Source organism: Pongo pygmaeus, chromosome 9, assembly GCF_028885625.2.
Source record: "Pongo pygmaeus isolate AG05252 chromosome 9, NHGRI_mPonPyg2-v2.0_pri, whole genome shotgun sequence".
NCBI classification, from domain to species: domain Eukaryota; kingdom Metazoa; phylum Chordata; class Mammalia; order Primates; family Hominidae; genus Pongo; species Pongo pygmaeus.
Genome location: NC_072382.2, coordinates 121,832,297 through 121,974,763, shown reverse-complemented (window position 1 = coordinate 121,974,763; position 142,467 = coordinate 121,832,297). Strand labels below are relative to the sequence as shown.

Sequence of the window (142,467 nt, the reverse complement as noted above, 5' to 3'; positions counted from 1 at the left end):
TCTGCCTGGCTGCCACCCTGTCTGGGAGGAAGTGAGGAGCGCCTCTGCCCGGCCGCCCCGTCTGGGAGGTGAGGAGCGCCTCTGCCAGGCCGCCCTGTCTGGGAGGCCAAGAAGAAATTAATGGTTAGTACCAAGAAACCTGAAGCACTTTTCCAGCTTGTAGAAAGCTCCAAGCAATCTATGACTAAGAAGGAGAAGCGGAAGCTCCTCAATAAACTGACAAAATCAACTGAAAAGTTGGAAAAGGAAGATGAAAATTACTACCAAAAAAACATGGCGGGTTATTCTATCAGACTGAAATGGGAAAACACACTAGAGAACTGCTACCAGAGCATTCTGGAGCTGGAGAAGGAAAGAATTCAACTTTTATGCAATAACTTAAACCAGTACAGCCAACATATTTCTCTTTTTGGCCAAACCCTGACCACATGCCACACGCAGATTCACTGTGCCATCAGCAAGATTGACATTGAAAAAGATATCCAGGCTCTAATGGAAGAAACTGCAATTTTATCCACAGAAAACAAATCTGAGTTCCTGTTAACAGATTACTTTGAAGAAGATCCTAACAGTGCAATGGATAAAGAGAGACGAAAGTCTTTACTAAAACCAAAATTATTGAGACTGCAGAGAGACATTGAAAAAGCCTTAAAAGACAAGGAAGGCCTGGAACGAATGCTTAAAACGTACTCCAGCAACTCCTCCTTCTCTGATGCAAAGAGCCAGAAAGACACAGCAGTGTTAATGGATGAGAACAATTTGAAACTAGACCTTTTGGAAGCGAACTCCTACAAACTGTCATCGATGTTAGCAGAACTTGAGCAAAGACCTCAACCCAGCCTTCCTTGTAGTAACTCCATCTTCAGGTGGAGGGAAAAGGAGCATACTCATAGCTATGCAAAAATATCTCGGCCTTTTTTAATGAAGAGATTAGAAAATATTGTGAGCAAGGCATCTTCTGGTGGCCAGAGCAATCCAGGTTCTTCAACTCCAGCCCCTGGTGCAGCCCAGTTCAGCAGCAGACTTTGCAAGGCCTTATATTCTTTTCAAGCCAGGCAAGATGATGAGTTGAATTTGGAAAAGGGTGACATTGTGATTGTACACGAGAAAAAAGAAGAAGGATGGTGGTTTGGATCTTTGAATGGGAAAAAAGGCCATTTTCCTGCCGCTTATGTGGAGGAGTTACCTTCAAATGCTGGCAACGCAGCTACAAAGGCATAAAACAAGACTCTGAACATACTACCTTCACACTCGGTAACCAACAATACAGTGTGGTTCAAATAAGAATAAAGTGCTATTATCTTTTTTAAAAAATAGACTTTTTTTAAAGCAGTTTTAGGAGTCACAGCAAAATTGAGTGGAAAGTACAGTGCTCCCATATACCCTTGGCCCCTACATATTCACACTCAGCATCCCTGCCAGAGGGCTATGTTTGTTACAATCAATGAACTTGTAGTGACACTTTGTAATCAACCAAAGTACACAGTGTACATGAGGGTTCATTCTTGGTTCTGTATATTTGATGGGTTTTGACAAATGTATCCACCATTACAGTATCATACAGGGGGTTTCACTATGCTAAAAATCCCACGTTCCACCTGTCCATGCCATTAAAAAGTGCATGTAATCATGTTAGGCCACTGGAGAGAAAATAAAACCTGATCAATATTGATTTCAGATTATCTTCTGAGCATTGTGGTTTTTATGAAGTTATCGCTGCATGCCCTGTGTTTCCTGTCCTGCTTTTCTTAATATTATTTCCTACATGCATTTCCACATATTGACACAGTCCACACATCATTCTTTTTTTGTTTTTTTCAAGACAGAGTCTTGCTCTGTCGCCGAGGCTGGCGTGCAGTGGCACGATCTCAGCTCACTGCAACCTCTGCCTTCTGGATTCAAGCAATTCTCCTGCCTCAGCCTCCTGAGTAGCTGGCATTATAGGCACCTGCCACCATGCCCAGCTATTTTTTGTATTTTTAGTAGAGACGGGGTTTCACCATGTTGGCCAGGCTGGTCTCAAACTCCTGACCTTGTGATCCACCCGCCTTAGCCTCCCAAAGTGCTGGGATTACAGATGTGAGCCACCGTGCCCAGCCCACACATCGTTCTTAATAAAGTTATAGAGCACACTGTGGTGTAAACAGTTGACAGCGTACTCTAATCATTTGTTGGTTATTATTTTTCTACTATACAGTCTTGTAGAAAAGATTTAAAAGGAGACTACAAATTGTGATTCTGATGCTTTTTGCAGAGGTTGAATGCTATGCACTTAAACTTTAATTTATGCCTTCAGCCAGGTTCCTCTCTAGCAGCCCCTGAGACAGAGTGTCCTATATATCTCTTTTCATGTCTGTGAGGGGAAAAGACCCCATAGTGTTCCGAGGGGACTCAATTACTGCTGTACAAACACAGGATCTTAGCTACTTTCAACTAGAAATTTCTTTCTCATGTACAACACAAATGTCCTTGACTTGAATGTAAACTTTCCACCCTTTCCTGAGTGTGAACAGTTTCTCTCACCTGCACATCGTGTGTGCAAATCAAAAGAGTATGATCCATATTAGGAGTTATTTATATGTGATGATATTCTGCAGGAGAATGTCATAGACTTTTCATGAATTCTCATCAAATTCAAATAGCACAAACCTTTGTGGTAGGTGTTATTCTGATTTCCATTTTACAGACAAGGAAAGAGGATGATTCAATCAATGCTCAGCTTTAAAATTAAAAAAAAATCATATTATATGTCTTCTATTTGGAATTTTAAATTACTTCCTCCAAATAACCCACCCACTTATTAAAAACAAAGTGGTGAGAAATCATGTCACTATTCATCATTTGCTTACTGTAAGCCTGGAACTTTGGACTCATTTTCTTACTTAATTCTTATGATAACTCTGGGAAGCAGGAGACCAAAGTGCCTTTTAAACCCAAGACTTTGGGTGGTGATTGGGGGCAGGGAGGCGGTGGGAGGCACTGGCCAAGGCCATCAGGGATGAAGGCAGAGGGGTTGGGGATCTGGTTCTCACCACTCACCTGAAACTTCTCTCTCATTTCCTGCAAATAACAGAGTGGAATGTGTGAAAGGGCTGTTGATGGCAACCGGGGAGGACACAGAGCAGGATCCATTCCTTGGGAGGAAGTGGGCTTGCAGTTTCCACCCTTCCCAGGCCCCTGATCTTGACATCTTGGCTCTGGTGTTAGCTAGCTGTGTGAAAGTGAGCCAATGACAGCCTCCTCCTGACACCGATGAGTCTCTGCTTCCTCCCACGTTAAAGAGGGAATATTAGTACCTACTCCAGTTGGTTATGATGCAGAATAAATGTGATACGATGTACAATTAGGATGGTTCCTATACCAAGTGGAGTTTAGTGAAACTTTTTATTTATTTATTTTTGAGATGGAGTCTTGCTCTGTCACCCAGGGTGGTGTGCAGTGGTGCAATCTTGGCTCACTGCAACCTCTGCCTCCCAGGTTCAAGGGATTCTCCTGCCTCAGCCTCCCAAGTAGCTGGGACTACAGGCGCGGGACACCATGCCCAGCTAATTTTTGTATTTTTAGTAGAGACAGGTTTTGCCATATTGGGCAGGCTGGTCTCGAACTCCTGACCTCAAGTGATCTGCCCAACTTGGCTTCCCTAAGTGCTGGGATTACAGGTGTGAGTCACCACGCCCGGCCAAAACTTCTTCTTACCTTCCTTTGCTGTCTTTCCTGTCTGATAGCCCTGGAGTGAGTTTGGAGTGTCTATGACACTCTTGGGTCACCTCAGCTCTTCCTGCCACAAGACCCTCAGACCTCTAGCTCCAACCCTACTGCCCTACCTGCCTCTCAGTAATCCCCAGAATGGACAAGAAACCCAAGAGCCAAATCCTGGCTTCGTGACCCAGGGATGGAGCCCTAGCAGCCCTTCTTTGGCCCAGACCCTCCTCCTTCTCTTTCCTGCACCTTTGTTCTGCTCCCTGCTGTTAACAATGATTCACAGATCAAAGGATGTCCCCAGCAGGGATCCTTAACCATGAATTTGCTTCAGGGTCCAGAACTCTTGGAAATTACAATATAAAAAAAACTTGTGTATATATTTGCATTTTTCTGGAAATAGAATTCTCAGGGATTCCTAACCTCTGTGGGTAGATTTGAGGTGGGAGAGGGACTGTGTGGGGTTTCTTCTGTGTGGACTAAAATTCTCTTAGAATTGAGATAGCAATTTACAAGTTCAGTAGAAAAAGTCTGGTCCCAACCACAAAAAGAAGTGAAACAGAGATGAAGAGCCCACCTCTTACCTAGGGGAGAATTCCTGGGGGAAGGCAAATCTTTTGCTCATATTTTGTAGAATCATTCATGGTCTCTTCATGTTCTGCTCACTCATTCATTTCATCAATCAGCATTTATTATATACCTTCTGTGTGCCTTGCTTTACACTAAGTCATACTGGATATACAAACTTCAGTTCTTTAAAGTGTGGTCCTGCTTTAAAGTGTGCTTTTTCAAAATACGGATTCCTGGACCTCAACCATGGAGGGCATTGCCTGGGACTCTGCATTTTAAACAGGCCCCTTGGGCTCATTAAATTAGGTTGACAGCCACTGATAGAGACTGGCATCTCCTCCCAGGCACAGCCTTTGGCATTGGTATGCAGCAAAGTGCCCGCATTATGGTTGCCTCCAAGACTGTTGGTTGGACCAAGATCACGGTTCTGACCCTTCTGCAGGAGAGGGTAGTTCCCTCCCTCCCTCTGCCCTGGCTCGCCCTGCCTGTCTTGAATGCTGGGCCCTGTGAGTGGGGAAGGAGCGGAGTGGTCGCTGGCTGTCCCCTCCACTGCAGCTGTGCTGGGGGCATAGTCTTGGGCAGATTGTGAACCCCAAGGGCAGAGAGGCTGTCCCAGCATGCACTGCTCCATCTTGACTGGGCGAAGATCTGAGAGTACCAATTAATGTTAACAAGGCTCCCTCTGCCTAGGCCTGTCTTAAGGCTTGGCTAATTAACACTTCTATGGTCCCTTGGGTCCCTAGAATGAGAGGTTTGCGGAGACCTGCAGGAAGTGACTGGTTTCAACCAAAAGGATCTTTCTACCTGCAGTAAGCACAGGGAGGCTGAGGCCTGGAATGATAGCGGCTTGGGAAGTGGAACCTGGAACAGCAGTAGCTGGTGTTTCTTGATTAACCCGCATGCTTTAAATCCAGCACCCCACTTAATATCCACTTGTGCTCCAGCAGCTAGGATTATTATTTCCCTCCTTTCACAGAGGAGGAAAGTGAGGCCTGGGGTTTGGAGCAAGGTCACACAGCTAGTGTGGCAGAACTAGGGGCATACCCAGGCCATCTGGTTCCAAAGACTGAGCTCCTGCTCCCGCTCTCTAGAGCCTTCTATGGCCACACAGCCCAGGGTCCCCCTTGTCTTGGCTTCATGCCCAAGCCTGGGTATTTTCCTCTCTGTTGGGCCCGCAGAGTTGCTGGCAGTGGGAGACAACCGCAAGGCTGCAGCCCTGGAGTCCTTCTTCCCACTGTGCCTTTGGACCTGGTCATGGACTTCCTGTTCCCAGAGAGGATGAGGCAATGGGGAGATAGGGCAGGGCAGGGCAGGACAGGGACAGACCCTTCCCTTCTCCAGGGTCAGCAGCCTTGGGGAGAACCTACACCCTGTGTCCTCCTAGACAGTGCTGGCCTCCTTCTCTGCTGCGGACTCCTCTTACCTCTGAGGAGGGGATGGAGGTGAGCAGGGCGTGGGTGCAGCTGGCAGGGGCATTATAAACACATGGTCAGGATCTTGCCTCCTGGAACCTGTCTCCACATGACTGTGGGGCAGCTTTGAGCAAACTTCAGATTTCTAGGAACTGGTGGGCCTCTGGTCATTTCATGGTTATCAGTCAGCTTCTCCCAACTTCTGTCTTGCTTACAGATGGGCAAATGGGTCACGTAGTGAGGACTGTGGAATCAGTCCCAAGTCTGAATTGTTGCTCTGTCACATTCTAGCTGTGTGGCCTTGGACTTAAACCTCTAAGACTTAAAGCTTCAGTTTTTTGTCAGTAAAATGGCTGTAATGATTCCCATCTTGTTGGGTTGTTGTAGGACTTTAGAAAAGTACTATATTCAACGCCCTGGGCTGCCCACCCTACTGCTGTGTCTCCTGGTCAAGGCCAGACATTCTGCTTCGGTTGGACCTGTAGCAGAGCAGCCAGGCAGAGAGAAAAGACCACATGGCCGGAGGCCTCGGCTGCACAGGAAGAGGCATCTAATAACTGTTCTATAAATGGTAGCTATTTTTCATATGTGCTGGGGCCACGGCAATACTGCCTCTTATTTATTTATTTTAGAGACAGGGTCTCGCTCTGTTTCCCAGGCTGGAGTGCAGGGGCATGATCATTGCTTACTGTAACCTCACCTCAAAGTTCTGGGTGTAGTGATCTTCCCACCTTGGTCTCCCAAAACGTTGAGATTATAGGCATGAGCCACCACATCCAGCCAAGCCTCATATTTCTTAACTAGAGACAATGGAGGCTGATTTGGGCTGATTTGAGACCCCAGTGAGAGGGCACTGAAATCCAGGCAGTATTCAGGGTATCTGTGGCATTCCTGCGGGGAGTTCTGTTTGCCCAATTCCCTCCCCTCCCCACTCCCCTCCCCAGGCCTGCCTCCAGTGTGCCCTCCCAATTCCCCCTCCCACCCTCCACATCTGGATTCAACTAACAAACAACAGGCTTTCTGTGAATGCCCCCACCTTCCTCTGCCCTCTGTCCTCTGCTACAGAACTTCGGCTCTCACTGGGGCAGATGGGGGCGGGTGGGGAAAATGGGTCAGGAAAGCTTTGAGCTCTGTTTCCCCAAACCTGTAGGGTTGACTTAACTCTGCACCCCCAGCCGCCCGGCGGCGCCACCGCCCCGCGCCTCCCCCACCCCCCCACCTACCGCCTTGCCCTGATTCTCGGTGTTGTCTGCTGCTCAGGATCCACCAGGGAGCCTGGAGCCCTAGTTCAGAGCTGGGGCCAGTAAGGAGACTGCAGTTCTCCACCCTCCACCCCAATCCCAGGCCAGAGAACACAGCCACTCCTGTCTGCCAGAGAGAAGCCCTGCTGGGCTTCTAGAGGCCAAGCAGTAAATTGGAATGTGGCAGTCACAGTCAAGGCAGCTGTAACTCTCATTAAAGTGACATCAACCCCACCGCAGGAGGATGCTGTAAATCCAGGGAAAGGGGGCATTCATCCAGGGAGAACCGCAGAAGCAAAGAAAAAAACCCATAAATAGAGGAGACGTGGTGTCTGGAACTAATGGTGGGGCCCAATCCAAGGCTGGGCTGAACTGGGGGTGGGGTGGGGAGGGAACTAAAGGCTGGAGGAGGGGGTGGAGGTCCGGAGCCGGGCCCTAGATGCCGGTGCAGTGCAGAGGCACAGCCAAGGCCCCTCCCTGTAGCTGAGTCTCCTCTGCCCTTTCTGCCCAGGCTCCTCGGCTGGCTGGCACTTGGGAGCAGAGTTGGCTTGTGTCCCTGAGGAAATGGCTGGGGAGGTGTCACTGTTTATGGGCTTTCCCAGGGTCAAGAGGAGCTGTTGCTTTGACCATTAAGATTCTGTCAGCTCTCAGAGGAGAAATCAGCCTTAGGTCAAACTCCAGGCTTAGAGCTGGTCACCTGGATTCAAATCCAGGCTCTGCTACCTCTTCAAAGCTGTGGGCCTTGGGAGACTATCTTCACTTTTGGAAGTCTCAGTTTTCCCGTATCAGAGAAATGGAAGGATCCCCGTGCCATATAGACCTGGTGTGAACATCCGGGTAGATAAACACGGGGTAACATCTGGCTGTCTGTGGGTGCTGCTTGTCAATTGACTAAATGAATCAGCAAAGTCCTGCAACCTCAAAGGCTGGGATTTTCTTTCAGAGCACTTCCCTTCTGCTCAGGTCTGGGTTCCGCCGCTAATTTGCTGAGACGCCTTGGGCAGGGGACCTAACTTGCTAGGGCTTTGGTTTTTTGTGTTTTCTTGGTTTTGTTTCTTGAAAACGAAGCTGTTGTTGAGTGTGACTCTGGATGGGGTAGATGGGGCTGCACACAGTAGGAGCACTACTCCTTTGCTTTGGGGTCTATGGAGTGGCCTGATCTCTAGGTCCCTGTGAACTCCAGGTGGGCTGCATTCTAGGATCTTCCCCTAGGGTCGTTCTGAACTCCCTCTTCACCACCCATACCAGGAACCTGGGACACTATATTGGGAGGCCCCCTCTCCTCTGCTCTCTGGCCCTGGTGGCAGTGTTGCTATCATCTACCCTAGGGTCAAGGCCAACCATGCTCTCCTGGGGTAGGAATGAAGGAGACAGAGTGGGCTGGAGAAGTCCTGCTGTGTTTCTCCCTGCCCTCAAGTTGCAGTGTGCATCGGAATCTCCCGGAAGGCCTGTTAAATCACAGATTGCTGGGCTCCACACCAGGGCTGGGTTTCAGTAGGGCCTGAGAATCTGCATTTCTAACAAGTTTTTGCGTGGCCCTGATGCTTCTGAGCTTGGGCTGCATTTTGAGAAAAATTACCCTAGAGTGATCTGCCAGACTCAGCTTCCTAGCCTGTATTCTTGTGGACCTGCAGCTGAAGCAAATTGGTGCTGGAGACAGACTCCAAGATGCCTGCGTGCAAGCTCTTAAGTCAGCTGGGATCTCCAGGGCCATCATTCACTGCTGTGCAAAGAGCTGGTCGGGGGCCCTCCATGAAACAGCAGTTCTTGGGAGTGCGACGCAGTCATCTATGTCTAACAAGCTCCCAGGGTGACTCTCGCGCACAGCCCTGTTTGAGAACCACTGCCATACAGGGTACTGGTATTGGAAATTCAGTTTCCTGTGTGGGCTCCTCCCTCCCACCTCCCCACCAAAAAGGATTAGAGAAAAAGGGAGTGAGGAGTGGGAAAGCAGGAATTAAATTGAGTGAAATGGTCTAGGCGAAAAGAGAGGCACAGTCAATTGAAAGGAAAGGCAATAAAACCAGGCTCTGTAAACACCCAGAAATGATGCTCAAGGCTGGGCTTGGGGAAGAAAACACAGTTTACCTCTGGGGAGGGCCAGAGGGACGCACGTGCGGGTAGAGGCAGCCCTGCTGATTTAAAGGATGCTTCTGGGGCATGCCTTCCTCCCTGCAAGCAGAGGCTGATGATGGATGAATGCCACAGCTGAGACCTCCCAAGGGGCAGGAGCAGGGGCAGGGAGGGGGGCTGGAAGCTGTGGAGTGGGGGCGGGCCAGGAAGTTCACTGCTTCACCCCCAGCACGTGCTTAGCCGACAACAGAGGCACTCAGAGAAAACTCACCAGTGCCCTGGATCTGCCATATCCTGTCTGCCACCTAACACCTTGCTTCAACCTCTGGAGAAAGCCATGCCTGAGTCCAAATCCTCCTCCAAGGAAGCGTCTGCCCCACCCACTCCATCCTGTAAGCAGCAGCTTTCTCACCGGCCCTGGGAGCAGAGTGTTCCAATGCCCCTTGGGTGGGCCATGGCTATGGTGCCTGTTTCCTCACCTCACAGAAGGACACACGGCCTGAGAAGAAGGACTAAACTTACAGGACACAGGAAAGAACAGCTGGAATTAGGACTGCCTTAGACTCTACGGCCTGCGTGGTTACCATCGCAGAATAATGCCACAGGTTGCAGAGCCTTTCAGAGTTTGCATGATGGCATTACATCCCCTCCACAACTCCGTAAGAAAGGCAGAGAAGTTATTAGATCCCATTTAAAAATGAGAAAGAAGGCTGGGCACGGTGTCTCACACCTGTAATCCCAGCACTTTGGGAGGCCAAGGTGTGCAGATTCCTCGAGCCTAGGAGTTTGATAACAGCCTGGGCAACATGGCGAAAGCCTGTCTCTACCAAAAAAACAAACAAACCGAAAAACAAAATTAGCTGGGTGTGGTGACATGCATCTGTCGTCCCAGCTACTTGAGAGGCTGAGATGGGAGGATTGCTTGAGCCCAGGAAGTTGAGGCTGCAGTGAGCTGAGATCGCACCACTGCACCCCAGCCTGGATGGCAGAGTGCGACCCTGTCTCCAAAATAAAAATGAAAAAGCTGAGGGTAAGAGAAATGAAAAGACTTGCTCCAATCCATGCATCTAAGTAAGAGTTTGGACCCAAACAGGAACCTCAGCCTCTCATTCCCTGTTGGCCTCTCTATTGGAGTCAGTTTAGCTCGCTTCTTGAAACTGATATTAGGCTTGGGGTGGTGGGGAGAGTTGAGAGTTTGTGGTGGGTGCCTGGAAGCTGAGGCCAAAGCGTCCTTTGGGATGGAGGTGCTTACTGCCTCAGCTGCCCAGAGTGTTGGCTGGGAAGGTGCACAGCTCTGTCCCTCTGACATTGCCCTCAGCTGAAGGGAGATGCTAACAGTTATGGCCCTTCTTGAGTTTGCAGATGGCGGATGAATGCGGCAGCTGAGACCTCCCAGGGGCAGGAGCAGGGGTGGCGGTGGAGGAGGGGAGCAGGCCAGGAGGGCCACTGCTTCAGCCCTGGCACATGGTTAGCCACGTTGCACCCAGTGACATGTTGTACCCAGTGACACCTTGCACCCAATGACATGTTGGTGAGGGTTACAAAGGCCTGGCCCTCTTGCCTTAATGTGGGATATCTCTGCAGAGCCCCCCAGCCCCAGAGTCCTCATGGGGTTGGCAAAGGCCTTGGTTGCAACTTCATAGCCAACATCCAACGTCCAATGTTTCCCCCAACCCAAGCCTCTTCTCTCCACTCCCCCTACAGGGGTTCATCCCCACAGCACCCCAATAAATGATGCAAAGCTCTCAGAGTCTCTTTGCTAGGAACCTGAGTTAATACCGGAGAAGGGAGCTAACGTCAATGGGATGCTCCCTTTTTTTTTTAAAGAAAGATGGTCTCATCTAATACAACACATCTGTGAACTAAGCATTTTTGCTATGTTACTGTTCAGAAAAGGTTAAAGAAGTTGTCAAGACCAAATAGTATCTGGCAAAGCTGGGACTCTAGTGCAGGCCCACCCTGACCTTGAGAGCACAGGTTCTACTCTCTCCCCACTGTATAAAAGGTGGGGAGTCCCCGACCCTGACCTGTGGGATCTAGGGTGGAAAGGAGCTGGCTGGCCAAGGACTTGCCTATGGTGTTCGAGTAGGCATGTAAACACCCATGAGAAGAGTGTTCACACCTGGGGTGCAAATGGGGGGAGGCAGGAAGCAGGGAAGTGTGGCCACATGTGGCAACCTTTGCTGGCCAAGGAGGCAGAGGCGCCTCTGGTGGAAGAAGACCTTAGGATCTGCCAGCAGCAGCCATGAGGCACATCTGAACCCTCTCCCCACACAGGCCCCCTACAGTGGGGACTGCTGGCTCTAAGCCTCCCTTGGGCACACAAAGAAGGTTTACCTTTGCCCAAGCTGGTTGGCAAGACCCAGGCCCCATCCTGTCCCAGTGAAGGGTGAGGACTCTGGACTTCTCTGGCTCTGTGTGCTCTATCTGGTCCCAACACAGCGGAGGACTGGCCCCTGCCTGCCTCTGAGGCCGCTCTGGTGGTAGTCAAGGTGAGTTCAAGGTCAGCAGCGTGCTGCCACAGCCGCAAGCCGGCCTCGTAGCTCCTCCCTCAGGCCCCAGCCCTGGAGCACTCTGGAGCCGATCATGGGAGGGGGATCTTTCCTGAACTTTTGTCTCTGGAGGGCCCAAGCCAATTCTACCGTTGGTGTGTCCAGTTGTAGAGGGGCGCCTGGTACCAGTCCTCCCCTGAGGGGCAATGCCCCCGGAACTACAGCTGGGGAAGGGCAGCAGGTCTGGAAACAAGCCAAGAGCACCCCGTCTGGTGCCGGTGGACTTTCTTGCATGAATTGGCAGCTCTGTCAAGCTTTGGCATCAGTTCCAAAAGTGGAGCATTGGGGCTTGTCCTGTCACCTGGAGATTCGGAGCACATATTTACAGTTCACAGAAGTAGAAACAAAACTAACCCTTTTATCTCCTCAGAGGAAGCTGGCCCTTCCACTGAGTACAGGAGCTGGAGACAATGTAACCTTCCCTGAGAAGATACTCTTTGGGGTAGGAGGCAGCTGTCTAGACGTGGCACCCACTGAACGCACCCTAGCAAATCAGGAAAATCTCTTTTTCCTTTTTTCTCTTTTTTTTTTGAGACGGAGTCTCACTCTGTCGCCCAGGCTGGAATGCAGTGGCGCGATCTTGGCTCACTGCAAGCTCCACCTCCCGGGTTCACACCATTCTCCTGCCTCAGCCTCCAGAGTAGCTGGGACTACAGGCGCCCGCCACCATGCCCGGCTAATTTTTTTTGTATTTTTAGTAGAGACGAGGTTTACACCGTGTTAGCCAGGATGGTCTGGATCTCCTGACCTCGTGATCCGCTCGTCTCGGCCTCCCAAAGTGCTGGGATTACAGGCGTGAGCCACCGCGCCCGGCCATCTCTTTTTCCTTAAAATGCTCAACCGGTGTGTGCAGAACTCCCCCTTGCCTCAGCAACTGGGAGGAGCACCTTGAAATGGCAGTGTGGGTCAGGAGCTGGGGCTCAGGGTCTATGTGCCTGGTCGGCCATCTGCAGGAAGGAGCAGCAGCAAGACTCCCTACTGAGCTGGGCCCTGCTTTCCTCAGCCGGTGGGGAATGTCTTTCAGCTGCGGGAGGAGGTTATTTGTGACTGCCGTCTTTTTCTCTTTTCTTCTTTTTTTTCAAAAAAAAAAAAAAAAAAAATCTTTGTGAGAAAAACCCCACCGTTCCACTTGTTTTCTCCCAGCCGTTTTGTTAGTTGAGGTGTTTGTGTGCTGAGCAACACACACTAATATTTTCCTCCTCGTCAAAACATTAATTATCCCACCCAGGAACCTTTCTCTTGGATGTTTTTTCTTTACCACCCCCTAAGCTGTTGGGCACCAAGCGATTCCTGTATTTCCCATCATCTCAGCAAGCTGACTGTGATGTTTAAGGAGAGAGAGGTCCCCTTGGCTGGGTGCGGACCCTCCTTTGTGCTCTGTGGCACCCAGTAGTCAGGACGCAGCACCCAGGAGAGCTCCTGTCCCCCTGCTTCTCACTCTATGTGTGAACCATCTGTTTACATCTCTTGTCATCTCCCATGAGGCTGTGAACATCCTCATGTCTGTATCCCCGACACCCAGGACGGTGCCTGGCACAGAGCAGTGGCCCTACAAATGTTTGCTGCACAAGCACTTAAATGAATGAAAATGAAGATGGAATAATAAACACGCAGTAGGAGAGTCAGGGTTCAAATCAGCCCCCCTGGTTGGGCCCCACCCCCCAGCCTCCATCTCTTGCCTGTTCATAGAGGGAGCAGTTGTAAGCACAAGTTGGGTCCTTTGCTCTCCCTAGCACTTGGGAAGCCCCATCCTCTCTCCCTACCTGAGGCCATTCTCAGCTGCCAGCCAGCCAGTGTGTTCATGGGGAGCCCAGTTTCCTCCTCCCTGGTCTCCGCTTGTTTGAGAGTAAGATGGGACGGCAGGGAGAATTCAGAACTTTGGAGTCTGGAAATTGGGGAGGCTGCAGGGAACAAATGCAGAACTCGACAGCACCTTAGCAATCATTGGAGCCAGCTCCTCCCCTCCTCCTGCTTCAAAGACGATCCTCCCAGATGGCTCAGATGTCTGGTTCATGCTCACCTACAGGTGAGAAGCGGGGCTGGGATTCAGGCCCTGGGCAGTTGTCAAGAAACAAGAGCCTCCTAATTAATTCTGAGTACAGGGCCTTTCTAGTCTCTCCTGCTACCGTGTTCTGTGCCACAGTGAGGAGGGCATGGCCTCATCATCTCCCTGTGTGCAGCGCAAACTCCTTTCATCTCCCTTTCAGCTCATTTGATCCCCACAGTGCTCTTCTGAAGTAGGCAGAGTGATGATTTCTCCATTTTGCAGATGAGGAAATTGTGGTGCAGAAAGTGTAACGAAGCTGCCTAAGGTAGCAGAGCTGTCCAGCGGTAGAGTTAGGGCTGCAGTCCTGCGTCCAGAGCCTGTGCCTGCACCCACCACATGCTCTTTCCAGGTCAGATCTCTCTGCTGCTCTGCCCCTTCCCACTAGGAGCCTGAGCATCTGATTCGACTTGGCTCCAACAGAGATACCAGATGTCCTGTAGTCAAGACCAGAGCCCAGGATCCCTCCTTCGCAGCTATGGCCAGGACTCTGCAGACAGTGGACCTCTCCATGAAGGCCTAGAGCTTTCATCCCTAGGCCCAGGGGCTGAAGGGCTGGCGAGTCTTCGTTGTTGAGATTAAAGCCCTTCTCCAACTGGAGAAAATTTAAAATGAAACCTCCCCATTGCATTTGTCCTGCTCAGTTTTGGAAAGCGGGCGGGTAGCTCACAAGATAGTTCTCATTCAGCCCCTGCCTGGCCTTACCACCTGCTTCTTTGGCCCTAAAATCAAGTGAGCTATTCTTTAGCAAGGGTGAGACACTGGGCACTGGCTTGGTCCACTTCTAAAGGGTAGCAGGGGGCTCCTAGGAAGGTATGAGCGATCTAGCCACTTCCCTCCCCATTCTGCATGCTGTACTGTCCTCCGTGTGTGCTTTAGAGAAAGGCAATGGTATGGCTGTTCCATGCAAATGTGTTTTCTCAAAGACATGACTTTTGTACCATAAGCGGTTTCCATCTAGGACCTATTTCTGTGGGGTGGTCTGAGGGTGAAGCTAAGGAGAGAAGGCATATGTGAATTTATTTTGTTTATCTGAACATCTGTGTTTGCCCGGCCCCACCCCTACAATGTAAGCTAAAATGCTATATAATAGGTTTATGTATGTACCTATAATGCCAAAGGTCATGGTTGAATCCTGCGACTAGGTAGAGTTTACCTGTCAATTGGCTACATCAGAGACCCATATGTTTCATAGTCAAGGAGATTCTGCAGCATAAATGGCTGGCCCAGGGGCCACTGGCCTGTATGCATCACTGCCCGGCTCATAAACCTCATGGCTCCCCATTGGTAAATGTTGAGTCCATCTTCCTCAGCCTGTATTCAAGGCCTGCCATCATCTTCCTCCTGCCAGACTGGCCTTTAGATCCTATGCCTTGGCAGGTGAGTTTTTCTCCCTCCCTCCCTTCTCTCTCTCTCTCTCTCTCTTCCTCCTTCCCTCCTTGTCTCCCTTTCTTCCTCCCTTTAAAGAGCACCAGACACTGTTTTAAGTGCTGGGGACACAGTCACTAAGTGCGGTGGACAAGACACAAGAGGCTTTAGCTTACGTTGTAGAGGTGGAGACAAAAGAAAACAGATATTCAAATAAATAAGATAAATTCAGATAAGTGCTATGAATACAATAAAACAAGATGATGTGCTACAGCAGGGGTTCCCCCACCGCTCACGCTCCTCAACGTTAGATTCTCAAAGGATGTGAACCCTATTGCGAATTGCGCACTCCTTATGAGAATCTAATTCCTGATGATCTGAGGTGGTACAGTTTCATCTTCAAACCATCTGCTTGCTGCCCTCCCATCCATGGAAACGTTGTCTTTCATGAAACTGGTTCCTGGTGCTAGAGAGCTTTGTGGGTAGGAGTGAGGCTGAATTCTCCCTACCCCCACAGTCTTCACAGGTAAATGCTGCCCATTGGTCAAGGCCTGCCCACATGTCACCTCGTCCAGGAAGCCTGCCTGCCTTCTCAGCTTGGCAGTGTTCTCTCCCACCACTGGACTCCAGAGCACTTTATTCCGCTCCTTTGCAGGCTGTGGAGTGGCTTGTAGCACAGTCCATGATCATCCTTGCTGCTGGGCTGTAAGTTCCTTAAGGGTGGAGAAAGCACCTCTTTCAGCCCCTGCCTCCCACTTCCCCGGCACTTCCCTGGCACAGAGTAGCTGGTTAATAAGAGTTAGCTGAGAAATGTGCAAGGATCTCTCCTACCTCAGAGGGCAAAGAGCAGCTGGGGCCCATCCCCAGGGTCACCTGCTGAGAAAAGGCCACTTTTCTCCCTGGAGAGGGACAGAGGAAGGGGTGTAGTTAAATGGGAGAATTTATGCCCAGGGCAGGAGGTGGTGGGTGGGTTCAACTCACCAAGGTAATCCTGTTGGACAGGAACACCTCACACTCTTCTAAACCTTTACAGACTTTGCTTTGATGAGAGGCCTAAGAAGAGTGTCATGCCCCTTCCTTGGCCTGGGGAAGTCTGGACCTGTGTAGGGGCGTGGGGTGAGGTGGGGTTGGTGTGCATTGTGCCAGGGTGTTTGGCTCAGAGGATGTGTGCAGTGGGGTGTTTGTGAGGTGTCTGTGACTGTGATCCTGGAACTGTGGGCATAGGATGTATGAGAGAACAAGTGAGTGCATATGTGAATGTGGTGGTGAGGTGCGTGCAGCGTGGCTGGTTTGTGTGGTGTCTTTGTGTGTTTGGATGTGGAGTGGTGGGCTGGTGGTGGTGGGGGTGTGTGTGTATCTGTGGTACAGCCCGTGGGGTTGGGGGACAGGGACGGGTGGAGCAGCAGTGGCCTGGGCCCCGGGGGGCCAGCATCCGCGGTGTTAGGGCTCAGAAAACGATACCCACAAAGATGGCACTTTGACAAGCTGAATTGAAGAAGCAGCCTCCAGCTCTCTCTGACCTACCTCCCACAAAAGCCCCTGTCTCTCCCAAAGCACAGGATGAGGCTGTCTTCTGAAGCTCCCATATCGAACTGGAAACTGGACTCCCAAGCAGGAACAGAATTGCCTTTGATTCCTTTCCTGAAATTTCATTAATCAGAGGAGATGAAAACTCCTACCACAGAGGAAGAGACTGATCACTAAACACCACATCTAGAGCCCAAACTGTGTCTCAAACTATTGTTTGTTCTCTGGTCGCATTCAGTTTCCAAAGAGAATCATTCACAAGATAATGCTTGCCTCCTGGCTCCATTCATTCCCCACCATAAAATTATTTATGCCTATAACCCCTTGTCTCCTTCCACTATAAAGAAGGGTTTACAAGCACCTGGACCTCTCTGGGTTATTGGGTAATCATTCTCCCGCCATTCCCCTGTGCTATGCATGTTAAATAACATCCGTTTGCCTCTTTTTTCTATTAATCTCCTTTTTGTCAGCTCACTTTCTGCAAACCTTCAGAGGGTGAAGGGGGAAGCTTTCCTTCTTTGCCCCTACACTGGCAACTGGGACTTCACTTTCCCAGCTGCTAGCTGGGGCCTTAGAGAGGACCCCACAACTGGAAGCCATCACAGCTCTTCCCCCGCCCTGCTGGCCTGTGGGGGATGCTGTTGCCTCTTCAGCTCCCCTCTGACTGTGGTCCCTCTGTTTTGAAGCCCTAGCCTCAAGCCCCATCCCCACTCTCTTTCCTACTACCAAGAGCAGACACCAAAATATTTCTGCGTTTCCTCTGGAAAAATCCTGGGAGGTCTGTTTATGGCTGTAGCAAAGCGGCACACATCTGTGCACAGTTGAGCTGGGACAGCTGGAAACTCAGGCACTGGAGTTTGCTGGAATTCGGAGCACGTTGGTGCACACAGTGCCTGCCCTCCACCTACCCACTCAATGTGCCTCCCCATCTCTGCACGAGTGTCCCACCAGAGTCAGTTCTTGTTTCTATAAATAACCCTTCCCTGGCCCCTGCACAAACACACCCACATATGCAGACACACTCCTGCACACAGCCGATTTCAGTAGGACACACAGAGACAGAGACAGGGACACATGGCACACAGATATGCCAGCACATTCTGAGAACAAACTCAAGCATGGTTCCTCAGGTCTAGAGGCCCACAGACACACACAGGTGTCCTCCCGCCCCACAAGGGCACACCCTTGACCTGTCACCCACCAGTAACACCTACATACATCAGCAGACACGCAGGACAACGCATGCTGACTCAGCACACCCACACATAAACATGCAACACACACAGAAGGTGTGATTCACCTCCAGCCACCTACAGAAACCCACTCCCAGCCAGTCGGGGCCCGCCACCTAACCTCAGGCGAGGACTACCCTCCCCTGGGAGACCTGGGGACTCCTGAGCCTGGGAATGTCCCTGTTCTTTCCCATTGCCCGCCCTGTGCCTGACCCTGGCTGCCTTCTCAACTCTACCATGTGCCGTCTCTGTCAGGCAGGCCAGGGAACCTGAGTTCCCCCAGTCCTGACCTGCCTCTTCCTTGCCTCCTGTTCCTGTACCCCACATCTTTTCAGAAGCCTAGAAAGTTCTAGGGCTACTTATCTCATGGCCTTCCCCGCTGCCAGGAAATCCTCTGCCCGGTGGCTGACACCCCTTCTGCCTCCCTCAATCCTTCAGGGCTGCTCTTGGATCTGAAGTCTCTTCTTCCTCAGCCCCAGGCCCCCCAGATTCCCACAAGGCTCCCTGATGGGGAAAGAAATGTACTCTTTAGGACAGATCGGGGAGGAGCAGGCAGACGAAGGGAGACAGGAAGAAGGGGAGAAAGAAAGTGGAAGGAAACAAAATGAACAGATATTTCCTAGGGCCTAGGAAGGAAGGAGGGGCGGATTGAGTGCAGCTGTAGGATGCCCAGGGGAGCACGTGTCTGTGGGGAGTAGGGACAGAGCTGGGCCACCTCAGCCCCCCTTGCTTTGCTGGGCACCCGTTTTAAGAGCTTGCTTGGTCCACATGAGGACAAGGCCTCTCTAGCAATGTATCCCAAACTCCTGATCTTCTAAGGCCAGACCGGGATTCTCCAGGGCTCTTGGAGTGGGGAGTTCTAGGCCTCCTCTTTAGCCCCCTCATCCATAATTTCCAACCTCACAAGCCTTCTCAATCCCCCTTGGGGCTCTTCCTCTGGATAGGAGCCCAGTCTGCATGCAGCCCCTGCCTCCCCTCAGCTCTTCCCACCCCCACTTCTTTCCAAACTGGAACATCACAGCTATTCTCAGCTTTCTGTCCATATTCTGTGGACATTCGTGGAATTTTTTAACCCAATCTTGGGTTAGGAACACTCTCCAAACTCTACTGGAAGCATCAAAGCATTTTCCTTCATATTTATGAGATCTGGGGCAGGTTTCTTTAAGTCTTTGCACCTTGGTTTCCTCAATGTAACATGGAAACACCCAGCTACTAGCACGGCTGTGAGCTCGGTCTCTGCAGAGCACCCAGCCCAGGGCCTGATGTTTAGCAGGGGGCCCTTGATAAATGTAAATTCCCTTCTCCTTCCCCCACTTTTCCCTTTTACTTTGCTACACACTATTTAAGCCAGGAGAGATCAAACTGACCCCATTGCCCTGGGACAAAGGAATCATGGCCTCAATTCAAGAGCAAAGTACAGGAGTTTTTGATTAACTCATAAACACTCCCGACTTCCAGCAGCCCAGCTGCTGTGGGGTGGGGTGGGGAAGGGAGGGGAGGGGAGGTTGTTGAGGGGACATGCAGGAAAGAGATTAGGAAATTCAGAACAGGACACAAGGGCAGGGGAATGCTGAGGCCAAGGCCTTCTCCCACCACCTGCCTCCTGCGGGAGTGATTCCACAGTGCAGAGGGAGAGCCATTTGGAGGTCCGGCACCCGCTCTGCCCATGCCTATGCTTCAGGCTCTGTGAGAAGGCTGGACTCCTTCTGGGACTTCAGGACCTTGGATGCTCCCCTCCTCTGCTCCCGCCTCCCATCCCCCAGCCCTGGGATGTGTCAGATGTGTGTTTTCTCCTGGACTCAGCTAAAGCAAGGTCAGCCCAGCTTTCAAGGGGAGGAGCTTCCACACTCTAGGTCAGTGCTCCCGTGGACCAGGGACTTGACCAGAGAGCAGAGAGCACAGGGTGGGGTGTGGGGTGGGAGGACAGAGCACAGGGAGCACTGGGCTCCCTCCAGAATCCTAGGGGTGCTCACATCCAGAAGGTCTCCCAGGAATCACAGAGCCCCCCCTCTGCCTCCATGCCAAAGGGATCCCAACTCATCCCAGGAAGAAGCCCAAATCTTTGTGCCATGGGGACCAAACATTCCACATGGCATCTGTCCTTATGGTTTGCATGGTCATTCTGATTTCTAACCCGAATCTTTCCCGCATAGCTAATAGATCCTGCAGGTTCCAAGGAGTTAGTCATGACATCAAGTAAGCAGTTTGTTTCCCCTGAGGATGAGCCAAATTTTGGGAAGATTCTCAGCTGCCTGTCTGCACCCTCCTTCACCCAACTCACCACCCCGACCCTGTCCTCCTCCCAACCCGGACACGTGGGAAAATGCCCTGTTAGCCCTTCCAGTCATGTGAATGAGGCCACGATTCAAAGGCACTGGGCAAGGAGGACACAGGGAGCGGCCAGAAAGAACCAGCCCTTTGTGCTAGACAGGGGTCCTTGGGGGATGAGTGCATTTTTGGCGTATTTAGAAATATTTCTTTTTTATAATGAGCAGCAGAGAAGGAAAGGGGAGGGAGGGAGAGGCAGAGAGGCCAAGGCAGGACTTGGGAAAAGAGGCTGGAGCAGTGGTGAGGGCTGGGAAGGGAGGTTACAAGAACGAAAGGAGAAACAGACAGGAGCCAAAGGGTAAGAAGTGGGGACAGAGAGGGAGAAACAGGATGGTTCTGAAGACAGATGGAGATAGTGATGACACAGGCGCCTGCCACCACGCCCAGCTAATTTTTGTATTTTTAATAGAGACAGGGTTTCACCATGTTGGCCAGGCTGGTCTCAAAATCCTGACCTCAGGTGATCCTCCTGCCTCAGTCTCCCAAAGTGCTGAGATTATAGGCATAAGCCACCATGCCTGGCTGTCATTCTGATTTTTAACCTAAATCTTTTCGGCATATCTCATAGCCAGAGTTCTGACTGGTGGCCCAGGAAACACCTCTCCTCCTCAGTCATTTGTAGAGTAGATATCAATGATAGCTCTCCGGAGCCTCCATCCTCTCCCGGCCTGTTTTCCACTTGGCGTGCTGCGTGGTGAGCCCTCCATCGACAGGCTTGTTTCCCCCAGGCACTGCCTTTACTGGCCTCAGAAAGCCTGACACCTGGCCCTGGCTGGAATACTCAGATTCGTGTATTTACAAACATGGTTAGAGCATCAGCTCTGTGCCTGGAGTGTGCAAGGACCTGGGGAACCAGACATAGTCCCTCTCTCATGGAGCTGACCTAGCTGGGGAAATGGATGAGCGAATCAATGTTTATACTGCATGATGATGGGGATGATGGCAGGGGCCACGGAACACAGTGGGGCTCTAGAGTGAGGGGTCTGGGGAGGTAGGGGGTGGGGTGGCAAATCCAGGAGGGCCTCTTGGAGGACATGGGGACATACTGAGTCCTGAAGAAAGAGAGATCTCATCTCTATCAAATTCTAGTGGGTTCAGGCTTGTTAGTCTCCTTTCCCCACTCTTACCACCCATTTTTGGGAAAATTAACAACAATTCATCAATCATTAACTCGTCAGAAAAATACTTATTGCCTATGTAATATGCCAGGCATTGCGCTAGTGTCTAGAAATTCAACGATGATGAAGACCTAGTCACTGCCTCCCTGAAGCTCCCAGCCAAGTGAGAGAGCTGACAAGCAGGCAAGCAGTGAGCCCCTGGAGACCACATGAAGTCTGTGCCAGGGCTCTCTGAATGCACAGAACCCCCTGTGAGCATCCAGCCCTCTCACTTGACACTCCTTCCCTGAACCTGAGGAAGAGGAGCCATCCTTGCCATTTTACAGAGGCTGCTGGCTTGCCCAAGGTTCTAGGGCAAGTACCTAGGGGACCTGCCACCTCTCCTTGGTTCTCAGACTCGAAGCCCCTGCTCTTGTGTCCTCCTAGCCTGGTCTTGCAGGAGAAAGAGGCTGAATGAAGGTGGGCTTGTTGCCTGGGGGCTGACTGCTCACGAGCAGGCTCCTGGGTGACCCTGCAGAAAGTTGGAACAGTGTCCTTCCTCAGGCTGCAGGTCAAAGATCTGGTTCCCTTGCTTCTCTGCCTTCTCCCGGTAGGTGGGGCTGTGGGAAAGGCTGGGAAGGTCAAGGCCCTCTGGAGTACTCTAGGCCCCTGGGCTTAGCCTGGCAGAACGGTCCTCCTCTACTTCCTACCTTCTCCCTCCTCCTGCCACATCCTCCCCAGCCTCCTAACCTTCCTCCTCCTCCTCATCTTTCCTGTGTCGTCCTCTTCTCCTTCCCCATTACTTCTATTTCTCCAGTTTTCCTCCTCTTCCTCCTCTCCCCTTCCCTTCCTTTCCATTTTCTCCCCCACCTCCCCTCTTCCCTCCTCCTCTTTCTCCTTTTCTCCTTCGAACTAATTGCTTAAGGGGTGAAGACCAGGTCGACTTGTGAAAACCCTGATCCATCGCCATGGTGATGCTCATTCAAACTGAGTTCAAAGGAAATTGTTCCAGTTAAAACTAACAAGCTGGAGCCGGGGGCCCCAGGAAGGACCAGTGCCAGGAGGAGCAAGCCCTGCACCCAGAAAACTAGCAAAAACAAGCCCACGGGTCGCTTACACTCCACCCCTCTGTGCCTTCTCTGCAACCTTCAGATGGGCCCAACTGAAAGGGAACCTGAGAGGTCCTTGCAGGGAGCCCCCTGCCTCCGGGCCAGACTCCACCCAAGCCACTTCAAACAACAGAAAGGCCTGCACCTCCTCTGTGGTAAAGCCCTCCACTACCATCACTGCACAGTCTCCCTCGCACTAGGGTGCTGGTCTTTAACCACCCATGCTTTTGGAGACTTCTTCACGGTTTACACAAACACTTCCCATTGCTTTCTAATACATGTGGATTTGAAAGTACCAAGAGGAAAGGAACAAGAATGGCTGAGGCACCTGCCCCCTACCTAGGTGCTGTCCTAAGACTTCACACATGTTCATGCAACCTACTAACGCCATTATTATCTCCACTTGGACAGTTTCCAAGGATGAGAAAGCTCCCAGTGGAAGAAACTGCTTAGAGCTTGATTTGAGCTCCACTAGGTCAGGTTGGTTTGGTTTGACCTCCACTAGGTCAGGAATGACCGGGTAGGCCTTGAATTGGGGGGAGATGGCTCAAAACTGGAAAGAGGAAGGGTCTTGGTTCCAAAGTTCAAGTGAGTTGTCTTCTGTGCTTTGAGTTAACCCTATCGCACTTGCTTCCCCAGCCCTCACAGCATCCTGCCTGTACCGACTCCCAGCTCAGCACAGGCCACTTCCAGCCCAGTGGCTGCAGATGGTTCCTCTCTATTGTGTGGGCAAGGACCAGGACTTCTTTGTCCATAGCCCAGGACCTGGCTCAGAGTGGGCTCTGGCTGTTAATTACATGTCCGAATGCTGAATGCTGAATGGAAACACTAGTCCCTTGGGAGCTGGAAGATTTGAGGTCCCCCAGGTCAAGAGAACCTGAGGATCCCGGCTTGGTGAGCTTAGTATAATGGATGCACCTGAGGGTGGCAGGAGGAGAATGTCCTGTAGGACCTTGTGGTGCTGATGTGGTGGCATGGGCCAGCCCGGGGACCCTCTTTCTTAGGCGCTCTCACCTCTGCCTCATTCCCTCTCAGCATCCCTTTCTTGGTTGTTGTTTTAAATCCTGAAATATCTAGTGATCCTTCCAGGTACTAATGAGACACTAGTCTAGCAGCAAAAGAAATTCCTTGAAGGCGAAGACCAAGTCTGTACTTCTATGGTGCCCCCGCAATGCAAAGTGCAGCACTACGGAACTCATGGGGGAGCTTCACAGGTACATGAGTGAGTGATCTGGGGTCTGGGTGCCCATGGGAGGGGCTCTGGGAGCCTGCAGGTTTCAGATCTGCTCTTTCCTCAGATGTACTGTGAGACCTTGGGAAATCTCCTTGCCTCTTTGTTCCTGGGTTACTTCTGAGTAACAAAGGATGCTCATGGATGAGCCATCCTGCTCCCCCAGATACATCAAGAGCAGAGTCATGCAGCTATGATGCATGATCGCAGCTCCTCCAGCATCAAGGACCTCAGCACCTCCCTCCCCTCCAGGGATGGGGACCTCTGGTGGTGACTGAGGTTCCTGCCTGACTCTCTGGGACCATCCGCTGCCCCTCCGTCCCCTCATTTCCATCCCCCCATCACCCGCCCCTCCAGAGTTCGATGTGTATGGATGACTGAGGTGAAATCCAGCCAGAAGGGAGGAAGTGACTCAGCCCTTGTTGGGGTGGGGACACTGGAGAAGGCCCAGGGCCAGCCTCCCACTCCCAGGACAGCTTGTGCTGCTTTGTACTCAACCCCAGCCTTTCATCCCGGCATCTTAAAGCCCCTTTCAAGCTGGAAGCAGTCCTGGGAGCTGGGTCATTGTCTCAATTAACAGGAGAAAGCTGGGGCCCAGGCTGGGTGGAGGCAACTTTCCCCTGAATTAGGCCTTGAGTCAGATGCCCAGGAAACCCAGGACTTCCTCGCAAGCCAATTCCCCCAGGTTCCTGCCCCAAGCTCTGGGCTGCAGGGGCCGTTTGCAGAGGAAGTGAGAGCTGTGTCCTTGCCTGTCACTCCCTGTAGAGGAGATCAGGGTCCTGCACAGGACCCCGAGGGTGTATTAGCTGGGCTGGAATTTCCCAGAGGGCCATTCAGTGGGTCCCCCTGACTTGGTGTTACTTGTGGGGATCCTGCATAGGCTGTGCATTCTCAAGTGGAGAGAGGGGAACAAGGTGAGTGAACAGATTCTAGTAATAGACCCAGCCAGCCTTGGGGACCCCTGAGCTATTATAGCCAGCACACCCCACTGAGTTTCTCTCCCTGTCACTGTTAAAATATTCATCTGGGCCGGGTGCGGTGGCTCACACCTGTAACCCGAGCACTTTGGAAGGCTGAGGCGGGTGTTCGAGACCAGCCTGACCAACATGGGGAAACCCTGTCTCTACTAAAAATACAAAATTAGCTGGGCATGGTGGCACATGCCTGTAATCCCAGCTACTCAGGAGGCTGAGGCAGGAGAACTGCTTGAACCTGGGAGGCGGAGGTTGCGGTGAGTCGAGATTGTGCCATTGCACTCCAGCCTGGGCAACAAGAGCGAAACTCCATCTCAAAAAAAAAAAAAAATCATCTGTAGCCAATCATCTAATAACTGCCAAGGCTCTTGTGTACCTGGCCTGAAGCAAACAGATCACAGTTCTAAATCCTGGCTCAGCTGCTGCCTGGCTGTGCAATCTTGGGTAATTGCTTTAACTTCTCGGAACTTCAAGTGCCTTGAAGCTCCTTGGCTCGGCGTCTAGAATATAGGAGATTCCATCCCCACTAATACTGCATGGAAGATGAGAATTACAGAGCACAGGGGCTGGCAGGAATCTTCTTCCTTCTCTTAAGGAACAATGCACAGGGAAGTCATGGAATGCTTCAGGTCACACAGCCAGGAGTAGGATGTAGGCTGCCATGGAGGAGCCTTCAAAGGGTGTCTGTTCCTGCCCTTCTAGGCTTGGATGAGGCAGCTCCCCGCTTGCTGAGTCAGGGAGGAGAAAGGCTGGAATAAGAAGGAGTGTGAGGGTGGGGTGTCGTGGGGAAGTCGGGGGCAGAAGAAAATCCAAGATATTGCTCAAAGAAGAGTGGGAGTGGGGGAGGGTCTGATTTAATGAGGCAGCAAGGAGGAGAGGGGCTGGCTCCCCCAACAGAGACTGCCGGCCCCTTGTGGTGATGCTCCATGTGGTGGGGATCAAAGCTGCCCTGGGAACATGGCAACAGTGCTGGGCCACTAACGCTGGAGCTTCCCAGGGGCCTGCTTGATGTAGCTGCCTCTGTTTCCTTCCCAGCTCACCACCCACGCTTATTTCTCTAGGGGCCTGTTCCAGCCCAATCGCCTTCTCCACGCCTCCAGCTTGGGTTGCTGACTCAGTCCACTGAATTGATGTCCAGGGGCACCTGTGGCTGCAGACTGTCCATCTCATCAACGCCCAGCTTCCCTCTCTGGCCCTTGGTGGCTACCACCATCTCCACCTCCTTTTGTTCTCTTGCAGAGCTCTGGGCTCAGCTCAGCTTATTTGCTCAACAACCTCAGACTCTCAGTTTTGCTCTTGGCCTTGGCATTGGTCAGTAAAGTGAGTGCAGTGGGCCTGGCCCTTTCCCCTCCCTGGACATTTTCAAATGTCAGTTCTGGGTTGACATCTCCAGGCCCTCCATTAGCCTCCGTAAGTGTGAGGCCCCCCTCTCTCAGCTGCTGTTTCTGTAGTGCGCCGTTGAGAGGCCCAGCTCAGGCCAGAAGGCCCAGGCCTGTCTCAGGTTTACCCATCCACGGGGCTTTGGTTCTGGCACAGAAACAAGCTAAGGGTGAAGAGATCAGCATGGCTGAATAGAGGCAACTGAGAGTCCTCTGGGCAAATCTGGAGGATGCATTAGGGTGGTGATGGGTGGAAAGGATTCTTAAGAGGGAGGGAAACTGGGCCTGGTATCAAAATCATAAGGAGAAAAGAATGTGACCTTTCTTCTGGGGTTTGTGAATACTGGAGAATGGTTTCCTCAATGTGACTTCTAAGATGGTTATCTGAGGGTCTCAAACTCTTTCCCCTTAGAGCTTTTCTACCTCCCACTGGGCACGTCCCCCAGTCCTCTCTCCTCCAGTCTCTAGCTCAACATTTCACTTGAGCTTTTTGAGGTCTTTGGATGGGTATTAATTCCCTCACTTCTCAGATGAAAAAAAAGGAGACTTAGAGAGATCTGGTGATTTACTTAGAGACTCACAGCAGTAATGTTAGAGCCAGGAAACTAACCAGGTCCACCTGGCTCCAGAGCCTATGCTGGTTCCATTACACCCTCATACAGACATGTGTGTGTGTGTGCATGTATGTGTGCACATGTGTGTGCATGCAGTTTCTGTATCGAGTATGTGATTTCCCAGAAATCTTTAGAGAATTGTTTGCTGGCCTCTTTTCCTTCCTTCCTACCTACCTTCCTTCCTTCCCTCCCTCCCTCCCTCCCTCTCCTTCCTTCCTTCCTTCCTTCCATCCTTCCTTCCTTCCTTCCTTCCTCTTCCCCTTCCTCCTCTTCTCTCTCTCCCTAGATTATGCAGTGAGCTGTCTTTGTTCATGATGTGGTTTCTTTCCAAGCTTTAGAGGATCAGAAGTGCTGGCCTTTGTCTCTCTGCAGCTTCAGAACTCCAGCTTCTAGCCCTGTCTGGAGAAGAGGAAAGTTGTTTTATAACTCAGCTGGTGTAGTAGCAGTCTCAGTACCAATATGGCTTCTAGATGAAATATATACGTGTCTTAAAAGGGTAAAGTGGAGAAGCCAGAAGGGTCAGGGCACCTGTGTTCTAGGCTTTACTCGGCCTTTTATCAATTATACGACCTTGGACAAGTCTCTGAATTTGAGCTTCCTTACTGTGTGATGGAGACAACGATGCTATCAGCCTCCTAAAGTTGGATTAGAAGACACAATGTGCATGAACACACTGGGTAAACTATAAAGGATCAAGTTATTCATAAATGTCAACTGGAGGACTAGAACTATTGGACGCATCCCCCACTAGCGTTTCAATGGGACATCATGAGAATAGCATATGCTCCACACCCCTGTCAGAGACAGGACCTAGCTGGATGGATCATTCTCTGTGATAATTCTTATGGCAGAATGAACTCACAGGCGGCCTCCCTACCTTTCATCTGGGGGATGTTAGGAATTAGTCTGACTACAGTTAGTCATTCCAGATGCTGAGAACTCTGAACAACCGACATGGTGACACTTCTACTGTAAGCTAAGCTCAGGAACAGGTGATGCTCCTTAGATGAATTAATGCTGGGGCTATTGTTTTACAAGGGGCAGGGTCAAAGACAAGCTCAGAAAGATAGCCCTTCTTCATAACAGACCAGATAATTGGTGCTGAGAAAAAAACTAGTGCTCATCATGGATGGAGACAGGCTTGCTTCTAGGCTGCTGAGGACATTGACCATAGCTCTCCCATGGGAGACTGAAGGGCTTCCATCACACTGATGCCAGCTAGGCCATCAATAAGGGGGCTTTCTTTGGGAAGGGATGGGGCAGGGACAGTGGTCCAGGGAAACAGAAAGAAGGGACTTTAGGAAAAGGATAGGAAGTCAAAGAGAGAGTCCAAGAGGTCTAGAGAAGAATGGGACAGAAGTCTATCTCAAAGTCAATGTCAGGTGGGCTCCTTTCTTTGTTGGTTCTTGGAAGTTAAAAAGTGAACTTTCCACCAGTGTATTGCTCTTAAGATCCACCTGCTCTTCAAGTGGAATGAACCAATAAGCCTTGTATATCTCCATTTCACTTCTCTATATTTGACCTGGGACACATTCTCCAGGACGAAGGTGTTCAGAAAAGCACAGAACTCTTTCCCCAATTTCTTTCAGGGGATTTCTTTGAGTAGAATGGAGGAACCCTGGACTCTGACGGGTGACCGTGTTGAGTCACCGTGGTTACTGGCATCAGAAGAGGGCTCCAGGGGCCAGCGGTGGAGATGACCACCCTGCCCCAGTGTGAGAGACTGAGTTTCCTGAGGGCGGTTCACAAGTTAGCGAAAAATAACTTTTAAGAAATCTAAGTAATGACATATTCTCAGGGTCTAGACACAAATGTTTCTGATTGCCCATTCTGGCTATAGATATTAATACTTGGGTTGGAAATACACTCAATAGGTCATCTTGTCCATCCTCCTGCTTCAGGCAGGACTAACGATATATGTTTGTCTTATTCTTCCCCTAGAACTTCAGGGGTCAAAATACTATATATTCCTCCACTCATCCATCCATCCATCCATCCGTCATTTATTGAAACATGAGTAGGACAGCGGACCTCTCCTTTAACAACTTATGGTATAGTCTTTTCAGAGATTCCAATCCCTAACCAGCAAGAGTAATTTCTAATGTCTAAACTAAATGTCTAATCTAATCCAGTGTCTAATTTCTAACATCTAATCTAATGTCTTCATTTTGTAAATAAAGGATAAAACAGGCTCATTCATTCATTCATGCATACGCTAATGCATGCATTCATTCCACAAATACTTCTGAGCGTGTTGTCTGTTCCAAGTGAATTGGAAGGCACCCCTTTGTTTTGGATATGCCACTTACCTTTCATGTTCACTAGGTACATCCTAAGACTGGGAACTCAACCAGCATTGAAAATGCGGTCAAGAAAAGCTCATATGTAACTACACATTTGGACAAAATGGAGCTCCTACAACTCCTTCCATTTAAGAATCTCAAAATATCTAAGAGCATGATCATTGCCCAGAGGGAGTGATTGTGTGTTGAGGGTTTCATCCCAGCTGGCATTTGGGCGGCTCCAGAATTCCTAATTCTTTGCCATGAAACTGTTTCCAGAGGAGAAGGTAAGCAAGGCTGGGTTCTTTTGCCTCTGTCTGAACCTGCTCCCCAGCCCTTCCCTTGAGTTCTGTCCCCTCTTCCCCCATCTTGGGTCCTTTCAGCTTCCACATCTTCTTGAAGCAAAAGGGGGAGAAGGTGGGCTGAGAGTGGGACAGAAATACCCCCTTGAACTCTCAGCCTCTCCTGATTCATCAAAGTAGGGAAGCTGGTTGCTGGAATGAGTGGGGGCGGAGAAGAGAGAGAGAGGGCTCTGCAGGCTGGGAATGATCCAGAGCCCTCATTAATTTGTGACACCTCCAATAAAAGCTGCAGATTCCCCAAAAGCGATTTTTGAAAATCCTCAACTCTTTGAAGCTTGGTGTTTAACTGCCACTCCTTCCATGGGCTTAATAGGAAACCAAGCCCCTTGGCTTGTACAAAGGGCGTCACCTGGGGTAACACCCCTTTTCCAAGCATTTGAGATCCTCGTATAGTAATCCTTGAGTCTTCCTGCAGCTGGGCATGACAGGGAGGCCTCAGTCCTTGCAGAATGAAGGGCAGTTTCCCCCAAGGCTTGTGGCTATGGTGAAAGCTGAGGCTTACTGGCTGGAGTGGGTCAGAGCTGTGCAAGGGAGCAGGGGCAAGAGTTGGAAGGCAGAAGGTGGATGGAGTGCAGAAATGTGGTTACATTCAAGCAGTTATTTTTCTAGACTGACTTCTTTTTTTTTTTTTTAACTCTCGCTCTCCATTTAACTGAAAAAGTGGAACAAATACATATGCTAAAGTAGGAATATAATGAAAAGTAAGTCCCTCTTTACCGGAAGCCACCTGTCTCTCAACCTGGAGGCAACTACTATGAACAGAATTTGTGTATCACTCAGAAATTTCTTATGCTTTACATGTACCTTCTTTTCTTGGGCATAAACAGGAACATAGTATCTCCACTGTTCCATATACGACTTGTTTTTAACAATATATCCTGCAGATCCTTACATAAATCGACTGCATTTGTATATGCTTATAAATCTACTTCATTCTTTGCCTGGTGTTATATAGTATGGGTACCACAATTTATTTGCTCCATCCCCTAATGATAGATAATTAGGTTGCTTCCAGTCTTTGTTACTACAAACAAAGCTGCAATGAACAATCTTGTACAAAGACATCTGTGCTAATATAACTGAGGGGTAGATTTCTAGAAGAGAAATTGCTGCATTTGAGATATGTACCTCGAGTTTGCTAGACATTGTTTAGGTTGTTTTCTGACTAGCTAAGATTATATATAAAGTGGTGGAAGAATTGGTTGTCAACTCTCCATCCCTGCTCCCCACTTCCTATCCTTTGCAAGAATGGGATACAATGATGGGGATAACTCCCCCAGTGGGGTGACTGAAAATCATTTTTGATGGGCTTTGGGAAGCACAAAGAGAGGTTTTTGTTTTCAGAATGACCCACCCTCCTAATGATGTGTGCTCAGGCTGAGCACTACCTGAGTCCCTGAGCAGAGCTGAAATGAAGAGGGCCTGTGAGGGCCAGGGATGTCAGCTGGACTCCTCCATGGAGCAGAACCACTGGGCCATTCCTGGGAAACTCCATGGGCTCCCCAACTTCTGCTCACAAAACTGCAATAATGCTGCAATCACTTGTGCTGTGGTTTTAACTTTTCAAAGCCTTTTGCAGCCGACGTTTCATTCCACTTCAGCTGGGAGGGAGGCCAAACAGTAATTGTTAGATGAAAAGACTGAGATCCAGAGAGGCTGTGTGATGATGGCGAGTGGTCATGAAAATGTACTGGCTCAAGTGTGAGGAGTCTAGGGTTCAAGTCCAGCCCTGAGGTCAGTTAGCTGTGTAGCCCTAGGCTTCTGTTGAAGTGTTTGGACAGGATGGTCACCAAGCCCCTCACCATTGAGGGTGTGATCTGATGACTGTTCAAGTCCTGCAATTGGCTTGGAGACAAATGGGACACGACCATTCTCAATTGGCTGGCTGTTGAGGATTTGTTGAGCCAGATGTTGGGTCGCCCATCATATGATGGCTCCAGGCAGTACCACCGTCCTGATGTGGCTCCTGTCTAGGCAGCAGAGGGTCTCTCTTTCCTTTGAGTGCTGGAGCATGCTCTCAGATGCCTCCGGGGGCAGTTCCTATGGAGAGTATTGTACTGCAGGCGGGAAGACACAGCAGAGGCTGGAGCAGATGGGATTGGCCCAGGCTGCTAGGGAAGAGGACCCCCCTATGCAACCCCTTTCAGAAGCACTGTGGGAGGAACCCCTCTGACCCATTAACGCCCCTATAATTTATGCCATCTGCCCCCATAAAACCAACCCATCTCCAGTGTCTGGTTCTCCAGATGGCCTTGGGGGCCTAATCAAAGCCAGGCCCCTCGCTGGCCTCATCCTCTCATACTGGTCTGTTAATAGCCTTCAGCCATCCCGGCTGCAGGCTCCCTTAACTCCTTTATCCCCAGCTTCCTCCTCCTCCCCAGGATCTCTGTTCTGTGCCCTTTCAACGCCCTGGACTAGGTTCACACAGAGGAGGCCACCCCAAAGTCAAGTGTGATTTCTTGGGAGAATCGCTAGATTGGGATCAGGAGCCTGTGGCCACCGCTGACTTGCTGAGTGGCTTTGGGACAGTCATTTGACCTTGCCCCCATTTCCCGATTTTTGGCAAGCAACATTTCAGTAAAGAGCTTGCAAGATGTTTTTTACCTACATGGTCTCATTGAAACTTCCAAAAGGAGGTAATTACTCCCCTTCTAAGGACTCTCACGCGGGGACATTCACGGCAGCATGGGCTGCAGAGAAGAGGAAGCAATACGGAGGTCTGCAGTTACCAAGCCAGACTGGGGAGGGGCCCCACGCAGGTGGCATGAGCCCCTCTCTCCAGGCAGGTTAAGGCCCCCCATGGGAGGGCGTGGGATCTCCCCACAGCTCTGTTGCCGTGACTTCTGGAGACTGAGGCTCTGGTTGTGACTCTTGACACAGGACAGTGTGGGGGAACTTGGGGGAGGCAGAGAAGACGCCACGTGGAAAGCAGCACTTCTGTTCCATGCCACTCGGCTGAACCCCACAAGGCAGGGGGTGCAGGTCAGTGACAGCCCTCACGCTTCCCAGAGGAGTCAGAGCCTATCCCCACTGAAGACAAGACAGGCGCAAACAGGCCACACAGGAGCAGGAGGGCTGCAGCCAGTCCCGCAGGAGGAAGGGCTGCGCCAAAGGTAGCCCGGGCATCGGGTGGCTGGTTGAGTAGTGGCGTGGAGACACCCTGTGGTGAGATCGAGGAATCACAGTTTGGTTCCCTCCGAAAGGGGATGCAACAAAAAACCCAGAACCAGCGTTGAGTTCCCATCTGTGCTGGACAGAGACTTTCCAGAGACCTCCTTTCCCCATCCCAGTGCTCTGGGAGGGTGACGTGCCAATGCCCAGACTCCGCCACCATCCACCTTCTAGCTCTCCCACTTGCCAGCTGTGTGATGGTGGCAACTTACATAACCTCTTGGAACCTCAGTTTTCTTGCCTGTGAGATGGGCTACTTCATAGGGTTGTTGCAGGGATGGGGGCAAGTTCTTGCCCAAGGGCCTGGTGTGTAATAAGAGCCAAACAAAGTTGGCCACTGCTAGAGAGGCTACATCTTGTCCAGTGTCACATAGTTAGTAAGGGACTGGTGCAGCAGGGATTGAATCTACGTTTCTGCAATTCTGCCTCATGGGGAGCAAGGAAGTTGACTGTTGAGTGTCCCCACTCAAAGGCCACGTTTATTTCTGAGATGGAGAAGGTACAGTTAGAGCTCACCTCAGGTGGGGCAAGAGAGATGACTGGCCACATCTGACTTTCTGGCAAGCCCAGCTTCAGCCAATGAGAGAGCAGAACCTCCCACAGGTGGGAAGAGGTGTTGGTGCTGCCTCTCCTGCTTCCTTCTCTGCCCCTTCCCCTACCTTCCCCCAGGACCAAGCACCTGGAATAGAGATGGACTGTCTCCCTTTCATTTTATTGAATATATTTTATAAAGATGGGGTCTGCTGTGTTGTCCAGGCTGGTCTTGAACTCCTAGGTTCAACTGATCCTCCCGCCTCAGCCTCCTGAGTAGCTGGGACTACAGAAACACACCACCATGCCCTGCTAATTAAAAACAAAAACAAAAACAAACAAAAACAGGTTTTTTTTTGTTTTTTTTTTTTTTTTTTTGTAGAGATGGGGGTCTCATCATGTTACTCAGGCTGGTCTTGAATTCCTGGCCTTATGTGATCCTCCTGTCTCAGCCTCCCAAAGTACTGGGATTACAGGCCTGAACCGCCATGCCCAGCTCCCCCTTCATTTTAAAGAGGAGATCATAGGCTTGGAGAACCCAAGTGACTTGGGCAAAATTGAACTGGCAAAGAGCAGAGTCGAGATTGGGCTGGAGGTCGCGTTCCTCCATCTGTGACCTCGGACATTGCTCCAGCCACCATCTCCACGGTGGGGCTTGGGCCCAGGCACTTGGCTTAGCTAGGCCAAGCAGTGACAGAACATGAAGGACGGGGTGGACTCTTTCCTAGAGTGTTCGGATGACCAGCTCAGAGGCTGGTCCCCACTGACCAGTGGCCTGACACTGCTGTCCTGCTGGACATATGCACATAGCAGGCAATGCAGGCATTGCTTAGTCCTCGGCTCTTAAATATCTGGGCCTAATCCCAGCTGCAGCCAGTGCTGCCTCTGTGGAGTGTGAGTCTTCCCCAGGATCTTGTCTACTCTACCACGCGCTCTGCACCACAGGTTTGCTGAGGGCACTGATTTAGGCTGAGAGCTCATTATGAGGGACAAGCTAGGTGTTATGTGTTGGGTGAAGGTAGAGTTACTAAGCTGTGTGTGTTGTGGGGGGAGGTTGGCAACAAGAGCTGACGTTCATTGTGCCTGTGGCAGTGTGCCCGCTACCCTCACAGCCACTCTATAAGATAGATACCATCATTCTGTCAATTTTACAGATGAGAAAACTGAGGCAGAGAAATAAAGAAACTGGCCCAAGGTCACACAGTCAAAAGATGGCAGAGCCAGGATTTGAACCCAGGCAATCTGACTCCACAGCCCATGCTCACCACCATTGCCCCCGACAGCCTGTATAAAGGATAGGGCAATTGGGCTCGATAGAAAGTAGGGTAATAGGGTCTGCGGAGGGACAGTTGGGGCAGGGAAGGGGGCTCCAGGTTCCGATGAGCAGTTGGGGCAGGCTGTGAGGAAAACCAGTGTGTTGGGGGCTTCTTGTGAGAGGCAGAGAGCCTCGGTCAGAGGATTAGACGTTGTGCCCTCTCCCCGAGAGCAGAGCACTACCTGCAGGCAAGGTATCCCGGTGTGCCAAGAACGGGTTACAAGTGTGTGGTCAAGACAGAGATCTCCCCTCCCCCACCCGACCCTCCAGAGGGTCCAGGGGCTCCCGGGGCATCTCTGGCCCCCTCCCCCAGCCCGGCCTCTGGCTGAGAACAGCCATCGCCTTACTTCACTGTGCCATGGGGCAGCGTCGTTTCCCGCGAGCCGCGCTGTGAGAAAGCCAGGGAGCCCTGCCTGGGGGCAGCCCCGACTGCGGGTCGCCCAGTGCCCGCGTCCTCCCAGGCACAGGAGCTCGGCACTGCGGGCGCTACTTCCACAGCGGCGGCCGCCTCTGCCGCTCCCAGTGCCAGGCACAGGCAACCCACTTCCACCTAGGGCTGCTCTGCTATTGGCGGTGGGGTTAGGCCTGACCGTCAGGGTGGGCTCTCCGTTCACCAAGCTCAGGGAATCCCCCGAGAAGCTCATTCAATCCATTCCGCATCCTGGCGCCTGCTGCCTTCCACAGGCTGCACGATCCTGGGCAGGGGAGCCCCGCGGATTCCAGATCCCTCATGAGGATGGTGGAAATAGTAATGCCCACCGCAGAGGGCACCTGCAAGCATTAAATGAGCTGGTCTGCGCATCCCGCAAGCCTTTGCTGAGCGCCTGCTCTGTGCCAGGCAGTGCTTGGTGTGGGGATGGGAAATGAACTAATAAACACAGTGCCCACGCTCAAAGAGGGGAAGTGGCCAGGGCCAGGGAAACGCACCCAGAGGCAGAAACTGGGATATGCAATGAATAGGGCTCGGCACAGAGCCCAGCACGGAGCACGCCGCCCGCACACACTCCCTGGGCCTCCCTTTAGAGCAAGAACAGCCTGGCCGGACAGGGGATTTCACCGCTGCCCTCTGCAGCCTGCAGGGAGCCCGAGGGCAGACGTAAAGCCCATGCCGGCGTTGGCCATGAAACAGGTCTTTATGGGGAGCGGAAGCAGCCATCAAAAGCCGAGCGAGCCGGGGCAGGCCAGGGAACGCTGAGAGCCGGGAAGCTGAGCGCTTCCCACTGCCCCCACGGCCCCGGCCGTGGCGCCTCCTGGCCTGGCCACACGGGGGCGCGCTCCCGTTCCGCGAGCCCCGTTCCGCGAGCCCCGTTCCGCGAGCCCCGTTCCGCGAGCCCCGTCCGCGAGCCCCGTCCGCGAGCCCCTCGGGTCGCTCCCCATGTCCCGCTCCCCATGTCCCGCTCCGCGCCACCTCCCCGCCTCGACCGCGTACCTTCCGCGTTCCTCTCCATGCCCCTCTGGGCCCGCCCAGCGCCCCGACTGCGCCCCCTCGGCGCCCCCTTTGCCGGGTCTTTTGCTCGCATCCTGCCCGCATTCGCGGCGGAGAGAAGGAAGACATAGCTCGTGCAGCGCTTCAGCTTGAGCGGGCTCCCTCGATGCGCTTCCTAGGCTAGGAGGGTGTGCGGATGCCGCTAGGCTGAGTCGCGGGGAACGACGGTCGCTCACGCAGTAAGCGCCCTCTCCGCGCTGGGCTCCGAGGGTGCCGCGGTGGGACCAGACTTTGCAGGGCTTTGTACCGTCTCCAGGCCTGGGTCTCTCTACTGAAGGGACTTGGGCAGGGTGCGAAGGAGGGAGGTGGTGGCGAGAGGGAATTTATGGTCGGAAAGATCCCTCTGGCTGCTGGGTGGAGGGTGACTTGGAGTGAGCTGGAGTTGCCCTACGGAGAGCAATCAGGAGACTCCTGAGAAGTCCAGGAGGTGATGGTGACAGGGTCACGCAAGTGCAGACTCCAATGCGTTACACATATATGTGGGATTCGGGCATCGGTCCAGCCCCTCCCTACTCCCTGAAGCCGCCCCAGGCCATCACTTGTTGGACTGCAGACACCCCTCCCTTCGCAGAGATCCCTTCCCCACCCCAGGATGTTCCCGGCCTGAGGCTCCCACCAGATGTGCCACATCATGGGTAAGCTGTGACCATCACTAGCACCACTATGTCCACAGCCAATGTAGAGACGTCCAGTCGGGTGCCTGCCTGGACCCCACGTCAGGCCCTCAAAAGGGAGCAGCCCCCGAGAGTGTGTATGTGGTGGCTGGGGTCGCCACAATCTGTAGTTCGTTCATTGCTTTCAGACCTCGAAGCTTGCTTCTGTCTGTAGAGTCAGGGGCAGTCTGTCTTCGGGAAACTGATTAATGATAAACAAACTTCCAGGAGACTGAAAAGAAAGCATAACGTCAATGTAGTATGTAAGGTTCTCACAGAGCTATTGTGAGACATCCTCACAAATATTTGGCAGACACACACACGTGCTAGAACGGTGCCTGTGCCAAGCATGTTAGCTGTGACTGTGATGAATGGAAAGAGTGTGCAATACGCGGGTCTGCTAAATATGATGCTTCTCTGGGATGCTAACTAGGTCTCCTGGCTCCTCAGTGGGCTTGGATTCAGAACAAATGATGGTTCATCCATCCTTGTGAAGTGTCACCGGAAGTTCTCAGGGAGGCCCCCTGAAGTTCCCTGTCCTCCAACAGAACATGCCTCGCTGGTGCCTGAAGTGTCCCTGTTCACCAGATATGCGGTAGGGCTCCCCCAGGAACTGCGGGATCGCATGGAAACATTCCGTCCCTTTATCTGGCTTCCTGCCAGCCATCACTTTTTGATGACCAAACAGGGCTCAAACGCTTGGGCTTCTTATTTCCAGTTATGATCACAGACCAGTCCTGTCTGTCTGTATACACCCTCGTCGCTGTGACTAAACTTGGACGTTTCTAAATCTTTTCAGCTTCAAATTTACGGATAGTCTCTTGGGCCACCTCTATACCCTTCCTGTGTGGGTTTCACTACCCAGTTTAACTCTCAGAGAATTACCCCGGAGGCTTCCCTCTGCCCCGGTTGCTGGCAATAACCGCTGTGCCTATGTGGCCAGGTTTACTGTCCGCCATCCTCACCAGGCACTGATAACAACTAGGAGGACTCATATTTGTGAACTTTAGTTTACAAACCATATATGCTCCTCTGTTTGATCTTCAGAACAACACCATACTACTGTGAATTATCATTCAACTACACACATAAGAAACTGACGTTTAGAGTGATAATTAGAATTGTATCAGGTCTCATAATGATTATGCAGCAGATTCAGGACCAAACTCAACACTCATGGCCCAAGATCCTGTTTACAGTACCCCTCTCTGCCTTCCCAGTACAATTGGTAATCAACTCCCTGCTATGGCCAGGGTGCTACTGGTAGCATCACTATCCCTACCATGGGTCTTACCCAGCATCTGTATGGCCAACAGCCACCATCATGCCCCATCAGTTGTACTGACAACTGAAGAAAAAGGCAAGTGCAGTTTGTGAATGGACAGTTAGTAAGGTGTTCACACTTCACACAAGATCCAGGGTAAATCTGTCTGAGGGGTGAGAAGAGAGAGGTAGATGGAGGCATTTCGAGATAGAAAAAAATCAGAGGATCACCTGCCCCCATCAATCAATGATAGCAAGACTTGGATATTGAAGTTGATTATTAGCCACAAGACTTTGGGCCAGTCACATTGGTTCTCTGGGCCTCAGTTTCCTACTGTGTAAAAGGGACAATAAAGTTCTGGCTTCCAGTAATGGAAGAATAGCTTTGTTGTACTAACCCTTCCTCCTTCCCTCTCTCCTCGCCAAGCAACCACCAGCAGCAGATAACAATGATAAAATCTAGACAAAATATTTTTAAAAACCCATTTATTTGAAGACATTGGAGAATGATTAAATGCAGGCAGAAACTGAAGGGATGTCTTCTCATGAAAAAATGAACTGCAAAGAATGAGACTTAGGAGTTTGCAGCCTTTTTCTGAGGGCATACCACATGGGCGGGTTCAGTGGCAGAAGCTGCAGACTTACTAGTTTGAGGTATCAGGCAGAGCAATCAGAAAATTGGGAATGCTGAAAGGGAGGGAACCGCAGAGGGCGCGAACTCTAAAATCTAATGTAAAATCTGCTCAAATCCTTGGTTGATTGCTAAGCTATTAAGCTAAACTGTCAAGCATGAGAGAGACCCCAGGCAGCCTGGCAAAAAAGCAGCTGCTAGAAACTGAAGGAACTGAGGGAAGGTTTCAAATGTTACTCACCACAGGAGAGGCAAGGTTTGGAGTTTGAGTCTAGCCAAGTTAACTAACAGCTGCAGTAGAAACTACTCTTCTAGCTAAAAGCAGAACTATCATTTGACCCAGCAATTCCATTACTGAATGTATACCTGGGGGATATAAATCATTGTACCATGAAGACACATGCACACGAATGTTAATTGCAGCACTGTTCACAATAGCACAGACATGGAATCAACCTAAATGCCCATCAATGACAGATTGGACAAAGAAAATGTGGTACATATACACCATGGAATACTACGCAGCCATAAAAAAGAACAACATCATGTCTTTTGTGGGAACATGGATGGAGCTGAAGGCTATTATCCTTAGCAAACTAATACGGGAACAGGAAACCAAATACTGCATGTTCTTACTTGTAAGTGGGAATTAAATGATGAGAATTTATTTACACAAAGAAGGAAAGAACAGACACTGGGGTCTACGTGAGAGGGAGGGTGGGAAGAGGAAGACAATCAGAAAAGATAACTATTGGGTACTGGGCTTAATACCTGGGTTATGAAATAATATGTACAACAAACCCCCATGACACGTGTTTACCTATGTAACAAACCTCCACATGTACCCCCACACCTAAAATAAAAGTTAAAAAAAGAAAAAAATTACTCTTCAAAGAAATATGACAGAATCCGGAGTCTCTAGTACATATCATTCATAATGTCCAGTATCTAATTAGAACTCACAGACAGGCAAAGAAACAAAACATGGCCCAGATTCAACTAAAAAACATTCGATTGACCTCAACCCTGAGGTGATCCAGCTATTGCAATTAGCAAAGATTTTAGAGCAGCTCTTACAAATATTTGAGAATGTAAAGAAAAATATATGGATTATGAATGAACAGATGGTGAATATCAGCAGAAAAATAAATCCTATAATAAAAGAACCAAATGGAAATTCTAGAGCCAAAAATGATCAAGCAATAAAATAAAAAATTTACTAGATGGGTTTAACATCAGATTGGAGGTAGCAGGAAAAAGAGTTAGTGAACTTGTAGATACACCAATAAAAATTATCCTATCCTAAGAACAAACAAAAAATTTTAAAGAAAAATGAAGAGCACTTCAGAGGTCTGTGGGACATCAAGCAGTCTAAGATGAATGTCACTGGAGTTAAAAAAGGAAAGGAGGAGAAAGAGAATGAGTAAGACAAATGTTTAAAGAAATAATGATCTAAACTTCATAAATTAGGTTGAAGGACATTAATTTAGCAATTCAAGAAGCTCAGTGAACCCCAGGCAAGGTAAGTACATAGAATACCATACCTAGGCACCTGATGTTCAAGCTGCTGACATCCAAAGATAAAGATAATACATTGAAAGCATCCAGAGAAGAATGATGTTACCGATCATGACCAGCTTCTCAACACAATGGAGCAGCATCTTTAAAATGCTGAAAGGAAAAAGCAAAACAAAACCCTGCCAAGCTAGAATTCTATATTCAGCAAAATGTTTTTAAACATGAAGACAAAGTAAATACATTTTAAGACAAAAATGAAGAGAATTCATTAGAAGCACAACTACACTACAAAAAATGTTAAAGGAAGTTTTTCAGGCTGAAGGGAAATGGCACCAGATGGTAGCTCAGATTTGCCAGAAAAATAAAGTCCATCAGACATGATAAATATGTGGGTAAATATAAAAGACGACACACATATCATATTTTCTTATCTTAAATCTTTAAAAGGCATATGGGTGTTTAAAGAAAAAATTATAACACTGTAGTGAGGGGTTTATAAGCTATGTAAATTAATATATATGACAAAAGCAGAGCAAAGTATCGGGGTAAATTTAAGTGGAATTATTCCTGCTGCAAGATTCCTACATTTTATGTAAAGTACAATATTAACTGTAAGTACATTGTGGTAAGTTAAGATGCATGTTATGATACCTGGGACAACCCCTAAAATGCAAAGAAAAATAGATAAGAAAGGTAATAGAGGAATCAAATGAAAAGGAATCAAAGAAAATAGTTAGAAATATTTGATTAATTTCTTTTTTCTTTTTTTTTTTTGAAACGGAGTCTCACTCTGTTGCCCAGGCTGGAGTGCAGTGGCATGATCTCGGCTCACTGCAACCTCCGCCTCGTGGGTTCAAGCAATTCTCTGCCACAGCCTCCCGAGTAGCTGGGATTACAAGCGTGCACCACCACGCCCAGCTAATCTTTTTGTATTTTTAGTAGAGATGGGGTTTCACCATTTTGGCCAGGCTGGTCTTGAAATCCTGACCCTGTGATCCACCTGCCTTGGCCTCCCAAAGTGCTGGGATTACAGGCGTAAGCCACTGCGCCCAGCCGAATAATTTCAAATAAGTCAGGAAACGAAGAACAAATGAATGAGAGAACACGTGAAATAAATAGAAAACAAATAGGAAATGACAGAGCTAAACTCAAATATATTTATATTACATCAAATGTGATTTGACAAATTATTGATAAAATGATGAATTAAACACTTTAATTAAAAGGAGTAGACTATCAAAGTGGACAAAGAAGCAGGACCTAGGTATATGCTGACTGTACGAGATGAACATTAAATACAAAAAACACAAACAGGTTAAAAGTAAAAGGATGAATAAAGATATACCATTTGGAACCAACCCAAATGTCCAACAATGATAGACTGGATTAAGAAAATGTGGCACATATATACCATGGAATACTATGCAGCCATAAAAAATGATGAGTTCACGTCCTTTGTAGGGACATGGATGAAATTGGAAATCATCATTCTCAGTAAACTATCGCAAGAACAAAAAACCAAACACCGCATATTCTCACTCATAGGTGAGAATTGAACAATGAGAACACATGGACACAGGAAGGGGAACATCACACTTCGGGGACTGTTGTGGGGTGGGGGGAGGGGGGAGGGATAGCATTGGGAGATATACCTAATGCTAGATGACGAGTTGGTGGGTGCAGCGCACCAGCATGGCACATGTATACATATGTAACTTACCTGCACGTTGCGCACATGTACCATAGAGCCTAAAGTATAATAATAATAATAATAATAATAAAAAAATAAATTAATTAATTAAAAAAAAAAAAGATATACCATTTGTGATGGTTAGTTTTATGTGTCAGCTTGGCTTGGCTATAGCACCCAGTTATTCAATTAAACACTCATCTAGGTGTTGGTGTGAAGGTATATTGTAGATGTGATTAGCATCTATAATCAGTTGACTTAAAGTAAACGTTATTATCCTCAATAATCTGAGTAGGTTTCTTCCAATAAGTTGAAAGGCCTTAAGAGCAAAATTGAGGTTTCCCAGGGAAAGAAATTCTGCCTGTGGACTGACTATAGCCTCAGCTCCTGCCAGAGAGTTTCCAGCCTGCCAGCCTACCCTACTCTACAGATTTCAGACTTGCCAACCCCTTCAGTCACATCAGCCATTCCTTGAAATTCTGTCTCTCTAAACACACACACACACACACGCACACACACACACACGTATATCTATAGAAATATAGATATCCAGTAGGTTCTGTTTCTCTGGTAGAACATTGACCGATGATACACTATTCAAATAGAACTCATCAAAAAGCTAGAGTTACTAAATTAATATCAAACAGACTGAACTTCAAGACAAAGTGTATTACCAGAAATTAAAGGGATATTTCATAATGATAAAAGGATAAATATATTAAGGAAGCATAATACTTAGAAATATGTACTAAAATCTAATAATAATTAGTCATAATTATTATAATCTGCACTAAATCTAATAACAGGGCTTCAAAATGAAGCAAAAATTGATAGAACAAAATCAATAGAAAAATTTATAATTATAGTTGCAGATTTATCTGCAACTCAGATACTGATAGCATAATTAGACAAAAATTCAGTTAGAATACAGAATATTTGAATGACACTATTGACTTCCTTGACTAAATTGACATTTATAGAATACTACACATAATAACTGCTGAATACACATTTTCTCTACAAGTGTCCATGGAATATTCACCAAGATGGATCATATGCTGGGTAAAATAACAAGTCTCAATAAATTTCAAAAGATTGAAATATTATAAAGTGTTTTCTAACCAAGATGGAATTAAATTTAAAATTAATAAGATATTTAGAAATTAAATAAAAATTTGGTATGTTGTATTTTCATTATTCAGTTCAAAATATTTTAAAATTTCCCTTTTTTTTAATTCTTGAGTTATCTGAAGCTGTATTATTTAATTTCAAACTGAATCCAACAGTATACGAAAGGGTTATATATCTGACTAAATGAGGTTTATCCATTTTATATCTGTAAATCAGTTATTATAATTAATCTCTTTTACAGAATAAAGAAGAAAATTCATATTATTATCTCAATAAATGCTCAAAAAGCATTTGAAAAAACCTCAATCATTCATGATAAAAACTCTCAGAAAACTAGAAAAGTGACTTTCTTAATATGACAAAGGGCATCTATGAAAAACCTACAGCTAAAATCACACTTACTGGTGAAAAACTGAATACTTTCCCCATAGATCAGGAAAAAGACCAGGATATCTACTTTCACTACTTCCATTTAACAATGTACTGGAGATCATGGCCATTGCAATAAGGCAAGACAAATAAAGACATAAATACTGAAAATGAAGTAAAACAGTATGTATTCACAAATGACATGATAGTTTATGTGGCTAAAAACCTTATTAGGACAAATAAGTGAATTTAGTAAGGTTGGAGGATACAAGGTCAATACATACAAATACATTCCATTTCTGCATATTAGCAATTGGAAAAATAATTGGAAAAGGAAAAATTCCAATTACAATACTATTATAAATAACAAAATAGTTAAAAATTCTTTAACAGAAAGTATGCAAGAACTGTGCACTGTAAATTACGAGACATTGCTAAGTGAAATTAGAGAAGACCTAAATAAATGGAGGGATAAGCCGTTATTTATGAGTGAGAAGATGTAATTTTTGCCAAATTAATCTAAAGAGTTAATGTAATTCCAATCATAATCCTAGAAGGCTTTGCTGACAGCATTTTACAGGCTTATTTTGAAAATATATAGAAGTACAAAGGACCCAAGTTATCCTGAAAAAGAAGCAAAACAAAGCTGAAGGATTTATGCTAGATTAAGACTTATAAAACTACAGCAATCAAGACAGTGTTGTATTGGCATATATAGACAAGTGGATCAGTGAAACACAATAGAAATTCTAGAAATATGCTTGCACTAACATAGTTAATTGATTTTGGACAGAGGTGCTAAAGCAATTCTATAGAGGAAAGAAGATCTTTCAACAAATGGTGCTTAAACAATTGGACATCTTTATTCTGAAGAAAATGAATCTTGACCACTGAACCTTATGCCATATATCAAAAAATTAATTAGAATTGGATCATAGATCTAAATATAGCAGCTGAAAATATACATTTTTAAAAAGTAATCATAGAATAATATTTTTAAGACTCAAAGGTTGGCAAAGATGTCTTGAATGGAACCCAGAAATCAATAATCATTAAAGAAAAAATAATATATTAGACTTCATTAAAATAAAAAAAAATTTTCCTCATCAAGAAGCATTTCTGCTTTCAGCATGATAGAGTAACAGCGACTAGATTTACCTTGCCACTTTCAACAACTAGAAAACTGGACAAAATATGTGAAAAAAAAGTTTTACAGACATTAAATAACAGGCAGCGCAGGGCTGTGATCCTTAAGAGAAGGGGAACAAATGAAGAGAGCCCTACAATGGCTTATTGCCTGGAGGCAGTTTCCAGGTCACAGAGCAGGGGGAGAGAAGCAAAATACACCTGGTAGTCTCACTGAATTGAGGAGAAAGTTGCAGTTCAGGGAAGCTAAGGTGCTTGAACTTGCAGGGCAGAGTACCAAAGAGGAGAAAGTTCACAGAAACAGACAGAGGTCTGAGATCTTCACAGGTGTCCCTTAAGTCTTTGACAGGCTACTTGGATTTATAATCTGTGACAGTAAATGACCCAAAGCTGAAGAATTACCAAAGAATGGGCAGAACTGTATAGTGGTGAAGTCTGGGCTTTTAGTATACCTGTCACCCGAATAGCATATATTGTACCCAATAGGTAGTTTTTCATCCCTCACCCCCTTCCACCTTCCTGCCTTCTGAGTTACTAATGTCCATTTAACCAAAAACTACTCATAACCCTAAAGCTATTGACATAATAATAATAATAATAAAAGAGTGGGCAGAACAGTTTCTGGAGCTTATATGGAACTTAGAATTTGTGTTCCTACCAGCCAGTTGAGAGATCGTATAATACATGGGACATTAGATAGAATGTTCAGAAGGGTATTGGCTTAGTACTGGGTTAAATTAATTCTAGTCTAAAGGCTGCAATGGGCCCACTTTAATTACAAAGCTTAATCATAACGTTTGCAAGGATCCAACTTAACTTATGCACCAGAATAAAGTCCAATACTACTTCAAAAAACACAAAAAAGTCCAGCAACCAGTGATATAAAATTGAGAATGCCCAACATTTAATTAAAATTTCTAACACAAAAATAATGAGGGAATACGACCCATATTCAGGAGATAAACCAACCAATCAAAAACAGATATAATGAAATTAGCAAACAAGAGTGTTAAAAAAGTTATTATAAATATGATTCATAGGTTAGAGAAGGTAGAGGAATGCATGAACTTAATGAGAGAGAAATGAGTACTAAAAAGATTCAAATGGGACTTCTAGAAAAGAAACTATCTGAAACAAAAAATACAGTGGATGGGATTAGTGGAATATCAGACACTGCAAGAAAAAAAGGATTAATGAACTTGAAGATTGAGCAATATAAATTATACAAAATAAAGCACATAGAGAAAAATACTGAGTTAAAAAATGAACTTCAATGACCTGTGGAGCAATGTAATTGGAGTTATAAGGGGATGATGGGAGAGGGGAGAAATAGAAAAAAATTATTTCAAAAATTTATTACTCAAATGTTCCCAAATCCAATAAAAAGTATAAACCCACAGATCTAAAAAGTTCAATGAACCCAAGTAGAATAAAAATAAAGAAAATGACCTCAAGGTATATTATAATCAAATATCTGAAAATCAGTGATAAAGAAAAAAGTCTCAAAAGCTGGCAGAGGAAAAAAAGACATCATGTACAGAGCACAAAGATAAGAATGGCAATAAAGTTCTCATTAAAAAAAAAAAGATGCCACTGCACCCCAGCTTGGGCGACAGAGCAAGACTATCAAAAAAATAAGTAAATAAATAAATTTGTTCAAAAATCCTGCAAAAAAAAAAGACAGCCAGAAAATAAAGGTGTGACATCTTTAAAGTACTGCATGAAGGATAACAAACAAAAAACAACCCTTGTGTCCTAGAATTCTATAGCAAGTCAAATATCTTTCATAAATGAAGATAAAATAAAGGCCTTTCAGAAAAACAGGAACTAAGAAAATTCACTACCAGTAGAACTGCACTACAAAAAAAAAAAACAAACTTAGAGGAAGGTCTCAGAGAGAAGAAAAATAATACCATATGAGAATCTGACTCTACCCAAAGGAGTGAAGGACACTGAAAATAATTGAAAGATATAAGGGTAAATATAAAAATTTTTTCCTTACTCAAAAGTTTAACAAATTTAATTGAATATTTGAAGCAACAATAACAACATAGTATTTTGGCTTTGTAACAGGTATAGACGTAAAATTCTATGACAACAATATCACAAAAGATGAGAGGGAAATATAAATTGGCCTGTATATTGTTATAAAGCTTTTATACCAGGGATTGGTCAATTATGGCCCATAAGTTAAATCCAGCCATCCACTTGTTTTTCTATAGCCCATGACCTAAGAATGGTTTTTACATTTTTAAATGGTTGAGAAAAAACCAAAAGATAAATAATATTTTATGACATGAAAATTATATGAAATTCAAATTTCAGTGTTTGTAAATAGCATTTTATTGGAATATGGATCATTCATTTATGGATAAGCTGTGGCTGCTTTTGCTTCAATGGTGGAGTTGAGTAGTTGCAACAGAGACTGTGTGACCCACAAAGTTTAAGATATTTAATGTCTAACACTTTATGAAAAAAGTTTACTGACACCTGTTTTAAAATACGTGAAATGGTAAAGATTTTTTGAAGGTGGATGTGGTAAGCTAAAGGTGTATATTGTAAAGTCTAGAGCAACCACTAAAAATAAAATAAAGAGAAACAGCTGATATACCACAAATGGAGATTAAAAAGGAATCATAAAAAGTCTTTACTTCCAAAGAGGACAGAAAAGAGGGACAAAAGGAGCACAGAACAAATTGAGCTAATAACAAATAGCAAGAAGGTAGGTTTTTACCCAGCAATAGTGATAATTACTTTAAGTGTAAATGGTCTAAACACTTCAATTAAATGGCAGAGATTGTCATATTGGAGTAAAAAAAAGATTCAACTACAATGTTATTTATAGGAAATTCACTGTAAATGTAAACATATAAATAGATTAAAATTAAAATGATAGAAAAAAATGCCATGCAAACACTAATGAAAAGATATTGAGGAGACTATATAAATAATGATCAAAGTAGACTTTGAATACTACAAAGAACAAAGAAATATTTCCTAATGAAAAAGAGGTAAAACACATGGACACAGGAGGGGGAACATCACACTCTGGGGACTGTTGTTGGGTGGGGGGAGGGGGGAGGGATAGCATTAGGAGATATACCTAATGCTAAATGACGAGTTAATGGGTGCAGCACACCAGCATGGCACATGTATACATATATAACTAACCTGCACATTGTGCACATGTACCCTAAAACTTAAAGTATAATAATAATAAAATAAAATAAAAAGAGAAAAAGAGGTAAAATAATCAATAGGACAAAAATCTGAAATGTTTATGCATTTAATAACAGAGCTTGAAACTATATGAAGCAAAAACTGATCTGAAAAGAGAAATAGATATGTTCACAATTATAGTTGAAGGTTTTAACACTCTTCTCTCAGTAACTGATAAAACAAGTAGAAAGAATATCAGTTAGGGCATAAAATGTTTGAACAACAACATCAATTAACTTGACCTAATTGACGTTCTATAGAGTACTGTATCCAACAAAGCAGAACATACATTATTTTCAATTGTACAAGTAAGATAGATCTACTGAGATAGACAATATTCTGGAACAGGTCTCAAGATTTAAACAGTGTGAAATCATAGAAAATATGTTATCTGACACCAGCGAAATAAAAGCAGAAATCAACAAGCAAAATATATCTAGAAAATCCCCCAAATATTTGAAAATTGGACAGCAGATTTCCAAATAAACCAAATCAAAAGGATAATTAGAAAATGTTTTGAACTGAATAAAAAAGCATACAGGGCTCTCTCTCTGCTGCCACCATGTAAGACATGCCTCACTTCTTCTTCACCTTTTGCCATGATTGTAAGTTTCCTGAGGCCTCATCAGCCCTGTGGAACTCTTTGGGTTGCAGGCCATACTCCTGTGCAAATGCTTCACTGGCCAAAATTGCCACTGCAGCACCATCTGAGGTAGGACTAAGAGAAAGTGGAAATAATTCTCCACACCCAGTACCACCTTGATCATAGGATTTCAGACTAGGAGTTCCTTCTATGTGAGAAGAAAGGCCAATATGCTTGCTGGTCAGTAGATTATCTTTTTTGTAATACCTACAGTTGTAAATCACACTTACTTCCCACTTGAGGACTGAACCTCTATTAAGAACTTAAGTGTTGTCAGTCACTACTTGGCATCTAAGAGTCCCAAAAAGTTGTTATTGCAAAGAATCACCAATTTGCCTCTGGAGATGCATAAGGCATCTTCTGGGGACTTCTAAGGCGTGAGTTCAAAAGGTAATCCCTATCCTGGTAGAAAAAAGATTCTACTATAGATGAAAAAAAGCATGCAAACAATATATCAAAGTTTCTTGGATGTAGCTAAATCAATGCTTAGATAAAAACATGTAGTATTATATGCTTTTATTAGAAAAACATGTTCTAAAATCAATCAACTGAGCTACTGCCAAAAGAAACTAGACAAGAAAGAGAAAATTAAATCCAATTAAACCCCATGAAGGAAATAAAAAAATGAAAACAGAAATCAATGAAATATAAAAAAATGAGAGAAAAAGAAAAATCCAAGAAATCTCAAATATATCATTTGGAAAGTATTTTAATTTCTTCCTATTAACCAAGTAGGTGAGAGAGAAATTCCCACCTTAGGGTTACAGGGATGACACAATGCCTGACAGCAGATGAAACTGACAACAGTTTGTTAGTTACATATACTCATAGCCAGCGGGAGGAGGACACCACATCTCATGCAGGGGTGCTGCACTTGGGAACAGAAATGAACAATCACATGGGGGTTGTACTTGTGAGCAGAGAACAACCAGAGGCTGTGGGGGGCAGGTTGTAGCACTAAGAGAATGGGGTGCACCATGGTTCCTGCAGGAGGCTGTGATTGGCTTGTTTAACTGCACCTGGTTCTCTTTATTAAGAGGATTTGGCTAGGGGTTAGGAGCAGAGTGGAATGAGGAACTTGGGGCTAGTCTAGATGAGGCCCTCCTATTTTCATCAGGTGTCAAGGTAGCACATAATATTGAACCTTAATTTTAGTTCTTACACCACAGAAAAGATCAATACAATTGATGAAACTCTAACCTGACTGATCAAGAAAAAAAGAGAAAAGACACAAATTACCAATATCAGGAATGAAAGCGAGGATGTCACTACAGATCCTACAAACGTTGAAAAAAACCTAAGGAGATATTATAAACAACTACATGCCAATAAATTCAGCGACTTAGATGATAAAATGGACATAATCTTTGAAACACAAAACTACAAAGGTCATTCAATAAGAAATAATTTGAATATCTTATATCTGTTAAAGGAATTACATTCACAGTTTTAAAAAAGTGAAACCTTTTTCATAAAGAAAACTCCAGGATCAAGTGGTTTCACTAGTGCATTCTACCCCCAGGTGTATTGGTAAATGTTTTACACCTGGCACTCTAGAAAAAACAACAACATGTTTTGTAGCATTTGCCAGTTTCCATAGTGTAAATATTCCCACTATGGTCAATTTCATGCCACCAATATGATGTCATTCATCATGGAGATAAAAAGAGATGTGCTTATATATGCACAAATATATATAAAGATAACACCATATAAATGAAATAGTCATAAATGCCCTAATAGCATTGATATTTATAAAATGTAGCAAAATATTTAAGATATGATAAGTATTCATTCCATATGCATTACTTTTGCTTTTAACATAATTTATTTAATTTTTAATACTGGCTGTATTTAGCAGCTGGCTTACGCAATTTCTGAGAATTTGAAAGTACATTGTCATGGGCCAGTACAAGCCATTTCTGGGATGCTAAACATTTTTAAAAAATACCAATTCTACAAAAACTGTTGCAGAAAAGAGACGGGGAGGAAACATTTCTAAACAGAATTTTAGCAGGAAAAAAATCAGCAATATATAAAAAGAATAATAAAGTATGATCAAATGAGATTTATCCTAGGAATTCAAGGTTGGCTTAACATTCAAAAGCCAGTTTTTTTAAGTTTTAAAATCTTTATTTATTTATTTTATTTAAATAGCTTTTGGGGTACAAGTGGTTTTTGGCTACATGGATGAATTCTATAGTGGTGAATTCTGAGATTTTAGTGCACCCATCACCTGAGCAGTGTAACTGTACCCAGTATGAAGCCTTTTATCCCTCACCTCGCTCCCAACCTCTCCACCTACAAATCCCCAAAGTTCATTATGTCACTCTGTATGTCTTTGCATCCTCATTGCTTAGCTCCCACTTACAAGTGAGGATATACAGTATTTGGTTTTCCATTCCTGAGTTATTTCTCTTAGAATAATGGCCTCCAGCTCCATCCAAATTGCTGCAAAAGACATTATTTCTTTCCTTTTTATGGCTGAGTAGTATTCCACAGTGTATGCACATCACATTTTCTTTATCCACTCATTGGTCTATGGGCATTTAAGTTGGTTCCATATCTTTGCAATTGTAAATTGTGCTGCTATAAACGTGAGTGTGCCTGCATGTATGTGTGTGTCTTTTTTGTATAATGACTTCTTTTTCTCTGGGTAGTTACCCAGTAGTAGGGTTGCTGGATTGAATGGTAGATCTACTTTTAGTTTCAAAAGTCAATTTATATACAACTTGAATGAGCCTTGGAGATACTGTGTTGAGTAAAATAAGCAGTTGTAATAGGACAAATAGTGTATGATTCCACTTATACGAGATATTTAAAGTAGTCAAAGTCATGAAAACAGAAAGTAGAATGGTGGTTTCGTCGAGTTGGGAAGGGGGAATGGGGAGTTGTTGTTTGATGGGTATAGAGTTTTAGTTTTGCAAGATGAAAAACTTTCTAGAGATCTGTTATACAACAATGTGAATGTAGTTAACACTACCGAACTGTATACTCAAAAATGATAAAGGGTAAGTGTTATGTGTTTTTAACCACAATTTTTAAAAAGTCAATCTATAATTTATCATATGTGGTAGCCATAATATCTATGTCCTAATCCACAGAACTTGTGAATATGCTACTTTACGTAGCAAAAGATATTTTGCAGATATGATTAAGTTAAGGATTTTGAGATGGGAGATTATTCTGGATTATCAGGGGTGGGCCCAATGTAATCGCAAAGGTCCTTGTACCTAAAAGAGGGAGGTAGGAACGTCAGAGTCAGACAAAAAGATGTGTCATGACAGAAGCAGAGATTGGAGTGATACAAATGCTGGCTTTGAAGATGGAAAAAGCCATGAGCCAGGGAACACGTGCAGCCCCTACAAGCTGGAAAAGGCAAAGAAATGGGTTATATTCTAGAGCCTTCAGAAAAGATGCAGCCCTACCAACACCTTGATTTTAGCCCATTTGGGGCTTCTGACCTCCAGAACTATAAGATAATAAGTTTGTGTTGTTTTAAGCCGCTAAGCTTGTTATGGCAGCAATAGAAAATGAATGTACCATATAAACAGACCTAAAAAGGAAAAAAACACGATCATGTCAGTAGATTCAGGGAAAGCTTTTGACAAAATTCAACAAGACAAATTTATCAAGATTCATGATAAAATCTTAGCAAATTAGGGATACAAGGGAACTTACACAATCTGGAAAAGGGCATCTATTTAAAAATATCCTACAATTGACATTATACTTAGTAGTGAAAAATGGAATGTTTTTCCTCTCAGATTAGGAACAAAGCAAGTAAGTCTGTTATAACTATTTCTATTCGACAGTGTACTGGAGGTCCTAGCCAGTGCAAGAATTCAAGAAAAAGAAAAAAGGCACAGATGAGAAGATTCAAAATTGTTTTTATTTATAAACAATATAATTTCCTATCTAGAAAATCTTAGGAAATCCACAAGCAAGCTAAGACACTACAGTTAATAAATGAGTTTAGCAATGTTGCAGGATATGGGTTCAATACACAAAAATTAATTATTATTATTATTTTTCAGAGGGAGCCTCACTCTGTCACCCAGGCTGGAGTGCAGTGGCACAATCATGACTCATTGAAGCCTTGAGCTCCTGGGCTCAAGCAATCCTCCCACCTTAGCCTCCCACATAGCTGTGACTACAGGCATGTGCCACCACACCTGACTGACTTTTTTATTTTTAAATTTTTTGTAGAGACAAGGTCTTGCTACATTACCCAGGCTGTTCTCAAATTCCTGGCCTCGAGCTGGAGTCGCCACCTTGGCCTCCTAATATGCTAGTATTACAAGCGTGAGCCACTGTGCCTGGCCTAATTGTATTTCTGTATACTAGAAACTAACAATTGGAATTTAAATGGAAAATAACATTTATGATGGCATAAAAACATGAAATACTTCAGAATAAATTAGCAAAAATTTGTATTTTTTGCTAATTACTTTTAGTAATTTACTAATTACTAAAAACTACAAAACTGCTGGGAGAAGTTAAAAAAGATCTAAATAAATAAAGAAACATACCATGTTCATGGCATGTATTGATAGTATTAAGACTTGATATTGTTAAGCTGTCAATTCTCCCCAAATTGATCTTCAGATTTAATGTACTCTCAGTCAAAATCACAGCAGATTTTTAAAGAATTTTGTAATCTGATCCTAAAGTTCATATGGAAATGCCATGGATCATAATAGGTACAAAAAATTATGAAAAACAAAGACCAAGCTTGGAGGACTTACTACCTGATTTTTAAGACTTACAACAAAGTAGTAGTAATTAGATAGTGTGTTATGGAATAAAGTAGACATTTAGATCACTGAACAGAATAGAGAGTCCAGAAATAGATTTATATATATGTAGATAATTGATTTTCACAAAGGTGCCAAGGTAATTCAATGGGGGAAATGATAGTTTTTTCAACAAATGGTGCTGGAACAATTGGGTATCCATATACAAGAAAAAAAATGGCCCTTATCTCACATCATAAACAACAATTAACTTGAAATAGTGGATCTATGATTTAAAATCTTTATAACCTAAAATCTTTATAACCTGTTATGCATAACAGCTCTATCTATACCAACTCCAAACTGAGGCAAACATCGAAATTTCTTAGATAGGACATAGAAAGCACAAACCTTAAAGAAAAAAAAAATCAGTATATCAGACTTCCTTTAAAAAAACTTGTTTTATTTATTTATTTATTTATTTATATAATTTTTGAGACAGAGTCTTGCTCTGTTACCCCAGCTGGAGTGCAGTGGCATGATCTTGGCTCACTGCAACCTCTGCCTCCTGGGTTCAAGTGATTCTCCTGCCTCAGACTCCTGAGTAGCTGGGATTACAGGCCCCCACCACCATGCCAGGCTAATTTTTGTACTTTTTTTTTCAGTAGAGACAGGGATTCAACATGTTGGCCAGGCTGATCTCAAACTCCTGACCTCAGGTGATCTACCTGCCTTGGCCTCCCAAAGTACTGGGATTACCAGCGTGAGCCACCGTGCCTAGCCAAAACTTGCTTGTTAAAAGACATGGTTAAGAAGATAAAAAGGCAAGCTATAATGGGGTAGAAACTATTTGTAAAACATGTATCTAACAAAGGACTTGGATTCAAGATGTCTTTTAAAAAGCTCTTCCTACTCAATCAGAAGACAAACAACCTGATTTAAAACTGGGCAAAAGATATGAAGAGACATTTCACTAATAAAGGGAAGCCAGTGGCACATAAGCATATGAAAAGAAGCTTAACATTATTAGTCACTAGATAAGCTCACATTAAAACCACACTGAGATACCACTGTACAACCACTAGAATGGTTAAAATTTAAAAAGACTGATTATATGATGTCTTGGCAGGATGAGAAGTAACTGGAAGTCTAACAATTTGTTGGTGGGAACCCAAAATAGCATAGCCACTATGGAAAACAGTTTGAGGGCAGCCAGAGAGAAAGGTCGGGTTACCCACAAAGGGAAGCCCATCAGACTAACAGCAGATCTCTCTGCAGAAACCCTACAAGCCAGAAGAGAGTGGGGGCCAATATTCAACATTCTTAAAGAAAAGAATTTTCAACCCAGGATTTCATATCCAGCCAAACTAAGCTTCATAAGTGATGGATAAATAATCCTTTACAGACAAGCAAATTCTGAGAGATTTTGTCACCACCAGGCCTGACTTACAAGAGCTCCTGAAGGAAGCACTAAATATGGAAAGGAAAAACTGGTACCAGTCACTGCAAAAACATACCAAATTGTAAAAACCATCGACAGTATGAAGAAACTGCATCAACTAATGGGCAAAATAACCAGCTAGCATCATAACGACAGGATCAAATTCACACAAAACAATATTAACCTTAAACGTAAACAGGCTAAATGGCCCAATTAAAAGACACAGACTGGCAAATTGGATAAAGAGTCAAGACCCAATGGTGTGCTGTATTCAGGAGACCCATCTCATATGCAAAGACATACAAAGGCTCAAAATAAAGGGATGGAGGAATGTTTACCAAGCAAATGGAAAGCAAAAAAAGCAGGGGTTGCAATCCTAGTCTCTGGTGAAACAGACTTTCAGCCAAAAAAGATCAAAAGAGACAAAGAAGAGCATTACATAATGGTAAAGGGATCAATGCAACAAGAAGAGCTAACTATCCTAAATATATATGCACCCAATACAGGAGCATCCAGCTTCATAAAGCAAGTTCTTGGAGACCTACAAAGAGACTTAGACTCCCACACAATAATAGTGGGAGACTTTAACACCCCACTGTCAATATTAGACAGATTAATGAGACAGAAAATTAACAAGGATATTCAGGACTTGAACTCAGCTCTGGACCAAGCAGACCTAATAGATATCTATAGAACTCTCCACCCCAAATCAACAGAATATACATTCTTCTCAGCACCACATCACACTTATTCTAAAATTGACCACAAAATTGGAAGTAAAACACTCCTCAGCAAATGCAAAAGAACAGAAATAATAACAAACAGTCTCTCAGTGCAATTAAATTAGAACTCAGGATTGAGAAATTCACTCAAAACCACACAACTACATGGAAATTGAACAACCTGCTCCTGAATGACTTCTGGGTAAATAAAGAAATAAAGGCAGAAATAAATAAGTTCTTTGAAACAAATGAGAACAGAGACATAATGTACCAGAATCTCTGGGACACAGCTAAAGCAGTGTTTAGAGGGAAATTTATAGCACTAAATGCCCGCAGAAGAAAGCAGGAAAGATCTAAAATCAACACCTTAACATCACAATTGATAGAACTAGAGAAGCAAGAGCAAACAAATTCAAAAGCTAGCAGAAGACAAGAAATAACTAAGATCAGAGCAGAACTGAAGGAGATAGAGACATGAAAAACCCTTCAAAAAAATCAATGAATCCAGGAACTTGTTTTTTGAAAAGATTAACAAAATAGATAGACCACTAGCCAGACTAATAAAGAAGATAAGAGAGAAGAATCAAATAGACACAATAAAAAATGATAAAGGGGATATAACCACTGATCTCATAGAAATACAAACTTACCATCAGAGAATACTATAAACACCTCTATGCAAATAAACTAGAAAATCTAGAAGAAATGGATACATTCCTGGACACATACACCCTCCCAAGACTAAACCAGGAAGAAGTCCAATCCATAAATAGACCAATAAAAACTTCTGGGATTACAGATGTGAGCCACTATGCCTGGCCTTAAATTATGTCTTAATAAATCTAAAAGGACACCATTAAGAAAATTAATAGACAAACCACAGATTTGAAGAAGATATTCAGAAAAGATATATCTGATGGACTTGTTACTAGAATATACAAAGGACTCCTATGATTCAATAACAAAAAGATAAGCAATCATGTTAAAATGCAAAATAGTGCAACCACTTTGGAAACGGTTTGACTGTTTCTCAAAAGGTTAAACTTACACCTACTGCTTGATGTGGCAATTCCACTCTTAGGTATTTATCCAGGGGAAATGAAAACATGTCCATAAAAACAAATGTTCATAGCAGCTTTATTCACCATAATCATGCACAGGAAACAACCCCTATGCTCATCAACAGGAAATCACTAGGTAAATTCTGATGTGTCCATACGGTGGAATCCTAGTCAGCAACTTCAAAGAAATAAACCACGATTCATGAATCCAGATGGATGGGTCCCAGAGACATTATGCTAAGAGAAAGAAGCACGACACTAAAGAGTGAATGTCGTGCGAGTCCACTTATGTGAAGTTCTAGATTAGCCAAAAGTAATCTGTAGCTAGAAATTGGATTAGTTGGGGATGGAGGAAATATGAGAGAATTTCCAGTGAGATGGCGGTGTACCATATTATAATAGGGATGTGGTTTGCTTGGATATAAACATTTTATCAACATTGTAGAGCTACTATTTGCACATTTTAATGTGTGCAAGTTTTCCCAAAAAATAGTAATGTCAAAAAACATTAAAAATTGTGTGGGTGAAAATATAGTGAAAGGAGAATGGCGCAATATGCTCATTGTTGAAGCAGGGTGATGGATACATAGGGATTGAAATTGTACTATTGTGTTTACGTTGTGTATTTTTGAAGTTTTCCATAATAAAAAGTGAAATAAAACAAAAGGGAAGAAAAGGATAATTATACTTCACAGGGCTGTTTTGCGTTCATACAGACAATGCTGGAGACGGGGTTCTGCGGCTGTGAAGTGTATTTTGACATAGCTTCTCCATGTGATCTGCTTCCCCCTCTCATTGACTCACTCTGGCTCTTGCTGTCTGCTGCATTCTCACCTTCCTGCCACTCCTGTTTCATTTCTCTTTCCCTCCCACCTAGCTTTCTTCCTTGTCCTCCCTGTTCCATTGCCTTTGGTCCGTTGTTGGTTAGATTAGCCCTGGGGCTCAGGGACAGCAGTCCCCAGTTTCAGGGGAGATCATGAGGGAGGGGCTCAGGACAGACACCCCAAGGCATTGCTTCCTGCTCTTTCTTGGTGCTTGCCCACCCCCCAACTCTGCCACCCTATGTCTCCCCAGGGTGGAGGCGGGCAGGGCTCTTGCCTCATTGTCATCTGTGTGCCAGCACATCTGTAACAGGATGGACAGGCTGCCGTTGTCCCGACACGTCTCCTCCACCTGGCTTCCCTGAAAACTGTCAGATTAGAGGAAATTTGAGCCAGGTTCACAGCCCTGCACCCTGGCCGGCCTCCCTACTGGAGTTGCCCTGCTCTGGGCAGCCTTCCTCCTCAAGCCTTCACCTTCCACCAGACTTGGCCTCACTGCTGCAGCAGTCAGCATCCCACAACCTTGCACCCTGATCTGTTCTTGCCAAGAACCAGCTGAGTGCCTGGCAGTCCTCCGGAAACCTTGGGCTTTGGGGCAGTACCCACAAGTTGCCTGCAGTCTGTGCTGGCTTTGTTCTGTTTTAACCATCCATGAACTCGACAGATACTTATTGGGCACCACTGTTTGCTGGGCACTGTGTTAGACTCTGTGGCCACAGAGATGGCCTGGACTTACCGCCTGCTGGTGGAAGTGGTGTAAACAGATGATTTCAATGCAGTGTGGGCAAGGTGGGCCCTGGGGAACTGAGTGAAGCTGCAGGGGCACACGGAGGGGTCACTCAGCCTGGACTGGGGCAGGGAGGTTAGGCAGCCATTCTTGGAGGAAATGCCAACTAAGCTGAGACCCGCAGAGGGTGGAGAAGCACTGGAACAGCATGTGGGGCAGCCCAAGGGGCGCACTCGCTTTCTGAGAGCTGCAGATGGTTCAGTCTGGTTCAGCTTTGTGTGTGAGGGGAGGGTCCTGTCAAGAGGTGAGGCGTGGAGAGCCCAGCAGCTCCCCTGCTGGAAGCTGCCACACCCAGCCTCCCTGCCCAGATGACGAGCACTCCAAGGTGGGCCCCCGCCCAGCCCTTCCTGGAGCAGCACATGGCTCCAGCAGGATGGCACTGAGTTGGTGCCTGAGTGCCCCCTCACTCTGTCCCCTTCCTCCCTCCCATTCCTCTCTCCCTAGAGCCTCAGGCTGGGCAGTGACCTAGGCACAGCTGGGTCATCTCCTTCCGGGCCATCCACACCTCCCATCTCTGCAGGGTCAGGCTGCTTCCTCCTGCTCCCTGGGCCTCCCCCGAGTGCTCTGCTCTGGGTCTGCATCTGGGTCACGTTTGGGTTATGGCTCCAGCTCTGATTCGGGTCCTGGGCTCAGCTGTGTCCCCAGGTGAGCCCATACACAGAAGCCTGCCTGGGATAGCAGAGCAGCTTCTGACCACAGAGCCTCCTCCTGGGGTGGGAGTCTCCCCCATTCTGAGCTCAGGAGGTCAGGCTGGGCACAGGGGCTGCCATGTGGAATGAGATGGCTCTGGGGCACCTCAGGAGTAGAGGCTGGAAGAACATGAAGGGCATGGAAAAAACTTTTAGAGACAGCACAGAAGTAGCTGTTAGACTCAATTTCGTTAGCACGCTTGGCTCAGGAGGAAAAAATTCACAGCACAGTTCAAGGGATTAGAGGGAGAATTCTGGAGTCAAAGTACATGGAGTTCCAAACCCAGTTCTGCTAGTTATTCACCTTGTGACCTTGGGCAGGTTACTGAAACTCTGTGTGTCTCGGTTGCTTCATATTTAAAACGTGAGAATGGAAGTACCCCCTTCGTACTCTTATGGGAGGATTGATTGAGATAAGCATGTTATGGGTCTAGCACAGTGCCTGGTACAGGGTTAGTGCTTAATGAAAATGATAATATTGCTATTTCTTGTCATTATTCTGTCCAATTTCTCTGATGGACAGAGGAGTGACCTTTGCCCATCACCCACTCCTGGGGTCTCCCACAGGTTTTTCCCCTCCATCCATTGGATTAGAACCTGCAAGAAGCAGGGTATGCCTCACCATCCTCATTTAGGAGTGGAAATGCTCAGGTTTTGGAGCTGAGAGACCTGGCTTCATTGATTAATAGTCGAGTGACTGAGGGCAAATTGCTCAACTTCTCAGTCTTAATTTATTCATCAGTAAGATGAGGCTAATGTTCTCTCAAGGGTTAGTAGTGAAGTCCAGACAGCACGAATAGATGGTACAAGGCTGAGCCTGGCTCTGCTGTGTGGCCTTGGGCAAGCTGCTTTACTTCTCTGGGCCTTTGTTTCCTTACCTATACCACGTACCATGGAATTAGGGGTACTCTATATGAAGTGCTTGGCATAGAGTATGCCCTCAACAAAGAATAGTAGCCAGCCTTGTTATTCTGATGGTGGCAATGACGATGAAGAAGGGAAGAAGCTCAGGGTCTGGGAGGGAACTGGCCGAGTTTGGCTGTTTCTTGGGAGTCGGTGCTACTGCAGCCTCAGGATAAGGGGTGCATCTTCTTTTCCCTAATGCCTTCCTGAATTGGGGCAGGTTCATATTCAATGTGCGTGGAAGGAGTGGGGAAGAAAGACGTCTTCTGAGGTCTGAGGAAGACAAGTTGCAGTTGATACTGCAACAAGGAACAAGCCCAGGGCACAAGCGTCTCTGATTGGCCCCGTGTAAGCTCTGGGCCTTCCGGGCTGACACTCCACTGTGCCCAGGGGCAGGGCCAGGGAGTGCTGCTGGGCTATCCCCACCACGCCTGTTCAATTTGCTCTTCGATTTTTTTTTCTTTGCTCTTATTTTTCACAATTCTGGGGAAATTGGTGTCTAGAATTCAAATAGCAAAGAGAAAACCCAGAGGTCATCTAATTCATTTCCTAACACAAATAACCTCCCCACAAGTCCTGTAAAATAGTTGATGTTATTTGAGCAAGGCAGGCACCCTGCTGTCTAACTTCAATCCCTCTAGCTGCCTGTTAGTCGGTTCCCCAACCCCTCTGACTTTGCCCTCTAAAGGGTTGGAGAGAAACTGACCAGTGCCTCCATCCAAATAACCCTCTCTAGGTAAAGAAAGGTGTTATTAAAACACCCCTTCTCCAGGCTAAGTAATCCCAGTGCCTTTAACCCTTTCCTCTCAGGTCCTGTTTTCCAAGTCTTTAATTATTTTCACTGCCCTTCTCTGCATTTTAGGATGCAACCCTATAATCATAGAATTTCAGGGCTGGAAGGTACCTGGGAGATGACATGGAGGAGAGCCAGGAGCAGACGGTTAGAAGCCTTGCCCACCCCAGCTGCTGGAGCAGGAAGAAAGCCCTGGCAATTCCTCTTCACCAGGCCGTCTCCAGTCCTTCTCCAGCAGAGAAAATCCTGCTCATTTTCCCTCAAAGTGAAACATTCAACAAAAATGTACTGAATAGTTCTTGGGAGCCAGGCACAGTCTCGGCATTTTCACAATTTCTCACCTTCCCTAATCCCCCAGCGGTCCTGCCAGGGAGCTAGGATCAGCTTAATTTCGTAGGCAAGGAGACTGGCTCAGAGAGATTAAGTAACTTGCCCAAATTCACATATCAAGAAAGTTCTGGGGCTCTTCCACCCCAGCTCTGGCTGCACCAACAGCCAGCCAGTCCCTCAGGCCCCGGGTGAAGTTATTCTCCCATGGAGAAACCCTGACAAAGTTCTGGACAGCCAGAGCTGGGCTGTAGCAGGACTCAGCCAGGATCCCACAGAGAAACAGAGCCAATAGGACCTATAGTTACATGAAGAGATTTGTTTCCAGGAATTGGCTCATGAGATTGTTGGGGCTGACAAGTCAGAAATCCAGAGGGCAGGCAGGAGTTGATACTGCAATCTTGGGGCAGAATTTCTTCTTCTCTGAGAAACCTTGGTTTTTAACCCTTAGGGCCTTCCCACTGATCAAATGCAGTACACCCACATTATTGAGGATAATCTCCTTTATTTAAAGTCAACGGACTGTAGGTGACTTCACTCTCGCAGCAACACCCAGATTAGTGTTTGATTAAATGACTGGGTGCTATAGCTTAGCCAACTTGACACAGGCAAGTACCCATCACAGCATTGTTTATGGGTGTTGATGGGTGGGGGTGCACAGGGTCCCCAAGGCATCTGATCCAATGGGCATTTTCCACAGAGTCCTAAGCCAGTGTTGGGAAGGTGGCAGGGGACTTGAGGACCTCCCCATTATGCAAGAGTCCTAGGTCAGTTTGTACTACCAGACCCAGACCTGATCACCATCCCCTGGGGGTGCCCTGTCTTGATGCTGCTCAATTGAGAGCTACATTAGGACTCAGTGTCTTCTCAGGGGATAAAAGCCTTGGAAGTGTAGCAGGACAAGCTGCAGACAAAACCTCTCAGGCACCAAGTTAAAGAAGGAAGGGCTTTATTCGGCTGGGAGCTTCAGCAAGACTCACGTCTCCAACAACCGAGATCCCCGAGTAAGCAATTCCTGTCCCTTTTAAGGGCTCACAACTCTAAGGGGGTCCACCTGAGAGGGTCGTGATCAATTGAGCAAGCAGGGTGTATGTGACTGGGGGCTGCAAGCACCAGTGATTAGAACGGAACAGAACAGGACAGGGATTTTCACAGTGCTTTTCTATACAATGTCTGTAATCTATAGATAACATAACCGATTAGGTCAGGGGTAGATCTTTAACTACCAGGCCCAGGGTGTGGCGCCAGGCTGTCTGCTTGTGGATTTCATTTCTGCCTTTTAGTTTTTACTTTTTCTTTCTTTGGAGGCAGAAATTGGGCATAAGACAATAAGAAGAGTGATCTCCTCCCTTAGAAGGAGCCAAGGGTAGGAGCAAGAGGACCGTTGCTTGAATCCTAAGGGAGCCAGAACTAACAGCCCTTGAGGGTGAGGACAGTATCTTCTTATTCCCTGTACACTAGGGCTGGGACCATGCCCAGCCCCCTGGAGAGGTGCCACAAATGTCTTTTCCTTTTACTTCCCCTCCCCTCCCGGGTAGGGTACCTGAAACACTCCAGGCAGGTAGAAATCAGTCCTGTTTTTGAAGGGCTTCTGAGAAAGGAATTTATGATCACAGGAACAGTACCGCTCAATCTATAGAGTTCTTCCTAATATATAATCTAGATCCTTCCAATTTCAGGACAAATTCTGTTGTATTAGGATAGCAGACATGAGAAAATTAGACTTTAGAAATTTTATTATTGCTATAAAGTTTTGAACTGCCATAGGCTTTTTGCTGCTGTCTACAGCTAGAGGTATGAAAAGAGGACAAGGGCACCAAGAAGTCAAAAGAGACTGGGCGCGGTGGCTCATGCCTGTGATCCCAGCACTTTGGGAGGCCAAGGCCAGTGGATCACTTGAGGTCAGGAGTTCAAGACCAGCCTGGCCAACATAGTGAAACCCATCTCTACCAAAAAATAAAAAAATTAGTTGGGCGTGGTGGCAGGGGCCTGTAGTCCCAGGCACTGGGAGGCTGAGGTTGGAGAATCGCTTGAATCTGGGAGGCAGAGGTTGCAGTGAGAGATCACACCAAGGCATTCCAGCCAGGGCAATAGAGTGAGACCCTGTCTCAAAAAAAAAAAGAAGTCAAAAGAACCATGTAAGCATTAAGACCGGATCAGACTCTTCCCCTCACAGAAACAATTACCTCATAGCTTCCCTTTTGCAGGGCCAGAGGCTCAGTTCCTTAACTCCAATTGCACAGTACACTTTCATTTATAGAGTATTTATGTTAGACCCAAAGAAGAACTTCCCGCAGCAAGCAGTCCTAAAGCTTGAAATGAATGGCTGAGGGAAGCTATGAAATCTTTTTTCTTGCAGGCCTTTTAAATAATATATAGTTCTTTAAAAGATACATCAAAGACTTTCTTGATATAGCCTTGCCCAGGGGCAAGGGGATGGACCGGTTGACCACTCCCTCCCAACCCTGGGACTCCAAGGAAGCCTGAGAAGTTTTCTCCTTTTAAGGGGTTTCCTCTTTCATCTAAAGATGATCGGTGACAGAATCAGGTGTTCCCAGGCCACACAGTAGGTAAGTGAAGGTGGCTCCACCTGCTGAATCAAGGGAGGCTGCCAGGAAGGGAACAGCTTTGAGGTGCCTCATGGGAGAAGCCTGGGAGGAGGCTTGGGGTTGGCCTGCGGGTGCGTGTGGGAGGAGGGACTCTGTGGGGGCTTTCAGGCATGCCTGGTCTGACAGGGCCAAGCAGGAAGAGGTAGAAGTTGCCTCTGCTCCATAGGAATCCTTCTCTGGAAGCCACACCTACCAGCTCTTCTTACCTTCTAAAGCTTGCAAGGGATGAGGCAGGGGCTGGCAGCCAGTCACATCTCACCACCACCTGGTATAGGGAGAAACACTGCAGCAGGAAGACTTTAAGCTAGACCAGAGGGAGAACAGGGTGAGATGTGGGAGGAGTGACTGGGGTGGGGGGCTTCATGGGCTCCCTTTCTTTCAAGGCCTTTAAAAGTGAAGAGGCCTTTCTGCCACAGCAGCGCAGATGATGGCCTTTGGGGGCTTTTTGCCAAGTTGCACAGGACACATAGGCTCTGAGAGCCTTTAGGAAATGCCCTTTATGGAACCTGTGCAACTGAGTTTGAGGCTGGAGAGGGGCAGGACCTCAGCAGACGGGGTTGCCTGTAGTCAGGTCCTGAGCGAGGGCCTGGGGAGCTTTGGGAGCGATCACCTTCCTGTGAGGTGTGCAGTGCCCATCCAGACCTCAGACCTCCAGGGGTGGGAATCCTCTTCTTTGGTTCAGCTCCAGGAGGGATGTTGGAGTGGTGGGACGAGGGCTTGGGGACCAGCCCTGAAGGGACAGTTGTTTGCTTCTTTTCAGCTCCTGGCTTCTGGGATCTCCAGGAGACTCTACCTTCTGCTAGGCATTTGGGTAGAGTAGTCCCTCAAGGGAGGAGGGGCCCTGCACCCTAATCTAGGAGAACCAAAAGACCAGTCAACCAGCACCTACTGAGAATTCAGCTGAATAAATATCTGCTGAGTCAGTCAAACACTGTCTCTGTGTAGCCAGGGAGGCCACTTATGTGCATGGAAAGCGAGCCATGCTCATCCTGGTTGGAGAGACTGGCCTCTCTCAGCACATGCTGGTTCCTCCCTCCTCTGAGCAGCCCAAGCCCCTCACATATATTTATCTCATTCACTGTTCATGCCAAATGCAAGTGATTTGCTTACTGATCTCTTCTCCCACTAAACTATGAACTCCCCAAGGGCATGATCTGGGACTCCTTCCTGTCCGTATGATCAGTTCCTTGCCTAACCCTGGCCCATGGTAGGATGCTCAACAAGTATGTGTGAATGAATGAATAATTAACAACACCAGGTGGGCTGAGCTAAATGCTTCCTGAGTAGGACAGGCAGGGATAGATGTTACAGGAGTTGAATGGGGGCAGTGGTCACTGGGCTTGGATTAGGGAAAGCCTCTTGGAAGAGAGAAATTTGCCTCATCTTCCCTTTGCCTTGATCACTTGAACCTGTTCCCCTGACATCCTCCAGCATCCATCTTTCTATCCTCCCTCTTATAAGATGTCTTCCACTTTGATCATCCACTAGTCCTCCAGCGATGCGTTGGAGCAGGCTTACTGGCTCGGGAGAGCTGACTGTGTGTATCTCTTTCCAGTGCTCTTCACATTGGTAGCTTGAGACTGACTAGGGTGAAATTTTCAAATGCTACAAACCAGTGCTTTTTTGCCTGGAAGAGTCTGTTGCTAAACTTTTATCAGCATACCCTTGCAATCCACTCACTTACCTACTTACTGCCTATCTGTCTCTTTCCTTCCTTACTCTTCCCTTCTCTTTCCTCTCTCCTTCCCATGTATCGCCCTTTCTTTCTCTCTTCTTCCCTTCTTTTTAAAATTCTTTTACCCAGTTCTTCAACTATCTGTCCATCCATCCATCCATCCACCCATTTCCTTATTCATATTCATCTAGCTTTTACTTATTTCATTCACCCATCCATCTACCCATCCATCCATTCATCCATTTGTTCATCATCCAACCACCCACTTATCCATTATCTACATATCTTATCCATCTGTTCATTTATTTCCCCATTCACATTCATCTAGCTTTAACTTCTTCCATGCATTCATCCATCCATCCATCCATCCATCCATCCATCCATCCATCCATCCGTCTGTCCATCCACCCACCCGCAAATATTCTCTGAACATCTACTCTGTGTCAGCCTATTCCTAAGGCTCAGAATCTTTCCCCAGATTTCTGGAAGATGGGTGCATGAACTCTAAGAACTAGCAGAGGCCCTCCAGGGTGCCCCAGGCTCATCCAGCATTGATGTTGGACTGTAACCAGAACCTGATGACTTTCCTCTTCTGTTTCTTTGTGTCCTCTCTGTTCTTTTCTCCTCACTGCCTGTTCTCTCCAGGTTAGAGAAATACTATTAGGGAAAGGGGGAGGGGCATGTCCCAATCCAGCAGGCCAGGACAGGACTTCCCTTCTCTCCTTCTCCCTCCATACCTCAGGCAAGAGCCCAGAGAAATTGGGCCTGGCATTTTGAGAAAGTGTCCCCCTCCCGAGAAGAACCAATGAGCTCTTAGCCAATTCACCAATGAGTTCAAACAAGAGGGGGCTCCTTTGGGGCCCACAGACAGAGACCTCAGGCAAGAGGAGAATCCCCGTCAGAAGCCAGCACTTCCCACGCCAACACCACCCCACATATATCCTCTCAGAAGTGAACTGCTTTGTGAGCTGGGCTTGTCTCTGCCCTTGTTCCCAGGGGCTGTTTTTGCAAAGGATTAGCTGCTCAGCCTGGTGAGGCAAAGGGGCGGGGGCTTCCTAGCTTGACCTGGATTGGAGGGGAAGGAAGAGAAACCCACTCCCCTCCACACAGCCCAGAACCTGCCACGCCAGCCTCACCTACTGTCTGCTCTGCCCCGCCCAGCCTGTCCTTGGAGAGGCAGGTCCCTTTCCTTAGGGGTTTGGAGGCTTCCTAGGACTAGGCCAGTGGGTCAGAGCCCAGAAGTGACTGGGGGCATGTCCTACAAGAGCTAAGGGTCCCTGGTGTTCCGCAGGGGCCACGGAGAAGAAGGGGATGAAGTTTGTTTTTCTCACTTTTCTTCCTGAGGTCTGTATTTATATGATAGTCATATTTGAACAGGTGACTTCTGAGATTATCTGAAGCTCACACTTTGCTGGCCTCTTTTTGGAGGGCATTGCCTGTGGCCTGGCCCAGAGAGGATGGGCAGGTGTTTTCTGAGTCACACAGCAGACCAAGTGTGGAGACAGGTGAGAGTCAATTGTTTGGGCCCTGAGGACCCAACCACCTGGCCTGGCATTGCTTGGATTCCCCTCGTTGTTGTGCCTCGGTCCTTTGAATCCACGCAGGGTCTGACCTGCTCTGGTAGCAATAATCTAAGGTCTATATGTATCTTGTTGGGGCCATTGGGATAGGACAGACTCTCAGAAGCCATCTTCTGGTGAGATATTCAGGTGACTCCATGACCACCCAGCTGAAGAAGGGACTTTGGCTTCTCAAAGGCTTAGGGTTCAAATCCCAGCTGGGCCACTTGACTTAGGCCAGTGAGTTATCTTCTTAAAGCCTGTTTCCTCATCTATTAAAAAGGGCTAATTGAACAGGTTTTAGGGAAGTCCGAATGAGCTCGTATATATGCAATACCTAGGAAAGTGCCTGGAGGTTGGCAAGTAGGGTTCAATACTCAGTGGCCAAATCAAATGGAACCCATCCTTCCCCCTTAAGGTGAAAAGCAGCGTTACAGTCCCAAGGTGGACAATCTTCCCTCTGAAACTCAGGCCTGCAAATTACAAGGCTATTTGGCTTGTGTGACCCAGTTAACAGCCTTGTGTCCCGTAGGCCTCTGCAGACACCTCACCTTCTGCCCCAGGGGCCTCTGGGCGCAGTGAAGCCTGCCCACCTGTGAAGACAGAGACTCCCCGCTCCCCGGATGAGAAGCAAGTGCGTCAGAGGGAAGCAGCCCAACTGGTTGCTGAGTTGTGGAAAATAATTAAGCTGGGGGAGAAAAAACACTTCTTTTAAAAATCAGGTTAGGGATGAATGTGCAGGGCGTGGTTCCCGTGCAATTATCTGCTCTGCTGGCTGCGGGGCTGCCTGCTTCTCCCGGGCCGCTGTGTCAGGCTTGTGCCTGCTGCTCCTCCCCTCCACTCCTCCCCCTCCTCCTCCTCCGCCTCCTCCCCCTCCTCCTCCTCACAGGTGTGTCTCTAGTCCCCGTGGTTGCCTGCCCCACTCCCTGCCGAGACGCCTGCTAGAAAGGTCACCTATCCTGAACCCTAGCAATCCTGAAACAGCTCAGCCAAGCACCCTGCGATGGAAGCTGCAGATGCCTCCAGGAGCAACGGGTCGAGCCCAGAAGCCAGGGATGCCCGGAGCCCGTCGGGCCCCAGTGGCAGCCTGGAGAATGGCACCAAGGCTGACGGCAAGGACGCCAAGACCACCAACGGGCACGGAGGGGAGGCAGCTGAGGGCAAGAGCCTGGGCAGCGCCCTGAAGCCAGGGGAAGGTAGGAGCGCCCTGTTCGCGGGCAATGAGTGGCGGCGACCCATCATCCAGTTTGTCGAGTCTGGGGACGACAAGAACTCCAACTACTTCAGCATGGACTCTATGGAAGGCAAGAGGTCGCCGTACGCAGGGCTCCAACTGGGGGCTGCCAAGAAGCCACCCGTTACCTTTGCCGAAAAGGGCGAGCTACGCAAGTCCATTTTCTCGGAGTCCCGGAAGCCCACGGTGTCCATCATGGAGCCCGGGGAGACCCGGCGGAACAGCTACCCCCGGGCCGACACGGGCCTTTTTTCACGGTCCAAGTCCGGCTCCGAGGAGGTGCTGTGCGACTCCTGCATCGGCAACAAGCAGAAGGCGGTCAAGTCCTGCCTGGTGTGCCAGGCCTCCTTCTGCGAGCTGCATCTCAAGCCCCACCTGGAGGGCGCCGCCTTCCGAGACCACCAGCTGCTCGAGCCCATCCGGGACTTTGAGGCCCGCAAGTGTCCCGTGCATGGCAAGACGATGGAGCTCTTCTGCCAGACCGACCAGACCTGCATCTGCTACCTTTGCATGTTCCAGGAGCACAAGAATCATAGCACTGTGACGGTGGAGGAGGCCAAGGCCGAGAAGGAGGTAAGCGCTGGGGCCCCTCCTGCCCCTCCAGGCCTCTCCTCTCTCACCCCACCCCTCCGACCTTCATCTTCTCCACTGGGGCTTCCTCGGGTTTGGGGCTTAAGTTTCTACTGTCCTTGGCTCTTTTAGAAAACATTTCTTTCCCCTCATGCCCCCCGTCCCCCCTAATCCCAGCTGGGGATCAGAGGTGGCTTCCCAATCCCCTAAGGTCTCAGGAGACAGGGACATTTTCTAGATGAGCAGATGGAGACTAAGAAAAGATTGGGGGCCTGACCAAAGTCATAGGATAAATTCAAGTCAGGTTAGAGAGCATGACCCAATAGCACAGAACTCACTCCTGGGCTCTGTGCCTGGCTGAGGTGTTTCTTTCTTCTTCTTCTCCTTCTCCCTCTTCCTCTTCCTCTTCTTCTTCTTCTTCTTTTTTTTTTTCTTTGAAGAAGAGATAATTCCTCCAATCTAAGTGGGACTGGCCCCTGGGGAATGAGTTGTGGGTGAGGAAAGATACTAGAAGGAGAGAATTTTGGGGCCCACTGAAAGGTCCTTGCTGCTGTCTTTATAGTTTTTATTTGTCGTACAGTGGCTTCTTGTTCTAGCTGATCCCCAGCTGGTCTCTTGACTTCTTCCACAGCCTCCTTTATCCTTTTCCCAGCTGGGCCCTGTGTTTTGTGTGTGTGGTTGTGTGTGGACACACCTATTCCTGCACGCGGACACTGTTGGGGAAGTTTGGAGTTTGTGTGTGGATGGCGCGTACATGTACAGCTAGTCCCTGACTTAGGATGGTTTGATTTACGATGATGTGAAAGTGCTCTGCTTTCAGTACAGTATTCCATAAAATCCAACACTTTATTACAAAATAGGCTTTGTAGTAGAAGATTTTGCCAAACTGTTGGCTAATATAAGTGCTCTGAACAAGTTTAATGTAAGCTAGGTTAAGCTATGATGCTTGGTAGGCTAGGTGTATTAAAAGCATTTTTGACCTATCACATTTTCAACTTACAATGGGTTTATTGGTAAATAACCCCATCACAAGTTGAGGAGCATCTGTATATGTGTTTATTTTATGTGCACGTGGGTGTTTTTGTGCCTTTGTGGATGTTTGCATGTATTCGTGTATGTGATACGTAAGTGTGTTTGCATGAGTTCTGTGTGACTGTGCCTGTACTTCTATGGGGAGGAGCAGAGGCAAGTGCATGCTTGTGGATGTAGCATACCTGGGGAAGGTGATTTGGGCGAAGGGCCCAGCTGTGGCCACTGCCCTTTGCCCCACAGATGTCGGGCTTACTCTTCCCTAAGGTACACAGCTTCCTGCAGTGGGTGGCTTTCCTGGGGCAAACCTTCCTGGCCTCCAAAGCAGTGAACTCCACTTTCCTGAAGAGCTTCTGCACGCCTCAGATCTGGACAGCACAGGATTCCTTCCTGCCCAGGCTTCCTGACCAAGAGGAGCTGGTTGATTATTCTCTCCCTTCATCTCTCACCCACACCCCTGGACAGAAAGGGCCGAGGTAGAGAGGGGAACAGACTCACAGATCCCTTCCAGAAGCCTTGTTTGGCCCAGGAAGATGTTTCCAGCTTCCCCTATCTTCCGACCCCAGCGTGGCCTCAGGCTTCATACTGGGAGATATAGATGGGACAGGGGCCATGAAACTCATTCTGGGGAGTTTACTTGGGAGGTTAGACAGAACAAGAGGCAATCATCCTCATCACAGTAGCTGAGAAATTGCAGAGCCTCAAACAAGGTTTTAGGAAATGTGACCAAGTTCCAGTCCCAGTTTTTGCCTCTAACTAACTGTAAGGCTGTGAATAAGTCCTTTCCATTCTCAGTCTCAATCTCCCAAGGGGTGAGGCTAGATTGTTGGTTTTCAAATTACCCCACAGAGCCCTAGAATTCTTAGAAATGTCTTCAAGGCCTCAGGATGAGGAGGGGGCAAAGAGGTGTCAAGAAGGCGGAAGGTTCAGGTTCCCACCTCAACTACAAGCAAAGGACATTCTTATTGATCATCTTCTATGTGGGTTTGGCCTCAAATTTGGTCTGAGCCAAGGATATCTCTGCTTAAGCCTGGGTACCCCTGGAAAAGGTGGTTCTGGTGGGCAGGCGGGTCATCTGGATGTGCCAGGAGCTCAGAGTTCAGAGTTCAGGTTCTGGCATGGGGGCCGCTGAGGGACTCACAGTTCTTCCTTGAGGGAGGGCTCATGATGTAGGTCAGGAGGCAGGGCTCATACACCCAAACAGGACTGAGGAGCACCCGCCTAGTTACGCAGAGCGGCTATAAGTCAACATCAAGCTGTAGTAGACGGAATGCCAGGCCAACAGGTATTAGCAACCCCCTCAGTGTCCTCCCTCACCTTGCAAATAGGGACACAGGCACAGAGGAAGGTCCAAGGTCCTTGTTTGAGGAGGAAGCCCCCTAAGCCCTCTTCCAGTGTTTGAGAGTGCCTCAGGGAAAGGGCCCCAAGGAGATGGGATTGGGATATGTGTGCTTTAGGAGAAAATGCCTGGTGCCCTAAAGTGACTGCGATGGTGGGAGCTTCAGGTAGCCTGTGTGTGTGTGTGCACACACATGTGCACCTGCAGCATAGGGCTAGGCAGGGAGAAGTGGAGCCAGGAAGCCAGGAGACTGAGCTGGGCACACGGGCTGTCTCGGCCTGGCTCTGCTGGAATGTCAGAGGTGGGGGACATTGGCACAGAGCAGGGTTAGCAGGTAGATGGGCCAAAGTGAATGAGCATGCCAGTCCTGGCATCCTTTTGAGGCATCTCCTGCAGACCCAAACATCAGCCCACACATAGCTGTTTGCAAGCAGCCTTGTTCAGAACCTGTTCTGCAGGCCAGTGGTGAAGACCCAGGTGACATAGCCTCAGACCTGCCTCGATTGGTTGTGTGAGGCTAAGATGACACCCAGGGCTGCGGGTGCCCGTCTTCTGGGCCTCAGCTCTGCCTACAGACTCTGAGCAGAGTCTCTGTTAGAAAAAGATCACTTGGTGTGACAACATGACAGCACCTTTCTCTGGTGGTCCCTGGGTCAGCATGTTTCCAATTCCACCCCAAATGTCACAATAGGCCTCATACATGTCCTCCTGTCTTCCCCTCTGCCACTGGACACTTCCCAGGCTAGGTTAGGTGGGTGAGATTGAAATGTACACGTACATCCGTTTCTGTGTCTTATGGCCCTTCCTTCTGCCTATCTCAAGCTTCAGCAGGCCAGGATGTTAAGACCTCCTGGGTGGATGGCTGGCTGCTCTTGGGGGGCCCTGCCCTGTCATGGGTCTGGCCTGCTCTGGGGTGGCAGCATGACGAGGCATGTGTGGAGGTCACTCAGCTAGGAGCATTGCTTTGGAGAGGCTCAGCCTCATACCTCCTCCACTCTCTCAACCCCACCATTTGGTTCTATTCAGTTCTCTCACCACATCTGTGGCTTTGTTTCTCGTCTCGTTGCCCAATTCTAACACGACAGCTGAGCCACTGGCTGCTGGGCATGGGCAGCTGCTGGTCCTTGCATTTCTGAGCAGCGCTGGTCTGCCCAGGAAAGCTCTCTGGGATTTGGGAAGGGGAGCCGGGCTAAAGGCCAGGGTGCCCTGGAGGGGCTGGGCCCACTTTCCCTGGAGACCTTGGTGACTTTGGGGGAGAATGCTTGCTCTGGGACAGGGTGGGTGAGAAAGGAGGTAGGGGGACCTCTCTGGGTGTTAAGGGGGAAACAACAAAATAAAAGAGGCTTGGAGACAGGAAGCAGGGGAGCAAAGTGACAGGCAGGCAGGAGACAACCCAGTGTCTATGGCACACACCTGAGTGCCAGTGCTGGGCCCAGCATGTGCTACTTGTAGATGAAGAAACAAGGTCAAAGCCGTCAAGAGACTTACACAAGTTGCAGCACCCAAGAGTGGCAGAGCTGGGATTCCTTTCCGCTATTTTAAGCCTTTTTGTTCCTGTAGGATTGGAAGGGTCTTCTTGAGATCACCGAGTCCAGTGGCTCCCAAACAGCAATCCCCAGACCAGAATCAGCTGGTGAATTGTTGAAACACAGATTTCCAGGCCTTAGCCCAGGAGGTATTTTAAAGGTCTCCCTAGAGAATTCTAATGTGTAGCTGGGTTGGGAATCAGAGATCTAGTCCAATTTCACCACAGGGAAACCAAGGCCCAGGGAGGGGAGGTTCCCACTGTGCCTGCGTCCCCATCTGCAAGGTGAAGGAGGAGACTGAGGGGGCTGCTAACACTTTGTGGGTCTGGCATTCTGTCTTCTTCCCCACTCTTGGCCTGGAGATGGCCAGGGTGATACCTTCCTTGCCCCATCTCACCCCTCCCCTGACTTGAGGCTGTGAGGAAGCAAAAGGAACAGTAAATCTCAGTCAAGCAGACTAACTGATCCTGGGCTGTTTGACGTCCAGGTGGAGATGGGGAAATCTATCCAGCATTTCAGATTCTTATCCAGATAATTACCGTTTGTCTGAGAGTACAAATTTGGCAATTAACTGGCTCATTTGGCAAATGTCACAGCCGACGGCCCATGTAGTGAATTCAGGCCAGGGGAAGATCATGACCAGTCCTCTCCTCTCTGGAGGCAGTGCAGGTACACCTATCCAGGTGGATGCTGAGGTGTGTCTCCACCTGAAGACCACATCCAGGTTGAGGCACTGCTAGCTGCTGCACCACCTGTCTGCTCTCGGGAAAACCTCTGCTCATCCAAGGCTGAAGGATTTCAAGGTTAGGTGGCCCATGCAGGGCCCGTTCCTGGCATCAGAGAGCAAGAGGCAACCAGACAGGTGTGGGAGAAGGGAACAAAGGAGTCATTTAGGGACAGGCCTGGGCAGGGAGGAATGAAGCGGAGAGTAGGAAGTCAGGAGGGAGGCGTGGGCAGGGCGGGACTGTGGGGATCAGAGGCCCTGTCAGCCATCAGGGCCTTCAACCACTTTCTGAGGGAAGAGGGAGAGAGGGAGAGAGAAAGCTGGGGCCTCAGAGGACAATGGGGAGGGTGCTGGGAGGGAAGCGGGGGCAAAAGGAAAGAGATGGAACTGCCAAAGTGCCATCTGCGAGGTGAAGGGAGCATGGGAGGGCTTAGGTCAGCAGGAGTGAAGGGGAAGGACGATGCCACAGAAGACACACAGGACAGCCTAGTGCCACCACCTCTAGGTGCGCCTCTTAAGGCACAGAATAGGATCTGAGTCCTGTTGTTGCAGCTTGGCCTCACCGCTTTCCAACTGTGAGAATTCAGGCAAGCTGTGTAATCTTTACAGGCCTCGGTTTTCACACCTGTGAAATGGGGGGGATAATGCCACTTACCTCCACAGGAGGCTTTTGCTGGTTAAAGGAGAAAAGTCCTGGCACATAGTAGATGCTCAGTAATCAACACTGCCTTCCTTCCCTCTCCTAGTGTTGAAGGAGAGCCCAGCGTCTTTTAAACCTTCCCATGTTATATTAGTTCCTATACAGGAAAAATTGCCAAGAGCTGAACAGACACGAGGTGCACCCCTAGGTGTCACCCCAAATGCTCCTCCCCCGACAGGGTAGGACTCATCCCAGAGGTGAAAAAGGACCGTTCTAGCAGCACAGAGTTCCCAGTCCAAGGGAACTCCAGGAGCCCGCTGTGTCCTGCCGGTCTTGCAAGACATGCTGTGGGAACAGGGCCCCTTCCCAGCCTGTGTCCGACTTCTTCAGTGCCCCAAAGAAATAGGAGGCCAAGTCTCTCCTCCACCCTGACCGACTCTTCCGCCCACAGCTGCAGACAGTCTCCCCTTCTGACCCTGCCCTCACAGGTTTCCACATCATTCGCCAACACCTCTGGCACTACTCTCCACCCCTCGGTGCTCAACTAGCCCTGTTGCCCTCTTCCCTGGTTCCCTTACACAGGATGGACTCCCGGGGGACTGGCCTCTCCCTGCCCTTGGCCTAGACACTTCTTTGTTCTAATCCCCATTGAATTCTGCATCCCTGAACTCACTGTCTCCTTCATCTGTCTTGGCCAATGAATCCACGCTCACCTGGGGAGACCTTTCCTGCTCTGCAGCCCCAACCATGCAGCCCTCACCTTGTCTCCCTGTGCACTTCTGCTCACTCCAGGCACTCGACTCGTGGCCTTCACCTTCTCTGGTCAGACCTTCTTCCACTTGCAGGTGGTTAGTCCACCCTCATCCCCTTCTGTCCTCCTTCACTTCCACCAGTGTCCTTCAATCTTCAATTATCCACGAGCTACGCTTCCATCTTGCATTCAGCCCAGTGTCTTGACCTCGCCAGCCTCTCTCTGCACTCCCTACTGTTCACTCTGTGTCTGGACAGTGTACACACTCCATCTGGATCCCAATCCAACAGCATACACTATCCTCACCACTGAACACCACCAACACCTCGCCTGACCACATCTGCTGCGCTCTTCACTTGCCAATGCCGGACCCACCTGCCCACCACGCTGCATACACTGCTCCGAGCATGGTGTGAGTGACAGCACCCAGCCTGGCCCCTGGTCCACGGAAGGTGCGCACACAGTAGTGATGATGGGAACCATTGCTCAGACGGTGCTCACGCTGTGCCAAATGCTTTCTGGGGGCTTCACTCCCAATCCCAGGGCATCCCACAGCTTCCCTGGGAGGCAGGTCCTCTTCCTGCTCCCATGGACCAGACAGGGCTACTGAGGCACAGAGCAGCCAGGCAACTTTCAGAGGCACCTGCTGTCCTGTGCTCCCGGGGAGCTCCCTCTGAGCCCACCATTGCTCATTTCATGGAAGGGCTGCCCATCTCCTATTTGAGACAGGACTTTTACCAGCGCTGGGCCCTGGCCTATGGTGGGAGGGATTTTGTTTTGTTCTCTGCTTTCCTTTCCATCAGACCTTGTTCTCAGGGTGGTAAGGTGGGGTGAGGAACCCAGGTGCCAACTCCTCCATCACTGAGCTGGTTCAGGAGGTTGGGGGTCTCCAGCTGTTCCCCAACCTTGGACTTCACTCAGGAGTTCTCCAGGGATGAGAAAGGTGCTTGGGACAGACCCCGAGTCCACTCTCTTGGACTCTTCCTCACAGCTCAGATCTGTTTGCCAGGTCCAGCCTCCTCGGAGGCCTTTGGGGCTGTGGGATCTGCCAGCCTGTGTTTCCTGGGCTCTTGAGCTCTGCATCATCAGAGAGTGTGAGGGCTGAGTTTCTGCCATTACAGTGGGCCTCCTTTCTCTGTTTTCCACTCTCTCACCACCTTATTTATTGGCTGCTGGCTTCTCTCCAGCCTTTTTTTCCAGAGATGGGGCCAAATCTCCATCCTCATCTCCTTAGGTCCTCTTTTCCATCTCTGGTGATGGTAGTTTCCATGCTATGGCATTTCCAGCCCTTTGCTGGTGGGGCAAATGCTACTGAGAACATCTCTGAATCTCCCTGCCTGGAGAGCCCAGGAATGTGGTGGTGGGGTCGGGGAGGCCAGGGATTCAAGGACTCTCTGGGAAGCTCCGTGGCTCTTGCCCCATGCCTTCCCCACCCTCTGGGCACCTTTTCCAGGAAAGCCAGGGAAGCTCTAGCTGCCATCGGATCCACTTCCCTGGGTGCCTGCAGCAGGTCCCCTGTTAGCACTCCCTTGACCCGGTGGGGCGTTCAGAAGGTGTGCCGCGTGGTGATGCATGTTCCCAGGTGCTCATGACTCCTGGCTGATGGGACTCCCATTCCTAGAGGTTTGTGGCTTCCTCACCTTGACTATTCTTTTGGGCTCCTCAAGGAGATGGCCAGAGAAAGGGGTGGGACTCTGCATTCAAAACCCAGTGGTAATGGGGAGATCTGGAGCAATCCAAGGCTCTCTTGGATGCTTTGTTCTGTCAGGTGGAGATCATCCACCTATTGTCCATGTTAGAAGGGGCTTTGAGAGTCCTACAGGGCAGCCCAGCAGAACAGAGGCTTGGCTGGATGGGATTGGCCTTAGCTTCCTGCCTCTCCTTTTGTCTCTATTGTGACTGCTTTTCAGAGAAGGGCATTTCCCCAAATGAAAGGTGAGTATGGGAGTGAAAGCTAATGTCCCAGTGTGCTACTGATACAACCTCTTCCTAAACCACCCCAGACCCCAACAGTCTGTGTCCTCTTCCTGAGCAGGGGTCCCTACAACCTCTTCTTCCACTCTACACTGCCTTCCTCTCTAGCCTTCTCCTTCCCCAGAGCCCCTGGGTAAAAGTCTCTGTCTTGCCAAAACTGCAGAATGCCTTCCCTTTCCCATAAACAGGTTTTATAGCTGTGCCTGCCCAGACGGAGTCCACGCCGGCGGCAACCGCAACCCTGGCTGCTGCTTGCAGCACAGCCCTACGTCATGCCATAGAAACGCTGCACACTGTTACTGCCACGAGACACTCCCTGGGCTGGGCTGGGCTGAGCTGGGCTGGGTCCCCTTCCTTTCTCTTCCCATTGCTCCAGGTCCACTGAAAGGGGCAAGCACCCTGTAAATGAGTTTCCCTCCTGCTCATGCTGGGTGGAGGAGACAGGCAGAGGCTTAGCCCTTAAAAAGACATGGCTAGGATATCCAGCCCTAGTAGCCTGAGAATACAGCAAGATGGTATTTAACTTACTGCTAGATCCTTGGCGACTGGCATGGTGCCTGGCATATCCGAGGTCCTGATGAATGTTTGCTGAATGAAGAGCTGAATAGATGAGTGATGAGCCCTGGCTGTGAGTGTGCCCCCTGAGTGGACCCGCTCCCTGGTTCTCTGGTTCTCTTCCATCTCCTCCCCCTGACTTCGCCAATCCTGGCTCTTTCTCTGCAGACGGAGCTGTCACTGCAAAAGGAGCAGCTGCAGCTCAAGATCATTGAGATTGAGGATGAAGCTGAGAAGTGGCAGAAGGAGAAGGACCGCATCAAGGTGAGCAGCCCCCAAGCTCACCTTGCTGCTCCGTTACCCGACCTGGCCTGCCTGGAAAGAGGCAGGCCTTGGCTCCCATTTGAGTCCCAGGCCCACATAGACATCCCAAGGTGTTTCTTCTGGCTTCTCCCACCTCCTCTGACATTCTCACTAACTCCCCTTCTCAGTCTGAGCCAGGCACTCAGGTGGGATCCTGTCTGTGACCTAATGCCCATTTCATATTAACCCAGCAAGTAAAGACCCCAGACTTTCCTCCAGTGTGTCTTCCAATGTCCTCCAATGTCTGTTCTGCCCACCAGACTCCCCAGCCACCAAATACACACCATTTCTTATCTACTTATGCCATTATGGCTAAATGTATATCTGCCATGGTTTGCGTAATTGCAAACCACAATCTGAAATCACTGCCTGCTTGACCCTGACTATATACACAGCCAGCATACACATTCATTTTCTGAATACACATTTCTACATATACATTCATTTTCTGAATGATGTTTGGTTCTGGTTAGGGTTTCTGGGAGCATATTGTGACCCATGGGAGAACTTTGGGGCCCACAGGGAATGATGGCTCATATCGACCCACCAAGAGGAAGGAGCCACAGGTAGATAAGAAGTGTGGGCTGTGAACAAACCTGGCTATCTCTGTCAGTAGGTGGCATCCCTCAGTGATGCCTTTGAATGAGATTCTTGGCCAAATAGGCTTGCCAGGTTGGGGCAGTGGGAATGCCCTGATCCTGTGCTGGAAACCTAAAGACATACCCGACTAGGGTGATTTCTTTCCCTAACTAAAGCCCTGCCTAATCCCTTCCCTGACTCTGGACCTCCAGAGCTTCACCACCAATGAGAAGGCCATCCTGGAGCAGAACTTCCGGGACCTGGTGCGGGACCTGGAGAAGCAAAAGGAGGAAGTGAGGGCTGCGCTGGAGCAGCGGGAGCAGGATGCTGTGGACCAAGTGAAGGTGATCGTGGATGCTCTGGATGAGAGAGCCAAGGTGCTGCATGAGGACAAGCAGACCCGGGAGCAGCTGCACAGCATCAGCGACTCTGTGTTGTTTCTGCAGGTAACAAGCCACTCCTCTGTCACTCAAGCCCTCGATTTCACAATCCACTTTTCGAGACCCCCCTCCATCATCCATCCATCCACCTATCCACTTATCCACCTATTCATCTATCTGTTCATCCACCATCCAGCCATCCAACCATCCATCCATTCATCCATCTATCCAGGCTCCATTCTCCCTGTTTAATTTTTTTAATCCAATCCATTTCTTTACCTACTCTCAAGATGGCACACAAATATCACCTTTTACCAACTTCAATTGATATGTGCTAGCAATGCTCTGTGCTCAGTAGGAAAGAGTTGTGAGATCAGTGAATTGGGTAGAGGAGGAGTGGTGTAGGAGTGCTGCATATTTGTTATCTTGGATCTAGTCCGTTTGTCTATTCATCCATTCATGCTTCCATCTGCTAGAGTGTTTTGGATACTACTGCATGCCCGGTACTCTATCAGGTGCTGTGGCAAATAGAGAAGTACAAGACATGGTTTCTGCCCCCAAGCAACTGCAATCCAGCTGGGAAGATAAGACATGTACAATTAAAGAACAGTATAGAAAAGTGTGTAATTAAATGATAAAGCATATGGCTCAGGAGATAAGTGCCTGTAGAAGCTCAGAGAAGGGGAGGCGGGCTGGAGGAAGCTAAGACAGCTTTGTGGAGGAGGTGGAGTTTGAACTGGGTCTTGGAGGCCGGTTAGGATTTGAGAGGGAGGACAGAGTCTTCGGTGAGGAGTAAGGGAAATGAGAAGTGCAAAGGCAGCACTGAGCATGGCATGTAAAGGTAGAAATACCACTGTGGGGTGGGCATGGTGGCTCACGGCTGTAATCCCAGCACTTTGGGAGGCCAAGGTGGGTGGATCACCTGAGATCAGGAGTTCGAGACCAGCCTGGCCAACATGATGAAACCCTATCTCTACTAAAAATACAACAACAAAAAAAAAAATTAGCTAGGCATGGTGGCACACACCTGTAATCCCAGCTACTTGAGAGGCTGAGGCAGGAGAATTGCTTGAACCTGAAAGACGGAGGTTGCAGTGAGCTGTGATCCAGCCTGGATCTCAGAGTGAGACTTCGCCTCAAAAAAAAAAAAAAGAAAAAAGAAAGAAAGAAAGAAATACCACCATGGCTGACCCCAAATTCTATAGTAATTCCTTGCATTTCTTTAGTGCGTTCACTCCCAGTCTTTGCAGTTTGTGTCCCTCTCATAAATCCTATGAAGTAAACAGATGCACCCACTTTAGAGGTGGGAGTCGTGGAGTCACACATCTGAATGCTAGTGCCATCAGGGATGTTAGCATCCAGTGGGTTTTAGTTGAACCTTTTCACGTTACAGAAGAAACAAACATCCAGTGAGGAAGAGTGGGGCTTGCAGCGCTGAGAACCCCAGCTGCACTGTGAGAGCCCCTGGCAGAGAAGCGTCCTCATAGCTCATGAAGACCCAGGCAGTTAATGGTTCTTTCCTTTCTTGGTAGGAATTTGGTGCGTTGATGAGCAATTACTCTCTCCCCCCACCCCTGCCCACCTATCATGTCCTGCTGGAGGGGGAGGGCCTGGGACAGTCGCTAGGCAACTTCAAGGATGACCTGCTCAATGTATGCATGCGCCACGTTGAGAAGATGTGCAAGGCGGACCTGAGCCGTAACTTCATTGAGAGGAACCACATGGAGAACGGTAGGTCCCCTCTCGTGGCTGGGCCGCAAGGCCATAGACCTTTCTCTCCCAAATCAATTCCTGCTGCCTGACACGGGCTGGCCTCCAGTGAGCTTCTTCTCATTGTTCCCACCCACCCACCCTTCCTCAGGCTGTTTGGACTAGGATACAGGGATTCTAACCCTCCTCCTCCTTTGAACTTGCTGCCAAAGTTATGCAACTACAGCAAGAGACCTCCAGAGCAGGGACATCCTGGGCACTGGCTCCACAAATGCCTCCTCTCTGTGGGTTGTCCATCAAACTCAGAGACTGGTTTCATTCAGATCTACATCTAATTGCCGGGCCCAGCCCAGCAGCTGTGTGGATGCTGCCACTAGTATGGGCCAGATTCCAAACTGGTGGCTTTGCAGACTCTAGCAGACATGACCTAGAACTGCAGGCATGCCTGGAGGGAGGACTTGCCTGTCATCGTGGCCATGCTGAGCAGTGCTGAGCCCAGAGGCTGGACTTGGCCTGTTGAGCTGGGCTGGGGATGGTGGGACACAGTGTCTCTGTGACTCACCAGCTCCCTTGAAGTCAGCTCTTCTTCTGAGTCATGCTGTCCCCTCAGAGGTCAACTGAATCATCTCACAGAAAACCTCTGAACCTGAGAAACAACATCGTCAAGTCCTTTTCCACCCAGTCCCTTTAGGGCCTGAAGCCTGGGCACTTTCCCCAAGGCCCCATCCAGTGTCCCAGGCGTTGCACGAGGCCTTGAGAGTACAGCCTTGTTAATGACTGCTAGACGTGAATACCCCAAAGGAAAGGACCCCTGATTGCTCTCCAGACACAGCATATGATTCTTTGGGGGAGGAGAAGGGGGTGAGGGGGATAAGAGTGTGCAGAAGGGTTGGGGTTCAGGAAGCCATTTGTGCACCTTGGTGATGGCAATATCACACGGTGTCCCTGTGAAATATGGGGGACATTCAATCACACGCAAGGACAGATAAGCCATTTCAGCAAGACAATCAGTTGGCTTCAAACGGCACTCACATCCCGAAATCTTCCTTCTAATGACAATAGTGATGATGCTAATGGTGATGGTGACAGCTGACAATGATTGAGTGCTCCCTCGATGCTGGGCATTTCGCTGAGCTCCTCACGCACATTACCTTATTTTCCCTGCGGGGTGTACTGCATTTTACAGGCGAGAAGGCTGAGGCTCAGAGAAGCATCCTTTCAAAGGGCGCACAGCTCGGTAGGGGGTACGGCGGGGTTGAACACTCTGCTATTCAGTCTCCCATGCCCTCTTATCTGAGAAGCTGCGGCTGGCGGTGGCTGCAGAAGTGGGGTTGAGGAGTGTGATAATCATCGTCCCTGGGGTACAAACTGGGCAGGGAAACTCCTCTGGTGAGGTCCGGCCAGGCCTGGGGGGATGGCCTAGACTGGGGTAGGGTGAGCCTTGTGGAAACTGTTCAGGCTCCTGGCCTCTCACTGTCCCATTTCTAGGTCACAATGCTGGCCACGGCCTCTGTACAGGTGTGGCCCTGCGTCCTGTACGAGGTGTGTGGCGAGGTGGCAAGCAGAAGCAGGGATGGGCACTGCTGATTCAGTAGCCCACGCCTGTGCCTGGGGCCGTGGGGGCGGCTCCTCTGCCTCTGTGTTGTTTCTTCTTGTGGCTGCCGTGTGGATGCTGGGAGTGTGTCTGCTCTAGGAGGTGGTGGCCCGTGAGTCAGACAGTGGAGTGACCATCCACTCCTCCCCGATGCTAGCCTGCCCACCAGACCAGGGACTCATCCACACCGTCAAAGGCCCCTGCACTAAGAGACACCAGGCCAGTTCATCCTGGACTCTGTGGGGCACAGGGCTGGGCTAACACCTAGGAGGGCATTTGTTTATTCTTTGAGAATCTGCTGTGCACCAGGACACTGATAGGCGCCGGTGATGAAGATGAAGAATGAGGGTCTCATTCGGCATATTCCTCCTCTTGCTCAGGAGAGAGAGAGAGGGAAGGACAGGGAAAGTAGAACACGGGGAAGTCTAAAGAGAAAGGAATGGGGTAGAGGTGGCTGAGGGAAGTCAAGCATCGAGCAGCAGATCTGTTTGAGTTAGGGGGTCTGCAGGTGAGTGGCCCCTGCCATAGCAGCTCACTCCACTGCCTGGATCCCTGGGCCATGGAGGCCAACACTGGGACCTCATCCCCTCACCTTAGGCTGCCAGCAGTGGCTGGGACTGAACTCGGAAGTAGGGAGCCAGAGCTCAATCCCCAACTCTGCCCTTATTGGCATGTGACATTGGGCAAACTGCTTCTCTTACTTTCTGAGTCTCAATTTCCTTATCTGTCTCAGGGGGATATAACCACAGTTGATGTATGGATCAAATAAGAAATGGGCATTAATAGCACCTGGTAAAGGTGAAGTGCTAGGAAGTGCTGTGCACACAATCTTATTCACAAGGGCTCAGTCCAAGAGGGTGGATGGCTCTTTGCAGACACCTTCTCCACCAAGAACTCAGGAACCGAGTGAATGCTGGGCAGGGCGTCGTATTCTGTGAGGTTGGGGAAACTTGGCTCTCCCTGGGAGATAGGGGAAGGGCTATGGGGTGACTCATCTGAGCCCCAAAAGTCCCCAGTGGGCTGGCTCCTCCTTTCCACCTGGTTCCTCTGCTGACCCGACCCTCTCCTTCCTAGGTGGTGACCATCGCTATGTGAACAACTACACGAACAGCTTCGGGGGTGAGTGGAGTGCACCGGACACCATGAAGAGATACTCCATGTACCTGACACCCAAAGGTAAGAGGGAACCCCTCACCCCAGACCTAGTGTCTCTCCTGCTGCCTAGGGGCCCCTAAAGTCCGTGCAGTGACTCTCAGCCAGGTTCCTTCTGAGTGGGGGTGATGCCATGTCCAGTTTGCCTGGTAAAGTCCTGGCATCTACGTGTTGTCCTGATGTGATGATGAACAGCGTCGGCGTTAGCTCTCAGAGGTGTCCTGGTTCGAATGAGAAGTTACCTGGTGCCAGCTTCTCAGAGGCATTCCTCCTTGGCCACACAGGCAGCCCCTCTTTGCCCTCCTTGCCTTCTCACTTCCAGCCCATATCTCTGCTTCTCTTTCCTTCTGGAGGTCTCCTGGGCTCCCTTCTGCCAGGCCAGTGCTGTATTTTGCTTTGGCTCAGGTTTTGCAGGGGCTGAGCCCTGTGAGATGGCTGCCGACCCCAGGACCATTCTGCTCCCCTAGGTAGGGAGAGTGGTCCCTTCTCTTCTGAGTTTCCTGGCTCTGCACCCTGGCCCCCTTGGCCCTCCCTCCCAGGCCCTGGACAGTCCCAGCCTGCAAGGTGCCGGCCTAGCACAGACCAGTGCCTGCCTGTCCTTGCCCTGTGGTGGCCTCTCACATTCTTGGGCGCCAGCAACAAACCACAGCAATACCTGTTACATAAGGGTGGGTGTGCCGGCCCTCAGACCATGAGGGTGTGTGCCTGTGCATGTGGGAGAGGGAGGCTGGGGGAGGACGGAGGCATGGTAAGGCACAGGGGCTGGGGAGGGGGAAGCCTCCGGGAGCTAATCAGTAATTCACACACGTCTTACACACACACACACATATACACACACACACACAATGGGAGAGGCTTGGGGGATTTGGAGACATGAGCTCAACAGAAAAGCACCTGTGCCGCCCCACCCAGTTTGAAAACAACCCCTGGGCTTCTTGGTTGTTGGGCTGTCCCTCCTCTGACATTCCTGGTGTGGGCCAGGCCCCAGCCGGCCAGCCTGCCTCCTCCCTGCCTGGGGTGCTGTGCCTTTGGGCAAGTTCTGGGAGAGGATAAGCTGTTCTAACCAGCCAGCCCCAGCACCCCTCTCCTCAGAACCCCTACCTGGCCTCGGCCCGGCCCTGTCCCTCCTGTCTCTCCCTTCCATCCATGGACCAGGCCCTGGGGTGCCATCGAGTGCCCTGACGGGCTCCTGCGGGTCTCTCCTGCTCTGTAGGAGACTGAGGGCCCAGTTTGAGCCTCCTGCAGGCTGTAGGGAGGTGGTTGAGGGAACAGCAGCACCCACTATGATGCCACCCCAAGGGCCTAGGGCCTGGGGCATCTTGGGCAGGCCTCAGTACCCGTATCTGAAGAGAGGGGAGGTTGTGCTCATATGCTGGGAGACTTCCCAGCTCTGCACTGTGAGTCAGTCTATGATGTCTGCGATGGAAGAAACAGGTTCCCCCAGCATCCCTGCCCAAGTACTGTGGATAGCCTGTGCCGAGGACAGGAGGGACAGGAAATCTGCCCTCTGGGAGCTCCCAGGCTCAGGGTGGAGTTGGGGGGAGGACACGAAGGAATCACCAAGGAGATGAAAGAAACAAGGCCCCTAAAGGGACTGGGTCCTGAGTCTGGGAGCTTTGAGGTCAGTGGGATTGACAGTGGCTGTGACTCCTTCCCGGGAGAGGTGAGTTTCCAGGAACCTGTGCTCAGTAGAGGGAGCATGACTGCGAAGGGCAGAGGGCATCAGGGACCACAGGCACAAAGGCTTACAGGAAGGACTGGCGGGGCTGGAACTGGGGGTGTGGTGTCATCTGAGGGTCAGGTGGGGAGGGACAGAGGTAACAGAGGACTAGAATACGCATGGGGAGCTCATTGTTTTCAGCTGGGTGTCGGTGGGGTTATCAGTCCCCACTCCTTCCTCACAAGGCTGTTGTGAGAACCCAGGTGTGCGGGAAGGAAAGCACTTGTGAATGGAGGCTCTGATCTCCCGGGAAGCAGCAGCCTGGGTGGGCCCCTGGGAGGTGTTCCTGGCTCATCAGGCCACCTCCAGGAGGCTCCACCCTCACGTGGCTGAGAGCCCACTGCTTCTGCCCCGGTGGTTGCCATGGCCTCTCCAGGTTTATGCTGATGCTCTCCGCATGGTTACTAACAGAGCCCTTCTACTCTCAAAAGCATGCCAATTTGGGTGATAAGTTAGTTGACTGACTTATGTCAGACCCAAAGGACCTCTCTCAACGGTGGAATCCAGGTCCTGTGATGGGCACTTGGGCAACTTTTTGGGGGCAAGGAGTCCTGATGGGACCATTTTCTGCAATGACAGCCCTGTTCATCTGCTTCACAGGTGGAGCCCGGACATCATACCAGCCCTCGTCTCCCGGCCGCTTCACCAAGGAGACTACCCAGAAGAATTTCAACAATCTCTATGGCACCAAAGGTAGGTGGTGGCTCAGCTCCAGGGTGCACAGAGTTCATGTGGGGCTGTGCAGGCAGGAGGGGCATAGAGGTGGGGCCAGGGGCATGGGGCTGGGACCCCAGTGTGAGATGAATGTGGGAAGCTGGGATGAGTGGAGGGTCCAGGCATTGGTAGGGAGGGGTCCTACTTACCGAGCTTAATGTGTGTGTGTGTGTATGTGTGTGTGTGTGTGTGTGTGTGTACATGCGTGAGGGACACCGTTAGTTAGGCTGGAGGAAAAACAGCCAGGAATCTCGGCATCCCTGGAGATCCCTGAGTCCATGTGCTCTTCTGATCCCTGAGGAAGGATCTGGGGAAAACTGGGTCTGAGCAGCCACCTTGGGCTTAAGTGTGGGGAACCCCTCCCAGCAAGTATGAGGGCATGAGGACCCAAAGAGAATCTCTACTGATTTGAGTACTTCTGTAGTGAAAAGTCATACAGTGGTTAGTTGTCAACGTGGCTGTGACTGGAAAGGAAGGCACGGCAGGAAATGCGGCTGGCCCTGGAGCTCCAGGCGGTGAGGCGAACGAACAGCACCTTAAGACCCAGATGTGATGAAATGGGGGTGGGGATGTGGCTTCCCCAGGGGGAGCTGCTAAGTTCAGGGTCTCCCTCTGCCCAGTGCTCTGAGGGGACCATTTGCTCAAGGGCAGGGCCATGCATTCAATGAGACCTGGTTCTGGGAGGCCCTGGTTCTGTCCTGGGGGCTCCTGGCCACATGCCAGCCATGCATGGGGAGGGAGGGGACTGGGTCAGCCCCCACCCCAGACATAGCACTGGAGGACTCTTCAGTGAGGGCAAGACTCATGGAGACTGGAGGGTCAGGGGCACCAGAGCAATGCCTGGGCCTCTACATCCAGAATTGGATTCACAGCTGTGACCAGTGGCACCCCCTCCTCCACATATGCAGTAGACCGTGGGCACCTTGAGGACAGAGCTGTGTCTGTCCTGTTCGCTGCTACAGGCCCAGAGCTCAAAAGTGGGAGGGGGTCAGGAAGCAGTTGTTGAGAGAGAGACTAAAGGCATGAGTGAACAGAAGGGCAAGGTGTCTGGCCTCGCGGAGCCCTGGCTGGACATGCTCACTGAAGCCTTGCTACAGAAGCTGCTTGGGATCCCTGTGGGAGGGCTTTGCACTGGGGCAGGTGGCCAACCCCAGCCATCTGTGACCCCTGAGTCTGAAAGTCAGCCCCCAGCCCTCCCCACAGGCAGCTAAGGAGTGAGCTTGACTAAGGAGGTCACTGATGCTTCAAGCCTGGCAGGTGGGGGTGTGGTGCTGGAGAAGTGTGCGTTACCCATGGGGACGCTGAGCCCCCCACTCCAGTGCCCTCTGAGTGCCCCCACTCCAGTGCCCCCTTTCCACTGCCTTCTTCTCCTCTGGACTATAGGACATGCCTGCACATGGGCGTGTGTTAGCCTATTCAACTTGGCAACTATCAACTGTCTCGTCCCCAAGTTTTAGGATGTGTTTGTATTCATTTGTTCGTTGGTTCATGCATTCTATCCATCAACCATACAATGAGCACCTTCCAGGAACCAGGCTCTGTGCCAGGCACCAGGTGTGATGCAGGGGCCAGACAGGCACATTCCCAGTTCATGTGAGCTCACTGTGGAAGACAGACAATTGAACATGTAATTGTGACCCAGAGGGTAGGGGGTGCAGGACGATGTGGGGATGGAGCTGAGGCACATGCAGACATTGGGGAGGTGCCATGTAAGCTGACACTTGAAGACCCCACCCATGAATTGCCAAGGGTGGCGAGCAGGAGAAGTGTCCTAGGCAGAGGACAGGGTCTGGGCACATAGCCTGGGGCAGGAGAGAATTTGGAGTGTCTCAGACACAGGCTTAGCCTGGTTTGAATGTCCAGTGGTGGAGGGAGGGCAGAGGTGAAGTCAAGAATGGGAGATGGTGAGTGGGTGGTGGGGATTGGGGGAAGCAACTCACGACAGAGCTGTGGGCTGCTCTTGGGACTTTGCCCCTTATTCTGAGGACAGTGGCCTTTAGGTAAGGCAGGGACCAGACTATGCTTTATATTTTAGAAAGACAGCTTTGGTGGCAGAAGGATGGGGGTGAGGCGTCACTGGGATCACACAGTGGCATCCTGGCTTAAGTTGTGGCCAGCGGCTGGAGAGTTATAGACCTGGCTGTGTCCTGGTCCTGCCTCCTCTCCCACTCCCAGCTGTGGGGGCCTGACAGCCCTTCTTTGTCCTGCCAGGTAACTATACCTCCCGGGTCTGGGAGTACTCCTCCAGCATTCAGAGCTCTGACAATGACCTGCCCGTCGTCCAAGGCAGCTCCTCCTTCTCCCTGAAAGGTGAGCTTGCCCACCCTGGCCCCTGCTTTCCTCCGCAGCTGCCTCACACCTCCCAAGCCCTGCTTGGGTCTCTTCCCTGAGCTGCTAGTTCCTCCCTCACCTCGTGAAGGAGAGAGGCCTGGCCTGAGAGCCCGGGAGCTGCCGCCATGGTCTTTGCTGAAAATGAGGGCAGGGGTGGGGGCTGGGCCACATCAGCGTTTCCCAGGGCTTGTTTCACCACTCTCTAGTCTCTAACTACACGCTGCAACAACAGCTCTCAGTGGTCAGGATGGGGGGACATGCCATACTCCCTGCACCCTGCACCTCTCTGATCCTCAGGATGCTGCTTCTCCTACTGCAGAGTTTATTTAACTCCCAGCGTTGGATGGCTCTGGGGTCCTGTGGCCATGGAGCACCTGCCAGCATCCTGTAGAGCCAATCCTGCAGGCCCCCCTTTGGGAAAGGCAGGACCAGACCACCCTAAGTCCCCCTGAGACTGATTCTCTTTTCCTGCACTCTGTCCCCCGCCTGCCTGCGGTGCTCCCCAGCACTCTGACAAGGCAGAGTGATTGATGCCTCCTGTCCCCTGGTGCTGGGGGCATCCTGAGGGGGCAGGCTTGAATCAGACCCCAGCTATGGGCCCCAGACCCTCATGTATCTCCTGAAAGATCCCAGGGACAGTTCTAATGGCTGTGGTGGGAGTAACCCTGTCTCTCTTCTGGCACCCCAAACATCTGGCCTGGAAGTCAAGATCAGCACATTGGGTGGGCTCAGGAGAGGGAAAGGGGCTATGCAGGGCAGAGAGACCCCTGAGCAGTGGTCTCTGAGGCCTCATCACTCAGCTGTCCCTTCCGGCCCAGGGTCCTATGCTATACCCAGGACAGGGATTCTTGGAGCTGCCGGCAAGATGGAGGAGACAGGACTATGGGTGGAGGGTCCCAGCCTGCAGGAGCCCCGGGCATGTCCTAGCCCAGATCTGGGCCTGGGGAGCTCCAGGACTTGCCTCGGCCTGTTTGGCTTCTAGCAGGCGCCTTTCTGCTCTCTGCTGAAGCCTGGACCACAGAGCACCTGGCAGGGGAGGTGGCCGCCCTCAGGTGTGATTTAGAGCAGCCCCCAGAATGAGGTGTGGGTCCTTTTGGCCCATCTGGGACCAGCACTGTGCCACTAATGCCTCTCTCTCTCCCAGCAGGCACTGGGAAAACCCCTTATCAGTTCACCACCTTGGGACAGGCCACTGCAGAGTTTTCCAAACCACTGGGTCGCAGTGGGCTGTCTAAAACTAATCCCGGTACCTGCCCATTTTCCATCCCTCCCCTTTCCTCTCCCACAGCGGGGGCAGGTGGGACATGGGGGGCTCTCTGCCACTTCTAGGGTGTGCCGGTCCCTTCTCCCCAGAGCTCCCTGGAGAGGGATGCATGCCTCACCTGCCACCCCAGCACACTTTCTATCTGGACTTCTGCCTGCTGCACAAGGCGGGTGTCTTGGGCCCCCCTGACCCCACCCCTGTTTCCATTCTCCCCTCTCTCGTGGCTGGCATGGGATTTTCTTTCTGGGAACTGAGAGATGAGGCCTGAATTACTCCTTTTAATCTCCACTCAGGATCCCTGGAACCCCCCTTTCCAAGGCTGCCCCCACCCTCAGATGCAGGAAGAGACCCAGGTTCTTTGCTCTGCCTCCTCCCCCTCCTCCTTGCTCAGTGCCAACCTGGGAAGGGCCAACCCAACCGGCAGCCTGGCAGTGCTCATCATGAGCCTGACCTGCTCATCCTCGCTTAGAGCAGGGCAGGAGAGGGGCTTTCCCGAGACAGACCGCATGCAGCCTCTCACTCAACAGAGATCTGGCCCAGGACAGACCCTGCTTATTTCTTGAGGGCCTCAGCATCCAGGTCATGGCCTGTGTCTTCCCAGGCGTCCCTGCAGGCTGATGGCTGACACTGAGAGTGCCTTCACTGTGCTATGAACCAGAGCTCCTTTCAGGTCTGTCTGGGCTGAGGCGCAGGGAGTCAAGGCGGCCCTGCCTTAGACTAGCATCTTTGCAACCAAGCTCAGATAGCTAACCTGCTCCAGGCCTCTCGGGCTTGCCATCCTAACCCTGGGTGGCGGCCACAATGACAAATTCCTGCCCTTCTCTAGGCCCTAGTCTCTGGCTAGTGAAACAGGGGAGGGGCCACAGAGCCGGGGAGAAAAAACATGAATTTGGGTTTTGGATTTCCGGCACTCTGTCCCCCACCTGCCTGCGGTGCTCCCCAGCACCTGGTTTGGAATCCTGACTGCTGCTGTGCAACTCAAGCAAACTGCTGAGCTCATAGATACAGGGGCCAGGCTCAGTGAGGAGACATCTACAAAGTCCCTTCCACAGTGCTTGGCACAAGTGGGGCTCTGTGAATGGGAAGCATCATCCAAACAGCATAGGGGAGTCCAAGTGAGCGCCTCCTGCCGGGAAACTCTGGCAGGCCATGCTTATGCGTGGCGCTTCTGGGCTCTGGGAAGGGGGGGGCCCGTGGCGTAAACCTCCGGGGTGGGTGAGTGGAAATCCCTGCAGAGCAGCGCGATGCTGTGCTGGATGTGGGGGCAACACTCCCCTGCTGCCTGGTCCAGCCCACCTGGCCGGCTCCTCCTCCTTCTGTCTGCTTTGCTGCCTCCTCCCTTTGGCCAGCCTCCCCAGGATTTTCGGTTGCGGCACCCTGGCTGCTGCACGCGTCTTCAGGCGGCTGCACTTGGTAATGGGCTGGATGATGCTTGGTGGTCACTTTGGAGAAGGCAGCTGTGCTGCTCCGGCCCCGGGGGCCCCTGACCACCAGCGCTGCTCCCTTTGACCTGAGTCTCTTGTCTTCCCAGGCTATCCCTCCCTCATGCGGAGCCAAAGCCCCAAGGCCCAGCCTCAGACTTGGAAATCTGGCAAGCAGACTATGCTGGTAAGGGAAGTGCTGCCGGGAGGGCCTGGGCACGTCCAGAGACCTGGCACTGAAGGGGGCTCCCTGGAGGCAATAGGTTCCAGGGCCTGTGGGAGGACTTCTCTGGGCCATGGGGTGGAGAAGGAGGCAGCAGTGGCCTGAATACCTGTACACAGCCGAGGGTAGTAGAGACCCAGGGCTAATGGGCAGAGGACTAGCTAAGCACACACTGTCTGGACCTCAGTTTTCTGATCTATAAAGTGGGCAGCCTTGGTTTTTTTACTTGGCAAATGCTTGTTGGCTGCCTATGCTAGTGGAATGACAGCTTGGGTTCTGCCAGCTCTGGGATTGTAAAACAGCCCAGCGGGAGGACAGGCCTCCTCCTAGAGATGGGTCCCATTTCCCTGGGGGCAGTTCTTCAGTTCTGACAGCATAGAGGCCATTGGGGTGATAATGTGGGGGCGGGAAAGGCTGGAAAGTCGGGACTAGATATATTTAGGGTCAATATCTAATGACCCAAGGCCAGGCATATCAGAAGAGCAGCATGACAGGGAAGCATGGCTTTGGGGTCCAGGACACCTGCTGACTGTGGCGTCCTGGATGAGTTAGATACCCTCTCTGAGACTCTTTCTTGCTTTTTATTATGTGGGGACTGGGATGATCCCCAGTGCCCGTTAGATCTGACATATCTGACCCTGACTGAGACCTCAGTGATCGGGGACTGTAGTTTACATGCAGAGCCCCTATGTGCCTGAATGCCTTGCTCCTGAAGGTCCATTCTAGGCCCTGCTACAGGAGTGGGCCAGCTGCCGTGGCATGTGGGTGGCATCAGGAGCTCTGCTGGAACCAGGGCCGGAGCCCTTGTTTCTTGCCGTCCTTGCAACTGGAGGTCAGAGCAGGAGAGGTGATTTGCCTTGGACCACAAAGAATGGCTGGGGATGGTTTAATTGGAGAGAATCTTTAATTGCTGGCGATGGGAGCTAAGTGATCGTGTGTGTAATTTGGAGCTGGACCCAGGGGCATTGCAACAGCAGGACTGCAGAAAGCAGATATGGGGAGAAAAAAGGTTTCTGTTCTAGATTCAGTCCTTCCCCTCCCTACTACATACTTTTCCACCCTCTCAGAGCCTGGGGCCCTGGAGAGAAGGCTCATCAGCACTTTGAGGCCCCTGGCAGAGCAAGGTTTTGGTGTCCAGCAAGCACCCAGCACTGGGAGAGTGGAGATAGGTGCTGGGGTGCAGAGAAGCTGAGCTGGGAATCAATTTCCCTGGGGGCTGGCCCCAGCTGTCTCATTGACTTGCTGTGTGAGTTTGCATGAGGAAAAATGGTTCCTTTGTGCCTCAGTTTTCCCATCCGTAATTAGGATGATTTCCCAGCTCTTCCAACTGCCATATGTGCTGTGACCTCAAGCCAGGGAGGGGAAGGGAGGGTGAGGGGAGCATTTTGCCCTGATGCCCACCTACCACTCCAGGCTTTTAACCAGACAATGCCATTCATTGACCTGCAACCCATATTATTGACCCAGTCTTCCTCAAAGAAAGGCTTCAGCCATTTCCAAATCTATTCACTTTGCCCTATGAATTGCTTGGGGTCCAGGCTGGCCCCTGGGGGTCAGGAGACCTGGTCCAGGCTCTGCTTTGCCAGTAAGTAGCTGTTCTTTCCCCTCCCTGGGTCTCAGTTTCTTCCTTTGTTTAAGAGGTGGTTTAAGCAAGGTCTGAGCATCCCTCAAGTCCTGCTGTGGACCAGACAAAGGCAAGGAGCTGACCAGGAGGTGTCAGTTCCCTGAGAGACAGGGCCAAGGGCAGTGCACCCTTGAGGTGTGTGTGTGAGGGGCAAATGATGTCTCCTGTATTGGGATCCGCAGGGCATGGGAGTGGGCTCAGCCTCTGACCCAGCTCAGGGACAAATCCTCTTCCTGAGATCCCCCGGGGGCTGACGGTGCTTGCATGGGTGAGCAGCAGCTAAGCCGTGCTCTTCCACTCCATCCTGGAGGGCTGCCTCCTCAGGGTCCTGATGAAGTTATCTGGGCAGGGTGGGGCATGCTGATTTCATGAAATTACTGGGAGATACAATACATGGAGAAGGCTGGGAGAGCTGTCACTGGGCTCTCTCTCCAGAGATGCTCCCTGTACCAATGGCTGGGGGAGGAGGAACAGGACAAGAGAGGCAAAGGGCTGTGGGGAGCCTGGGACCGTGTTAGACTGGGGCAGTTCTTTACCCTCTCTGCACCCCCTCTGTAAGGGAAATTTATGCAGAGAGAGCCGAAGAAAATGCTGGAAGCCCTCGCCATAAGAGAAGTGATGCCGAGAACTGGCAGCTGGGGGTGTGGGTTTTGGAGGCAGCCTGCTGGGGCTTGGATTCCGGCTCCTTGCTTACCAGCTGAGTGACCTTGGGCAAGTTGCCTAGCCTCTCTGTGCCTTGGTTTGCTCAACTATAAAATGAATATGATAATAGTAATCTATTTAATTGGGTGGTTGTAAAAATTAAATGAGTGCATCCACATACAGCCCTCGGCACAGTGCTGTGAAGTTCTGTGGAGTAGAAAGTGCTATATAAATAGTAGCTGTGGTGGCGCTGGAGAAACCTCCTGAGCTGTGGAGAGAAATTTTGACCAGTGTGATGGGGGGCTGACGTCCAAGGTCACCTACTAACTATGGGAATGGACTCTAATTAGGATTCCAACCTGGAGATCCTGACTTTAGGGACCAGCTCCTCATCACAGGGTAGGTAAATCTTGCAGATCAGGCCAAAAGGCCCCTAGAATTCTCGGGGCTTGGATCACTGCTGCCTCCTGAGGCAGGTTAGGGTAGGGTGGGTCTAGGTAGCGGGCTCATCTGTCGTCTGGCCTCGCTGACACTCTTGTTTCCCCCACAGTCTCACTACCGGCCATTTTACGTCAACAAAGGCAACGGGATTGGGTCCAACGAAGCCCCATGAGCTCCTGGTGGAAGGAACGAGGCGCCACACCCCTGCTCTTCCTTCTGACCCTGCTGCTCTTGTCTTCTAAGCTACTGTGCTTGTCTGGGTGGGAGGGAGCCTGGTCCTGCACCTGCCCTCTGCAGCCCTCTGCCAGCCTCTTGGGGGCAGTTCTGGCTTCTCCAACTTCCCCACTGGCCACACTCCATTCAGACTCCTTTCCTGCCTTGTGACCTCAGATGGTCACTGTTGTTCCTGTGCTCAGAGGCCAACCCATCGCAGGGGTGAGATAGGTGGGGCCTGCCCTAACCCACCACCCTCCTCCTGGAGGGCTAGCAGGATCTGAGGGCTAGCAGTGAGTACCCGCATGGTATCAGCCTGCCTCTCCCACCCACACCGTGCTGTCTCCAAGCCTATAGACCTTTCTCTCCAAGGCCCCATCCCCCAGTGTTGTCAGCAGGTGCCTGGACAGCACAGCCACCCGTCTCCCGTTCACGTGGCTCACCTCCTGCTTCCCAGAGGACTGGCCCGACCTGCTCTCTCTGGTCCTACCTATCAATGCCCAGCATGGCAGAACCTGCAGCCCTTGGCCACTGCGGATGGAAACCTCTCAGTGTCTTGACATCACCCTACCCAGGCAGTGGGTCTCCACCACAGTCACTTTGAGTCTGTGGTCTCTGGAGGGTGGCTTCTCCTGACTGGCAGCCTGACCTTAGCCAAGATATTCTTCTGTTACCTCTGCTGAGATAAAGAATTCCCTTAACACGATATAATCCACCCATGCAAATAGCTACTGGCCCAGCTACCATTTACCAGCCACTATACCATTTGCCTACAGAATTTCATTCAGTCTATACTTTGGCACTCTCTCTGGCGATGGAGAGTGTGGCTGGGCTGACAGCAAAGGGTGCCTTACACACTGCCCCCACCCTCAGCCATTGCCCCGTCAGAGGCTGCCTCCTCCTTCTGATTACCCCCCATGTTGCATATCAGGGTGCTCAGGGATTGGAGAGGAGACAAAACCAGGAGCAGCACAGTGGAGACATCTCCCGTCTCAACAGCCCCAGGCCTATGGGGGCTCTGGAAGGATGGGCCAGCTTGCAGGGGTTGGGGAGGGAGACATCCAGCTTGGGCTTTCCCCTTTGGAATAAACCATTGGTCTGTCACTTCTCTTGTATTGAATGACCATTTCCCTGAGGGTCCCCAGAGGAACAGGCTGCAGTTCTTCTGAATGCACTTTTTCCCTCTGATGAGGGCACGATCATCTTCCTGCTCCTCTCAGAGACGTGGCTTCTTTGAATCTCCTTTGACCTCTCTCACCCTGTCTGGGACACAGGGGTGCAGTGCAGGAACCTGGGCCTTAGGGAGGCAGGCCTTGGCTAACAATGAACACAGGGAGAATGACGGTGGGGTGTGGGCCTGGGGATATGTTCAATACCTTCTGCCATGCTCAGACCTTCTGGCCAGCCCACCCCAGAGTTCCCAGGGGGAGAAGGGCCCAGAAGTGGCTGGGAGCCTGTAACCCCAAGCACTCTGGTGCTCAGACGTGGGCTGGAGTGGAAGCCCACTGGAGGCTTCAGACCTGAGGGCCTTCTGAGAGCATAGAGGGCCTTCTGGGAAGGAGAGCTCACCTTTGAGGCTGGCAGGAGGGTCAGGCTCCTGAGGACAGCATCATCCTGGGCTTGGGGGATGGAGGAGAGGGAAAAGGTCTTCCAGTCCCTGGAAACCTGGAGAGGCCTGGAAGGACAGTCAGGGAAGGCTTCCTGGAAGAGGTGAGCAAGCCAGGAGGAGGCATGATGGTAGAGAGGGAAGAGGGTGCCAAACAACCACATTCTTTTCCCTGGTGTGGCAGGGACACCAGGGCCCCTCCGTTCTCACTGTTCTTCCTCACTCTGCTCCCCACCAGGGGCCTGATGACACCAGGGGAGCAGTCCCTCTGTCCTAGTAAAAGTCCCTAAGCGAGCTGGCTGCTGGTCCGTTGTGGAGGGACAACACTCTTCCTTCCTCCTTTCCACCCTGCTGGGCCAGGGAGCTTTAGGAGCCAAGCAGCCAGGCTTGCCAGGAAGGGGCTCTTGGGAATGAGAAAGTGAGGAAGAAATGTCTGAGAAGAGAGAGACGGAGGAGACAGGAGGGTAAGGGTGAGAAAGGAAAGGAGGGAGAAGGGGCCAAGTGTGTCCGTGGAGGACCTTCCAGCACTGTCAAGAAGAGAGACCACAAGTTGGACCCGCATGCTTTGGCCATCTGGGTGGTGTTCTCCCTTGGGAGCTGGGACTGCAGAGTGTCCCTGGGGTTAGCTGCTGCTCCCTACAGCCCCCTGCCCCGGGTGCTGGTTCCCTCAAACAATGTCTTCTGAGAAGCATCCCTACCTGGTGCCCCAGCAGTTCCACCTCTGTGGGCACCGTGCCCTGCAGCCTCCTGGCCCTTCTTGAGGACCCTGGGGTTGTGATGGTGATGAGGGCCCATTCCTGGGCTCCAGAGATGCCCGGACTCTCAGAAAGACCCTGACCACGAGAGGCTCCCAGTTCTCTAGGCCCTGCCCTAAGCCTACCAGCTCCAGAGAAAGGGAACTGGATGGGACACCAGGTCTGGCTAAATTCCCCTGTGGGGGCAGCCGGGCCCTTGCCTGTCCCATGCCTGGGCCACACCAGGGGCTGCACCTGCTGCACAGAGGCTGGCTGGTGGGATGTTGGGAAGAGCGCTGTGTCGGGAGGCCCAGGGCTGTGCTGGGAACTGGGCGGGGACGTCGCTGAGCATCACACTCTCCCCATCAATCCCCAACAGGTCCATTATCGTCTGAGCTGTGATTATAAAGCAATCAGGGAAATCCTTTCTTCCCAGTTCTTGAGAATGCCTCTGTCCCCAGCATGAGTGAGAATAGGATTACTCCAGACCCCAAGTGGCTCAGGGGAGGGGAGAGAAAGGAGGGCAGCAAGATTCTATGTCCACTTCTGTTCCTCAGACCCAGGCAGTCTTGGGCCATGCTGCCCTGTCTTCTGCCCGCTCCCAGCTCTGGCCGTTGGGTGATTCTCAGAGGTATAGGTAGCCCGCTGGCAGACAAGCTAGGAGGGAGGCAGCAGAGGGGCTCAGCAGGGAGCTCTGGCTGGGTAGTTGGGAGCCCCGAGTCTCATCCAGGCTCTGTCACTTGGCTGTGTGATCTGGGCAAACTGCTTGCCCTTTCTGGGCCTGACCTTCTCCATCTACAAAATGGGGTGTATTCACTGGATCATTTCTGGGGTTCTTTCCCAGCTCCAACAGCCTGTGAGGTGGAGACCACAGCAAAAGGAGGGTTGGAAGGGGCAGGAACATTGAGCTTGGTGTCAGGTTGGGAATCCACCATCAGACCTGGGCTAACAGCTAGGCAGGTTGGACTCCCAAATCTCCAAGGCTCCCTGTACCCAGCCCCCTGCCTCTCCTTTAGACCCTGTCAGGGGCATGGGTCCCCATCTGAGAAGCCTTCTCTGTCCAGGAGGGAGGAAGGCTGGAGATGCAGGAGCTTCTGAGCTCTGCTCTGGGCCTCCGGACCTGCTGGAATGTGGACTCCGTGATAGCAGGGGTTATTCCATCATGTTGTCCTAGAACAGTGCCTGGCACATGGGCAGGCCTTGGAGGCTAAGAAGCAGTTAACTGGGAAGAGGAAGTGGGAGAGGAAGGTGAAAAAATCAAAAGGGGAGCTGGAAGACATCCAATAATGGGTGCCTGGTACATTTCATTGTGTGGAGAGCTGAGGCATAGGCTTCTGAGGGCAGTGTGTGGAGCTGGAGCCACACTGTCAGGGCCAGAATCCTGGCTGCACTGCCCATCAGCTGTAAGACCAGGGCCAAGCTGCCCACTCTGTCTGAGCTTCAGTGGGGATAACATCTTAAAGGACTGCTGTGAGCAACAAAAAACTGCAAAGAACCTGGCTTATCAAGGGCCCAACAGTTGAGAGATTATACTATTATTATTGTGGAATTAACAACAGAGACAATGACGACATTTCAACCTGGGATGAAGCTTGATTTCCCGTCTTTTTGGCCTTCTGCACTTGGTGGGGAGTCACAAGGTGGAAGCTGCTGGGCCAGCCCTAGGACCCGCACCAGGGCTCCTGCAGTTCTGGGACATGGCCGGCAGGTGACAGCATTTCACTGCAGTGAGTGGGCGCCAAACTCCTGCCCCAGCAGGACTCCTGACCTAGTCCTGACGGCCTGGGTCTCGGGGCCCTTCCACAAGGTGAGCCTCTCTCTCTCTCCTCCTTCCCCCACTTCTGTATTAGCTGAGTAGACCCTTCTGTTCTAGCCTGTAGAATATGTGACCCCAGGACAGCAGTCCCCTGGTGTGAGTAGGAGATAGGGGCTTACTGCTCACCCCACCAGACCTTGCCCGAGCTGGCATGGAATTCTGCAGAAGGGGCAGGCTCCCTTTATGTGGGCGCCACCTTTGAGTTCCCTCTGCAGGTAACTGGCCTGAGGAGGGGGCTGGGTGGGCACAGCAGGCTCAGTTCTGCAGCCCCCAAAGAGGGCTTGCGTGAGTCGGACAGGGCTCTACCCAAGGCAGCTCTTGGTGAAGAGTGAGACAGAAAGCCAGAGTCCTCAAAGTCCAAGGGGGAGGGGACACTGAGGGGCTGCGAACTGCAGAGCTGCTTGACTCTTATCCCCCTCCCATGTCCCGGCTACGACATGGGGACCTTTGTCCCTGCCTCCTGATGGACCATGGAGAGAGGTCAGAAGGGTAACAGGTGGGACCCCAGGAATTCCTGTCCAGAGGGGCGGGGGCTGGATGGCTGAGGCAGGGCTAGCTCATATCCCACCTCCCTTTCCCACCAAACCCTCAAATCACCTCCCAAGAGTGACCCAAGCAGTTTTATCTTTCTGAGTATTGACTATTAAGTTTGAAAATGAACTGTTGTTCAGCCACAGAAACAAGGAAGATAAACACTAATTGCTTGGTGAATGTGCCAAGTCCTGGCTCCTAATTCATCACCTTGCCAAGGCAGAGGCTAAGAAGAGGCAAAGGAGTGGGGAGGGGGTAAGGAAACTTGGGAACCAACAGACTCTCTTGCAAGATGTGGCAGTGGATGGGTGGCCTCAACCCAGGGGATGAGGATGGTGCCTGGGATCCCTGAAGCTCCCCAGGAAGGACAGGAAGCCAGGTGAGGGAGGGAGGAGAGGTCTTTGGCTGGGCTTATCATTATCAATACATTCATCCCAAGTGGACATATAACGTGTTTCCTCGGCGTTGAGGTTGGCTCTGGTTAGCAAATTCTGCATTTTTCTGAGGTTGGTCCCATTATCATGTTAAGATCCTCAGCTGGCTGAATTGAGGGGCTGCAAACCCTGTTATGGATTGGTAACTTGCAGGATTCAGATCTGGCTGTGGAAGGTGGAGCCCTGAGAGCTTGTCTGAGAAGGAGGCGGCATATTCTTTGAGGGTGAGGTGTGTGTCTTTGATGGTTCAGGTGTGGACCTGCCTGGAGCGGGGACTGCACTAGGTGACCTGAGCCCAAGACTGGGGGCATTGCATAGGCCCAGGGGAGAGATAGGAGCACAGATATCTGATGAGGAGCAGGAATGGAGGTGTGGCTCGGGGGAGGCCTGCATTCATTTAGATCTTTGTGTTGGACCAAGATCTAATCACAAGATACAGGAGACACAAGCGACCGCTCTGCATGAATTCGCAAGACTGGGCCTGTGAGCTGATCCAGAAGGTGATCAGAGTGTGCAGGGCCCAAAACAGGGTGATGAGGAGGCATGTCCGCTGAGGAGGGGACAGCTGTGTTGAGAGTGGGTTGAGAAGATCTCGGGGGACCAGAGGGATCTGACATGGAGAGTGAGTTCTGCATGTGTGAGAAAGGCAGGGCAGGATCATGCCGGGCTACATAGGGGCTGAGCTTTACCGTAAACACAGTGGCCACCTCCATGGGGGGGTAAGTAATCAGATCAGTGCTCTAAGAAGAGGACTCAGGAATGAACTGAGGTGAAGCAAGAGTGGAGGCCCAGGTGCGCTATGGCGGTGACTTGAGACATCATTGATGGGACCGACTATGGCAGGTGGAGACGCTGGTGGAATTGCAGGTGCAGGAGCAAGCAAAGACGCAAGCAGGATGTGCAGAGGATGCAGGGTTTAGGAAACGGTTGAGAGCCAAGGGCCCGTGGGTGGAGGAGGGGAGTTGGAGAATAGGTCCCTGTTGCAGGAGCGCTAATGCCAGAGAGGGAGACTGCAGCACAGCTGCTATGGGCTGAGGGGGATGGAACTGCCATGAGGTGGGTGTGGAAGCAGGGAATACTCTTGGGGGGTGATACAGTCCCAGAGATCGCCCTCTGTCTGTGCCTCTCTGAGGGAGGCAATGTGCCACCCTGTACCTGAATCCTGACTTGGCTGGGTCAATAGGAGAAGCTACTTATACTTCCTTACCCTCAGTTTTCTCATCTGCCGAATAGGGCTAATCATAGTGACCATATGGGTTTGTAAGAGAATCAAATGAAAGGAGGCAAGTAAGTGTTGCCACAGTGCCTGATGCATCATCATTTGATAAATAGGTGCCCGATGCATGGTGGAGAGCAGGACAGAGGGTCCTTTCCCTGCCTCAGGCACTTCTTCTCTGACTGCTGCTTTTGTTGCTGGTGGTGATGGCAGAATCGAATCCCTGGCATTTCAGGGTGAGTCTGCTTAGCTCCTCGAGGCCACCTGGCTCTGGTTCCTGGGTCCCTCCTTCCCTGGTGGCCATGCAGCCATGGGTCCTCTGGGCTGTGTCTGGCAGGAAAGCCAGACTGCAGGAGGAGTGGAGGCTAATGCTTCTCCTCCCAGTGGCAGACCGGCCGCTACATGCATGGGTGGCCGGGGTAATTAATTTACACACTTTATCCTGCTTAAACTAATAAGCTTCTCTAGCTTCCTCCACTGAGCCCGAGCCTTTGAGCTGAGCCTGCCAGAAACTTTATCCTGCCCCCCAGGAAGTCTGATGGGGCTTACAGTTGTCCTGTGGGCTCGGGCCAAGGCTCCCAGGCCCTGTGTCCACACTTCTGAGGCTGCTTATTTTGGCCGCTCCTAGCCTGCTGGTCCAGGTATGCCACAGAGGCATCTTAAGATGCCAATCAACACTGCACACTCTGATGGAAAAGCAGGACTTGGGAACCCATCCTTCCAGCCCCCTGCCCTACAGCCTCCCACTCCTGAAGTAGCAGGGTCTGGCTCCAAGACGTCTGGGAACACAAAGGCCTCCTCCATGTAGCGAAGAAGTCTCTAAGAAAGGTTTTGGAGTGAAGATAGTGACGTGGGAATAATGTGTGACATAGCCGCTGTTTTCTTGAGAAAGGAAGAAACACACGTCCACATTTGCTTACATGAGGATAAAGCCTCCTGGATGGGTGTACAAGGGACTGGCTACTCCTAGGGAGGAGCTGGAGAGCTGTGAGGCAGGGCGGGAGGGAGACTTTCCCCGTGGACCCCTTTGTACCTCTTGAGTCTTGAAGGCTGTGAATGTATCACATGTTCAAAATGCATCAACTGTTGGAAAATAAATACAAACACGATGGAAACCCCATCTGTGCAGCACATGTTTAGTGGGTGCCCCTCTGTGCCTGGGAGCAAGGGTGTGAGAGAGCAGGCCATGGTCACACCTTTCAAAAGAGTGAGGGGAGAGGAAGAGAGGTATGTCCGTGATTATAATCATCATTGATGAGTTCAATGCCAGAGGAAGCCTGGAGTCCTCTGGGCTTACAGAGGAATCCAAGTGGATAGTTAGAAAGGGCTTCGTGGAGGAAGAGATTCTTGAGCTGTTTCGAAGGCAGCGTTAAGAGTTGACTGGATGGAGAAGGGAGGGAAGGGTTGGATGAGATTGAAGTGTGGGTTTGTGGGTTTCTATTCTGACTGCCAAAACCTGTGGTGCCTTTGGGTGTTAGTCTTCCCATTCATAACATAGGAAACCTTGGTTCAGGGATCCAGGCAGGAAAGTAGTTCCAGCCCCTAGAATTTCAGCCCTCAGCTACCACTCTGAAGCCACTGTGGGCACCCGAGTTCTGTGCAGGCTGCTGCTTTCCAGAGAGGGGCTCTCGCTAGCTGAGGACAGCAGGCCAGACCCTTCCGGCTGCTTCCCCTACTTATGGATTCGTCTTGTATGCTCCGAATCCAAATCCTGCAGGATTTAATATCCACTCTGTAATCTACTGGCACCAATAGGCATTATCTAACTAAACCTTAAATTGAAAATGCTAGGCTTCTATTTTCCCCGCGCCATCGGGAGAAGTCGGGACTCTTCGTCCAATGTAATTTACTCTTGCACTAATTAAAGTGCGTCACTCTGCTGTCCTCGAAGGCACGCAGCCTGCCCCCAACAAGGAATGCAGCCGGGGTGGACGAGGCAAAGCAGGGGCAGGGCGGGCTGGCCAATCTAGGGCTGCAAGATGGTTCCTGCGTCCATCCCAAGTGCCTCTTGCTTTAAGGCCATTTCATTTCCTGAGAGATAGAGAGGTCACTTGCTGTAATATTCATTCATTCATTCACTCACTCATTCACTCCCTACCTCCCTCCTGCATTTATTAAGCACTCAAGGCAGGCACAGAAATAAAAGCTGCTAAACATATGGTCAGGCTCTTCTCTCCAGCCCCTGCCCCAGTGTCGTGAGGGTTTCACAGGATGCAGGTTCCCAGCCCACATCAGCTCACAGAGCAACCCAGGGATGGGGAGCAAGAATAGCTAATGTTACAGATGCTTCCTTTCACCCATCATTATTTAAATAACTCTGTTTTTTTTAAAATGAAACTTATTTTGAGATCTTTGTAGATTCACATGCAGTTGTAAGAAATAGTAGAGATCCAGTGTGCCCTTTGCCCAGTTTCCCCCAATATTAACATCTTGCAAAACTATAGTACGAGATCATGACCAGGAAATAGATGCTGACACAGTCAAGATGCAGACTGTTCCATCACCACAAAGATCTCTCCTGTTGTCCCTTCATAGGCACTTTCCCCTTTTCTCTTCTTTTCTGACCCCTGGCAACCATGAATCTCTGTTTCTATAATTTTGTCATTTTAAGAATGTCACAGAACCATTTAACCTTTTGGGATAGGCTTGAATAACTCATTTAATGCTTTTTTTTTTTTTTTTTTTTTGACAGAGTCTTACTCTCTTGCCAGGCTGGAGTGCAATGGCGCGATCTTGGCTCACTGCAACCTCCACCTCCCAGGTTCAAGCGATTCTCCTGTCTCAGCCTCCCAAGTAGCTGGGACTACAGGCACACACCACCACGCCTGGCTAATTTTTGTAGTTTTAGTAGAGACTGGGTTTCACCATGTTGGCCAGGAGGTCTTGATCTCTTGACCTTGTGATCTGCCCACCTCGGCCTCCCAAAGTGCTGGGATTACAGGCATTACTGTGCTTGGCCTCATTTAATTCTTATAACAACCTGATGAGCAAGGTCAGCATCAGTGTCTTCATTTTACAGACATACTAGTTGAGGCCAGGGCAGTGAAGTAACTTGCAGAGACAGGATTTAAACTCAGGTCACCCTGACAGTAAACCAGGCTCTCAAGTCTCTTCAATGTAACACTGACTTGCAGGCACTGCTTGAACTGATGGCCCTCAGTCCTCCATGTGTCAGATTGAATTTCCTCTGCCTCCAAAACACAGCTGGGGATCTTGGCTCTGGAATGCTAAGGTCTCAGTCCTGGAGGCTGGAGAGGGCAATCCTAGCCTGTCCTGTCCAGCCTGAATTCTCAAGTGCAGGCCATCATACAGGGGCCCAGAGATGATGCTTCCTGGAGACAGAGGTGAAGCTCTAGCTGTCTGCAGGGGTTGGCCGGGACTCAGTGCTCACTCCTGCCTCAGTGGGGGTGGCAGAGGCTCATACGGTGACGTGCTCCTCCTCCCCAGTGCTCTCCAAGGCTGTCCAGGCCTCACAGCCCGGAATTGGAGTCTCAGATACTGTGGTCACATCAGCTATGGGGCCACGACGGGCCAGCCCTGAAGTAGTGTCACTTGCAGAGCTAACCAAGCGTGAGATTGCTCGGATGGCTGGAACAAGCGAGTCCCCTGTGCATCCCCTCTCCCTTCAGCCAGCCACAGGCTCCTTTAGCTCTCACCTAGGTCCTGTTCCTGCCATAATATGACCTGACACTGATGAGATCACAAAGCCAGTATCCATGGGTCCCACTCACTGTTGACAAGGGCCTCATTTTCCAGTGGGAAGCCTCAGTCCCTGGTCCCTGGAGAGGGGATCTGGCTCTCTCTGCATCCAGTGGGAGAGCCTGAATAGACCTGTGGGAGGTGGGTGGCCCCAGCCTCATCTGGGGGTCAGATGGGCCAAGGCTGGGGCTCTGCCTGTGTGTATGAGTGGGGGATGGGGGAGGACTTCTGTATACTAGAGTTGGAGTCAGTGGCATTGACCCTGGCCCCTGGGCATCTGGGATTCTCTAGAGGGCAGAATCAGTGCCAATGGGAAGGAGTTACGATGGGAGATGGGTGGGTTTTGCTCAACAACAGTGAGATTTTTGTAGTAAATAGAAGAATCCAACAGCAGAGCAGACTGCTTTGTGAGATAGTGAGGTCCCCATCAGTGAAGGCATTCATTCATTCATTTATTTAACACACATTCGTTGCCTATCTTGGCTCTTGGCACTAGAGTTCCAGAGATGTGGGTTCAAGTTCCAATTCTGCCACTAATGATTCCATGATCCACAGTGAATTCCTTGTGCCTCAGTTGTCTCTCTTGTAAACAGGAGTAATAACAGTTCTTTACCTATCTCAGTGGGAAGGTTGAACAATTCCAAGCTCCATGCCTCGCACAGGTAAACACACGGAGCGTTGAATGTGCTATTTCACAGGTATAATTACCTCTATCCTGCAAGTAAGTTAAATAGCACATTCTCCATTACTGAATGTCTGAGTGGGAATCTGAATCCAATTCAGTCTAATTCCGAGTCATTATCTTCCCTCTGAACCATAACGCTGGGCTCAGTTAGGTGTTCAAATCTGAGCTTTGGGACTTGTATCTAGAATATATAAAGAACACTTACAACTCAATAATCAAAAAGACAAATAACTCAATTAGAATATGGGCAAAAGATCTGAGTATACATTTCTCCATGGAAGGCATACAAATGACCAAAAAGCAAATGAAAAGATGCTGCACATCATCAGGCATCAGGGAAATACAAATCAAAACCACGAGGAAATGCCACTTCACACCCAGTAAGATGGGGATAACCAAAGACAGACAATAGCCAGCGTGAGGCTGTGGGGAAACCGGAGCACTCATACAACGGTTGTGTGGGAGTATAAAATGGGGCAGCCGTGCTGGAACACAGCCTGGCAGTTCCTCAAACGGCTAAACAGAGAGTCACCGTAAGACCCAGCAATTCCATTCCTAGGCTGATACTCAAGAGAATTGAAAACATACATCCACGCAAAACATGTACAAAAATGCTCAGAGCAGCATTATTGATAATAGATGAAAAGAGGAAACAACCCGAATATTCATCAACTAATGAATGGATAAACAAAATATGGTCTATCCATACAGTGGAATATTATTCAGCCATAGAAAGAAATGAAGTGCTGATACATGCTACAACATGAGTTAACCTTGAAAACATGATGATAAGTTGCCAGGTGCAGTGGCACGTGCCTGTGGTCCCAGCTACTCTGGAGGCCGAGGTGGGAGGATCACTTGATCCCAGGAGTTCAAGGCCACAGTGTGCTCCAGTGGCCTGTGAGTAGCCACTGTACTCCAGCCTGCGCAACATAGCAAGGCCCTATCTCTAAATAAATAAAAATACGTGATAAAATTTAAAAAACAAGATTTAAAACTTATTCCACTTATTACATAATTCAATTTATATGAAAGTCCAGAATAAACAAATTTGTAGAGAGAGAAAGTAGAGTGGTGTTTGCTTAGGTTGGGAGCTGGGGTGTGGGGTAGGGGAATGGAGGAGTGATACCTAAATGGTAGGGGGTTTCTTTTTGAGATAATGAAAATGTTCTAAAATTGGCTGTGGTTATGGTTGCACTATTTGTGAATATACTAAAAACCACTGCATTGTATAATTTAAATGCGTGAATTGTATGGTACGTAAATTATATCTCAACAAAGCTGTTAAAAAAGAGAGAAAGAGAAGTAAACCCATAAAAAACGTGATGATGCACATCTGTAGTCCCAGCTATTCAGGAGGCTGAGGCAGGAGGATCACTTAGCCCAGGAGTGCAAGACCAGCCTAGGTTTTTTCCTAAGACCCCCTATCTTGGAAAAAAACATCAAAGGCTGTGAGAGAAGTGGGCAAGGTGTGGGTGGAGATAGAGTCTGGGGAATCTTAGCACGCAGGTGCAGGGGAGACTATGGGGATGGGTGACCTTGCTTAGGAAGAATTTCCCAAGTGGGAAGATGGATGGAACCTGGAGGAATGCCTTCTAGGGGAATAGGCACTGCTTGGGTGTACCCCTGGGTGGGGTGGGGGAGAAGAGGCTGCACTAGTGTCCTCTGGCAGCACTCAGAGCCCAGCAGGAGAGGGCACAACACTAGAGGGATGTAGTGTTGGGATGGGGGAGTTCTGATCATGGCTGGGCAGGTGTCCCACCTACCTGCCAAACCACCCACATGATCCCATGGAGATGAACAGCACTTGACCCACTCCATGTCTCCCAGGAACACAGGTTTGGAGGCAGCAGAGCCAGGTCTGGACCCGGGTGTTTGCTACCTCTCTGGCCTTGGTCTCCATATCAATGGTATGAAGGTGGCGGTTTCCCCCTCACGGTGTTGCGCAGCGTGAAAGTGGAAGCTGTGTCGAAAGCACACAGTGAGCGTTCAGATGGGGGCCAGAATTCATCTCAGCCAGCCTTGGTTGTCACTTCAACTGTGGGTAGTTAAGCAGCATTACTGTTCCCATTTCACAGATGAAGAAACAGAGAGGCTGTGTGTACTGGTGACTTTCTAAAGGACACGTGAACAGGGATAGGACGGAACCCTGCTCCAACCGTGTGCCCACCAGGCCATCCTTGTTGCCTCGTGCCTGGTAACCGAGCAGGGCTGGAAAAGCGCTGTCAACAAATGAATTCTTTTCACCTTTAGGACAAACTTCTGCATATGTAGGCCTGGTGGCATTCCTCTCACCTTACAGGTGAGAAAACTGAGTCAAGGGACACGCCTAAGGTCCCACCGCTGACAGCGAGAGGCCAGAACTGTAACTTTCCTTCATTCAAACCTGGTACCCACATGACTCAAGCGAGGGAAAGGTCAGGGCACCCCTGCCTCCCACTGGCCTTAGAGCAGCCACACCTGTGATCCTGGAGCCTTCTGGACTCTGAGATGCAGCAGATCAAAGGCTTTGTGATAACAGTGGAGACCTAGGTAGGTACTGTGGATGGGGAGGACATGCAGGCTGGGGTACGGGTCTAGGGGCTTGCAGACTCCATGCCATCGCCTGCAAAGCCAGTGTGGGTGACCAGGCAGCCCCTTCTGTGGATGCTCTACCTTTCCTGGAGGCTGCTGTGGGATGAAGGAAACTGGAGCTTCTCTGCCCAGGGAAGGCGGCTGCATTTCAAGCAGGAATCGTACAAGCACTCTTGATAAACAGCAGGTAGCCCCACTCCCAGCAGCTAACAGGATTAATCTAAATGCACACAGACGCAGCTGGGCAAAATCAAAACACAGAACCCAGGCTAACTTACACCACTTAACCGGAGCCCTCAGAGCCTCAGAGCGCGTCACCTGACTGGTGCCCGGCGTGGGGTGGGGATGTGGGAGGAGGCAGTGTGCGCTGATACTTGCTTTTGAGGGGCCATGGAAGCCCTGCTGCAGTGTGGGGGTCAAGGGAGCCCTGAGGCAGGGCTGCAGGACCAGGCAATGGTGCGTCAGGGAGGCCAGGCATTCAGGCCACCATGGCGGGGAGCAGGGCAGTCTCTGAGGGCTTGGGGTGGCAGGTGGGGCGGTCAGCCTGGAAGGCCACGGCAGCGTCACGCTCTGGGAAAGTGGGAGAGGCCTTCAAGTGCTCCTGTTCACTCCCACTCCCACTCAATCAGTCCCGTCCAATGAAGGGTCCCATTCCAGGGACGTTCACAGGAAGGAGTGAATCCGGGGCTTTGGGTAGCTCAGGCATCCTGGGGCTTGTTCTGGCCTCCACAGGGAAAAACAGAGGGAACACCACACCCAGACAGCCGCAGCCCCTCTCCACTCCAGCCATTGTCAGCTGCTTTTACAGTTGAGGACGCTGAGGCACAGCCAGTTTTCAGGTCATGCTCTTTGCCCTGCCCCAAGCTTCCTCCCAAATCGAGGCTCTGGTGAGAAGCAAGTTCTCTGTCCTGCACCTGCCTCGGACTCAGGTCAGTTCCACCCAAGGTCACAGCAGAGCCTCGTTCCTCCCCAGGGCCCGGGGCCATCATCTGTGGGATCCTCCGTGAACACTCTGTGGGGCCAGCCGCTGTGGGCTGGAAGGCCACAAGGAGGAGCCTCTCGGGGAAAAGGAGAGTGGCCACGGGAATCACTTCCCCGGCCCCTCAAATGGGGCGAGAGCTGGGAGTTCATCATTGTCACCTTTTGGCCTCCAGAGTGGCCAGCAAGCCAGCAGGTGACCCCTTTTTCCTTGAACCACAGGAATGATGCTAACAATTGCTAATGTTTACTGAGCACTTTTTCACCACTAGGACCTTAGCTAAGCCCTTTGAATCCACAATCTCCTCGAATGCACCCAGCAACTTTAGGAGCTGAGCACTGTTTGTGGCACGATCTCCATTATACTGAGGAGGTTCTGAGGTCACACGCTGGGAGCCAAACCCGGACCCCAAAGTCCTATGATGTCACCTTTCCAGGATTCAGCTCCATTCCCAGGCCCTTCAGGAAGGGGTAATGGGAAGGGAACAGGTAGTGTCTGGAATCACAAGACTTGAGCTCAAGTTCCTGCTCCTTCCCACTAGCTGGTTCTATGGCCTGGGGAGCAGGGGGACCCTTTACTCTTTGAACCTGAAATTCCTGGTTTGTAAAACAAACACGGAGAAAAATCTTTGCCTTACCTGCACTGCTGCGTTGTGGGAATCAAATGAGAAAAATATATGACCGTGGTTTTCATGCTGCCAGGCACCACATAAATGTGAGTTATTACACCAGGCCCCAGAGCAGGCATGTTCCTGGCTCTGTGTGATTTTTGTTGTTAAAACCGTTGGGAACGATAATTCCTTAATAATGATCCTATTCCTAATCCATGCACCTCTACATGGGGACGTCAATGCCCCTGGCATTGAGACATAATTGGTCTCTGCACAGGGCCCAAGAGCAGGGGATACTGCTCCCTATTTTGCAGTGGGGTAAACAGGCTTCCAGCATGAGGAAAGGGATGCCCAGAGTTCCCCAGCCCTCCAGGGTGATGTTCTGGTCTTAGAAGCTGGGATTGGACCCTTCCCCATCCTGCTGCGAGGGCTCCCAGGCCGCCCTGAGAGTGATTTATGGCAGGAATCTGCAGTGAGTGCTGTGTCAGCGCTCCCCACTCCCACCTTCCCGCTCTGTCTCCGCCCCCCTTTATCTGCCTTCTCCCCATTTCTCCTGGGCTGCCACTCACCTCCCACAGCTCTGTCTTCCCTGGTTGCCCCTAGGCTGATCGGAGCCTAATTTGAGCTCCTTTCTGGGGCTGAGGAGCTCATGCTGAGCTGTCAAGAGTGCTGGGGAATTTGAAGCGGGAGGCACATGGGGGAAAGTGGGGAGGGAGGAGTCCCTGTGCTTTGTCCCAGGCCATCAGCCCTGAGGCCCTTCAGGTCCTCTTTCTGGAAAGGGTCAAAAGGGTACCTGAGGCAGAAAGGCCAAGTCACCTCTTTGCATTCATGTAATCTGTGTGTGGCAGAACCTGCATTTGAGCCTAGGTCTGTGGAATGCCCAGGCCCACGTGTGTGTCCCACACCCAGGATCATTAAAGCCCGGCACCAGGGCTGTGGGCAGAGCTGTCCCCTCAGGGCCATGCAGACCCCTTCACAGAGATCCCGGTGCTTTGCCACAGCATCTCAGATTCCAAGTCCTACTGGGAAGGAAATTCGGGGGGAGTGTGCCAGGGCCAGGAGGGCAGGAGCAGACATTGGAGCCTCCTTCCTGAGCTTTGATCCGGGCTGGTAAGGTGTCAGACCAAGGGCTTCTGGGGAGGCGTTAAACAGAGCCTGTGAATGGGCACCACCCAGGCAAACAGCATGTTACCAGATAGTGAAAACCAAACAGTTGAACATCAAATTCATGAAAGCCAAGGATTTGTTGTATTGCTAACTCATTTTTTAGCATGCATAAAATGGAAACTCAGAAAGGCTGTTTAACTTGCCCAAGGTAACACAGTACCCTTCTGGCACAGAAGCTGGGGTGTGTGTCACTCTCTGGCCAGTTGCTGGCTGTGCTTTCCCTCCTTCCTCACCCTTTCCAGCATCCAGAATCCCAGGAGGCTGCTCTGCCCTTGGCGTCTGGGGTGGGCCAAATTCAGATTGACCACACTCAAGGCCACTGCTCAGCCTCCCTCCCTGGCTGCTCAGGGCCATGCACTGCTCCTCCCTCTGCACCCAGGACGCGCGTGGCCTGGGGAGGCTGGCGAGGACCTGAAATCACTATCTAACTCTTGTTTCTGGGACCAGAGGGTCAAGTGGGTACTTTGGAGGCACTGGTGGGTACAGAAGGAACTTGGGGGAGCTGAAACAGGACTCTGAGATTTAAGGTGCTCCAAGGGAGAGCAGGTACAGAATGGGAGGGGCAGCTGTGATCTTTGGGTCACCAGTTGCAGCCTCTGAACCCCTCTTTTGGCCTTTCCCTAAATTCAGGGACAATGAAACACTAGGGCACTGGGCCAGCGGGGCCACCTGACTCTCCAAGGCCGGATCCTCCTGAACTGACTCTGACAAGCCCAGCTGAGGAGGCTGGCACTGGCAGATTTTCCATCCTGTGGACAAACTTGTTATTTACGTTGATTGGCGCGTGATTTACAGCTAATTTGTTAATCAACCACAGCCTATGAAACATGGGTGAGGCTGCTTCTCCATAATGATCCACCAAGATCCTGTTCTGAGAGGCTGGCCCAGGCAGGCTGTGGGGAACCAGGGTGGTGATGTGGGCCTGGGAAGGGGTGCACCTCGCACCCAGGAATCCCCATCAACCCTCACTGCCCCCATATGAAGCTGCTTCCTCTGGCTCTCCTGGATTTCCACCACGCCCTCCCTCACCCCATACCCATATCTTAAGGCCACTCTTGCTCTAGGACAGCGGCTACCGGTGCCTTGGGCATCTCACCTCACCCCTCTGAGCCTCGGTTTCCCCATTTTTTGGTAGAGGTAGCTTCATGATCTCTGACTGAGGAAGATGGGTAATTTCCATGAAAGCACCATACTCGTCAGGGTGGTGTTAGAGCTGGCATTTACGGGCTCATGAGAGTTGAGCATTAAATCTTCAGTGATTTTGTGAGCTGGTTGATAAACATAGCCATTATTAGAAATTACATTATATAAACTACAATTAAATAAGTTATATTAAACATCAAGGTAATAAATACTCAAAACTCATTACTTCCTAATTATTTTACAACATTTTACTATCTATGCTCGCGATTATTTCCATCTCTGGTATCTGTCTGGTGGAGAGGCTGTATGATGCCACGCCAGCAAGCATCTCTTCCCAGTGCCACAAGCAATGATGTCAGCTTGAAATCAGCCAGGGTGGGAATATTCACAATATGGAATTGACAAAGACTCTAAATCAGCGTTTCATTCATTGTTCTGTTCTTTATCCAGACTTTAAAAAGCGATAGAGAGGCTGGGCATGGTGCTTCACACCTGTAATCTCAGCACTTTGGGAGGCTGAAGCGGGCGGATCACATGAGGTCAGGATTTTGAAACCAGCCTGCTAACATGGCGAAATGGTGTCTCTACCAAAAATACAAAAATTAGCCAGGTGTGGTGGCGCATGCCTGTAATCCCAGCTACTCAGGAGGCTGAGGCAGGAGAATCGCTTGAACCCGGGAAGTGGAGGTTGCAGTGAGCCGAGATCGCACCACTGCACTCCAGCCTGGGTGACAGAGTGAGAGTCCATCTCAAAAAAAAAAAAAAAAAAAAAAAGATGGAGAATATCTTAATGATGCAGATTAAACTTAAAAGTGTGCTGTGTCTGTGGCTATTACACATCAATGAAAAATGAGGAAATATTCTTGCAGTAAGTGAAAACTAATATCTGATGCCACAAAGAAGTCATTCACATCATTGATGAGCAAGGGAAGTTTCAACAAACAGTTTTGTCATTTCACTTTTTTCTTTCTTTCTTTTTTTTTTTTGAGATGGAGTTTTGCTCTTGTTGCCCAGGATGGAGTGCAATGGTGTGATCTTGGCTCATTGCAACCTCTGCCTCCTGGGTTCAAGCAATTCTTCTGCCTCAGCCTCGTGAGTAGCTGGGATTACAGGTGCCTGCCACCATGCCCAGCCATTTTTTTTTTTTTTTTTTGTATTTTTAGTAGAAACGGGGTTTCACCATGTTGGTCAGGCTGGTCTTGAAATCCTGACCTCATGAACTGCCCATCTCAGCCTCCCAAAGTGCTAGGATTACAGGCATGAGCCACCACGCCCGGCCCATTTCACTTTTTTTTTTTTTTTAAACCCATTAATGTAAATGAAAATATCAACCAACATTCCTGTGGGAACTACACTGGCTTGTCAATTGCGATCATAGGCTGGCTGCAAATACAGGAGTTCTGCAAAAATCAACTAAAGCATTCTGTGAGAATCAGTTGTTTATATGGAATTTATGATAAAGGATCGTATATATTTTATTATTATTTGTAAGATATATGCCACACATTCTTTAGACCTGTAAAATTACACACATAAATTCACATGTTTTTCCCAGAGAGCCAGCTGTTAAAGATTTACCAGCACACCACCAACCATACTCATGGGAGAGACCATTATCCTTTTCCTCTTGAGCCCCTGCTTCAGCTCTAGGACTTATATGATGTCATCAGCCCTTAATGGCTCACCCAGATATTAGGGAAGGAGCTAGAAATCGTCCTTCTCATCATCCTTTCCAGCCCCCACCAGAGCAAAGACTATTCCTAGCTGCGAGTAGACATTTCCCCCTGGGGTCCCAGCAAAGAAAATGTCTTTAGGACACTTTCCTGAGCAGAGAGCAGAAGGGCTCAGAACCCTGGAACTTGCCTGCGAAGCTCCGGGGCGTCTCCATCTTTGCTTGACTCCATCCAGAGTCTGAGCCCTGGCATCACCTTGGGTGGGGGCACCATGCCTTCTGGTCTGGATTTTGACAAGAGCCTCCTAACTGGACTCCCTGCTTGTATTCTTGCCCGCTTTACAGTGTGTTCTCCACATGCTCCCAGAGGGATCCTTTTTTTTTTTTTAATTTTAAAAATTGTTTATTTTTTTAAACTGGAGATGAGGTCTCACTCTGTTGCCAGGCTGGAGTGCAGTGGTACAATCATGGCTCATTATAGACTCTTACCCCTGAGCTTAAGCGATCCTCCTACCTTGGCCTCCTGGGTAGCTGGGACTACAGGCGTGCACCACCACGCTCAGTTTCAGAGGGATCCTTTTAAAACCTAAATCAGGCCGGGCACGGTGGCTCACGCCTGTAATCCCAGCACTTTGGGAGGATGAGGTGGGCAGATCACGAGGTCAGGAGATCAAGACCATTCTGCCTAACATGATGAAACCCCACCTCTACTAAAAATACAAAACATTAGCCGGGCATGGTGGCACAGGCCTGTAGTCTCAGCTACTCGGGAGGCTGAGACAGGAGAATCACTTGAACCCGGGAGGCAGAGCTTGCAGTTAATTGAGATCACACACTGCACTCCAGCCTGGGTGACAGAGTAAGACTCTGTCTCAAAAAAACAAAACAAAACAAAAAACCAAAAAAACCTAAATCAGATTGTGCTACTCCTCAGCCAGAAACCCTGCAAAAGCCCCCCCTGGGTGTCCCCTCAGGCCTCGGGCTACCTCATTCCCATGTCTTAGGGCTCTGCCCTTCCCTCTGCTCCCTCTCTGCACCAGCCACACTGGCCTTTGCAGTTCCAGGCATCTCCCCTCTCAGAGCCTTTGCTCTGGTTATGCCCTTGGTCTGGGTTAATCTTCACCCATAAGCCTGCCTGGCTCATTCCCTCACCTCCTTCAAATCTTCACTCAAATCTCACCTCCCTACAGACGCCTGTCCTCATTTCCCTTCAACACTATCCCTGCCCCCACCCCAACGCACCTAATCACCCAATGCTGATCTACTTACTTTCTGTTTGTTCTTAGTCTTTCTCGCCTCGTAATAGACTAATTTTCTTATCTTTGCAACGGAATCTGAGCTCCATGAGGGCAAAGATTTTGGTCTATTTCATTCACTGATACACCCATACACCAAAAGCCTGGCACGTGCTGGTTGTCAATAAATATTTTTGAAGAAATGCTTTCAGGAAGGAAGGGCAGCTTATAGAGAGGAGCATATGTGGAAGAGCAGGAAACACTTTCTTTCTCTATTGGTGCCGGAGTGGGAGGAGGCCAGCCTTCTCAGCTGGTTTCCCAGCTGTCTCCCGCTCAGAGCCTCTGGGGCCCTGTATTAGTCAAGGCTCTCTGGAGAAACAGAACCAATGGGATGTGTGTATATATATGTATTAAGAAAGAAATTTATTCTAGGGAATTAGCTCATGCAATTTTGGGGGTCAACAAATCCCAAGATCTGCAGCCAGCAGGCTCGAGACCAGGAAAAGCTGACATTCCAGTTTAAGTGAAGAAAATACCAATGTCTCAGCTTGAAGACAGTCAGGCAGGAGGAATTCCCTCTTAATTTTGGGAGAGTCAGCATTTTTGTTCTATTCAGGACTTCAACCGATTGGATAAGGGCCACCTAGATTAGGGAGGGCCATGTGCCTTCTTTCGTCCAGCTATTTGAATGTTAATCTCATTGAGAAACACCCTCGCAGACACACAGAGTAATGATTGACCAAAAGTCTGAGCACCTTGTGGCTGAGTAGAGTTGACATAAAATTCACCACTGTGAGTGCTTTGCCTGGCCCAGCCCTCACAGAGCAGGCTCAGGGACAGGTGACCTTTCACAAAGAAACAGTGCTCTATCAAGGCGGCCTCTTAGCACCACTCTTTCTCTTCTCCTGCTCTCCACGGGCCTGGAACCTGGATAGAAGGAGAGGGAAGGTGGCCTGGAATGACCTTTGAGGCCTTGGCTCAGCCTTTGTTTTCTCATCTGTAATATGAACTTAAAACAGTATCCCTTATCTTACAGTCATAAGGCTGAAATGAGAAAATGCTTTGGCAAACAGAATGCATTTTGCAAGCCTGAGGTATTAATCTTGCAAGCTACTCACTCCTACACTTCTCTGGCAAGTGTCTATCCACAACAAGGAAAGGGTTAAACCTGCCTTCTTATTTGTACAGTTTCTCTTGTCCCTAGGAGGAGCAAAGAACAAGGCTTATAAATAGGACCAGGGTCTTTGCAAACAACAGTAGCAACAACACATTTGTCTGAGAGGCTAGGTTGAGAATTGGTGCTTGCTCCATCTTGTGCCCTAGAGACAATCCTCGGACTGCTGAATTTCTCCACTCTCATGGCATTGCCCATCAGGAGGGATTGCAGTTCTGAACATGATGGATCAGATGCAATATCAGAAGCGCTTCATGTCTGCAGGCCTGTCCCAGGTGAGTTCTGCGCAGGTATGTCTGAAAGCCAGAGGATGAATGGGAGACCCGAGGTCCTAAATGCTCAAAGAATGTATGCTCTCAGTGGTGCTTCCCACCATCCTCAGCACATCATCCCTTCCTCCTGGCCCTGTGGGGTTGGGAAGCAGAAATGAGAAGGCACTTTCCTTTGTCCAGACCTTTTTTTCTGGCTCCTCCACCCAGTCACTGGCAGAGCCAAAGTTCAGGTAGAAACTTGTCTAGCTGGATTGCCAAAACACCAGTGCCATCCGCTGCCCACCTATGAAAGCTGGCTGGCAAGATGGAGTATGGATGCCTGTGCCATGATACCGGGTGACGAGAGGCACAGGGTGTTCCCAGCACAGGGGCCTATCACGGAGACAAATGACTGACAGAAACCTGCATTGATTGGGGCAGGGAAGTGTCAGTCTGCCTGTCCCTGCCAACAGCAGAGAGCAGGGACTCACCCCATCCTTGTTCTCTGGGAGGACCACACCCCAGTACCCATCCTTGGATACTGTCTGTGTTGGGGCTTCACTTCAGAGGTGGATATGAAGCTGGTTTCATCTCGCAGTTGAGGTGAGGCTGATTCATTCATTTCATAGTTATTTATTAAGAGCCTGTTCTGTGCCTGGATATGAAGCTGGTTTCATCTTGCAGTTGAGGTGAGGCTGATTCATTCATTTCATAGTTATTTATTAAGAGCCTGTTCTGTGCCTGTGTATTGGCACTGTTTTCAATCTGGGAATCCAAGAACAAACAACAAAGACAAGGTCCCTTCTGTCATGGAACTTACATTCTAGTTGGGGAGACAACAGCACACATGTGAACACGTGTAAAGAGGAGGAAAATGGCCCAGGTCTGGGCCTTGGATCTATCACTGACTAGCTGTATGACCTTGGGCAAGTTATTTAACTGCTCTCAACCTCAGTTTTCTCATATTTAAAGTCAGGAGGATAATAACAACATTGATGTCATAGGGTTGTTGTGAGAATTATTTGAAAGTATATGAGGGACACAGTAGAGTGCTTGGCTCACAGCAGATGTTCCCATGTGCACATGTACCCATCATTGTTATTGCTGTTGTTATAGTTAACATCACTTACCTAGAAATGGAATCAGAAGAGACCAAAATGCCATATTCTTTCGTTCAGTAAAGTGACACCCAGGAAGGGGTGAGCCACAAGCCATGTCTGTACAGCGTCACGAGCTTTTAGTTGGTAAAACATCAATTCAGCCAACTCCTTGTGTGTTTGGTCAACAAAGGCTTTAACAACTGACTTGTTTTTTGTTTTTTTTTTTTCGTTGGTGGGATCAGGTGGTTGTTTGAATTGGATGAACCAACTGATTGTTCTAATTGAATGAATCAATTCATTGTTCTAATGTCATGGTGACCCAAACTAAGATTGGCTACAATTTTATCTAAGGTCCTGGGTGCTTTCTCTTTCACAATGAGCCTTTTGGCCTGGTTCTGTCTTAGTTTTATAGCTGTTAAAAATACGTGATTGAGTGTGAGGATGCACGTGTGTGCATGTGTGCACATACACACATATATACACAGAAGACATGCCAACCCATCACTATCCCGGCTGAGTTGAGACCAAGAGAATGCAAACTTTATATTTTGCCAACAGCTTTTACCTCTTTTCAGCCAGTTTTTTTTTTTTTTTTTTTTTTCCAGAGCAGAAGCCAAAGAGCCAAATGGCATAGTCTGAATGTGGTCACTTTCCTGCCAGCCACTGGGCCAGACTCTGGCTGTTGGCACAGGGTTCTGCTGCCTGTTGTGAGATAGCATCAGCTCTGCCTGGCATGGAAAAGGGAGAGTTGGCATTGTCAGCCTGTAGGTGCTTGTGGGGAGAGGTAGAGGATGTTGGTTACTGGCAGGCAAACCTGTTGCCACTAAAACTTGGCACGTCTGGGCGGCTTCAGCAGTCCAGACAGAGAATTAGCAGGGAGGAAGAGCTCCACAGAAGTGCCCGTCTGGCTCCTTGGTACTGTCCATGGAAAGAGATTTCTTCCTTGGTAGAGAACTTGGTAGCTTGCAGAGGCAAATATATTCATAGTGGGGTAAGTCTATAAGCCTAACCATAATCCTAGGATGACTCTGACCCCATCATCTAGGAGAGGTCTCCTAGGGTTCTTTGTGTCCTATGTGTGGGGAATACACACACACACACACACACACACACACATTTTAGATGGAATTTTGCTCTTGTTGCCCAGGCTGGAGTGCAGTGGTGCCATCCCAGCTCGCTGCAACCTCTGCCTCCCGGGTTCAAGCGATTCTCCTGTCCCAACCTCCCAAGTAGCTGGGACTACAGGCGCACGCCACCATGCCCAGCTAATTTTTATATTTTTTAGTAGAGATGGGGTTTCACCACGTTGCCAGGCTGGTCTCGAACTCCTGATCTCAAAGTGACCCACCCACCTTGGCCTCCCAAAGTGCTGGGATTACAGGCATGAGCCACCTTGCCCGGCCCCAGGACTTATATTTTCTAAGTGTTTCCTGTAGAAGCAATAAATGCTGCTTCTGAGCTCTTGGAAATTGGTGAGCTGGTAATGTCTCGAAAATTTCTCCTGTCTGCTCTGGGAGCATCATCTCCCACTGTCACCCCAAGCCCTTGATGGAGTCCATAAGGGCTCTGCTTCCCTGGGCTAGGAGACAGGCTGCATACCCAAGCACCTTTCCTTCCACATGCAGACAGCCCGAGAGCACTGCCTGAGAAGCCAGGAGACCAGGATCCCAGGGTCAACACTGCCTTTTACAAGCTGTGGGACAGAGACAAGTTGCTTAACTTCCCCAGGCCTCAGTTCCCAGCTGCCCTACCTAAAGTGGTGAGGATTAAACGAAATACTACAGGTGGAAGCAAACTGTAAATCGATGAACTTCAAACACATGCAAAGGGTTACATTATGCTCTCCACACAACCCTCCCACCAGATGAGCTCCCTGGGATGACTTTCTCATCCTGTCTTGTTAGAAAGCTGTTTACTTGGATAAAGCCCTCAGGATATATACAAGATGTTCATCCTGAGGGAACCTCCACTCCCTCCTGGCCTGTCTGCCTGATCCCTAGATTTTTCTCCACCCTGAAGCTCTCGGCCTTCTCCAAAGCTAGTCCCTGAGCAAGCACAGACTTCAGCAGGGGAAGGGAGAGCCAGAATAACTACATAAAGAAAAGATTAGGGATTCTCTTTCTATTCCTTTGTTGGTTTCCTGTTCTGAGATGAGTGAGCAGCCTGATTTATTTTTGACAAATGTATCTGCATTATGAATTATATTGGGGATGGAATTGTTACATTAAATCAAAGTTAATTTTCGACTTCTGTTCAGGGCGCCATAAATAATCAACTCCAGGGTAAGGTTATGGACTGAAGTCGCCCAAATTATGCTAATGAGGATGATTAAACTTTGGAATTCTAAGTTTCTGTAAGAATAACAATCAGTTAGCATTTACATTTCTGCCATGCCCTAGGATCTGCTGCTTTCTCTGAAGCTGCTATTAAATATAAATAATAATACCATTTTTTAAAGTCAAGTTGAGCCCTTTGGGGCATATTCTGTTCTCTTTCCTGGTGCTCAGCTTCTGCAGATGTGTCTGAGGCAACCAGAGATGGAAGGGAGGGTGGCACAGAGTCCGCAGAAACTGCATTTGCATTTGCCTTAGAACTGCAAAGGGATTTTCAAGTTCTAATAGAGACAATAATTAAATTTTGCCTTGGTCCATTTGGTGACGAATGCCAGGAAGCCCTGTTGAGCTTTAGAAGTGCTACCCTCAGTAAGCCAGCAATGACTTCCAAGGGATTTTGAATTTAGGATGGGGTAGCAATTCTTAGCCTTTTCTGCTGACATGCTGTGTGTCTTTGGGTCCGTTGCATTAACTTTCTGTGCTCTGTTGTCCCTCTACAGGCTCTGGGGACCTTATAGAGGATGCTGCTGAATTCCGTAGCTTGGCTTACGGAGGAGCAAAAAGATTCAGTTGATTTCCAGCCTCGTGTTTAGCCACCTGTTATCAAAGGCTGCCCCGAGAGATGTTCATCTCCCGACGTCTATGTAGGGCCCAGGCAGCTGCAATCGAAATGACAGGTCGCTCAGAGGTTAGGTTGCTGGCTGAGTGGCTATTGTTTATCCCAGTTTCAATTTCATCATCATGACAACCCACACAAGTCATTGTCCCAGCCGATGCCTCTGTGTGACGGTGTGTGAGGAACGCGCTTCGTCCCAGCTCGCTCCACTTGACGGACGAAGAGCCATCACTGATCTCAGGTGGCTGCTCCTTTCTTTCCTTCACGTGTTCACAGTGTTCTTATTTTTTCCACCACTTACCCAGAAATTGTTTTTGAAAAGTGTCTCATTTCAACTGAATTTGGCGCAGAGCTATTGGGAACATTGCTCGGCTGGGATTTGCTCTCTCTCCTCAGCAGTTTTGCAGGCCTTATCTCACTCCTGTGGGCTTCCAGAACTGCTGGGACCCCTGGCTGAGATTGAGGGGGGCAGTAGATGGGAACCTGCCTGTTTCACACTTGGATCATCCAAGGGAAGACATGAACGTTCTGCACACACAACATGGTGTAAGCGCAACACTTGCCTTAACGCGTCTTCCAAGCTATGCGGGACCCCCCTCCTTGAAAATTTCAAGAGACAGATGGCTGGTGTTTCTGTTGTGCTCCATGGCTCTGAGAAATCCTGTGTCTGTGTAGGGCTGTGGAGATGCCAGCTCTGGATGGTAACATCGGTGAGCCTGGAAGGCTTTGCCTTGGAAGCATGGGGCCTGTGTCTATTGAACTCCTCTTTTGGGTCCTCCAGCACTTGATGATTCTGAGAACACATGTTCCCTTACTTTAGGAGGCAGCCTCAAAAGTGGACCCTCCTTCTTCATTTTGGCACAGTGGTGATTCCATCGGGAGGGGCCTTGGGCCAGGTTTGTCCTGTTGTGGAGGCTCACAGGCAGGCCCACCACTGAGAGAAACCCTGCCTGGCTCAACAAGCCTTCTCCTGAGGGTGGCTTCTCCTGAGGATGGCTTCTCCTGTGGCTACAGGATCATCTATGTTGGTCAAATGGATGGCTAAGTGGCCTGAAATAATGGTACAAGATGTTTTTAAAAGATATTGGGATTGCTTTGATTGAAAGAGAGGCTGTGAGGGACTGAGGTATCATTAAGAGTCTCAAAATCAAGGAAGGTTTTTATGGAGACAGGTTGAGCACTGCTGTGGGAAAGGCTGGAGTGTGACAGGTGGGTCACTGCTATTGGAAATGCCTAGGTGAGGCAGGCGGATCACTGCCGTGGGAAAGGCTGGGGTGAGGCAGGCGGATCACTGCCGTGGGAAAGACTGGGGTGAGGCAGGCGGATCACTGCCGTGGGAAAGGCTGGGGTGAGGCAGGCGGATCACTGCCCTGGGAAAGGCTGGGGTGAGGCAGGCGGATCACTGCCGTGGGAAAGGCTGGGGTGAGGCAGGCGGACCACTGCCGTGGGAAAGGCTGGGGTGAGGCAGGCGGATCACTGCCGTGGGAAACGCTGGGGTGAGGCAGGCGGATCACTGCCGTGGGAAATGCTGGGGTGAGGCAGGCGGATCACTGCCGTGGGAAAGGCTGGGGTGAGGCAGGCGGATCACTGCCGTGGGAAAGGCTGGGGTGGGGCAGGCGGATCGCTGCCGTGGGAAAGGCTGGGGTGAGGCAGGCGGATCACTGTTGTGGGAAAGGCTGGGGTGAGGCAGGCGTATCGCCGCCGTGGGAAATGCTGGGGTGAGGCAGGCGGATCACCGCCGTGGGAAAGGCTGGGGTGAGGCAGGCGGATCACCGCCGTGGGAAAGGCTGGGGTGAGGCAGGCGGATCACCGCCGTGGGAAAGGCTGGGGTGAGGCAGGCGGATCACCGCCGTGGGAAAGGCTGGGGTGAGGCAGGCGGATCACTGCCGTGGGAAAGGCTGGGGTGAGGCAGGCGGATCACTGCCGTGGGAAAGGCTGGGGTGAGGCAGGCGGATCACTGCCGTGGGAAAGGCTGGGGTGGGGCAGGTGGATCGCTGCCGTGGGAAAGGCTGGGGTGAGGCAGGTGGATCATTGTTGTGGGAAAGGCTGGAGTGAGGCAGGCGGATCACTGCCGTGGGAAAGGCTGGGGTGAGGCAGGCGGATCACTGCCGTGGGAAAGGCTGGGGTGGGGCAGGTGGATCGCTGCCGTGGGAAAGGCTGGGGTGAGGCAGGTGGATCATTGTTGTGGGAAAGGCTGGGGTGAGGCAGGCGGATCACCGCCGTGGGAAAGGCTGGGGTGAGGCAGGCGGATCACCGCCGTGGGAAAGGCTGGGGTGAGGCAGGCGGATGACTGCCATGGGAAATGCAGGCGGATCACTGCCCTGGGAAATGCTGGGGTGAGGCAGGCGGATCACTGCCGTGGGAAAGGCTGGGGTGAGGCAGGCGGATCACTGCCGTGGGAAAGGCTGGGGTGAGGCAGGCGGATCACTGCCGTGGGAAATGCTGGGGTGAGGCGGGTGGATCACTGCCGTGGGAAAGGCTGGGGTGAGGCAGGTGTATCGCTGCGGTGGGAAAGGCTGGGGTGAGGCAGGTGGATCACTGCCATCGGAAAGGCTGGGGTGAGGCAGGTGGATCACTGCCGTGGGAAAGGCTGGGGTGATGCAGGTGGATCACTGCCATGGGAAATGCTGAGCTGAGGCAGGTGGATCACTGCCATGGGAAATGCTGAGCTGAGGCAGGTGTATCGCTGCTGTGGGAAATGCTGAGCTGAGGCCCATGTGCATGGCCCCTGTTGTCATGGTGGGAGTGGCGGGGAGACACAGAGTTGAGCCAGGCAATGGGAAAGGGAAGAAAGCAGATATGAGAGTCGAGAGCCAGGGGCTGAGCCAGCAGAACTGGGAGCAGGAGCGCTGTTAGAAGGTGGTTTGATCTGCGGCTCAGGCCAACTGAGTTGGTCGACACTAAGAGCCAGCAGGCTTCACCTTCTTCACCTTTACTCATTCAACAGACATTTTTGGAGTATTTACTACATGCCAGGTACTATTCTAGGCTCTCATCAGTGAGTGGTGAGTGAAACAGACAAAAATCCCAACCCCAACAGGGTTTTACCGTCTAGTGGAGGCAGCCAGGCAATAAGCAGATCACTTAGACACTCAGGATGCCAGAAGGTCCCAAGTTCTGTTAGGAGAGGGGCATAGGGATGGTAAGGGTGCTACAATTTAAAACAGAGGGGTCAGATTAGCCTTTGTGAGATGATGCTCTAGCAAAAAACTAACACGGGGAAGACTAGGGTCATGGGGACACCTGGGGGAATATCAAGGCGGAAGGAGCAGCTAGGGCAGCACCCATGGGCCTGGTGTGCTGGAGACCAGGGAGGGGCCTGTAAGGCTGGAATGGGGTGACCGAGAGGCGACCTCAGGGATGAGGTCTGAGGTGCCAGAAGCCAGAGCACGCTGGGCCTTGCAATCTTTGTAAGGGCTTTCTAGGCAGAATGGGAGGCTGCAGGAGGGATGGAACAGAGGAGGGATATCATCTACAGGCTCTTATAGGAAGGATCCCTCTGGCTGCTGTGCTGAGAATATGTTAAATTTGAGATGATCTGCTTAGATTAAGTCCTGACTCTGCCATTGTCACTGGACCGAGAACGTCTACATGACTACCAGACTATCTCAACTCTACTAGGATTTGAGCATCTTTAGGAAAATGAATTGAATGTGTCACAAATTTGTCAAAATGAGCAAAGTTATAAAGAGGCAGACTCAGCTCAAAGTGAATATGACCTTGCCCCACTGCCCTCCCTGGCGTTAGGGACACCAAACACTGCCAACTCCAACCCCTGGCTCCCACCCTAGTCAAATTCTTCCAGGTCGCTGGAGCTTTTCTTGGGGCTCCAGGGCCCCACATCCACCTGCTGCGGGCTGGCCATGCAGCTCTCCACTCCACCACGAGGGGGCCTCGCTCAGGCCACTGTGCCACCCACCACCATCTGCTAGCTTCCTGCAGCCTTTGCTTTTCCCTCCTGCCCACCGGTGGCTCTCCAGGGAGTGTCGTCTGCAGGCCCTCTTCCGAACTGAAGGAATCTGCGCAAAACCTCCTGGTGCCTAACTCAGATCTGCTCAAGCTCCAGCAACTCCAGCTCCCTGACATTAGCTGGGCCTCCATGCCCTCTTGGAGTATCCCAACCCGAGATTAGCAGTACCTATCATCTCCCTGGTTTCTCTTGGGAGTTTTCATTTAAGAGTCCCAAGACCTGCCCATCAGACCTAAGAATGCTCCTCATTGCTTCTCCCATGATCCCCAAACCAGGAAGGTTGGTGATAAGCCCCAGGGCCGTGCCGCTTTTCTGCAGCCTCCCTCTCTAGGAGGAGGAAGGTACAGGAGGTAGAATAGTTCACCCTCCTTCCTTCCAGCAGATTGGCCATGGGAGTCTCAACGTTGTGAGAGGGGCTGGGCCTATGTGCTCCCCACAGTCCTTCCCCCTTCAACATTTACAGCGTCTGTGTGATGTCACTTGTTAGTGTCCAATGAATGGGAACTGATTGTCTTGTTTTGCAGGGGTGGGTCTGGAGGTATCTTTAGGGACACTCCCAGCTGAGTTTTTTCCACACCACTGACAAACATGCTTTGTGAGTTACCAACTGAGGAGAGATCTGAACTGGCAGAATCAAAGGACATGGGTTTAGGAAAAGATCCAAATTACATTGAGGGTGATCCCACTGCTGTTCCAAACAGTCAAATACCCCCTTTTGATTGAATAGGCTTGTTATTAAAAATGCATTTAAAAAAATGAAATCGAAAGCAAATCCCTTCAAATAAAATTTCAGCCTTGTCTTAAATCCAGGGGTTTATTTGAAAGTTCCATCTTCTCACACTTTGCACAGAGCTGTGCTGGAGAGATCATAGCCCTCTGTCCCCTGAGCATGATAAACCAGGAAGGTAGATATCAATCAGGTTTCCTGAAATCTGTGCAGAATGCTCCTTCCTTAGTTATTTTCTGGATACTGACATGGGGGAGGTGATCGCCTAAACTGTGTTGCACATCACTCCACAGAAATTCTCATATGCCGTAATGACTGAAGCTTGAACTGATATGGAACCCATGACTCAGTAGCAGTTGCCTGCTAGCCCCTCCTGGGCTTCTACTCCTTTGTCCATTGCATCCCCTAAACTCAGCCCACCTGGTTACTTCATATCTGTTGGCGGATTGACTCCCTCCCTCCAGACCACTTTCAATAAGAAGATCTTCCTTATTTGACTAGGAACAAATGCCACGTGTCTTCCCTATGACCTGTATGCTGCCTTGATCTTCTACCCTTGGAAGAAACAGAAGGAATGAGAGAGTTATGTCAGCCAGGACAGCGTTCACTTTAATCCTACTTAATTCCAGCTCCACGATGAAAGCCTCACTTTGAGACTTGATTGAGGTGAGTTTAGGTCAAATAAGAGGAGGTTTCATTCAGCCACATCGTTTATTCAGCCAACATTCACAGAGCCAGGCACAGAGCTTGGGGCTGGGAGTCAGAGGAACAATACTTGGTCCCTGCCCTTCAGGGAGACAAACAGAAGCAAATAGGAAGTAACTGCAACATAGGCAATCAATTCTGAAGTGAAAGGAGGCAGGAACCCAAACCCACGCTGGGGAGAGCCACTGATGGACAGTTGTAACTTTTAGGGAGGGGACACAGAGGCAAGGAGAAGGCAGAAGAAACTGACTCGAGTTGGATTTTAAAGGCTGAGTAATAAACTCATAAAAATAAAATTATGGGGCTGGGCGCAGTGGCTCAGGCATGTAATCCCAGCACTTTGGGATGCTGAGGCGGGCAGATCACCTGAGGTCAGGAGTTCGAGAACAACCTGGCCAACATGGTGAAACCCCTTCTCTCCTAAAAATACCAAAAAAAAAAAAAAAAAAAAAATAGCCAGACGTGGTGGCACACACCTGTGGTCCCAGCTACTCAGAAGGCTGAGGCAAGAGAATCACTTGAACCTGGGTGGTGGAGGTTGGCAGTGAGCCAAGATCGTGCCACTGTACTCCAGCCTCGGTGAAAGAATGAGATTCCGTTTCTCTCTCTCTCTCTCTCTCTGTGTATATATACACACATATTTGGTCTTCATGTCTTTTTAGCCTCCTTTAATCTGAAACATCCCACAGCCTTTCTTTGCCCTGTGCAATGCTGATATTTGTAAAGAATACAGTGCCTCCATTTTTGCGTTCATCTACTGTTTCTTCATGTTTAATCTGGGGTTGTGCTAACCTCCCAACTCTGGCATTCTCTCTACTTTTACTAGTTGGACCTCAGAATTCTACTGCAATCAAGAGCTTTCCCTTCTTATCTCTCTTTCTTTTCTTTTTTTTTTCTTCTTTCTTTCTTTCTTTCTTTCTTTCTTTCTTTCTTTCTTTCTTTCTTTCTTTCTTTCTTTCCTCTATCTCTCTATCCATCTGGCTATCTATCTAGCTATCTATGTCTTATCTATTTATCATCTATCTATCTTATCTATCTATCTATCTATCTATCTAATCACCTATCTAGTCTAAATATATATCTATTATTGGTATGGATTCATAAGTTTCTATCTTTTCAATGATTTATTATCTATTTTTATAGTTATTTTGGTGCTCAAACTCTTCCAGGTTGGGCCAGCAGGAGTCCCTTTAGATGGCCGCTCTATTGTGTGACAAGCCCCAACCTTTATTATTTTTGGAGCATTTCCTTACTCTCTGGCATAGGAAGATGTTTCAGGCTTGTCATGTACCTATTCTGCTCCAGTTCTGGAATCAGCCACTTCTTTGTGGAGTCCTGGTTCCTTTTAGTGGGAAATGGTATTGGAGACCAAGATCTGGGCACTAGATTTGCTCATTGCTAGCAGGGCATCTTTGCTTCTTGGCCCTTTCAGTGGTCAGAGCTAGAGACATGTAAGCATGAAGATACAGATATCTTCAGCTATAAAAACATTCATACATACACACATATTTTAGAAATTGTGAGTTCACGCCAGTATTTTCAATTCAAGTTTATTCCCACAGGGTTCTTCTTACCTTTCGCCATTCCATGTTTGCATGTCCCTTCTTCCTCAGCGAGAGCCCTGTAGTTCATTCCACTACAATCAATGAATCTACTATAAAGAGTTCAGGATTTGTTTCCACTTCTTTTCCTACCACCTCCCCTCCTCCCCACCCCAACACACACCCACTCTTTCTTACCCAGCCTGAGGGTACATAGTTAAATACTATTTTCATAAGTTACTTGGATTCGTTATTTCTTTCTTCTCCCACCTTCAATGTGGTTATAATTCACACCTGAAATACAATTAAGGGCCAGGTGTGGTGGCTCATGACTGTAATCCTAGCACTTTGGGAGGCCAAGGCAGGAGGATTGCTTGAGGCTAGAAGTTCAAGATGCCCGGGCAATATGGAAAACCCTGTTTCTGTTAAAAATATAGAAACTTGTTTCTACTAAAAATATAAAAACGCTGTTTCTACTAAAAAATATAAAAAATTAGCTGGGTATGGTGGTGCGCACCTGTTATCCCAGCTTCTTGGGAGGCAGAGGTGGGAAAATCACCTGAACCTGGGAGGTTGAGGCTGCGGTGAGCTGTGATCACACCACTGCACTCCAGCCTGGGTGATAGGAGTGAGATGCTGTCTCAAAAAAATAATAATAATACAATTAGATTCATTTGTATCATTTTGCTTTCAGTCTTTTCCCCTTTCCTATTCTTATTTAATTTTTTTGAATATTGGTATGCTTTCAAAAGTAAAAGCTCTTAAAAATAGGTATATTCAGAGAAGTGTTACTTCCTCCTATACCCCTTCCACCCCATTCCTTCCTACTCCTTGTATGCACCCAACTTCATTATTGTCTGGCTCATCCTTCCTGTGTTTCTTTTTGTATGAAAAACGTGTATATGTACATTTTCTTATTTCCCCTTATTTCTTACACAAAAGGTGGCGTACCATATATGTTCTTTTATACTTTGTTTTTTTCTCAATAGCATCTGAAAACCACTTCGTATCAGTTCATAGTGATTTCCTCTTTTTTAAGGTTGTATAGTACTCCACTGAGTGTATATACAGGGTGCATTCAAACAACCTCCTGTAAAGACATTTTATTTTTCAAGATGATAACACTCACTGTAGAAGCCTTGGCCTTGCTACTTGCACATTCTGTGCAACTGGACATTTTGAGCTTCTTGACCGGAAATAAGCTGGGCCTCTGTCCTCATGCCTCCCGTTTGGGGTTTGGGCATTTCTGACAATTGGAGTTGTTAGGCAGCAACTCTCTCAACATGCATGCACTCATTTACACAGCGACCAGGGAGCTCCTGGGATGAAAAGTCAAGCCTTGTCTACAGGGCACGGACACAAACATGTCTGATGCATGGGGAGTGGGGGAAGCAGATAACACAGAGAGTGACAGGGCACTCACTGAGAACTCGCCTGAGTGGGCAAGCCAGACCCAGTCCCTGGTCCCGCCCTTCATAGGGGAGTATGGCTAATTCGCCTCTTCCTGACCCAGCCCCTTGGTGGCATGTATGTGTTTGTGAGGAAGGGGTCTCTGCATGCCCATCTGTAACATGAGGCTGTTCAGAAATCCTCAGTGTGTGACATCCCTGACTGAGTGAGAAGAAACACCCTCCTTGTTCACAAAATCAGAGTTGCTGGATGAATCGGCAGAGATCCCTGCCGAGGCGGGGTCTGCAGCTATGCTTGGGGTAGAAGCGAGGGACCAAGGGGATGGATCATTGCAGCAGCTCCTTTCCTGGGCTTTGAAAGCACTTGCATGGCCGCCAGGGATGGGAGTCTTGATGGAGGCCTCCCCATGAAAGTGCAGGGGAGCAGGTGGGCCCAGCTTGGCAAACCGAAGAGCTCCATGGAACAGCTGCATGGCTAGCTGGATAACATTTTAGGTACCAACCTCGTGTTGCTCTCTGTGCTATGAGCATTTCCCCTCTCACTTAGCAAGAATGACATCCTGAGTTGCAGCTTTCCCAGTGGTGGCAAAATCTAGGGAGCCCTTCCGTTCACTAACTTTGGACCTCACTACTGTGGTGATGGGCTTGGTGGTAGCACGATACTAGCAATAGGATAGAGTCCAAGAAGTGATGCCTTGGGCCTGGGACTTTGGTGGTGGGAGGACAGAGCAAAGCCAGGGTGGGTCTGTGCAAGCATGGGACTTCCTGAAGTCTCAGGAATATATGGGAGCAGTGACTCCCTAAAACCCTGGACTTTAGGCTGGACACAGTGGCTCATGCCTATAATCGCAATAATTTGGGCCGAGGCGGGAGGATTGCTTGAGCCCAGCAGTTTGAGATGAGCCTGGGCAACATAGGGAGACCCCCATCTCTACAAAACCTAAAATAAAATAAAATTAGATGGGCATGGTGCTGCAAGCCTGTGGTCCCAGCTACTTGGGAGACTGAGGTGGGAAGATGACTTCGAGCCCAGAAGTCGAAAGATACTGTGAGCCATAATGGCACCACTACACTCCGGCCTGGGCAACAGTGTGAGACCCTGTCTCAAAAAGAAAAAACAAAAAAGGCCTGGACTTTCCACCATTACACAGCTGAGGGCTTAGGGCATCAAGATTTAGGCATTAAGGTTAACGGAACCACCATTTTACTTTCCGGCTGCAGAAGCCTGTGACATTCAGGTTGCACTTGTCCACAGAATCACCGCAGAGACGGGTGCCCGCCCCTCCCCACATGCAGCTGTCCCTTGCAGCCGGCCTGACAGATGGCCAGTTTGCATCATATTAATTGGCATTTGTTCCTTGGCTCCTGTGTGCCTACCTTATGCCCTTTACTCTTGTGCTCGCTACATCCCTGAAGGAAGTGGCGGTCTCTTCCCTTTTCCTGTGTTCACGCAGATGTGCCTCTGAACTCCAGGGACAATCAGACCCCGGCATTCACGGATACACTGTTTTGCTCATGACCCCTCGTGACCAGGGCTCAGATCGGGGCCCATGATCTTGGATCCCAGGCTGCCTGAACAGCCTGAGCGAGGGAGGTAAGAAATGGGGTACTTGGCTCCTGTGTCCCCTCCCCTGGGAGACCTCCCTGACCCCCCTATCAAAACAGCCCCTCCAACTGCCTTGCCTTCTTACCCTGACTTAGTTTCCCTCATGGCACTTTCCACTCCCATATTTTACTGTTTGTTTGTTTATTGTCTGTCTTTGCCATTTGAATTGAGCTCTACGAAGGCAGGGGTTTGTCTGTTTTGTCACTGCCAATTGTCCAGTGCCTAGAATAGTGCCTGGCACATAGCAGGCCCTCAGCAGATATTTGTGTTTGTTGAATGAATAAACGTCACCCTGCTGCTGCTAATGATGCCAATGGTGAAAAGTTCCTGGACCCTTCTCAGCACCCATAGCCAGAAACAAAGACATTCAGGCATTTGGCCTTCTCAGTCTCCGAAAAAATTAATGCAAAGGTGTCCTGTGATTTGGAATTCACCTAGAAGGGGCCCTTCTCCTGTTCTTGCCTGGTTCTAACACCCTGGAGGAGGGGGCTTCTTAGGAGAAAACATGGTGACCAGGGCCTGGGACTTACAGAGCTCTTGCCAGTGTTCTGGAGAGGACCGGTTCAATGCCTCATTGGACCGGGCTGGTCTCAGCCTCGGTGTCCCTCTGCTGCCCCTCTCTCAATGGTGAGGCATGCATTGCTTCTGAGCCCAAGCCAAGAGAATTAGTATTCCTATCTGAATGCTCAGAGACTCTGTTTCAAGTTATGCTTGCTGGTAATGAGGCCCTGATCTTGCCCCCAGTTCTAAGAACTGGTCATGTGTCTTAGCATGTGTGCCCAAACCTTGTTCTTGGTGTGGCACATGTAGTAAGGTGGTACCTGCCTCACTCCATAACTCTCTCTCCAGGATGCCTAGGGCCTGGGGTCTCCCCATCTGTATCCCAGAACCTAGGCTAGGCCCCTGCTGGCTATAGAACAGCATAGGAAACAGTGTCAGAGGCATTGTGAGGAAGGAGCAAAGCCATGGGTTCAAATCCTCTCTTCCTAGCTGACAGTCCTCGAGCAAATCTGTATTAACTCCCCTGAGCCCATCTAGCAGAATTGTTGGAAAGAAGAAAAGAGAAACTTTTTGTTTCTTAAAAAGGCTAAACAGTAGTTCTTACTATTTCTTACTATTGGTAAATAACTGACTTCCTTGATGCTGGATGGCTTGCCTGCTGTGGTCTCCTGGGTTCCATGTCCCAGGTCTGTCCCTCTCCCCCGGGGCTTGCAGCCCTTCCAGGCTGCCACCTCCCACCACCCACCCACACCACCATGGGCTCCTCACCCCGATTCCAGACTGTTGCCCTCCTCTTGAGGCTCTTTTGTTTTTAACAAAAACTCACTCAAGCTTCTGCAAGAGACAGAGTGTGCAGTAATTCCTAAAGGATGTTGCTGTGGTTATTTACCTTGGTTCATAAAGAAGGGCAATTAACTGTCAGCCCATTCATGAGCTGGAAGTATTATGATATAAAAGAAAGCAAAAATAGCAAATGAGTTTTCATTGATAGGACCTCTAGTGTCTGGGGTCCTAGTGTGCTGCTCAAACTTTGCCTTCCTAAGGAAGATAAAGCAGCTGAGCCAAAAATAATTGGACTTCCACGTCTAACAAGGGGACTCAACAGCAAAGGGCTGCAAGGCATACCAGGGTGGGCCAGGGGTGGGGGTTGGCCCAGACTCAGGTAGCAAGGTCCACACTGCAAAGAACTTGGAAACAACAGTGACTAAAAGTCAGTCTGCTTTTCTTTAATCACTATTCCATGGAAATTCTAAACAATATCAGTGATAATAGTCTCCTTCCCAAAAAGTCTTTTATTGGTTTAAGTTCTAAATAATTGCAACAGTTACAATTGAGTATTGATAATATATATAAATATATAACCTTCAAACTGGCACACTTTTACTTTTTTTTTTTTTTTTTTTTGAGACAGGGTCTCACTTTGTCACCCAGGCTGGTGTGCAATGGTGCTATCTTGGCTCACTGCAGCCTCAACCTCCTGGGTTCAAGTGATCCTCCGGCCTAAGCCCCCTAAATAGCTGGGACTAGAGTGCACCACCATGCTTGGCTAATTTTTGGTATTTTTTATAGAAACAGGGTTTCACCATGTTGCCCAGGTTGGCTTCGAACTCCTGAGCTCAAGTGATCTGTCCGACTCGGCCTCCCAGTACTAGGACTACAGGTGTGAGCCACTGTGCCTTGTCCACACTTTTATGACTTATTCTTTAATAAACAGTATATGCACGTGGAAGTTAATTCAGAGAATTTCTGGTTGTTTGGAGGGCCTCTGACAGACATGGACTTATGTATACCTGATTGTTTTAAGAGTCAATTCATAATTATCTGGAGTTGAGCTCTATTCAGGTGTAGTTTGTCCCTAACTCTTGGGGTACCACATATTTCTGCATTTAAACAGTGGAATCTCAATCAACAATGACAGCAGCTAATTTTCAAGAAGCAGCAAATCTTGAGTTACATCAAATATCAATTCTGTCATTCTATGGGACCACTTGGAATTTTTTATTTTTATTTTTATTTTTGAGACACGGTCTCACTCCAAAGCCCAGCTTCGAGTGCAGTGGCGCAATTTTGGCTCACTGCAACCTCTCCCTCCTGGGGTCAAGCGATTCTCCTGCCTCAGCCTCCTGAGTAGCTGAGATTACAGGCATGCACCACCATGCCTGGCTAATTTTTGTATTTCTAGTAGAGATGGGGTTTCACCATGTTGGCCAGGCTGGTCTTGAACTCCTGACCTTAAGTGATCCACCTGCCTCGGCCTCCCAAAGTGCTGGGATTACAGGGGTGAGCCACCACACCTGGCCTGGAATTTTTATTTCTGCTTGAAATATAAAACAATAAAACAAAGTGGAAACCACAAAGTATAATATTTTTGTTGGGTAGTTGCAAGTTTCAGTTCATACATGAAATATTTTGCTTAATATTTGGCTTAGTTTAAATATCTTTAAAATGGTATCTTTATTATTTCTTTATATTATCTCTATAATAACTTTAAAATCATATTTTTAAGATTAAAATGTATTATTCTTTTAAAGGTATTAATTGTTAATCATTTTAAAGCTAAAAAATGAAGCCAAAAAAAGATAAAATATAACATCATTGGCACAATTTAGTATTTGCCTAAATTGTGCCATTTGCAAATGTTTGAGTTTTATTAAAATTCACTTATTAATTACTAGACAATTATTTACCTAAAGTATTTTTTTAATCTTTTATTGGAATGATTATATATATGAGGTTCAATAAAAGAACACTTCCACTGTTTGTGTTTCATTTCTGGCCATTATTAATATTTGTTTCATTCCATGGTTATTACTGAAAATAATTTTGTTGAATAGAGGAAAGGGTTTTATAAAAAATCCACTCTGAGTGTGGAATGTGCTAGAATGCTAGTGACTATGCCAGTGGGAGGTGACTCCTGCTCCTGGTGTCCTGGCTCTAAGTACAAGGACCCAGTAAGCACAGGCTCTGCTCTGATGGGTGGGAGGGCGTGGAGGAAGCTTTCTGGGGGGTTGAGCCTTGCCATGAAGTGGGATGGCTGTGGTGAACACACTCCCTGGGTGGAAACCACACTAAGACTCTGTAGTTAAGATATAGTTTCAGCTGCAGTAATGCTATAACAAACTCCGAAACAACAGTGGCTTTTACAAAATAGAAACATACGTCTCTCTCCTATAACAGGATTGGTGCAGCTGCTCCCTGGTACAGGAACCCAGGCCCCTTCTACCTTATTGCTCTGGCATCCTGGGATTTGGGCTTATTCAGTGGTTTAAGGTGCCTTACCACCAGGTCTGCATTCCAGCTAGTGGGAAGGGTGAAGGGGAAGAGGAGGGCATGTCCCTTTCCATAGCCCTGATTTGTAACTTGTAACTATTTTGCTCACATCCCATGTGGCATCCCTTTGGCACAACTTAGTCATATGGCCCCATCTAGCTGCAAGGGAGGCTAGGAAGGTATTTTCTTTATTTTGGGCTGCTATGTGTCCAGCTAAAAATTCTATTGCCACAGAGGAGAGAAAAATGAATATTTGGGAACAACCAGAGATTTCTTCCACGGAAGTGTGACTTTCCTCGTTTCTGCAACTAAACTTGTTGGTCCAGCAGCGGCCCCAGAAGGCACTGACATCATATCCACCTGGTGACATCCATCCAGAGGGAAACTGCTCCAATGGTTAGAAAAGCCTGCCTGGGGGCCAGGTAAAGGATGAAGGAGATGAGAAATTTGTGCAACATCCTTTTTTTTTGCCTGGCGGGCCCCCAAAATGGTATTTTTTTTTCTCTTTTTAAGCAACTTGGTGTTTGTACATTCAATTCAGCAGACTCAAGTGGATGAATTAAGGGGGATGGGAATAAACCAGTGTTTCCCAAGTTCGCCATAAGACTCACCCTGGGTGTTTGTTAAGTGCACATCTTGGAGTCCATCCTGGGCATTCTGATTCAATGGTCTGAAACGGGACCCTGGAGTCTGCAGGTTTAACAAATTGCCCATGTGATTTTTAATCAGGCAAATTTATGAACCCCTGTGCTGTTTCCCCAGCGTATCCAGAGCCTGCCAGAACATGGAGATTAATTGCAAGGATATTCACGATAACATCTAGATCAGGAGCTACGGCACGGGGGGGCCCTCATGAGGCCTGGGCTGGGAGACTGTGTGAGGCGGGGAGGTCAGGGTCCAGTGGAGCTCTCGGGGCATGGCTCTCTGAGGTCTTACAACAGCCAGAGTTTGTGGCTCTTCGTTCCAGACTCTGCCACCAGCAGGACTCACCTGCTCTCAGGGAGTCTCCGTTCACTTCTCCCACTCCCACCAGCTGCTTTATTATTTCCTGTTTGCATTGAGAGAGAGCCTGATTGGCTCAAATAACTGCAGTTGAGTGAATTGCCTCCTGCACGGAGTCATCTATCAGGCCTCTGGTCAGCCTATGAGTTGGCTGCCCATGGCTCAGGGGCCCACCTCCTGTCCAGCCAGTCATAGGGTTCTAAACAGGAGTTTGGAATCCTGCCTTGGTGAATAAGACCATGCCTGGCCCCACCCTGAGAGACAGCGTGATGAAGCATGGGAACATGGTACAGCCACGGAGGCACCGGCGGGGTTGGGTCTCAGGCGCCCACGGCTGTGATGCTGCACTCTGCCAAGTGGCCTCTCCCTGTGCTCCAGCAGGGCCTCACCATGCAGCCTCCCCTGCCTTCCAAGCACATCAGTGAGGTAGGGGATCCACACAGCAGATGTGGAAGAGTTAATCCAATAGAAGAGATTATTATTCACAGGTCCTTCTACTGCACTTACGAAGTGTGCATTATTGAGTCTCCTTAGCTGTTGAGGAGATCTGAGGATCAATGGAGAGGAAAGTGAGCATGAGGGATTTTCTTGCCAGCTTCCCATCTTGTCACCCCAGGGAGCTGCTTCCTCCCTCTGACAGTCAGGCAGCGGGGAAGACAGGCCGTAAACCAGGGCCTGCCTGGGCTCTGGTCCTGCCCTCCAAGCACCTTGTGCCTCCTCTGAGGTTGGCAACAAGTGGCAGCCCCCTCCTGTCAGCAGGCAAGAGGGGCGATCTGTCCTTCCCAGCCCATTAACACAGCACACACACAGCGAGGTTAATGGACTCGAGATGGAGCTGGCAGGAGAGGGAGAGCCCTAGGGGAGCATGCAGCCCACCTTCTGTCTCTTAGCCCACTCTCTCCTCTTCCCAGCTCTGGGCACATTCACACAGTGGTCATCTAGGCACCTCAGCCTCAAAGACACACAGGAGGTGGGGCAGGGGGCAGAGGGGCAGAGAAGCAAGGGGGTCATTGGTCTCCAGCACTCTCACCCACAGGTCCCTGAGGGATGGCAGCTGTCAGCTCGGTTAAGGGAGTCATTAGGATAGAAAATCAGCTTTTATGCCCACTCAGGCGTTGTGTGATTGAATTGTGGGTGCAGACAGAGACAGACTGAATATCTCTGTGGCACTGGAGCCTCTGTGTTTGCTAGACGAGGCCCCAAAAGGGCGAGAGAGAAGAGAGGCATCTACATGGTGTGGGCGTTGTTCCCATCAACCTAGCTCCTTGGAACCATCATTTACTCCGAAGTGGAAAGAAATAGCTCCAAGAGATGCAGATGGGTCTGAGGTCTGCCAGCACATCAGATGCAGATTAAATTCGAGGTAGGAGGTGAGAAAGTCCCCCATTTTCAGGGAGGATATGAGGTCAGCGGGTGCAAATTTCACACATGAAAATGACACATTTCATAACCCGAGTTCTGGGTGGATTTTCATACCCATTGATTTGAAAAACAGTCAAAGCTGCTCAGATTACTTTCTTCTGATGAGGTAAGGGGGACACCCTCCCAGCACTCCCAACTTACTGTGACTTGTTGGGCAGTGGCAGTGGTGCACTTCTCAAAGTTCTGCAGGTCCAGGCCTCAGATGTGAGAACCTCCCAGACTGACCTTCCTCTTCCTCACCAAGATCATTCTCCTACAGTGGAGTGTGCACAGAGTGTCTGTGCACACACGCAACACACCAAGAACAATTCAATTGTCTCACACACACTCAGGTTCACTTCCGATGTGCAGGACAAGTTGTTTCAGAAACAATTCAGGTTGGATACTGGGAAGGACTTCCCAAACAGTTACGAGACAAGGGCAGCTGTTACTGGGGGAGCTACAGGATCCTTTGCCCTGAAAAGATTTATAAATAAGATTGCCAGAAACACCATCTAAGATAAATACCCCTAATAGCTCACCTTTCCAAAGGACTTGGCAAGGCATTTTCACACCCCCTCTTATCTGTTTCTGGCAGGCAGTCACGTTTCACTACACTCATTTTCACAGAGGAAGAAAATAGGCTCAGTCATCCAGTGAATTGACCAAGGTCGCACAGCACCAGCTGAGGAGCTGGGCCCACAGCTGAGGTCTCTGGACTCCTATTCTGGTGCTCTGTGCACCTGATACTGCATCTGGCATTGAGGGTGGAGAGCTGCCCTGGATGCCTCTGGAAGGTCCTGCCCAGCAGAGACAGGATGAGAAACCTGTCTCAGGGCTGCCCCATTCTCTTCGTGTCCTTGTTCTTAGTCCAGGGTCCTTTCATCAAAACAAATTAAATCCAGGCTCTAGCTGTGTGTCTGGAGCCACCACTGGCCTTCTGAAATTCTTCTTGGTGTGGGGCCGAGTGGATAAAGGAGGACCCTGCAGGGCTGCTGGCATCATCAAGCAGGAGCCACACTTCATCTGCTTCCTCCCAGTTATTGCAAGTTCTTCCCAGGCTCCCTTCCACTTCCCAGCAGATGCTAAATGGAGAAGAGGAAAAAAGTGCCCTCTAAAGCTTAGTTCATGGGGATATTCCCGTCTTTGGGTTTGGAGAGATTAGAATTTGAAAGGAGTGGGGGTTATGCGTATGTGTCTGTGCGTACATGTGTGGTTTGGGAACAGGCAACTTCTGCTTCCTAATAAAAAAAATTAAAGCTTGAAAGGGATTTGTTAAATCAACTAAGGGGGTCCTTGGGGTCTCCATCTCTCTTCTGCGCAAACCCTTGCCCAGTGTGTAAATGAATGAGGACCGCATGGATTTGACTTCACTGAGAAATGGCACTGGCTTATAAAATCCAGGGAGAAACATCATCAAGAGCCAGGTTTGTTTTCATCTCTCTGTCCACACACTCCCAGCAGCTTGTTCTAGCCGCTCCAGCCTCCAGGCAATGGGGTGTTTGCATGTTTGGGTTAGAGAAGGAGGAAGAAAAGTCACAATCATGAATTGACCAAGCCCAGGCCATGTGAGCACTTGGAAAAACTGAGACTCGTCACTTTATTTACCAAAAAGGGGCTGGGTCCTGCTCCCCAGATGTAAGGATTCAGCCTGGGAAATGGAGGGGGAGGTAGATGCTTGGGTCCCCAATGCATGGCTTCAAAGCTATAGGGAGAGTAGCTTTGTCTTCCTTTCCATTTCTCTAGTCTTACTCTTAGGGCCTGATTACCGATGTGATGTACAGGATGATGCTGGTCTAGAAAACATTCCCCTCAAAGGAAGCCCGTGGTCTTTGTGGGGAGGAATCAGTAGGGGGTCGGGGGGCACACTGTTGGTGTGCATTGGGGGGATCTGGTAAAGACCTCCTAAAACTCTTGGAATCTCCTGAGTGATAAAAGTCTCTGGCGTGCTAATGAGGTGACTCTGAAGAGTGAGTTCAGTCACCAATGGCCAATGATTCACTTGATCATACTTATGAAATTAAACCTTCATAAAAATCCCTAAGCCACAGAGTTTGGAGAGCTTGCAGGTGGGTGAACAGGCTGAGGTGCTGGAAAGGTGACATGTCTCAAGAGACATGCGTGGAAACTCTGCTCCTCCCCACCCCCCACCCTGCGTACCTTGCCCTACTCATCTCTTCCATTTGGTTGCACCTGAGTTGTACCCTTTATAATAAACTGGTATGTGCTTGGTGATTCGGTATGAACTAATTACTGAACCCCAGAGGAGACCCTGAGAACCCCTGACTGGTGGTGGGTGGGTCAGAAGTATGGGTGGTCCCCGGGACTAGTGACTGGCATCCAAAGGGAAGGCAGTCTTGTGGGACTGAGGCCATAAAGCGGTGGAGTCTCATGTGAACTCTGGGCAGTTCATGTCCGGACAGGACTGAATTGTAGGACACCCATTTGTGCTGGAGAATTGCAGAATGGGTTTGGTGGCAGAAGCGGTGGGAGAGAGGGAGAGGGAGAAAGAGAGCACTCTCCTGTCTCTTCTCATAAGGACGCTAATCCTATTGGAGCAGGGTCCTACTCTCATGACCTCATATAAGCTTATTTACCTCCTTAAAGGCCCTGTCTCCAAATGCAATCATACTGGGGCTTGGAGTTTCAACAGATGAATTCTGTGGGAATACACACACTCAGTCTGTGGCAGGCAGGGAGCTGGGGTGATGAGACTCGGGTCTGATCAGGCCCCTTCTTGCTTTGCAGGGACTTCAGAGGGAGAGCCAGCTCCCTCTGCATGGCAGAGGGTCTCTGCCTTCTAGAGGGAAACAAACATGCCCTCTGCCCTGCTCCAGGTGTCCAGGCCACACAGTCCCAATCCACCCGTGAATGCTCTCAGTCACATCTTCCAGCTTAGGAGAGAGAAGGCTTGGTAACCCTCTTTCCCCTGCAGCCTCCAGCCCTGTTTCCCAAGCCTTGTTCTAAGCGGAAAGCAGAAGAGTAGACAAGTCACACAGCTGGTCCAGGCTCACACAGCATCTGGTGGCTGTTTCTGGAAACAAGAACATACATCTTTCTTGGGAAAGTGTTAAAGTCCAGCGGCTTCTCCCATCTCTAGGAGAGCACGGGGTATCCTGGCGCCACACCCCCCTTTCTCTCCCTGGCTGCTTTTTTGTCTGATAGTGGGCCTGGTGCCTGTGTCCTGTGAACTTTGCAAGGGCCTCCAGAACTGCTGGATACCTGAAAAAAGAATCAATTGGCTCCAAGATGCAAAAAGGGAACTGCAAAATCAAAATTAATAAATGATTACATGTCTACAAAACATGCCAACTAGTCAACGGCCACTTAACTCCTAGTTGTATCCAAATTATAATTAGTGTAGAATGTGTCTGCAGTTTAAGAAGACTGATATGCTCTGGGCCTCCGAATATCAGACTGAATAGCATACGGAGGACCCTGGCCCTCCTCGTCTCTGCCTCTGACTCAGAAAACTCAAGAGGGATGGGAAGGCTAATCCCTCCCTGGTGAGGGGCTCAGCTGCACTCCCGATATAGGGGTCCCGGACCACCCCCTCCATGAAACTTTACATAACTCCCATTCTTTGTATTTCGGGGTAATGTTTCAAAACTACGGTTGATCCAAACATCACTTGGGGTTGGCTTTAGGGCAGGGTCACACCTGAATATCCCTAGGTTGAGCCTCCAAGTTTCCTGGGCTCCATCTTGTATGGATGACTAAAGGGACCACCAAGGCAGTGAAAACTCCATGTTTACTCAACAAGATCCAACAAATATTTGTGCCAGGCATTATGTTAAATGCAGGGGGTCCCAAAGGGAGCAAGCTTACCCCCTTCCTTCATGACGCTTGTGTCTAATAGAGGATAACTGCCAGCATTTGGGCCATAACCGCTCCTTATTTGATTCTCACAAAAACCCTGGGAGCAGACAGGGCGGGTGTTAGTTTTTAGTTCAGAAAACGGGGATCTGAGAAGCCATTCCAGGTGTCTAAGGTGGCAGCTGAAGAGCCTGGAGTGAACCCCCTAGGTCCTGTCTCCACATGCTCACTTTTTCCGACTCCATCAGGCTTCCCAGCCATGGTTGCTGCGGGCTGCCGGGACACTAAGGAGAAGCGTCTGGGTGGGCTGCTGTCTAAGGCCACTGGCTTCAGGACCCCCCTCAGCTCCAGCTGAGCCCTGTGTCCAGTGAGGCAGGGGTGGCTGCCGCCCACTGCAGTGCACAGCGACCTCTTCTGTGAACCTCCTAAGCTATCTGGAACTAATTAACTATTTATTTCAGCCAATTCATTATGTTCTCTTTGAACCACACTTCTCTTTCCCCAGAAAAGCTGCCCTGGAATTTGTTTGAGTGTTGCAGGCAAAATGTGCTTGCAGGCTGCATTCCGGAGCCAGCTTCGTGCTTCTCCCCTTGGCTGCCACGTCTCCCTCCCATCCCTCCCTCCGCCGGGCCTCCTCTGTCACTGCAGCCTTCAGCCAGGGATGGATGGGAGCGGCCTGCGGCTCTGTGCTGAAGCACGGGTCCTGCCTGTCCTGTCTTCCAAGGCGCTAAATCACCCCTCCGCCTCCGCCCCCGGGGGCCGCAGCCTCTATCTCCTGCATCAATGCGTCCCCCGTGCTCCATCAGGGCTCTGGGCTCTGCAGCAAATCCTTTGTCTCCAGCTTCAATCCCTCCCAACGCCCTGTTCAATCATCCTCAGCGCCAGCGCCAGGCTTAGCTCTGCTCTAGCCCTCCCTGTTGGTTCTGCCCCCTGATGGCCCTGCCCTAGTCCTGCCGTCTGCTCCAGAGCCCCCCTCACCCCCAGCCACCCCAGATGAAAGCCCACCACTTCCTGCTGCCCCTCCGCTTGTTCCCCAGCCACCCTCCCTTGCACCACATTCTACCACCCAATGTGTTTGACTGGGCCTGTACGATCCACTTTCTGAAACTGAGAGACCTGGAGGTAAGCACAGTGGGAAGATGGGGGGATCACAGGGGAGTGCTCCTCCTCCCAGCCTCCAGACGCTGTGGGTGCTGGCCAAGGTGGGATGACCTGGCCAAGCCAGCTGGGAACACCCTAGAAACCACGGCCTAATGCTCCTCTCAACCTCTCCCAGCCCCAAATAGGCAAGCACCAGAAAATGCAGTTCCACCACAGGACACCCCCTCTCTCTAGCTTAGTGACCTGGGTTGAAATGTTGTAATTTTCAGAACATATCATTAGGAAGTCCCCAAGATGGTGGCCTGGGCCCACAGGTTCTCTGGGAATCCAGTTGCTGTGGCAACAGGAAAGCGTCCCACAGAGGCAGGGCGAGGAGGCCTGGAAAGTGCAAAGGGATGTGAGGCTCTCTGTGGTGTTACTGCCTGGGGACCCGAGGCCTTTGTGCCCTCCTTCCCCCAGCTCAAGAGAAGTGGCCTTTCTAGAGCACAGGTGGGTAGCCATCCTGTGGTGGGAATAGGGGACACCCAAGTCTGTTTTTTTTTTAGCAGAAATGGCAGGGGAGCAGTAGAAATGGTACCACTGCAAATTCGGTCTGTCATCTTGGGGATGTGGGGGTCCTGTGGGATGTGGTGTACAGAAATAGAAGAATTATCCCCTAATTCCAAACCTGTGACTCATCCGTCTGGCCAGAGCTTGCCTGTGGCAGTGTTTCCAAGGCCATCTAATGGGAAAGGCTTTATCCTAGAGCTCACAACCTCCAAGTTAGGGTCATGCTGAACACTCACTTCTCCCTTAACAGCCCATTCGGACTCATTCATGAGTGTCCTAAACCATTCTGTTACCTAGTTATGTTTTCTGACTGTGATACTTCTTAGGGAAATAAGCTCCCTGTACAAGCTGCCCGGAGGAGCATTTCCCTCTGACCTGCCCCATGACCATTTGATGTAGCCTGTGAAGTACTCCCTTAGTGTCAATGTTTTGGGATTTGGTGAACTACTCTCCAGCTGACTGTTCCAACCCTCATGATGCTACACATTTTCTTTTTTTTAAGACAAAGTCTGACTTTATCGCCCAGGCTGGAGTGCAGTAGCATGATCTCGGCTCACTGCAACTTCTGACTCCCGGGTTCAAGCCATCCTCCCATCTCAGCCTTCTGAGTAGCTGGGACTACAGGCACGTGTCACCACCACACCTGGCTAATTGTCTTGTACTATCATCATTATTATTATTTTTATAGAGATGGGGTTACACCATGTTGCCTAGGCTGGTCTCAAACTAGTGAGCTCAAGTGATCCACTCGCCTCGGCCTCCCAAAGTGCTGGGATTACAGGCATTGAGCCACTGTGCTTGGCCGATGTTACACAATTTAATTTCAAGAATGAATATTTTAGAGTGCCTGCTGCTTCCATACGACTTTAAAATATGATCTTATTTATTCCTTGGGACCCTGTTAGGTAGAAATTATAATCCCTATTTCAAAGATGAGGAAACTTACTCGAGGAGGGTTGACTTGTCCACCGAGCTAGCACAGGCAGGGTTAGAATCTGAACCCAGGTCTGAATATTACTAGCAGTCCTTTCCCCAAGGAGGCTCAGCTACTTCCAACCCTATTGGTCCTGGAAGGGCGAATACAAGTTTAAAATAAGAAACTTAATTCTCCCTGCTGAAAATAAGAGAAGAGACTTCTCCCCCTCTTTCTTTTCATATCATAATTTCTTTCTAGGTCCTTTTCAAACATACATAAATCTTTATAATGGTGAAATAAGCCTCTTGCCAGTCAGGCATGGTTCAAGTACCTGGTAGCCATTTTTTGAAATCCTAACATTGAAGGAGAGAGTGTCCCCTCTCTCCCAGTTCTTGTGAGAGAGTAAGAGCCTAACTTTGGTGGGTCTCCTGCTTCAATCTGCAAAATTTGTTTTTCCTCTGGATAAAGCCAATAAGCTAACAGATGGTCACCCTAATTACCAGGTGAAGTTAGGATGAGCTATGTGTTACAAATGGGGGTGTTGTAAAAGTTGCCAGTACCAAAATGGAGTCACCTATGTCAAACGCTTAACCAAACGGAGATGAGGGAGGCCATAAGGAAGCCGTCACACACACATCCCCGTAACAGGACTATCACAAGAACTTCCTCAAGATTGCAGTGTTCCAGCTAAGCCACTCACACAAGGACACTCACCTCGCAACGGCTGATGAACAAAGGCCGGCTCCTACGACGAGCTTGTGACCTGTGATCTTTGTTTCAAAGCGGCTTGTGTGGACTTCTCTGTGTCTTTAAGACTCCCCTTTGCCCTGACCCCTCTGGATATGCCTGCGGTCTGTTATAACACACATACCCCAGATTGCAATCTTCTGCTATTCCCAGATAAACTCATTTGTTCTGGAAAGCCTGTCTTTCTGCATTTCTTTTTAGGTTGAAGTTTTCGGGCCCTCTTCCTTGAGGACCAGTTTCTGTTTATCTTGAAAACATGCATGCAGTGGATTCTATCTACCTGGCTGTATAGGAGTTGAGATTGCATTTTGCATTCTGTCTCTGCAATCTTTCAGTGGATTGCCTGTGATGTACATCACATCCTGGTTTAATGCTTACTCAGTAATAAAACTGTTTTCTGTCTCTACTACCTTTGAGGAGAGGTTTTCTAGGTTGAGAGAAGATTTTGTTTTTTTAATTATATTTCCCCAACATTCTCCCTGGCCTCCGCTTGCTTTCCAGCTACAGATTTTGGGTCTTCCAAATCTGTCTTTCTCACCCCGCCTCCTCTAAGACCCAACTTCCACTGACCTCCGGCTCCGATCTCTCTGGGGTGTGGCCTCTGTTCTGAATTCTGCCTTGCTGGTGTGTTCATTAGACATCAGATCATGTTAAGGGGTGTCCTTCCCTGCCTTCTTAGGGAACCCTTGGGCCATCCAACATTTTGATGGAGACTTCAGTAGCCATAGCTTTTTAGCCCACAGAGCTGCCCTTATGCCATTCACCTTTTCAAAAATGTTCAAGATCTAGGAGGTAAAGTCACAGCTTGGTCATATGGGGACACTACAGCAGACTCAGCCTCCCTTCCAGCTGTATCTTCTGCTGTTCTTCCAATCCATCTCCCTATTCCCCAGGCCCCTCAGTCCATTCAGTACAGGACTCATTCAACAGGGCCTCACTTCATTCCCTCCAGTCCGGAGTGTTTCCTCCTCTGCTCCTCACCTGGGCAAGGTCTC

The 142,467-nt window shown here is 49.3% G+C and overlaps 3 protein-coding genes across 6 annotated transcripts; 2 read left to right on the top strand and 1 right to left on the bottom strand.

The window, feature by feature from the left end:
* Positions 1–86: 86 nt before the first annotated feature.
* LOC129008752 (nostrin-like) lies at positions 87–1,289 on the top strand. Its single transcript, XM_054441065.2, has one exon. The coding sequence runs from the start codon at positions 121–123 to the stop codon at positions 1,219–1,221; it is 1,101 nt and encodes a 366-aa protein (XP_054297040.2). The 5' UTR covers positions 87–120; the 3' UTR covers positions 1,222–1,289.
* A 32,641-nt stretch (positions 1,290–33,930) lies between these two features.
* LOC129008442 (uncharacterized) lies at positions 33,931–34,755 on the bottom strand. The gene has a single exon (XM_054440722.1). The coding sequence runs from the start codon at positions 34,753–34,755 to the stop codon at positions 33,931–33,933; it is 825 nt and encodes a 274-aa protein (XP_054296697.1).
* A 31,800-nt stretch (positions 34,756–66,555) lies between these two features.
* On the top strand, positions 66,556–93,744 carry TRIM29 (tripartite motif containing 29). Of its 4 annotated transcripts, none has more exons than XM_054440720.2 (10): positions 66,887–67,790; positions 76,494–76,589; positions 77,420–77,653; positions 79,120–79,318; positions 81,966–82,067; positions 84,364–84,456; positions 86,689–86,787; positions 87,956–88,054; positions 89,604–89,680; positions 92,533–93,744. In XM_054440720.2, the coding sequence occupies exons 1-10, from the start codon at positions 66,987–66,989 to the stop codon at positions 92,593–92,595; spliced, it is 1,866 nt and encodes a 621-aa protein (XP_054296695.1). In that variant the 5' UTR covers positions 66,887–66,986; the 3' UTR covers positions 92,596–93,744. The 4 variants fall into 4 exon arrangements, with proteins under 4 accessions (XP_054296696.1, XP_054296695.1, XP_054296694.1 ...); XM_054440719.2 differs by having other exon boundaries at positions 87,953–88,054; XM_054440721.2 differs by lacking the exon at positions 87,956–88,054 and having other exon boundaries at positions 66,556–67,790.
* Positions 93,745–142,467: the final 48,723 nt, after the last annotated feature.

Excerpts from the sequence above, each read along its gene's own strand:
- LOC129008752 (XM_054441065.2), top strand. The coding sequence starts at position 121 with ATGGTTAGTACCAAGAAACCTGAAGCACTTTTCCAGCTTGTAGAAAGC.
- TRIM29 (XM_054440719.2), top strand. The coding sequence starts at position 66,987 with ATGGAAGCTGCAGATGCCTCCAGGAGCAACGGGTCGAGCCCAGAAGCC. Across the intron at positions 76,590-77,419 it reads AGGAGAAGGACCGCATCAAG|AGCTTCACCACCAATGAGAA; the intron begins GTGAGCAGCCCC and ends CTGGACCTCCAG. Across the intron at positions 84,457-86,688 it reads CAATCTCTATGGCACCAAAG|GTAACTATACCTCCCGGGTC; the intron begins GTAGGTGGTGGC and ends TTGTCCTGCCAG.
- LOC129008442 (XM_054440722.1), bottom strand. The coding sequence starts at position 34,755 with ATGAGCTTCTCGGGGGATTCCCTGAGCTTGGTGAACGGAGAGCCCACC.